Genomic DNA, 121,093 nt, shown 5'->3' on the forward strand with positions numbered 1-121,093 from the left:
TGGTGAAAAGTCAATAGTACTACTCATGTGAGCAGGTGCCTGCCAGAGGAATAAAAGTTATACAATCTAGTCCTTGATCTTTGACTGTTCTTGTTTCTCTCATATGACTCAATTATTTAAAGGGCTTTAACAGGCTTCCTGTTTCTCTGTGTATTTAGTATAATGTTTTGTCCTTAGCATGTGAGGCTAAGCACTTCACGTTTTGCATAGGGGTGGGCAAAGTTTTTGGCCCGAGGGCCACATCTGGGTATGGAAATTGAATGGCGGGCCATGAATGCTTACGAAATTGGGGGTTGTGGTGCAGGCTCCGGCTGGGGTTGCAGACTGTGGGATGTGACCAAAAATGAGTGCAGTGTGCAGGAGGGAGCTGGGGCAGGGGGTTGGGATGTGGAGCAGGGGGAGGGGAGATGAGGGCTCTGGCTGGAGGTACCGGGCTCTGGGGTGGGGCTGGGGATGCGGGATTGTGGGTACACGAGGGTGCTGTGGGTTGGGACCAAAGGGTTCAGAGGATGGGAGGGAGATCAGGGCTGAGGCAGAGGGTTGGGGCGTAGGAGGTGGTCAGGGTGCAGGCTCTGGGTGGTGCTTACCTCAAGCATGTGGCATGTCCCTGCTCCAGTTCCTATGTGGTTCCCAGCCAATGGGAGCTGCGGGGGCAGTGCTTGGGGTGGGGGTAGCGTGCAGAGCCCCGTGGCTGCCCCTATGTGTAGGAGCTGGAGAGGGGACATGCTGCTGCTTCTGGGAGCCATGAGGAGTGGGGCAAGACCCTGACCCCACTCCCCAGCTGGAGCGCCAGAGCAGGGCAAGCCCCAGATCCTGCACCCTGCCAGGAGCTCGAGGGCTGTATTAAAATGTCTGGAGGGCCAGATGTGGACCCCAGGCCCTAGTTTGCCCACCCCAGTCTAGGAGCTACATTTTTACCATTTGCCAGCCTTAAACATCAGGCTTTTATCCATTCCATTTTAGTGGTGGTCTGTATTTCCTGACATATAAATAGTTGGCTGGTTATTACAACTTTTAAAAAGGCTTAAAACGTATCGTTCTACTTACTAGGCTTGTCTCTTTAGAGTGTTCTGTTATTTAATGTAGAGCACTGTGGCACGCATGAAAGGCAGTTTTCTAAAACTGAAATAAAGTATTGAGGTTGGGATTTGCCTTTTTAAAAAAAATTTGTAACCAAAGTAGGGTTCTGTGATGCTTTTTCCTCATGAAGGTTAATTTAAAAATCCAGGATGTATTGAAACAAAGGTAAAGGCTCACAGAAGGAGTTACTTTCTTTTAACATTGACAAAGACTGTTTATTAGAATCAGGAAAACAGTATTACCTCTAAAGCTACTATGTCTCTGTACCTGTTTCACTTTAGAGCTTCTTTCTAGAACATCAGAGCCTTCAAGCACCCGTATACATACAATTACATCCCCCAAATACCTGTTCAAAAGTAATAGTCATAGAGGAAAGTGAAACTCTTGCAACTGCAGGTAACCCTGGTTGGTGCCAGAAGCTCTTCTAGACAACATGTGAAAGTGCCTCTGCATTCATAGCTGCAGCATCACTACCCGATGCTATAATTACACAAGTTAAGAGTTGTGTATGCTCCAGTTTATTGCTATAATGTACTGAATTTTGGACACAGTCATTGCTAGCTCATTAAAAACTTAAAACCTGCTGCTTCAGTGTAATCTGTGCTAAAACAGACCATTTCAACACTTGATTGTTGCTTTTAATGTGAAATTAACTCTTACTAAAGCTATTTGTTGTATTTTATGATATAAGAGATGTAATAGAGACTGTTCAGAGAATATGCTCACTTATTAATGGAAGCCAGGATACAGAGTTTTTCCACAGGTGTTAACGTAGGCAGGTGTTCATGAAAACCCTCAGTAAAATTATTCCAGTTCTTCCTCTTGCTTTGGCCAACGTTGAGATAGTTGCCTTGGTACATTTCTTGCTTGGAGCATCGATCATATCGGTTAAAAATGTGTGGTGTTTAGATGCTGCTTGTAATTATTAGAACTGGGAGCACTGGCTGTTAGGAGTGTGAAAGGACAGGAAACAGGAAGGGCTTGGGGGAAGTTGAGGAGGCTGAGTGAGAGCTACCGAGGGTGCAGCAGCAGCTTGGTAAAGAGGTTTCCACTTTAAAAATAAAGTCCTGTTGAAGTTTGTTAGTACCTTGCCCGGTTGCTACAACATTTTGGTGGTGAGGGAGGGATCTTCTGCCTCTGAACCCACTTTGCATCTTTTCTGCAAAGCCCAGGTGAGCCTCCAATTGCTTTTACTGCCTGGATCCATATGTTTAAAACTTATCTGCTTGCAATCAGTGCTACAGAAATTTCTGAAGTAAGAAAGCGTGCTCTGCTAATCCACTGTCTTGGAGCAGAACGGCAGCGTATATTTTACACTTTTCCCCTTGCAGATGATAAATATGAGACTGCACTCCCTGCATTAAAGAACTTTTTTGTGCCAAAAGTGAATATAGTAGCTAATCGCTACAGATTTTGCCATCGTGAGCAGAAAACAGGGGAAACTATAATGCAGTATATTGCTTCCCTGAGGAGACTGATTGTAACTTGTGACTTTGGGAATATGGCAGATGAGATGATTGGAGACCAGCTCATTGAGAAAACAACCATGCTTTATGTAAGAGAACGCTTACTTCTAGAACCACAACTTATACTAGAAAAAGCAATAACCATTGCTACTCAGATTAAGTCAGCTGCAGCTGAAGCCAAAATAATGAGCATGGATACAGGAGGCACAGTCCAGGCTGTGACTCCTTTGCAGAAAAGTTCACTAACGCTGCAGACAAACGATTACAAGAGGAAAACTAATGAAAAACCACCGAATCAGCAAATTCAAAATACAGTAAAAGCATGCTTTCGCTGTGGATCCCCACAACACCTTGCAAGCTACACAGGATGTCTGGCAAAAGTAGCTCAGTGCAATCATTGCAAAAAGATTGGGCATTTTGCTAAAGTATGTCACAGCAGCCAGTTCAATCAACAGGTGCATGCAATTACAATACCAGACGTTACTGTGCTGAGCGTGGACAAAATCACTACTGCACATATTCCAGAACAAATAAAGTGCACTGTAAACATTTCCACCATACCCTCAGGCAAATCACATTTATTCAGCTAATGTTGGACACTGGCTCAGCAGTATCTATATGACCTAATTCCATCTATTTGCATTACTTTAAAGATGTGCCTCTTACTGAACCCAAACTTCACTTGGTGTGCTATTTGAAAAACCGTATTCCAGTACATGGCTGCCTCCCAGTAATAGTTACTTTTGGCGATTGCTGTGTAACTGCAGAGTTCTACATTGTCCACAAAGGCACTCCTATCCTTGGCAGAGATTTACTGTCTGCTTTAAATCTCAGGGTATTTAATGGATGAATTGATCTTCGTCAGCAAAGCACTCTTGCGGTACGCACATCAGTTTCAGCTGGGACCCAACACCAGGTTGAGGAGAAACTCAGCTGTGCTTATGGGTTTCTGCATAAAGTTAAAATGTGGAATAATGTGATGCCTGTATGACAGAAGTTATGGTGCTTACCATTTTCAGTCAGGGAAGCTGTTTCAGAGAAACTTAGAAAACTTGTTCAAAAGGACATTATTGAGGAGATTGACTCCTCAGAATGGGTTTCACCTATAGTAGTGATGCAGAAGAAGGGTAGAGGCATTCGCCTTTATGTGGACTTAAAGGAGCCAAATAAAGCTATTGTGATTGACAGCCATCCTCTTTCTCACATAGAAGAAGTATTTGCAGAACTCCGAGAAGCAAAGATGTTTTCTACTCTTGATTTGCGGAGCGCATACTACCAGGTTATGTTGCATGAAGATAGCAGAGACCTCACAGCATTTATTACACGAGGGATTATTTCATTTTAAACGTGTTCCATACGGTCTTGCATCTGCCCCAAGTGCCTTCCAAAAAATGTCATTGATTCTGAAGAATCAACATGGAGTTCAGTGCTATCTGGATGATATTATCGTGTTTGGAAATACTTCTGAGGACCATGACAATCCGCAGTCTGTACTAAATTGCATCAGCAAAGCAGGCCTCAAGTCAATAGGTGCAAATGCAAATTTAGACAAACTGAACTCTCCTTTCTGGGGCATACAATTTCACAGGCTGGACTAAAACCTGATCCAGATCATATCCTGGCAATTTCAAATGCTCCTCCTCCAGCAGATTTGCAAACCTGAACATAGAACACAGTGAGTGCCTCTAGACTATGGTTCACAAACCACTTCCAGGGATACTACCCTATTCCCAAACACTATGATTAGTTGAACCAGCTAGCATCATTAGTGTTGCTAGTACACTGCAATGTAGCTTGGTACACTTTCCTTTTCAAGGAACTTGAGGAACTCTTCATTTGTGACTGGAATATCTCCACTTCCTTTCCTTTTTAACTCCAAAATTCATTGTAGAAATGCCAGCTGTCACTTGGACCACATACAAAATGGTTCTCCACGTTGTACGTTATGCCAAAAACTTTGTATCTGTAATAACAATATCTTTGCTTTGATAAAGTGATTATGCAAAGAACTCGCATCTAATCAATATTTAAAATATTTTAATTATTAGTCCATTCAGACTACATGGAAAAGAGCTACACAGAGGGCAGATGCAAAGTTTTCCTGGATTGTGACATTTCATTCTCTGACTAGTTAGTGAATGGCATTTGAATAGATGCCATTTAGTTCTTGGCTATAGCAACTTCCTACTTACTTGCTATCGTGCACATCAGTTTCTGAAGGAAATAGCCAGATTTTCTGTGACATTTACTCAACTGACATAATCCATTTTGCTTATTCACTTTGACTCTGAAGTTGTAGAATCAATTAAGTTTATTATAATACTATATGTTAATTGAACAATTATTGCTGTTAGGTGTCATCAGTGATCAACACTATATTTAAGTATTCTTAAGGATTTGCATTCAAAGTCCCAGTTTTGCAGAGAAGGCAAGTTTCTTCATGAATCTGGTGCCTCTCTAAAATGCTGGGGTCAGGATAGAGCTGTGTCAACAGGTGGGCAATACTCATGGGGTGCAACCTTCCAACACCATTGCCTGACCCCAGCCCTCCGGCACAGCCTTGTTCACTTCCCCTGTGGAGAAGACTGACTATCTTATGTGGTCAGTCAAAACCTGCATATACAACATAGGTAAGATAGAGGTATCACATGTGTCATAAATATAAAGGGAAGGGTAAACACCTTTAAATCCCTCCTGGCCAGAGGAAAAACCCTTTCACCTGTAAAGGGTTAAGAAGCTAAGACAACCTTGCTGGCACCTGACCAAAATGACCAATGAGGAGACAAGATACTTTCAAAGCTGGGAGGGGGGGGAGACAAAGGGTTCTCTCTGTTTGTGTGTGGTTTTTGCTGGGACCAGGGCAGGAATGCAGGTCAGAACTCCTGTAAAAAGTCAGTAAGCAATCTAGTTAGATATGCGTTAGATTCTGTTTTGTTTAAATGGCTGATAAAATAAGTTGTGCTGAATGGAATGTATATTCCTGTTTTTGTGCCTTTTTGTAACTTAAGGTTTAGCCTAGAGGGATTCTCTATGTTTTGAATCTGATTACCCTGTAAGGTATTTACCATCCTGATTTTACAGAGGTGATTCTTTTACTTTTTCTTTAATTAAAATTCTTCTTTTAAGAACCTGATTGCTTTTTCCTTGTTCTTAAGATCCAAGGGTTTGGGTCTGTGTTCACCTATGCAAATTGGTGAGGATTTTTAATCAAGCCTTCCCCAGGAAAGGGGGTGTAGGGCTTGGGGAGATTTTGGGGGGAAAGACGTTTCCAAGTGGGCTCTTTCCCTGTTATATTTGTTAGATGCTTGGTGGTGGCAGCAATAGAGTCCAGGGACAAAAGGTAAAATAGTTTGTACCTTGAGGAAGTTTTAACCTAAGCTGGTAAAAATAAGCATAGGGAGTTTTTCATGCAGGTCCCCACATCTGTACCCTAGAGTTCAGAGTGGGGAAGGAACCTTGACAACATGTAACAGCATGTTGCTCAGGAACAAAGTGTTAGCTCAGGGAGTTACTTCTTCCAGCTGCTTTAGAACAGTTTGATGGTTGAAGGGACATGTCATCTGGGGTGACTCTAGGCTTGTTTTGTCACATACAATCAGTTAAAACCTAGCTCCTTGTCTGATTTTCTAATTAATAAATAATTAACTCCTTGCTAATTGTAACAGTTCAGGACAACTGCTTCTGTATTCCCTCTCTCCCCCCGGCCTCCCATCAGAGATCCACCAAGGGCACCCACTCAAGCCATCACCTCCTTTGGGGAGAGACTAGATTTTTTCCAAACTGGACAGTTCCCTGCAAACTTTGTGATAATCCTAGCAATCCAGACTGCCTAAAAAGCGAGCATCTGTGCTTTGCTTTGTTTTCTCTCCAGAGGCTATGCCCAGTGTTTACTTGCTGTTATAAGTTACCACCTCATCTGGCATCTCTCTTCCCCTTGGTGAACTTCCTGCCATCTGCTTATAAGGCCCAGTGTTTAATAGATCATCAGCTAGCTCCACCTCATCTGGTCAGGAGGCAATCAATCAATCCCGCCAAAGGTGAGGAGCATGTCACTAACTGGGGTTTTTCCCCTTCTGTAGTAGGTGATAGGAGAAACCCCATCAAACTAATTTAAATCTTTATCACATTAATTTGATGAAATTTCTAAAAATTAAATCTTAAAATAATTTTGTCTTTGAATAAGGAACTGTGAATGATGAATGAGGAGCTAGTAACATGAATATGGAACTGAGAATAAGGAACTGACTCAGCCTCTTCAGCCCCTCTCTTCAATCATTTATTCTAATAGCCAATGAATCCTTAAAGCAAATGATCACTGTGATTGTCTCCCACAATTTGAATTTGAACCTATTTTTGGCAGTCTCCTTGGCTGTGAGAGCTATGGTTTCCCTTCTCAAAGTCTCAGGCATGCTCTTGATTGTTTTCGAGATGCAGATAACTATAGCCCCAAGGAATAGGCAACTATAAAAAACAACATTAATTAAAGCTAGCCTCTTCCACCTACTTTGGAAAATTCACTTGCCAATGCAGAAATTCCATGGCTGTGGCAATAAGGGAAGACGATACAAAGGAAACATTTGAATAAGAAAGGTGAAATATCTTTGGAACTCCTTTTCAGAATTATATATTTAGGATAGTTTGAAACTCAACACTGAGCACAAGTTTGTTGTTTTTTCTTTTATAAACAAAAATGGGCAAAGAATGATTTATTGTCAATTTTTGCATTGTTACAAAACAAAGACCCAATCTGGCTAACACTTAAACTTCCATTGACTGCAAGGACAGCAGAACCAACCCCCAACTTTGATCTGGATGACAGTAACAATCAGAACATTCACTTAGCTAATAATTCCTGTGCAAACTTTTAGAATCGGCACACATTGCACCAAGTATGTGAAAAGCAATATAAAACACCATATTTAATATTAGACACATCCTCTCCTCTCAGGAGAGAATAATTTGTGAAGGTGAAAAGATGGACTGTGTATCCGGTTTAATGATAACCAATGAACAGAAGTCTGGATTTCCTAAGAAAGTGCTTTCATTTCACATCTCTAGATGCCTTAAAGATTTGGGGGAGATTATACTAGATAACATCCCATGGGATCAGTTCTGATTTAACTCAGACCACTGTAAATAAAGAGTAACTCCAATAGATATGTAATAGTATGTAGCACTATTTAGTACATATCAGTGTAAAAACAGTACATTCACAATCAGGCCCATGTATATTCAAACATGGGTGTGCTTGAGTTTTCTTTATTTGCTTTGATTTGTTTTTCATCACTTCCTTACTGTTTGTGCGCCTGATGCAGAGCCTATTGAAGTCAATGGAAAGACTCCAATTGATTACAATAGGCTTAGGATCAGGCCTTGTGTTTTGGAGATTTTCCATGGGGGGAAGGGTCAAGGTGGTGTATTCATAACATACTAAAGTCTTTGAGACTAATTAATTAGAAGATATTCAGTGCTGGCTCTTGGGGGTAATTCAAAAGCGATTAATTCTAATGCTGATTGAAAGTCAAATATAAATCTAAAATGAACAGCATTTCTTATTTATTTATATTTTCATTTCTTGGCTATTTTGTTACTAAATTAACAATAAACCAGAAAATCCATATGAAGTTCCCTGGCCTAAGGAAAATAGACATGCATGCTCTGCTCTTATTAAAGCTAACCATATTTTGTGTCTGCATGGTGCAGAAGACATAAAGCCAGCACTTATCCATTGAAGAGCTACTGCACAGGCCATAGCTGTGCATATTTGCTCCTGTTGCCGCGCTAACATGCTTAAGTATGATCTGGTGGGACTATCTGTGATGGGGCGGTTTGTCCCTGCATTTGGTACTGCGGAGGCTAATCCTTCCCTCCTAGCAGAAGAAGCCCTGCCCCTGAGGCTCTGCCGGGCATGGTCCACCTGGAAGTCAGGTATAAAAGCCTGCAGAGCTGCTCAGTCAGGGTAGATCACTGGCAGCGAAGGAGGCTCGTCGCTCTCTCTAGCAGAAGAGAGGCCCGCACCCCAGGAAGCGGAGGCCAGACATGCCCAGATGCACTGTAGAGGATGCCATGGAGCTGGTTGAATCTGAGGAATGGGTAGGAAGTGACCCAGGGAGTCCATAAAGGGAAATGGTGTTGAGACTGTTCAGGCCAGCATGTTTCAGGAGGATCCCTGCCAGACCACTGGTGAGGAAAACTTGTCACCAACAGGGCCCTGGGTCGGGACCTGGGGCAGGAGGCAGGACTGGGTCCCCTACCTCGACCACCCACCTTTGAGAAGGGGTAGCCCCACACAGTGAGTTGATTGGACTCCAGTCACTAGGCTGCATTACCCCACTAGAGATGGGGAATTAGATGGACTCTGGCCATTGGGCCGCACCGCTCTAGGTGCGCATTGTATGGACTCCGGCCTCTAGGCCGCATTACCCCACTAGGGAAGTGGAAGTAGATGGGCCACACTGTGCTAACTACAGAAGGGTTTAGAACAAGGACTTGGGCGAAGAGAGGCTGTGTTACCTCCCACCACCTTGACTAGGGGCTGGCGAGGTTCTAGCCCTGTGACTTCCATCTCTAAACTTAAATGATAGTTGAGATTGAATATAGTTGCCCTATAAACACAACTATTGTCACATGTGGTGCTGGCTTTTGTGACATGATTTTCCCACTGTGAAATGAACTGAGAGCACAAGACAGACATCACATGATAACAGCATGCTGTCACTACCAATCGGGACTAGAGTCAGGCTGGGGATTTTGAGGTGGGATACTCTGCAGTTCATTACCAATTGCCTGAGCCATCTCATACCCTCCAAACAGCATTCTGCATAGTCAACTCCACCTCCTGCTCCTCCCCCTCTCCTCCCCCCAACCCCACATCCCCCTGAGTCAAGTTCATCTGCTCCATTTACAGACAAATCATTTGTCTTTGTTTGGTTTTAAAGCTTGCAGAACCAGATTAGCAAACTGTACCCAGTCAATATCTGCCAAAGAGTCTCAAGTGTTTACCCATTATACAAACTTCACACAAAAGGATTTGACACTGTATCCATTCCTAGGGTTTGAATAATGTTTTAAGCTATCTTTCTGAGTCAGGTCTGCCCAGACCATATACGACAAACAAAAGTTTTTCTTTTTGGCTAGTTTGGGCTGAGTGTGCTAAAATATACCCTGGAGATCTGGGAGCCAGAACTCCTCAGTGAGAAGTGGATTTCTTGTTTATAGCATAACCAGGTAATCAATAGATGACATTACTGAAGCCGGAAGCCAGGTACAATAGCCTAGCAAATGAAAGTCCACAGTCCTGTTCTGCTGCGATGCGCTGCATCTGAAGCACTGTCAGTGTTTCCATTGTAAATCCCATTTTGAGGGAATTTGTTTCTTGGGTGGACATGCTCTGGGCCAGGAAGCTCATATTTTGTTTGCCAGTTTTCAAAAATATTAGTCAGTGTATCTGCAGGTTGTCCCCCAGCCCAGGAAGGATTAAACACCACACCCAGAGTCTGCTCAGGCCCTTTCTGCGGAGCACCATTTATTGGTTGCACCAACAATTTTCAGTTCAACTGCAAAATAAAAAACAAACTGCCGTTTGAATAAATCCAGTAGCTAAAACAGGTCCGTGCCTCTGACTTGGGGCTTCCTTACCAGAAACTGGCAGCTCCTCCCCAGGCCTCTTCTGAGACCATGAACTGGGGAGGCCTTTGTAAAGCACTTTAGAGATCTGTAGGGAAAAAAAGTTACATAAGTGAACAGTCTTATCTATTTTACAAGATAATGTCTGAACAGACATGAGGGAAAAGAATGAGCCACACTGGTATCTTTGATCACTAGCAGACCAGGAGGGAGAAAAGGGTGTTGATTGAGGCTATATCTACACTACCACTTATGTCAGTATGACTTATGTAGCTCGGGGGTGTGAATAGATGACCCCTCCCCCCCGACTGACATAAGTTACACCAACCTAAGTCCCAGTGTGGACAGTGCTATGTTGGCACAGGAGAGCTTCTTCTGCCAACATAGCTGCTGCCGCTCATTGGGAGTGGATTAATTAAGTCGACAGGAGAGCTCTCTCCCATCAGCTTAGAACAGATCCACTTGAGCAGTGGTTCACAGGGCTTTTCCAGGGGGTACATTAGCTCATCTAGATATTAGCCTAGTTTTATAACAGGCTACATAAAAAGTACTAGTAAAGTTAGTACAAACTAAAATTTCATGCAATGACTTATTTATACTGCTCTGTATACTGTACACTGACATGTAAGTGCAATATTTATATTCCAGTTGATTTATTTTAGAATTTTATGGTAAAAATGAGAAAGTAAGCCGTTTTTCAACAATAGTGTGCTGTGACACTTTTGTATTTTTACTGATTTTGTAAGTAAGTAGTTTTTTAGTGAGGTGAAACTTGGGTACGCAAGACAAATCAGACTCCTGAAAGGGTACAGTAGTCTGGAAAGGGTGATAGCCACCACACTAAAGAGCTTACAGCTGTATCAGCACCACTGTAAGCTCTAGTGTAGCCATAACCTAAGTCAGAGATGAGACCAGGAAAGCTAAAACAGATGTTTAGGGCTCAATTCTCATTTGCACTAAGGCCCTTTTACAGTGCTTTGCCTTTAAAGGGCGTGCAAATGTACATTGGTCTGTCACAGGTCCTTGTCTACAGCCAAGCTCTACGATACAACCACATTTGCTCCAACCCCTCAGACAGAGACAAACACCTACAAGATCTTTATCAAGCGTTCTTACAACTACAATACCCACCTGCGGAAGTGAAGAAACAGATGGACAGAGCCAGAAGAGTACCCAAAAGTCACCTACTACAGGACAGGCCCAACAAAGAAAATAACAGAACACTACTAGCCATCACCTTCAGCCCCCAACTAAAACCTCTCCAACGCATCATCAAGGATCTACAACCTGAAGGATGATCCATCACTCTCACAGATCTTGGGAGACAGGCCATTCCTTGCTTACAGACAGCCCCCCAACCTGAAGCAAATACTCACCAGCAACCACACACCACAAAACAGAGCCACTAACCCAGGAACCTATCCTTGCAACAAAGCCTGTTGCTAACTGTGTCCACATATCTATTCAGGGAACACCATCATAGGGCCTAATCACATCAGCCACACAATCAGAGGCTCGTTCACCTGCACATCTACCAATGTGATATATGTCATCATGTGCCAGCAATGCCCCTCCGCCACGTACATTGGTCAGACCGGACAGTCTCTACGCAAAAGAATAAATGGACACAAATCAGACGTCAAGAATTATAACATTCAAAAACCAGTCGGAGAACACTTCAATCTCTCTGGTCACTCCATTACAGACCTAAAAGTGGCAATTCTTCAACAAAAAAAAACTTCAAAAAACAGACTCCAATGAGAGACTGCTGAATTGGAATTAATTTGCAAACTGGATACATTAACTTAGGCTTGAATAAAGACTGGGAGTGGATGTGTTATTACACAAAGTAAAACTATTTCCTCATGTTTATTCCTCTCCCCCGCGCCCCCCCACCGTTCCTCACACTTTCTTGTCAACTGCTGGAAATGGCCCACCTTGATTATCACTACACAAGGTCCCCCCCCCCCCGCGCTTCTGCTGGTAATAGCTCACCTTACCTGATCACTCTTGTTACAGTGCATATGGTAACACCCATTGTTTCATGTTCTCTGTATATATAAATCTCCCCACTGTATTTTCCACTGAATGCATCCGATTAAGTGAGCTGTAGCTCACAAAAGTTTATGCTCAAATAAATTTGTTAGTCTCTAAGGTGCCACAATACTCCTGTTCTTTTTGCAGATACAGACTAACACGACTGCTACTCTGAAACCTAGTGTAAATGAGAATCAGACAGTGAAACTATATTTCAGTGAAATAAAAAACAAAAGAAGAGACACACATACAGGAAGGAAGTGTATATTTTTAGAGAGAACAAAAGATAGGGCTGAAATAAGAGAAGCAAAATACTTAAACTTTTTTACCAAAGAGTAGAAAGAAGAGAGAAAGATCTCTGATGAATACAAGAGGGAAACAAAGAAATTAGAAAAATTCCATTGGATTACCCAGTCCACCTCTCTGCAAATGCAGGATCTATAGATTAGGCAGTGGTATTGGCAATGTTGTTTGGTGAGAGGAGTGCACCCCTTTGGAAAATTCTGGCATTCTGTGCTACACTTGCACATAGGATGGGTATGTCCAAAACCTGCTGTGATGATCCACTAGGGCCTACATCACTCTGGAAGCCTGGGCTGATTGTGGGAGGAAATGGGTGGTGGGGGAGAATGGAATGGGCATACAGATAGAATTGATATGTACAGCCTTTTGGGAGCCCAATTCTATTCCGCTCTGTGATATCTGGCACTTTGTTCACTTTGACCACATGCCTCTGCAACAAGCAATGCATTGACATGCAAGCCTCTGTGAGAACAGCACTCACTCTGGAAATCACAAAACCACAGTGGTGCGCAACTAACTGATAGGGTAACCAGTTTAGATAACTCTTATCAGAGATATTATCCTTTTGTTCTGACTCTGCAATTTTGGGGCTAATGAACCACAGAGATACAGAAAGAGCCTTTTCCCTCATTCTAACCATAATCCAATTGCAGTTGCCATGGGCGGCACATGAACCGTCAGCTGGGGGAGGCTAGCCCCCAGCCATGCCCCTTCTGCCTCAGGCTCCACCCCTTCTGTCAAGGTTCCTCCCCCACTCTGAACACTAGGGTACAGATGTGGGGACCTGCATGAAAACCTCCTAAGCTTATCTTTACCAGCTTAGGTCAAAAACTTCCCCAAGGTACAAAATATTCCACCCTTTGTCCTTGGATTGACCGCTACCACCACCAAACAAATACTGGTTACTGGGGAAGAGCTGTCTGGAAACATCTTTCCCCCCAAAATACTTCCCAAAACCTTGCACCCCACTTCCTGGACAAGGTTTGGTAAAAAGCCTCACCAATTTGCATAGGTGACCACAGACCCAAACCCTTGGATCTGAGAACAATGAAAAAGCATTCCGTTTTCTTACAAGAAGACTTTTAATAGAAATATGAGTAAATAGAAGTAAAGAAATCCCCTCTGTAAAATCAGGATGGTAGATACCTTACAGGGTAATTAGATTCAAAACATAGAGAACCCCTCTAGGCAAAACCTTAAGTTACAAAAAAGATACACAGACAGAAATAGTTATTCTATTCGGCACAATTCTTTTCTCAGCCATTTAAAGAAATCATAATTAACACATACCTAGCTAGATTACTTACTAAAAGTTCTAAGACTCCATTCCTGGTCTATCCCCGGCAAAAACAGCATATAGACAGACAGAGACCCTTTGTTTCTCTCCCTCCTCCCAGCTTTTGAAAGTATCTTGTCTCCTCATTGGTCATTTTGGTCAGATGCCAGCGAGGTTACCTTTAGCTTCTTAACCCTTTACAGGTGAGAGGAGTTTTCCTCTGGCCAGGAGGGATTTTAAAGAGGTTTACCCTTCCCTTTATATTTATGACACCTTCTATGCCCCTCTGCTGGAGTCCAGAGCCCTTCCCCTACACCATGGCCACCGGCCACCAGCCCCCACCCCAGGCTGGCACCCCCAGCCCTGGAGCACTGGGAGGGTGGGTGGTGCAGCCCCAGCCCCAGCTGGGGCCAGCACAGGGATACTGGAGCCACAAATAGAGCAGGAAGCGGGAGGTAGGGTCTGGGGGTGGAATGTGGGCAGGGCACAGGCTCCCCCAGATTATGGTACCTGCTGCTCATGACTGCTGCTCATCTCAGGTCGAGAACCACTGTGGTTGTGGTCAGGACACAAAAACAGTGCTCCATCAGCTGAACATCATCCTCGATAAATGCACAGATGCAACTATTGCAGCAGGGGAGGTTACATAGCTCTTTGCCATGAACTGCTGCTCTCTCCCTGGCTCTCTGCAGTATACCTCCACTACCTGGCTGCAGCATGCATCCTGGCTTCCCGTTAAAGAAAAGGAAACTGGCAGCAGTACCCAGGGAATTATGGGAGTTTCTATTGTGATAGAAAGGGGGGTTATTGTACACCAAACCCAAACACCCAGCCAGGAGCGTGCCAGGGAGACCACACCTTGGAGAAAGCACTGCAGATGCTTCCGCAGCTAGGCCTTCGGGAGGGAGAGGGGGCAGTGTCCCAATAACCTCTGAGAAATGTGGTTAAGTGAAGGGTATTTTACGAGGGCTGGCAGAAGAGGGAAAGGTTGCAGGTATCCCAGGTACAGAGACTTACATGGTTCAAAGTGAGTAACAGTGATTCCTATTTGGGCAGAAACAACCCATGCCTGCAGATAGTGGGGCACAGAGTGAGGGCAGCCGGCTTCAGCAGTGTTATTGAGCATGCTCCGTCTTTTTTTTTCCTTTTCTTCATAATCATTTCTCTCATATTGTTATCTTTCTATCTATGCCTTCTTTTTAAAGTTTATTACCCAGCAACATATTCACAAGACCACAGTAGTTGTAATCATTTGAACCATATAAATACTAGGCTCAAATTATGAACCACGGGGTGCAAGATCACTACCTCCAGTATAGGGCACCAGGGAGTAATCCCACATTATAAACTTGCTGTTCCTTTAAAGTATACTTCTGTAATTTTAAATTTGCTTTTTTTTTAAATTACACAACAAAAAACTAGTACAAAATAGAAAAATCTTTCCATTTATCAGCACAGAAAGTTCAGGTGTGAAACAGAACATAGGCCAATTAAAGTAACACTCCCTTAGTCCATACCTGAAGTGGTCCTCAGTGCTTGTTATCACCAGTATAGGCAGTTTTTACTTTCCAGTGTCCCAGCATCTCAGATCTACTGTGCAACTTGGAGATTGTTCCCTAGAGTGAACCCACATACCAGCAACTCTGTAGGACATTACAGCTGCATGTGTAAGTGTCCCCCAGGAACAAACAGTGGTACGAGTCTGGGGCTTTCCAGACCCTGCATTGTCTTGCCACAGTATTTGAGGAGGGAAAACAAACTTCTTCCACACTGTATGGGCTGCAGTGGTTTCATATTTAACTTCATGAAGTTGGACCCTTGTTAATTTTCTTACCTTGCATCAACTGATGTCACTGCTTTTGTATCAAATGTTTAACTTTTCTGGGGTGATAAGAGGGCCAGCTTTCTTGCTTTATATTGCTGAAGGCTGCTCTTACTTTGCATAGCATGTATCCCCGCACAGACTAAACATGATATCAATATTAAAATACATTGACTTAATATCATACTTTTAAAAAAGCAATCACATCATGTATTATATACAATTAATAAAGCTTCATTAATGTTCTTGGCTTTGCTCATTCAAGGGATGCAGTACTTTTGCCGCTATATTCTGTTAAAATGCTGACAGCATATCGACGTCAGCTTCGTTTGAGAATAGCATACTAATTTCAAACAGTCCAGTTTCTGTGCCAATCCTATTAAAGCTGTGACTGTACAGTGGTTAGTATTCTGTGGTTACATCTACATTGCAATTAAAAACCCGTGTCTGGCCCTTGCCAGCTGACTTAGGCCCTTGGGGCTTGGGCTAAGGGGCTGTTTCATTGCTGTGAAGTTGTTCAGGCTCAGGCTGGAGCCCGGGCTCCAGGACCCTGTGAGGTGGTAGCCTGAGCCCCATGAGTAGAGTCCAAGTCAGCTGTCAGGGGCCAGTTGCAGGTGTCTAATTGCAGTGTAAAGATACCCCATGTTGTGGCCACAGCAACCTCGATTCGAATCTCAGTCACAGCACCACTATGTTGGGATAGCCTCCAAGACCTCTTCCAGTTGGTTCCCCGAGAGCTCAGTTCTTCTCTGGTCTGGTCACTCAGGTTCCTTAGTTTGCCATACAGCAAAACTACACTTTGTTAATCAGACTCAAATGTAGAGGGTGGGTATAGGGTGTACCACCCATCCAAAGTTACACAGAACCCCCCCCTTACTTTATACACATTTACACATCACATTACATTTCCTAGACATTGCACCACATATTTGGGGATTGGCTTGGTTATTTTACAGGAACCAATCCCTGTGCAGCACCCACTGCCCAGACGCTGTCCCTGTTCAACTTTACTCTTTACCTCATCTTTATATCCCCAACTTTGCTTGCCCATTGTTATCTTTTTCTTAGTAAATGGTGCCCTGGGTGTTGCCCCTGTTATCTTAGCTAGCTCAGGCTGCTTTTAGCTTATTGACTCACTTATTTAACTGGGCACAAACATTCCATTTTCAGCCTACTGATCTAGTTACCTCCCTTGTTCTGTCTGCCAAGAAATGACGCCTCCCTCACATTTAATTAATTACATCAAGCCCAGGCATACACAAGCTAATGGACATACCCAAAATTGCTGACAGTCTCCCTTTTCTTGTCTGCCATTGTTGAAAGTTGCTCAGTTCTGCTCAGGATCTGTGGTCCAATCCAGAGACTGCTGTCGGACATCCTTGTCAAAAGCATATTCCTCTGAGATATCATGTGTCAGTCTTTCAGACACCCCTGGGCTGTGTCTTGGAGCAGTAGGCCAAGAAAATCCAACTGGGTGGCCTCATCCCAGCCATTTATTTGGGCAGCTTGTTCACAAAGATTCATCCAGCTGGACCAGATGTGGCCATCCCCTGTGTAAATTCCATGCATGAAGATGGGCCACTGTGTCTCTCCATCTGCACTGCCCTGTCTATTTCTACTCTCGGCGCTTAGGGGAACACAACGAACATCAGAGTTGTTCATTTCTGCCAACCAAGAAATCTTTGTACCTATGGAACCTGTCTCTTAAACTCTGCCAGCCAAATCTGTCAGTTGGCATCCCATCACTACCACTAGTGTAATTATTGTGGCTGCTCAGTATACCAAACCCCTAGGGTGCAGTAGCAAGCCAGGTGTACCACAACATGGAGGCAAGCATTGCAGATGTTTCAGCAGCTAGGCCTTGTAGGCGTTAACCGCGGTGGGTCCCCATACCAACTCAGACACATGGCTCAGTGAAAGCATATTTGACTAGGGCTGGCAGGAAAGAGAAAGGTTACCAATATCCAGGAGACAAAAAGACTTACACAGAGTTCAACATGAACAACAGCAGTTCTGTTGATTGGCCCCTAGGGACCCAGTTGTTTGCCTCCCTAGGGGCCAAGCAATTTAGAGTCAGGACCCTTCAGGCCTCAGGTGTCCTCCAGTTTCAGTTGCTGTTCCAGCAAATAGGGACTTTCGGATTCCAGGACAGGTTTGGTTAGTGTCTCTCATTAAGGCCCCTCCGCACTGGCTCCCTGCTTAGCCGCTGCTGCTCCCCCATATGTCCCACACAGACTTGCACCCAGCTGCATCATCCGGCAATCACAGCTTGTTCCATAGGCAGATCTGCCCACAGTTTGTGGGCTTCTCTCCAGCTCTCTGCTGCCAATTTTCCAAAGAAAGTCCAACCACTTCCTGGCTCAGGACCTTTCCCCTGACCAAGGGAAGTGCAGTGGGGAGGTGGCTTATGAACATGGTAGTCCCCTGCTTTGCAGATCGATCACAATTTCTCCTCACATAATTCTTTTGGGTTCTCATAAGGCCCTATGAAGTCTCCCACAAGCCATTACTTCAAATATTTGTGCCTGGAACTGGGAGTGAGTGAGTGAGTGAATGAATGAAGGGAGGGGAGGAAAAACTGCAAGTAAAAGAGTATAGCTACTGTGGGTACACTGGACAGTTATTTACATCAGCAGCTATCTCACCAGTGGAAGTACCAATGGTTCAGTTTTGTAGTGTAGATGCAGCCTGTTACAAACCCAGTTAAAGAATGATAGCACAGACAGGGCCTTAGACAGCTGAGAGCTGCAGCTAGATTTTAGCATATTGTAACATTGTTTCACTGCGTTAATTCTCCAGTCCTCCAAACAGTTCTCCAGGAAAAAAAACAAAAAACAAAAACAAAGTACAAACAATTTGAAAAAACAAACACCAGCAAAACAGAACCCCATTGAATCTATTTCTGTACATCCTAAAGGAACAATAAAAAGCATGAACAATGTTGATGTTGTTTGCAGTACTCCTTTCAAATAAATGGAGAAGAGAGGGAAAATATATTAGATTTCTATATCTATATAAAGCTTGATGACTGGTGAACAGGAAACCACACCTACATGACTCAGGAGAGAGGGAAAAAAAGCAGAACTAGAAGAAATACACAGGAAAATAAGACCTGGAGAGTAACTGGAAGGCAAAGACTTCTGAAGGACAGTAGAAGAGAAGGTGTTATGTGCCCTCCAGAAATGCAATACAAAGAAATTACATAACGTTTCAAGTCCACGGGCAGAAAAAAAGGAAAAACTGCACAGAAAAGGGGATGAAATTTGAGCTATCTGAACCACTGGGAGCCTGCTAGAGACACAGACCCCATATAGGTTACATTTGTTATTATCTTTTGTGGCGTAACAGTGGTATATACAGGATAATACATCTGCTTATTTTCAAATAGTAACAGAAATTCTAAGCTATAGTTACTTGGATACATACGCCTTTTGCCAGTGTTTAGAGCTGCAACCAACTGAGGATAAAATCTCACAAGCTACTTCTCAGTGTCTGACCCCCCTTTTCTAAGAAAGCTAAGTGAAAAGCTAACAAAAAGCCAGTCTGCAATATTATCTGGGACCAACAGGGCTATAACACAACACATCCTGTCAGCTGCCAGTGACCTTGATCACTCTCAGTCATGCTTCAGGCCAGGGCATGGTATGGAGAAATAGTGTTGCTCTGGGGGATGACCTCCTTGTGTCCATAGAAAGGGAAGTACATCCATGCTTCTCCTGCTGGATCTCTCTGTAGCATTGGCTACTGTTGTTCTCCTGCTGCTCCTGTTCTACCTTCCAGAAGCTGCAGGTGTGACCACAAACACCTTGCAATGTCTCAGGTCTTTACTCTCAGACCAAGCCTGGAGGATTATTATGGGATCACAGGTTCTGGAGGGGCAACAGTTCTTGAGTCTTATCAGGTTCAGTCCTGTCCCCCATGTTATTCCACTGGTGAAATAATGCCTGTGGTATGTGGACAACACCAAAATCTACTCACACATAGCACCACCTCTCCCACTGCTTAGACAAAATCAGCACCTTCATGAAGCATTAGCTGGCTAAAGCTAAACCTTGGCAACTCCAAGGTGGTGCTGGTAGAAAGAGGGAAGGGCTTTGAAGAAATGGCACTCTCTGGAACATCGCTTCCAGCATTTTGCTGTGATTTTTTTTTTTTTTGTCCATTTTGTTTCGCAAGACTGGTGTGTGAAAATATTTTGTCATTTCCTAATGTTTTTCTTTCCACGTGGTGGGAACTTGTACTGAACAGGTCTCTGAACTTGCCCGCACAAAATGTGTGTCTGCATAATTCACAACTGCATGCAGAGGAGAGTTAATACAATTGAAAATATGGCCCCCTGTATTCATAAGGAGATGGTAGTTAATCAAATATTCCAGATCATTTGTGGTCATTAGAGATCCCATGGCACTTTTTGTAGGGTGCTAACTGGCATCCTGGCTATCTTCCAACTTGCATAATTACATTCTGCCTGCTCAGATTGTCCTCTGCAGTTTCCTCTGGATTTGGCATCTTTCCTCATTTCCTGACCTAAACTGTTGTGCAGTGTTGCTGTGCACTGTTAAATGGCTGCTGTTTCCCAGCCAAGAGATGGATTTCAGTGCTGGGAGATGCATTCACATGGGTGTTATGAGGGTTAATTAGCTAATATTTGTAAAAATGCTTTAAAATTCTTGGATGAAAGGCACTATAGTGGTATAAAAGTATGGGGCCAGCTGTGCAAAGAATTGAGTGCTCTCCGTTCCCAGTGGCTTCAGTGAAACCACTGAATACAGACAGATCTCATCTAGTAATAAAGGAAGAGGAACCACCATTTTAGCTCCCAGGTTTATGGTTATTAATATGGACAGTGATAAAACGGCTGGAAAGAAAGGACTAGTAAGTCTCAAGATGAGACAGCCTTGAATTGATGGTGTTCAATCAGGTGATTCAAAAAGATATGGATCAAATTCTTTTTTCAGGTACACTCAGGCAATCACACTGTGAGGCAGGATCCATCCCATAATCTTCAAACAGACACATTAACTACTACTGCGAACTGTTGCATCAGCATTCTCTAAACTCTCAAACAGTTTTTCAAGCTGGAAGTTGTATTAAAAGATAAGAAAATAAAAATCAGATAGATGTGTTCAGGCAAGCTGGCCTGAAGAAGTTCATTGTCTCTCTATTTTTAATAAGCAGTTGAAACTGTTTTGCTTCTTCTGCTCTTTAGCAAGGAACAGCTGCTTTAGAAAGACTGGAAAACTGGAAGAAAGCAACTATGTTCTTATGAACATGAATGTGCAAAAGAGAAACACAGTATATCTGACGAAGACTATATATGAATGCTTCTTCTGTCACATTTGAGGCAAGTTGCATATTTTAAGCCATTAAGAACAACTACCTGTTATTTCTAGATAGGTTTTAGACAACTATGACATCCAAGGAGGAAAGAAGCATGGGTTAATGCCTAGAACAGGGAATGAGGAATCAGAGCTTCCTGGCTTTGTCAATTATTTGCTCTTTGGCCTTGATTAAGTTAGAGTTTAAAGGATTGTATTATTCTCTAAACAATCTCATATTTCTAATTAAAAACACTTCCTTGCCTCACAGGGAAGATGTCAGAATTAATGTTTAGAAAGCACTTGGAGATCCTTAGATGAAGGGTATCTGATACATACAACATATTGTATGTGTTCCTAAAACTAATGCTGTGACACGTTATAACGCTATAAGGGATATGCTAACTCAACGGCTTTTGCCAGGCTGCAATTGCAGAAGCCAAATGTAAGATCTGGTTACAAGTTTATATGAGTCCATAGTGTCGCTACTTTTCTGAAACCAAATAAATTACTATGTATATACATTCTCTTGCTTGATTTCTTATTCTCTCTGCAAGATCTGACAACTGGCTCCCAGTGTTTTTTCTATGAAAATAGCACAACTTAATTAAACATCTTGAGCTACTCACTAGCCTTAAGTAACAGATAATACCTGAAAAGAATAATCCAAGAGAGGTGACTTTTGGGTCTGATTCTCATTTACACTAATATCCTTTATAGGGGGAATGCATTACATTAGTGTTTTACACAACCAATGCATGGAAACAGGCACCATTAAAGAGACAATATCATCATTTTCTTGTTGCAGTGATTGGAAATTACCAATTTTTTGGCATCCCTTGCAGACAGAGCAATTAAACCAAGTTCTAGGAATACCCAAGATGCACCCCAGAGTCTGAATTTGCAGCTGACGTGAAAATAAAGCTTTCCAGGATTCCTGGGGTATCTCCCCTACTCACCAGCTAAAAGAAAATTTTGCTCATATATGGCATTTTGTACACTTTGGTGCATCTTAATGGGGAAAAGGAGCTCTTCAGAAATATTTCTATTGTTCCAACCAAATTACATTAATTTCTATTCCCCATTCCCTAAAGAGTGGACAGGGGGTTGGTGTGCTCCACTTCTACTTACAGGAAAGTTAAGCACAAAAAACGCAAATGAACAAACAAGTTTTTCTTAAAGTAAGCAACAGTTTATGAGCATGCTGCTGTTGTCGAAATGAACCCTGAGCATAGCTGTAAGGTACATAACATTGCTAGTGAATGAAGAAATAAACTGATAACAACAGAAGTGAACTGATGAAGTGAGCTGTAGCTCACGAAAGCTTATGCTCTAATAAATTGGTTAGTCTCTAAGGTGCTGTCAAGGTTCCTCCCCCACTCTGAACTCTAGGGTACAGATGTGGGGACCTGCATGAAAAACCTCCTAAGCTTATCTTTACCAGCTTAGGTCAAAACTTCCCCAAGGTACAAAATATTACCCCCATTATCCTTGGAATGGCCGCTACCACCACCAAACTAATACTGGTTACTGGGGAAGAGCTGTTTGGACGCGTCCTTCCCCCCAAAATACTTCCCAAAACCTTGCACCCCACTTCCTGGACAAGGTTTGGTAAAAAGCCTCACCAATTTGCCTAGGTGACTACAGACCCAGACCCTTGGATCTTAAGAACAATGAACAATCCTCCCAGCACTTGCACTCCCCCTTTCCTGGGAAATGTTGGATAAAAAGCCTCACCAATTTGCATAGGTGACCACAGACCCAAACCCTTGGATCTGAGAACAATGAAAAAGCATTCAGTGTTTTACAAGAAGACTTTTAATAAAAAATAGAAGTAAATAGAAATAAAGAAATCCCCCCTGTAAAATCAGGATGGTATATATCTTACAGGGTAATTAGATTCAAAAACATAGAGAACCCCTCTAGGCAAAACCTTAAGTTACAAAAAAGATACACAGACAGAAATAGTTATTCTATTCAGCACAATTCTTTTCTCAGCCATTTAAAGAAATCATAATCTAACACATACCTAGCTAGATTACTTACTAAAAGTTCTAAGACTCCATTCCTGTTCTGTCCCCGGCCAAGACGACTACAGACAGACACACAAACCCTTTGTTTCTCTCCCTCCTCCCAGCTTTTGAAAGTATCTTGTCTCCTCATTGGTCATTTTGGTCAGGTGCCAGCGAGGTTACCTTTAGCTTCTTAACCCTTTACAGGTGAGAGGAGCTTTCCCCTGGCCAGGAGGGATTTCAAAGGGGTTTACCCTTCCCTTTATATTTATGACACGCCCCCCCAAATCTCAGCTAGGGTGAAACACTGGCTGGGATTTCTTCCTGGAGCTCTAGGAAAAACAGAGTTAATAAGACACATGCATCTCTAAATATACTACCAAGTACATAAAGACTAACAATATTTTCCACATCTCAAGGACGATTTTAACCAGTTGATTCTGGGAAACTTTCACGGGAGAGTGCATCAGCCACTTTGTTAGAAGCTCCTGAGATGTGTTGGATGTTGAAATCAAAATCTTGGAGAGCTAAACTCCACCAAAGAAGTTTTTTGTTAGTTTCTTTGACGGTGTGAAGCCACTTTAGTGCAGCATGGTCGGTTTGCAGGTGGAAACGCCGTCCCCAAACATATGGGCGTAGCTTTTCCAGAGCGTAGACAATGGCATAACATTCTTTTTCAGTGACTGACCAGTTGCTTTCCCTCTCAGACAGTTTTTTGCTGAGAAACACTACAGGGTGGAATTCTTGATCAGGTCCTTTCTGCATTAAAACTGCTCCCACACCACGCTCGGATGCATCTGTGGTTACTAGGAACGGTTTGTCAAAGTCTGGGGCCCTTAGTACAGGGTCAGACATGAGTGTCGCTTTAAGCTTGTTAAAGGCCTTCTGACACTTTCCGGTCCACTGAACAGCATTTGGCTGTTTCTTTTTGGTTAGGTCTGTCAGTGGGGCAGCGATTTGGCTGTAGTGCGGTACAAATCGTCTGTAATAACCGGCCAAGCCTAAGAAGGATTGAACCTGTTTCTTTGACTTTGGGACAGGCCACTTTTGGATAGCATCCACTTTGGCCTGTAGGGGGTTGATAGTTCCTTGACCCACCTGGTGTCCAAGGTAAGTCACTCTGTTTAGGCCTATTTGACACTTCTTAGCCTTAACAGTTTGTCCTGCCTCCCTTATGCGCTCAAGGACTTTTTGTAGATGTTCCAGGTGGTCTGCCCAGGAATCCGAAAATATGGCCACATCGTCAAGGTAGGCGACTGCATATTCTCCTAATCCCGCTAGGAGACCATCTACAAGTCTTTGGAAAGTGGCGGGTGCATTTCGCAGCCTGAAAGGGAGTACATTAAATTCATACAGCCCGAGATGTGTGATGAAGGCTGACCTTTCCTTGGCAGATTCATCTAGCGGTACCTGCCAGTACCCCTTGGTTAAGTCCAAGGTAGAGATGAACTGGGCCCTTCCCAGTTTCTCTAATAGTTCATCTGTGCGTGGCATGGGATAGTTGTCTGGGCGAGTTACAGCATTTAGCTTACGGTAGTCCACGCAAAAACGTATTTCCCCATCTGGTTTGGGAACTAGAACCACTGGAGATGCCCATGCACTTTCAGAGGGGCGGATTACACCCATCTGTAACATATCCTGAATCTCCCGTTCTATAGCAGTTTTAGCTTGAGGAGACACCCGGTAAGGTTGGACCCTAATTGGGTGAGCATTACCTGTGTCAATGGAGTGGTATGCCCGTTCAGTCAGTCCTGGGGTGGCTGAGAACGTTGGCGCGTAGCTAGTGCACAGCTCCTGGATCTGCTGTCGCTGCATACGCCCAAGGGTCATGGAGAGGTTCACCTCTTCCACACCACCAGCACATTTCCCTTCGTAGTAGACACCTTCAGGCCACTCAGCGTCGTCTCCTCCCTGGGCTGTAAACTGACAAACCTTTAATTCTCTGGAATAAAAGGGCTTTAGAGAATTAATATGATACACCTTAGGCTTTCGGTTGGAGGTGGGGAATGCTATGAGATAATTAACAGCTCCCAGGCGCTCCTGGACCACGAATGGCCCTTCCCACGATGCTTCCATTTTATGGGCCTGGAGCGCCTTTAAGACCATGACCTGGTCTCCTACTTTGAAGGAACGCTCTCTGGCATGTTTATCATACCAGGCTTTTTGCTCTTTTTGAGCATCCTGTAAGTTTTCTCTAGCAAGGGCTAAAGAGGTTCGGAGGGTGGTTTGTAGGTTGGTTACAAAGTCCAGAATGTTAGTTCCTGAAGAAGGTGTAAATCCCTCCCATTGCTGCTTCACCAACTGCAATGGCCCCTTAACCTCACGGCCATATACAAGTTCAAATGGGGAAAACCCTAAACTGGGATGTGGTACAGCTCTGTAGGCAAAGAGCAACTGCTGCAATACTAGGTCCCAATCATTGGAGTGCTCATTTACGAATTTACGTATCATGGCCCCCAAAGTTCCATTAAACTTCTCCACCATGCCATTTGTTTGATGATGGTAAGGAGTGGCAACCAAGTGATTTACCCCATGAGCTTCCCAAAGGTTTTTCATAGTTCCTGCCAGGAAATTAGTCCCTGCATCTGTGAGGATGTCGGAGGGCCAACCTACCCTGGCAAAAATGTCTGCTAGTGCCTGGCACACACTTTTAGCCCTGGTGTTGCTTAGAGCTACTGCTTCCGGCCATCGGGTGGCAAAATCCATGAAAGTCAGTATGTACTGCTTTCCTCTGGGTGTCTTTTTCGGAAAAGGACCCAGAATATCCACAGCTACTCGCTGAAATGGAACTTCAATGATGGGGAGTGGCTGGAGAGGAGCTTTGACCTGGTCTTGGGGTTTTCCCACTCTTTGGCACACCTCACAAGACTGGACATAGGTAGAAACATCCTTGCCCATTCCCTCCCAGTGGAATGACCCCCCCAAACGGTCTTTGGTCCTGTTCACCCCAGCATGGCCACTAGGGTGATCATGGGCTAAGCTCAAGAGCTTGGCCCGGTATTTAGTTGGAACTACCAACTGTCTCTGAGGATGCCAGTCTTCCTGGTGTCCCCCAGAAAGAGTTTCCTTGTATAAAAGTCCTCTTTCTACAACAAACCTGGATCGATTAGAAGAGCTGAGAGGCGGTGGGTTGCTCCGTGCCGCCGTCCAAGCTCTCTGGAGGCTTTCATCTGCTTCCTGTTCGGTCTGGAACTGTTCCCTTGATGCTGGAGACATCAGTTCCTCATGGGATTGTGGACCTAGGCTTGGTCCCTCTGGAAGCGATATAGGGGATGGAGCTGTTTCTGTTGACTGTGAACCGCTCTCCGCTGGTGCACTATGTTGGGATTCAGGCTCCGGCTGAGCCTCTTGTGTAGGGTTATCGGCTGCTGCCAGTTCAGGTTCGGTGGGGCCCTCTGGTGTTGAGGTTGCAAGTACTGGATTCAGTGCTGACACGGGGTCTGGTGTTGGTTGTTCGGCTGGTTCCGGTTCTGGGACTGGTTCCGTCTGGGTCTCTGGGACTGGATCCACTACTGCTGTTGCAGACATTGGCCTGGGGTCCAGGTCCATCACCTCTGACTGGGTCCTGATAGAAGTTTCCGGAACAGAGCTAGGCCTCACGGCTTGTTTAGCCTGGTTGCGGGTGACCATTCCCACCCTCTTGGCCTGCTTCACATGATTGGCCAAGTCTTCCCCCAACAGCATGGGGATGGGATAATCATCATAGACTGCAAAAGTCCACATTCCTGACCAGCCCTTGTACTGGACAGGCAACTTGGCTGTAGGCAAATTGAAAGAGTTGGACTTGAAGGGTTGAATCGTCACTTGGATCTCTGGGTTGATTAAATTGGGGTCCACTAAGGAAGCATGGATAGCTGACACTTGTGCTCCGGTGTCCCTCCACGCGGTGACCTTCTTCCCACCCACACTCACAGTTTCCCTCCGCTCCAAGGGTATCTGGGAGGTATCTGGGCCTGTGGACCTCTGGTGTGATTCCGGTGCAATGAACTGTAATCTGTTGGGGTTCTTGGGGCAGTTGGCCTTTACATGCCCCAGCTCGTTACACTTAAAACATCGTCCAGCTGACGGGTCACTGGGGCGAGGAGGGTTGCTGGAGAACGGGGTGGTGGGACGATAAGGGGTCTGGAGGGTTCTTTGGGAGGTAGGTGGGGCTTTGGGCGGCCCCTGGTAATAGGGTGTGGTCTGGGGTGGTCCCTTCTGGTCTCCGCTCCAACTGCGACCAGTTTTCTTCTTCTCTGCCACCTCCACCCATCTGGCTCCAATCTCTCCTGCCTCAATTACAGTTTTGGGTTTCCCATCTAGGATGTATCTTTCTATTTCCTCAGGAACACCCTCTAAGAATTGTTCCATTTGCATTAGGAAGGGCAAATTTACTGGAGATTCAACACTTGCTCCTGATATCCAGGCATCCCAATGTTTTACAATGTGGTAGGCATGTCGGGTAAATGACATGTCTGGTTTCCACCTTAGGGCTCTGAACCTCCGACGAGACTGCTCGGGTGTTATCCCCATTCTGACTCTCGCCTTGGATTTAAACAGTTCATACTTGTTCATGTGTTCTTTAGGCATTTCAGCTGCCACCTCAGCTAAGGGTCCACTGAGCTGCGGCCTCAGCTCTACCATGTATTGGTCAGTAGAGATGTTGTACCCAAGGCAGGCCCTTTCGAAGTTTTCTAAGAAGGCCTCAGTATCATCACCTGCCTTGTAGGTGGGGAACTTTCTGGGATGGGAAGTGGTACCTGGAGAAGGATTACTAGGGTTTGTTGGTATATTCTGCTGGGCCTTTATCCTCTCCATCTCCTCCACATGCTTCCTCTCTTTTTCCTTCTCCTCCTCCTTCAGCCGCATGAGTTCTATCTGTCTTTCATGTTCCCTTTGTTTTTCCTCAGCCTGAAATTTGGCTAATTCCAGCTGTAGTCGAGCTGAGGATTTGGCCATTCTAACCTCTCTGTTTTTAACTAACTTTACACCCGAGGTTTAGAAATAAACAAACAAAACTTGGCTGTAAAATTTTGCTGTGCTGGAATAGAATACCTATTCTCTGATAGTGATTGTCAGCCTACAGAAAAAGACAATTCCCTTGTCTCTGCTCTGGGCCCAAATTAAAGCAAAAACCCTCCAACTACTTGGAAACCTGCTTACCCAGCCCAAAGAAGAAAAAAATTTCTTTTCAAACCTGTGCTCCTTGTAAAACAAAAAAAAAAATCAAAATCCTAAAAAAAACCCTGCCACTTTTGTCTCCAGGCAAATGGGTAGAGCACACACCCCCTATTTACTTTTAGGAAGAAAAGAAAAAAAAAAAAAAACCTCTGGGTTGGAAGACTGTGAATTTCCCTGCAGGAGTTAAGTACCCTGCCTCCAGGCAAAGAAAACCTGCAATTCACAAGATAATCCCCTTTTGTCTCTGCTTGGCCACAAAGCAGAGAGAAACCAAGCTGCTTTCAGTTTCAAAGCTGCCTTCTGGACTTCCTAAAAATTCCTTTTTAAAATCTGTATTTCTAGTTCAAAAAATCTCAACTGGATCTCAAAATGATTTCAGGTTAATCCCACCACTGTGCCACCATGTCAAGGTTCCTCCCCCACTCTGAACTCTAGGGTACAGATGTTGGGACCTGCATGAAAAACCTCCTAAGCTTATCTTTACCAGCTTAGGTCAAAACTTCCCCAAGGTACAAAATATTACCCCCGTTATCCTTGGAATGGCCGCTACCACCACCAAACTAATACTGGTTACTGGGGAAGAGCTGTTTGGACGCGTCCTTCCCCCCAAAATACTTCCCAAAACCTTGCACCCCACTTCCTGGACAAGGTTTGGTAAAAAGCCTCACCAATTTGCCTAGGTGACTACAGACCCAGACCCTTGGATCTTAAGAACAATGAACAATCCTCCCAACACTTGCACTCCCCCTTTCCTGGGAAATGTTGGATAAAAAGCCTCACCAATTTGCATAGGTGACCACAGACCCAAACCCTTGGATCTGAGAACAATGAAAAAGCATTCAGTGTTTCACAAGAAGACTTTTAATAAAAAATAGAAGTAAATAGAAATAAAGAAATCCCCCCTGTAAAATCAGGATGGTATATATCTTACAGGGTAATTAGATTCAAAAACATAGAGAACCCCTCTAGGCAAAACCTTAAGTTACAAAAAAGATACACAGACAGAAATAGTTATTCTATTCAGCACAATTCTTTTCTCAGCCATTTAAAGAAATCATAATCTAACACATACCTAGCTAGATTACTTACTAAAAGTTCTAAGACTCCATTCCTGGTCTATCCCCGGTAAAGACCAGCATATAGACAGACACACAGACCCTTTGTTTCTCTCCCTCCTCCCAGCTTTTGAAAGTATCTTGTCTCCTCATTGGTCATTTTGGTCAGGTGCCAGCGAGGTTACCTTTAGCTTCTTAACCCTTTACAGGTGAGAGGAGCTTTCCCCTGGCCAGGAGGGATTTCAAAGGGGTTTACCCTTCCCTTTATATTTATGACAGGTGCCACAAGTACTCCTTTTCTTTTTGCGAATACAGACTAACACGGCTGTTACTCTGAAACCAACAGAAGATAGTTAGTTAATAGCTCAGTCTATTGCTGCCCACTGCTGCAAACAGTCCCAGGTGGTGAAGGGGGGGAAACAATCAGCCACATCAAGGGGCAAAGAGCAGGTCTGGTTGGTAAGTGGGGTGGTGGAGCGGGCAGCGATGATGGTGGGGGTGGTGATGGGGGGGAGCAGATGGGCAAGGGGGAGAGCGCCACACCTCTCTCCCTTGCTTCCCACAGCAGCAATAAAGTCACCCCCCCCCCAGAAGCAGAGATGTCAAAAGTCACTCACTTTGTAAATAAACCCCCTCCACAATGTCCCTCCACGGGAGTCCTCTTCTTCCTCCTCCCCGACAGCAGCAGCAGTTCCCACAGCAGCAGTAGCGAGCAGCAATCAGCTGGCCAGGCAGGAGGGACCCATAGATGGTAACGATGGTGGCCTCCTGGCTTCTCCCTCTAGAGGCTGACTGGGGAAATAGGCACAGCTGGGGCCATGCCCAAAACGGACCACAGCTGGCCCTTATAAAAGGGCTGTAAGAGTCTCCTCTAGCTGTGGAGAGAGATGGGTCTGGTGTGCCAGGGTACCCGAAGTGAAGCAGGGCTGGGGAAGGCCAGAGGAGCTGGGAGGCTCCATGCTGGAAAAGTCCCAGGCTGCAGGCCTGGCAGATGGCCTAAGACAGGGTACTGGGGTTGCAACAGGGCAGCCCAAGGGTAGGTGGAGGCAACAGGTCCAAACCCCCCTTGCCTGTGATGAGTGGCTTGTATGCTGCAGTCTGCCCCAGTGAATAGGGGCTAGGTGGTGACTGGCAGTAGCCATATACTGAGGTGAGGTGGGGATAGGGGGTTCCCTGGGGAGGGGAGACCCAGAGATTGTGGGGGTACTGCCAGGGCACAGGACCCAAGGGAAAGGGGCACCGGGGTCTGGGAGGGAGATGGGGGGCTAGTGACAGGCAAGACACTGGCCGACAGAGGGCGCTCCAGAGGCTGGCGAGCTAATTCCCTGGACAACCAGCAGGAGGCACCGCCAGATGAGTCTTGCATCGTTATAGTCCCCTATAATGCAGTGACCCAAATGTTCAGCACTGTATAATATGGTAAATAAACATGTGTTATGCCCTAATAAAGCATTTTTCATCTGAGGTTCTTAAAGCACTTTACAAAATAGTAATGATAATGAGCCCCTTTTACAGCTGGGAAACAGGCACAGAGAGGATAAAGAGCTGCTGAAGGTCACAGAAGAGCAAGAAACAGAGCCCAGATCTTCTGACTTCTTGGTCCCCGTCCCCATTGATAGACCACACTACTTAAAGTGTAGCACAGCCTTGGGGAAGGGATTCCTTTCCCGATCTTGAGATCAGCTTGTCCTTTTCTACAGTTAAAATTGCTACCAAAATATATATAGATATAAAAATGTGTATAATAACATCAAGGAAACAATAGTACAATCATGTGCAACTTGCTCCCTGTGCTCAGTTATTTTGTTACATGTATTTACTCCTCTAGCTTTCCTAAAAACAATTTTTTTTTAACACAAGGAGCTTTTTAGTCTCTAAGTCGCCACAAGGACCCCTCATTGTTTTTGCTGATACAGACTAACACGGCTACCACTCTGAAACCTGTCATGTTTTTTATGGCAGCTTTCAAACATCTGAAGACCGCTATCATGTCCTCCATTAATCTTCTTTTTTCCAAACTAAACATACCCAGTCACTTCAGCCTTTGCTCGTATGGCTTGAAATTCCATCCCTTTGATCATCTTTGTCACTCATCTATGGATCCTTTCCAGCTTCTCTACATCCTTTCTATACATTGGTGACCAAAATTGGACACAGAACTCCACTAAGGCCTAACCAGCGTTGAGTAGAGCAGAACTATTACCTCCCATGACTTGCATGCTATGCCTCTGTTAATGCATCCTAAAATTGCATTTGGTTTTTTTTCGCAACAGCGTCACATTGCTAACTCATGTTGAGGGTTCAGAGTAACAACCGTGTTCGTCTGTATTCGCAAAAAGAAAAGGAGTACTTGTGGCACCTTAGAGACTAACCAATTTATTTGAGCATAAGCATCCGATGAAGTGAGCTGTAGCTCACGAAAGCTTATGCTCAAATAAATTGGTTAGTCTCTAAGGTGCCACAAGTCCTCCCTTTCTTCATGTTGAGGTTGTGATCCATCACAACTCCCAGATCCTTCTCAGTAGTGTAGCTGCCAAGCCAGTTTTCCCCCATTCTGTATTTGTGCATTTGGTTTTTCTTCCCTGGGTGTAGCACCTTGCATTTGTCTTTGTTGAATTTCATTTTGTTGTCTTTACTCCAATTCTCCATTTTATCAAGCTCCCTCTGAATTTTAGCTCTGTCCTCCAAAGTATTGGCACCCACCCACAACCTTTGTGTCATCTACAAACTTGATCAGTCTGCTCTCTATACCTACATCCACGTCATTAATAAAGATGTTAAACAACACCGGACCCAGAACAGATCCCTGTGGAACCCCACTTGAGACCTCCCTCCAATCTGACATCATTCAATTAATAATTCTTTGTTTACAGTTGTTTAACCAGTTTATGTATCCACATAATGGTAAAAAGCTCCTTGTGCAGCCACATTGGCCTCCCGTGGTGGTTCTTATCTTTCCTCTGCATCAGAATAGCTTGGTTTTGAGCCTCTAGTATTACATCTTTTAGGAACTGCCAGCCCCCTTCATCTCCTTTTTCTTCCTAATTGGTCTTTTCATGCGACCATGCCTACTATATCTCCAAAGTGTACAGTATTCCATACTTCAGCTAACTTCAATCCCACCTAGAACCCTGGGCAATTACTTGGGCAGCTAGCCCATGCTGAAGCCTGCTCTGTTGTGGTTTTACTGCTCCAGAACCTGAGCTAACTAGGTGAAAGCTAGCTCAGGAATGTCTACTTGAGCTGTAATCACACCCTGTGATTGTGACACAGCCCTAGGGTGTCATCTAAGAATGGCCCTAGGTTTAGCACAAGGTGTTTCTCAGTCTCATTATTTTCTATAACAAAAGCTTTCTAATTGTCTGAACAGGCCTACCAGCTAGTGTTAGTAATGTGGGTACTCCATTTTTGTTTTGTGTCACTTACTCTCTATGCGTTTTGCCTTATATGCAAATGTTAATACTATTGTAGTTATGGGACCATATCACAGTTATGATGCGTCTTAACAGATCAACTCTGGGAGGTATGGTGATAAGAAGAGTAGAGGTATCACAGACCAAACTGTTCTGTCCTCAGCAGCTGGGATTACTGGCTGGTGTTCGAAACACAGAAGGGTGAGGTTACTATGATGAAATGCCTACGATCCAGGAAGCATTCCTTCCCCTTTCTTCGTGAAGTCTTTTCTGGAATGCTTTCCTGTTCTTCATTAGGCAGATATATGGCAGTCTCTGGGAATGGATTCACAATCCCCTACATAGCCAAGAAAACTAGTACAAGTTCTTGGCCTCTGAGTGCCCGCGTTGTGAGTAAAGTGAATGGGATCAGATACCCCATTCTGTGGCTGCGCATGTGTGGGAAATGGCCAGACATTTCAAAATGCATCCCAGCAAATGTTTTAGAGGAGGGAACATGTGTAATTAAAAAATAGTTAAGGAGCTTGATTCTCTGCAGAGTCCAAGCTCAGGTCACAGCTCTCTGTTTCTCAGCCAGCTAGCCCCAGTGCAAGATAAAGCTTCAGAGGGACAGCTGGGACCCTCAGGGACCTTATTACTATGCAGAATGAGGCCTAGTGGGGCTCTACTCCTCCATTCCCTCTCCCCACTGCTTTCCCACCCCCAACATGACTCCTCCCTCCCCTATAAATGGGGATAAGGATTACAGCACAGGAGCAACCTCCATGTGATTTATACCAGTGGAGAGTCCCCCCTTTGCGGGAGGGATACTCTCGTGGCAATCCCCAATCATGTTAGGTTCATTTTGCACTTCATAAGGGCACCAAGTGAACTTGGCAGACCTTGAGAATCTGGCCCAGCCTTTCCCTGTAGCTTTTCCATTATCTTACAGGCCTGTGCGAGTAATGAAGGAAAGCACATGAGTGTAAGAAGCTTCTCATCTCTAAAGGAAGCTAAAAATCACCAACCCACAGTTTGTCAAGAACGCCATCAAAACATCCATTTCTTTATGTTCAGCCCAAAACACCTAAAAACCCAATCTTAGCAATTCAAGGACACGACTGAAAGGTGATAGACACATAAGAAATCAATTTGCCATCAAATATGTCAACTGCTTCTCGTCAGATAACAGGGAATTATTTAAAACACTCTCATCAAAATCTACAGCAGCATCTTCATGGAGAGGAGCTTCCTTTTGGCCTAATTGTGCTTGATAGGAAAATCATCATCATAGTAAAAAAAATGGTTGTAGTTTTAATCTTTTATATGCTTAAATTTTGCCAGAAAGGACAGAGAAAGCCAGCGATGAAAAATTCATGGCATAGTGTCAATAACTTTCCTTTGTGATATTGGGTAGTTTTACTAAAAGTTAATTTTAACATTGTATCTTACCCTGGCTTCTGCATACTGTACATTCCCAGAGTCACTGTGAGTGTCCTAGCTGGGGTAGACGAAGCAACCAGTTATTTAACTGGGGTAGATTTCAGAAATATATGGAATATCTTTAGGATATGTAATTGAGTTCAGTGGCTAAATTAATAAATGCATAGATTTTAAGCTCAGAAGGCACCATAGTGATCATCTAGTCTGAGCTCCTGCCTGACACAGGCCATAAAATTTCACCCAGGGGTTCTTGCATTGAGCCCAATAACTTCTGGTTGAACCAGAGCGTATCTGTGAGAAAGACACCAAAGCATGATTTAAAGATTCCAAGAGCTGCAAGCTCCACCACATCCCTTTGTAAACTGTTCCAATGGGTAATTTAGAAAGTCTGATAAAATAACTCAGCAGACTGGAAGTTGTTTCAAATAATTCCTGTCAAGGTTCCTCCCCCACTCTGAACTCTAGGGTACAGATGTGGGGACCTGCATGAAAAACCTCCTAAGCTTATCTTTACCAGCTTAGGTCAAAACTTCCCCAAGGTACAAAATATTCCAAGCGTCGTCCTTGGATTGGCCTCTACCACCACCAAACTAATACTGGTTACTGGGGAAGAGCTGTCTGGACGCGTCTTTTACCCCCAAAATACTTCCCAAAACCTTGCACCCCACTTCCTGGACAAGGTTTGGTAAAAAGCCTCACCAATTTGCCTAGGTGACTACTGACCCAGACCCTTGGATCTTAAGAACAATGAACAATCCTCCCAACATTTGCACCCCCCCTTTCCTGGGAAATGTTGGATAAAAAGCCTCACCAATTTGTATAGGTGACCACTGACCCAAACCCTTGGATCTGAGAACAATGAAAAAGCATTCAGTTTCTTACAAGAAGACTTTTAATAAAAATAGAAGTAAATAGAAATAAAGAAATCCCCCCTGTAAAATCAGGATGGTAGATATCTTACAGGGTAATTAGATTCAAAAACATAGAGAACCCCTCTAGGCAAAACCTTAAGTTACAAAAAAGATACACAAACAGAAATAGTTATTCTATTCAGCACAATTCTTTTCTCAGCCATTTAAAGAAATCATAATCTAACACATACCTAGCTAGATTACTTCTAAAAGTTCTAAGACTCCATTCCTGGTCTATCCCCGGTAAAGACCAGCATATAGACAGACACACAGACCCTTTGTTTCTCTCCCTCCTCCCAGCTTTTGAAAGTATCTTGTCTCCTCATTGGTCATTTTGGTCAGGTGCCAGCGAGGTTACCTTTAGCTTCTTAACCCTTTACAGGTGAGAGGAGCTTTCCCCTGGCCAGGAGGGATTTCAAAGGGGTTTACCCTTCCCTTTATATTTATGACAACTCCTGCCCTGCATCCCTGAGATGTACTCTTTAATGCTTATAATGCGCAATTAGATTCTCGATGTATGGTGCTATTGTATGACAAGCTAGTGGCTTTGTTCACTATGGATCTCGGGAAAACTGTAATGAATTGCGAAAACCATTTCCTATTCTGTGGCATTCTTCATGAGAGAACTAATGTAATCCACATTACTCTATACTGCAGCACTTGTTTTGGGGTTTTTTTGGGGGGTGGGGAGGAGTTGTCTTATAGAAGGGGAGAGAAGTATTGGGGAGGAGACATTGATTTGTTTGTAATACTCTTTCTCTGCATATGTGCAGAGGACAGGACAGGGCAACTCAGCTAGAAGGGCCCAGAGGCATCCAGAAGTAGAGTGGGGCAGTTACTGGACATTCTTGATGGCTGTTTCCAAAGCCATGAAGAAAGGTTTTCATTCAGGGCAAGCAGTCTTGCAGGTTCCATATAGTCACCATTTGAGAGCTGAGCCAATCAGAACTCAGGAGCGGAAAGATTATTGATAGAACTGGTCCGAAACATTTTGATAAAATTTTTTTTAACCAAATTTACCAATTTGTGAAAATGGAAACATTCCATGGGGCCATGTTGACTTTGACAAAATTACCCCCCAGGCAGGTTTCTGTTGGAAATCTGTCTGGTTTCCTGCTACCGTGCCAACCTGGCTTCTCGTCAGCCTGAACTCCCAGGACTTCCAGGCACTTGGTGGGTTGATGGGGAGTGTGGAAGCCCTGGCAATCCCAACGACCAGGCTCACAGCTCTTCAGGAGCCTGGCCTCCCAAGGTCCCTGCCTCTGGAACAGCCCACCAGGCAGCCTGCCATAGAACTGCCACTCCCACGGCTTCCAGGGTCTCCAGCTCTAGGACAGCCCACCAAATGGGCTGCCTCAGAGCCAGGGATCTCAGCAGAGCTGGGTGGAGAATGGTAACTCTGTTCCACTGAGAATTCTGGACCTGTGAGGCGAGTGTGAGTGGAGCCTTTGTCACCCCTACAGGGTCGGTGAAATTTACATTTCGCTCTCAGCTGATTGCTTTAAACACGGATTCTATCTCCATTAAAGAGAGAACAGGGCAGTAATGAATGAGCTGAGGGGGGTTGTACATTCTTTCTTTACTTAACTGAGCTTATGGGGAAAAGAGAGTGCCCTACAGAGGGAAAACCTTACATACATTCCCTGGATTTCTATATTTTATATGCTGATTCTAATGCCTGTACCACTTTGGATACAGCCCACAGATTTCTGTTTCCCCAGCAGCTGAAGGGACCAGTCAGCTACTAGCCAAAGTGTTGGAATGCTGCTAGCTAAACGAATCCCTGGACTCGCATGTTGACAAGGCTCTGAAGTGTTTAGAAAAGAACAGAGATGCTGTCATTCTTCTCAAGCTCTGAAGAATCTAGCTGACACACACTATGTATTATGGCCATGTTATAGAGACCAAGAAACCATCTCAGAGAAGATCAGAGGGGAATATATGTGCTGAAGTATAGAAATATAAATGTTATGTTGATACTTCCCCACTTTCTTGCTGTTACATATGTGAATATATGTATGAGGACTAGTAGATTTACTACCTAATAACTTTTGTTTAAGAATTATTCACAAACGTTCCAAAGTCTATTTCCAAATGTTCTGCGTGTATTAAATGTTTGTTTACTATTAAATTGTGTGGTATTCTCTCTGATGCCAACTGGGAACGGTTACTAACGACAATCAGCTGAGTGATGGCATGGGTGCAGCTGTCCAAAATGGACATTGAACTGGAGGCTGCTGCATTTGCATGTAATCTGAACCCCTGGACATAAGTGATCATTTAAGAGTGAAGGCTGTAGGGATTTAACTTGTATGACATAAATATTTATGATTCATATCAAATTATTCACAGTTTGTTCTACAGTATTTCCTGCGGGGGGTGGAGAAAACAAACTGCCCATGTTTATGCTTGATGCTTTAGAGGGTATAGCACTCTGCATACAATTTTACAAGAACTGCTACTGCATCCGATGAAGTGAGCTGTAGCTCACGAAAGCTTATGCTCAAATAAACTGGTTAGTCTCTAAGGTGCCACAAGTCCTCCTTTTCTTTTTGCCACCCTCAGGAGATTCTTGGGATCATAAGGCACCTTGAGTTTAACCTTGATTGAAAGTGAAAGTTAAAAAAAAAAAAAAAATTCAAGCCGGCGGTGTAAACCCCCCGGAAGCTGGGGAAATCAGGACATATTGATACCAGTCAACTGAAATGAATCAGAATAAAACAGTAGCAAAGACAAGCTTTTGAGATTAAAGAAGCTATTTAATCAAACACAAAGAAAGGGAAACCTACTGCCTACATTTAAAATGATCTCTCTCGGCACCAACTCAAGAGATATGGGTGGCTTCCCCTATTTGCTGCAGTTTGAAATCAGTTTAAAAAGAAATGAAATTAATTCTTGACCTCAGTTAAAATGCTCTGTAGCGCCCGCTCCCTTGGAAAATTCATGTCACCATTTCTGAGAACCAAGGGCGGCAGACCCTGCCCAAAGGGGGCGGGCGGGTGCACGGGGGCAAGTGGAGGGTCTGCAGCACAGCACACCACAGCTGCTCTGGCTACTTAGCTGGGCTTCAGCTGCTGGCCTGAGGGACTCGGGGGGAAGCGGAGGGGGCAGGACCCCTGCAGAAAAGCGAACAGGACAGGCTTGTCCACTTTTGAAAGTAGGAGGGCTCTGGCCCCCTGATTCCCCCCATTCTGGGGCCCCTGCTGAGAACTGAAGTGGCTCGCCAGAGGGATGGCTGAACTTTCATTGTGTTTATAACCCTTCTGCCAGGTCGAGTCAGCAGCAGCCAGAGCTGGGTTCAATGTCTAGGGGTTTCTTTTAACAACAGAAAATAGAACTGGCTTGAGCCCTCACCCAGCAATCTGGGAAAACTAAACACTGCCCTGGGCACCTCTAAGATGCAACACTTCCCCTCTGACAAGCACTGAGTCTGTGCTCAACAAAATAAAGCTTTTATTAAAGGGGCATGCAACATTAATTTTGGGAGAACACCACAGCGGTAATTCAAAAGCATGTGGCCATAGGCCTACCCCACATCTACCCCACAATACATTGGGCAGCACCCTTTGCCTCAGTTTTTCACCTTGTGGTGTGAAAGTCCAACTACCTAATGTCCCTTAACACATCACTCCCCTTTCCCGCCATGGCACCCCACTCACAGCTGGCGGTCCTTGGCTAGCGGAGACCCAAGGCAGGAGAGGCATTGAGCAACGCCTGTTGTCTCTCTGCTGCCGTCCCCCTGCCGCCGCTGTCTGCCATGACTGCCTTCTGCTGTTGCTTTTCACCACAGCTGCTGCTGCCCACCTTCCTTCTGCTGCCCCTGCCACAACACTACGTTTTAAGGTTCCACCACTTAACCCCTCCCTCAATGATTTCAGCAGGTAGTGGTCTAAGGCTTGACCCCTAGACTTGCTGAGCAGTGAGGGCAGCTCTAGGAATCACTAACTGGAAGCAAGGACTCATAATCAAGCCTAATCACTTATGTCACTAAATGCTGAAGACAAGCAGGTCAAATGGGATCTAGGACTCTTTAGGCAGAGTCCATACCACCAAGTAGGAACACCTCCCCCCTCCCCCATTCATCTTCTCTGGGCTTTGGCATCCCTGTTCTCTGCTTAGCAGATGAGGTTCAGTTTAGGGTGACCCCCTCTACCAGGGCAGGCTAAGCACAGTTCTGCTGCCCTTTACTCATACAATGAGGGTAACAACATTTTGTTATCCCTGCATTTGAATACTAGAGTGATTTGTAACCAAAACTGGTCAGTTTGGCAATAACAGCTCCATCATGCTGCACATCTAGGCAGAGTAGGCGTGTCTATGCAAAAATGGTCTGTTCCAGAAGTCTTTTTCCCCACAGTGCATCATTCGATGTCGAGAGCCACTGCCAGCAGCAGCGCAGAAGTAAGGATGGCATGGTATGGTGTTACCAAGCTTACTTCTGCGCTGCTGCCTGCAGAACTGGCCTCTCAGTCCACAGCCACCACTCTCTGGCCACCCAGCTCTGAAGGCAGCAGTGCAGAAGTAAGGATGGCATGGTACGGTATTGCTACTCTTACTTCTGAACTGCTGCTGGAGGGCACTGCCTTCTGAGCTGGGCGCCCGGCCAACAGCTGCTGTTCTCCAGCGGCTCAGCTCTGAAGGCAGCAGTGCAGAAGTAAGGGTGGCAATACCACAACCCCCCTAAAATAACCTTGCAACCCCCACACAACTCCCTTTTGGGTCAGAATCCCCAATTTGATAAATGTTGGTCTCCCCCGTGAAATCTATATAATATAGGGTAAAGCACAAAAAAGACCAGATTTCAGTGGGAGAGACCAGCTTTCATGGTCCGTGATGCATTTTGCATGGCTGGGAATTTGGTAGAGCCCTACCTATAGAACTAGGAATTATTCATATTTCTGATCCAGTACACATTGCCTGGATCACAGCATGAATTATGAGTTGAAGAGAGGAGCTGGTAGAAGGAATGAAATTCCTAAAAAATCAGGTACTTTTATTGGGGGTTATTGCTATGGATTTGACATTGATAGCCAATCAGAAAGCTCTCTTAAGCTCTAAAGTTTATATAGTGATGGGTGACTGGCTTCTTGACATCTGCTTTCTTTCTTCCAAATCCAAGCCTTTCACAATGACTCTCTTCTACCAGTGGCCCTAGCAAATTTCCCACCTGCAACCAATCTCCCAACAGTCCCTTACCTTAGATGTTCCACTGTTTCAACATCCATCCTCTGGAAAAGACAACATCTTCAGGGAGGTTACAGATGGTATGTGTACATTGGAATGCAAGTCCAGGCTAGTGGGACTTGAGTCTGTAGACTCTGGGTTTGCAAGACCATGGCTTGAGTATCCACACAGCTTATTGACCCTAGGTTTAGAATTTCTGGACCAGGGCCACAAACCTGGAGCTCCCACAACTACATTGCAGTATGCAGACCCAAGTCAAATCACCATATCCCAAGCTTCCTAGCGCCCTCCCCAGCTGTGGCTGCTCTAGGCCCTGATTTGTGGGGCAGTGTGGGAATCCTTGACTGTCCATACGCTACAGGAAGTTGTTGCAGCCTCCCCGGGTCCCAACAGATCCTGCCAAGCCACTTTTTGGGTCTGCAAGCTCCAGCAGCTGGAGCCAGCAACAAGAAGAAGTCACCATTTGAAGACCATCTCTTGTTTGCACTTTCACTTGTGTTTCAGCAAATGGGCAGAGAATCCATGAGATGCTGGTGGACATACTGGTGGTGGTGTCTGACCAACCAAAGACACCTGATGGAGAAGGATGAGGAGGAAAATGGTACAGACATGGAAGAATGGACCTGGCAGATACTGCCTGTGATTCTTGGTGTAGATGCTGATAACGCCACATAAACCAGCATGTCTGGAGTAGGGCCACAAGAACAGACTGTTGGGATTGCATCACCAGGCAGACCTGGGATGACCAGAAGTGGATTCAGAACTTTTGTATGAAGAAAGCTAAATTTCTGGAGTTTTGTGAGTAGCTTGTCCCCACGTTCCAGATTTATGACACAAACATGAGGGTGGCCATACTGGTCCAGAAGTGGGCTGATATAGCTCTCTGGAAGCTGGCTACCCCAGACTGCCAACCAATTCAGAATTGGAAAGTCAACTGTGGGTAAAGGAATCGTGGAGGAATCTGAGGCAATCAGGCATGTGATCTACCCAGAGGAGTTGGGCATAAACAATGTCCCTGAAGTAATTGTTAGTTTTGAGAGAATGGGGTTTCCAAAATGTGCCAGGGCCATTAATGGGACTCCTGTGCTCATAGTTTGTCCTCCTCAAGGAGCACTTGAGTACATAAACCGCAAAGGGGACTATGCCATTATTATGCAAGACCTTGTGGACCACAAAGGCCAATTTATGGATGCCAAAGGGACTGCACTGGAAAAATTCATGATGCTGGGGTTTTCCGATGATCAGAAGACTACACTGATGGACAGATTGGGACACTATTCCCACCAAATGACATTGTCATAAATGGAGTTACTGACCCCACTGTTATCGTGGTACTCCTTTTTTGCCTTTGTGTATGAAACCATACCCTGGTTCCAGAGGACCTGGCAAAAAAGAGATTCAGTTACACTCTCAGCAAGTGCAGAATGGTTGATGAATGTGTGTTTAGCAGACTGAAATTCTGCTAGTACTGTTTACAGACGCATTTGGATGCCAATGTCATCAGTTCTGTCTGCATTAGAATGGTTGATGAAATAGGTTCAGATGAAAGGTTAATCTAGCTCAACATCCTGCTTTCCGACAGTGGCCAATGCCAGGTGCTTCAGAAGGAATGAACTGAACAGGTGATCATCAGCTGATCCATCCCCTGTCGCCCATTCCCAGCTTCTGGCAAAGAGAGGCTAGGGATACCATCCCTGCCCATCTTGGCTGATAGCCATTGGTGGACCTATCTGCCAACAATTTATCTAGTTCTTTTTTTGAACCCTGCTATAGTCTTGGCCTTCACAACATCCTCTGACATTATTGTGACTTGCTGTGCTCTTAATAATTGTTGTGAACCCAAAGATAAGCCATTTGCCCCTGAATGGAGCTATGGCAGTAAAGGATTACTGAGCTGGTACATTTAACCAAAGAGTGCACCTTTCACAGCTGGGGCAGGAGACACCTGGGCAACACAAATCAGCAATGCTCTGTGCTTCCACATCATGGACAAAATGGGCAAATGGAAGAGGGAGAAAAGTATGTTTATCAATGTGCTTGTACACTCTTTACAGGAAATGAGGTATGGTCACATCACACAATGAAGTGTGTGTGTGGGGGGGGGGTCGCGGTGTGGGGGTGTGTGTGGATTGCCATGCATTGTAGTTATGAATAACATGAGGGCTTATAAACTAGCTAGAACTGTGGATCTACAGGATGACTTAATGTAGAGAAATGTATTGAGAAATAGTGTTTACATGCACCTTTCCAGTTGTCCCTTATCATATGTTTACCTTTATTGTTTGAAACATTACATGATGTAATGGCAATACAATTCCTTTACTAAAATTAAAAACTTTTTTGAACATATATTAGAAAAGCACAATATGAAGCCATTGCCACACCAAAACAAAACCTCTAACAAAAACAAAGTGCACGAATAGTGCAAACAGTTCCAAACAATAACCCCCCTACTGTTGTGTGTCCCTTGTTCCCCCCCCCGCCATTCTCCTGTCCCTTCCATCCACATTTAGCATGCATATGGCACTGCCACAGGGGGCTGTTCATAGGGGTCGGGGGGTTGCACAGGAGTGGAGGCCTGCTGGGAGGAAGGAGCCTGCATGAGGGTGTAGGACTGCATGGGGTAGATTTGACCTGTCCAGCTGCTAAGTCCCAATTGAATGGGCAATCATGGAACAGTCCAAAGTGTTCCTGGTCTACAGCACATGGAACCTTGGAGGGGGGCTCCTTACACACTGAAACTCTGTTCTCTTTCTCTGCAGCCTGTCTGTGCCTTTCCACTTGCGGTGAGTCTTTCTCCCTCTGATACTCACCTGCTTGTTGGCCCTGTCCAGAATGTCCTCCATAAGTTCATCACAGAAAGGCTTCCACTTGGACTGGCCTGTGAGAGTTCTGGAATCCAGGGTCCTGTTCGAGTGGGACTGAAGTGGAAGGACCTGCGGAGGTCAAAGGACCATCAGAGTTCGAAGAGCCTAAAGAGCAGACATCAAACCGTGTATTATTGTTTCAGTGCTTCACAACAGGTACAGTCAACAGTAATAGGTCACCAGGACCACATGTTATTCACCCAAGAACCTGAAGGAACTCAAATATGAAAGTGCAGAACTACTAACTGTGGTATGTAACCTATCACTTAAATCAGCTTCTATATCAGATGGCTGGAGGATACCTAATGTGACTCCAATTTTTAAAAAAGAGTCCAGAGGTTTCAAAGGCAATCCTGGCAATTACAGGCCAGCAAGCCTAATTTCAGTACTGGGCAAATTGGTTGAAACTATAGTAAAGAACAAAAGTACCAGACAAAATAAATGAACACAATTTGTTGGGGAAGAGCCAACATGGCTTTTGTAAAGGGAAATCATGCTTCACCAATCTATTCAAATTCTTTGAGGGATTCAACAAATACGTGGACAAGGGTGAGCTAGTGTATTTGGACTTTTCCACAATCTTGTGGGACAGGATCTTTTGTCCTTTCTATCCCAAGACTTGCCAATTGCATCATAAGACCATAAGAATGGCCCTATGGGGTCAGACAATGGTCCATCTAGCCTAGTATCCTGTTTTCTGACAGTGGCCAATGCCAAATGCTTCAGAGGGAATGAACAGAACAGGGCAATTATTGAGTGGTCCACTCCCTGTCATCCAGTCCCAGCTCCTGACAATTAGAGGCTTAGGAAAATCCAGAGCATGGGGTTGCATCCCTGACCATCTTGGCTAGTAGCCATTGATGGACCTATCATCCATGAATTTATCAAATTCTTTTTTTAACTTAGTTAGACTTTCCCAACATTCCCTTACAATGAGTTCCACAGGTTGACTGCATTGTGTGAAGTAGTATTTAATTGTATTCGTTTTAAACCTACTGACTATTGATTTCACTGCATGACCCCTGGTTCTTGTGTTATGTGAAGGGATAAATAACACTATAACCAACCATAAGTCCCAAAAAACCCTGCCAGGTACATATATGGAGGTTAGTTTGAATAAAGCACAACCCAATTAACTTATTTTTTTGTTTTGTTTTTATTTTTTAATAAAACTCTCAATTGGGTTGACAACTGCCAAGAATGACAGCCCATTTTACTTTAATTTAAATGAGTGATCAATGTTTTCATGATAATATGCCTATTTGTTTCCATTATGTAATATATAGTTCAGGAGTGGCCAAACTTACTGACCCTCCAAGCCGCATACAATAATCTTCAGAAGTTCCAGAACCGCAAGACATGCACAAGCAATGCCAGCTGGGGCACGGAGCTTCTGCCCTGACACCGCCCTGCAGGGCTAAAGCCCTTGGACTCCCTTCCCTGCAGTGCAGAAGCCTCTAGTCCCACCCCCCCCCGCCACCGCAGGGCAGAAGCCCTGAGCTTTCCCCCGCCCAGTCTGGTAGGTGGAGAATGGGTGGGGGGGGTGTGGGGGCTCAGCGAGCCGCACTTTAACTGTATAAGAGCCGCATACAGCTCACGAGTCACAGTTTGGCCATGCCTGATATAGTTGAATTGCTGTTTCTGCTATAAGAAAAGGAGTACTTGTGGCACCTTAGAGACTAACCAATTTATTTGAGCATGAGCTTTCGTGAGCTACAGCTCACTTCATCGGATGCATACCGTGGAAACTGCAGCAGACATTATATACACACAGAGATCATGAAACAATACCTCCTCCCACCCCACTGTCCTGCTGGTAATAGCTTATCTAAAGTGCTCATCAAGTTGGGCCATTTCCAGCACAAATCCAGGTTTCCTCACCCTCCAGCCCCCCACACACAAACTCACTCTCCTGCTGGTAATAATAGCCCATCCAAAGTGACAACTCTCTTCACAATGTGCATGATAATCAAGGTGGGCCATTTCCTGCACAAATCCAGGTTCTCTCACCCCCCTCCAAAAACCCCCCTCACCGCCCTCCAAAAACCACACACACAAACTCACTATCCTGCTGGTAATAGCTCATCCAAAGTGACCACTCTCCCTACAATGTGCATGATAATCAAGGTGAGCCATTTCCAGCACAAATCCAGGTTCTCTCACCCCCTCACCGCCCTCCAAAAACCACACACACAAACTCACTATCCTGCTGGTAATAGCTCATCCAAAGTGACCACTCTCCCTACAATGTGCATGGTAATCAAGGTGGGCCATTTCCTGCACAAATCCAGGTTCTCTCACCCCCTCACCCCCCTCCATGCCATTATGTGCCAGCAATGCCCCTCTGCCATTTACATTGGTCAAACTGGACAGTCTCTACGTAAAAGAATAAATGGACACAAATCAGATGTCAAGAATTATAACATTCATAAACCAGTCGGAGAACACTTCAATCTCTCTGGTCACGCAATCACAGACATGAAGGTCGCTATCTTAAAACAAAAAAACTTCAAATCCAGACTCCAGCGAGAAACTGCTGAATTGGAATTCATTTGCAAATTGGATACTATTAATTTAGGCTTAAATAGAGACTGGGAGTGGCTAAGTCATTATGCAAGGTAGCCTGTTTCCTCTTGTTTTTTCCTAACCCCCCCCCAGATGTTCTGGTTTAACTTGGATTTTAACTTGAAGAGTGGTCAGTTTGGATGAGCTATTACCAGCAGGAGAGTGAGTTTGTGTGTGTATGGGGGTGGGGGGAATGTGAGAAAGCCTGGATTTGTGCTGGACATGGCCCACCTTGATTACCATGCACATTGTAGGGAGAAAAAGAAAAGGAGTACTTGTGGCACCTTAGAGACTAACCAATTTATTTGAGCATGAGCTTTCGTGAGTTTGTGTGTGTGGTTTTTGGAGGGGGGTGAGGGGGTGAGAGAACCTGGATTTGTGCAGGAAATGGCCCACCTTGATTATCATGCACATTGTGAAGAGAAGGAGGACTTGTGGCACCTTAGAGACTAACCAATTTATTAGAGCATAAGCTTTCGTGAGCTACAGCTCACTTCATCAGATGCATATCGTGGAAACTGCAGCAGGCTTTATATATACACAGAGAATATGAAACAATACCTATTCCCACCCCACTGTCCTGCTGGTAATAGCTTATCTAAAGTGATCATCAGGTGGGCCATTTCCAGCACAAATCCAGGTTTTCTCACCCTCCACCCCCCCACACAAATTCACTCTCCTGCTGGTGATAGCCCATCCAAAGTGACAAGGGTGAGAAAACCTGGATTTGTGCTGGAAATGGCCCACCTGATGATCACTTTAGATAAGCTATTACCAGCAGGACAGTGGGGTGGGAATAGGTATTGTTTCATATTCTCTGTGTATATATAAAGCCTGCTGCAGTTTCCACGATATGCATCTGAGGAAGTGAGCTGTAGCTCACGAAAGCTTATGCTCTAATAAATTGGTTAGTCTCTAAGGTGCCACAAGTCCTCCTTTTCTTTTTGCGAATACAGACTAACACGGCTGCTACTCTGAAACCTGTCATTGTGAAGAGAGTGGTCACTTTGGATGGGCTATTATTACCAGCAGGAGAGTGAGTTTGTGTGGGGGGGGGGCTGGAGGGTGAGAAAACCTGGATTTGTGCTGGAAATGGCCCAACTTGATGATCACTTTAGATAAGCTATTACCAGCAGGACAGTGGGGTGGGAGGAGGTATTGTTTCATGATCTCTGTGTGTATATAATGTCTGCTGCAGTTTCCACGGTATGCATCCGATGAAGTGAGCTGTAGCTCACGAAAGCTCATGCTCAAATAAATGGGTTAGTCTCTAAGGTGCCACAAGTACTCCTTTTCTTTTTGCGAATACAGACTAACACGGCTGTTACTCTGAAACCTGTTTCTGCTATACAATTTATATGATACTACTGTACTGTACCTGGTTTGACCACTAGTGGGTGCTAAAGTATTATGTTTTTAAAAGGTACAGTAATGCCAATTTTTTTGTTTAAAGTGGTGGTTACTTACCGATAAGTCATTCCTATAATGTTCTTCAAAGCAGCTTTTTATTTTAAAAAAAATTCAGGAAATTATAAGGTTGTTGGTTTTGGTTTTTAAGCTTGAAATGCCTCTGGATGCGGACTGTATACATCAGTTTATACTCCTTTTTCAATTCTGTTCTATTGTATATAAGTTCTTATATGGCCCTCCTCACTGTAGTATCTGAGCACCTTCCAGTAATGCCTTAAGCAACATGACTAATATCAGTTACATGTTTGTTCCCTCATCCACTCCCCATGGAGACTGCGCGCTGAGGAGGGTTTAGTTTTGAAACTTTTTTGCACAGATGCACAGTTTATGTTAGAGAAGGCAGGTCAAAGAAATGTGACTTGCACCTATAGAGTAGTAAGCTTTGTGATGATCCTTAGTTCCTGGAAGAGTTCATTCTACTGTCTTGGAGCAGCACCCAAGAAAGTTCTGTCTGTCGCACAAACAACCTTTACCCTTATTGTAGAAAAGTCCTTCGTGCCACAGGTGCAAAGCTGTTGACCGTAGTCTTCATCCTGGAGTTTAAACCAATCTTTTAGATTCCCTGGGCCCAGGCTGTCGAGCTTTGATGTTAAAGACTGAGTCCTTGAACTTGGCTAGATATTCTCCTGGCAGCCAGTGCAGGCGTGGACAACGAGTCTGATGTACTTGCGGTAGCCAGTAGCTGAAGAGATGCACTGCAGGATTCTGTACTAGATGGAGTTTCCTAAGTACTGAAGGCTTCATGCCCAGGTATATTACATTGCTGTAGTCCATCTAAGAGGTGATCAAGGTATGAATAACTGAGGCCAGGTGTCACACACACAACCCTGGTAAATCACAGTCTGCTGGACACTCACACTAGACTACTGTGTTGGGTTCCAGTCCACTAGACCCATGTGCTTTAAGTTTCCCTTGATCTGAGTAGGCTCAGCACTGTCTTTCTTTGGCATCTCTGGCACATTTACAGGGCATAGGCTGTCCAGCTGGGACCACACAGTCCAGCTGCCATATGCCTTCAGGACCAGTGCTGACCTTCTCAGACTTTCCTGTAGCTTAAGCACACCCTTTCCCAGAACTCCAACCATAGGGGCACTCTGGATTTGCAGTTTAACTCTTCAAAGGCACATGATGGTAAAAGCAGACACACAGATAGATTTTGCACAGAGTTCTAAAATGCCATTGCTCTTTATATAGATAGCATGGGAGAAACACAGAACTAGACAAAATAATACATACCCCTGCCTCAGTTTCCTCACCACTCTGGAGTGTTCTCTGGACTTAAGGCAGAGTCCTCTGAGGAGTCTAGATTCCCCCTCCTGAACTCAGTTTCTTTTCTGCATCATGGAGCCTCTCTCTCTCTCTCTCTCTCTGCTGCAGATCAGCTAGTTTCCTTTTCCCTAGCTGGTTCTGCAGTCAAATAAGTCCTTTCCCCACTACAAAAGCATGCCTCTGTGTCCTGCCAGAAGTTTTCTGGGTGTATCTGGGAGTCTTTCCTGATCCACCAGGCCTCTGTAGTTTAAAGTCTAGCATCAACACCTTGGTTTCTTTGTTCTTTTGCTGGGGATTTGCCACTCCCCAGAACCCTTCCCTGCAGACAATCTTGGTTTAACTAGTATCAGGGGGTAGCCTGTGTTACTCTGTTGAACTAATTTCTTGAGGCTTCAGCCTTCCCATTGTCCTAAGGTGTTTCCACCTGAATAGGTGGCTATTAAGGTTTAAAAATTGACAGTTCAGGGACACTTCAGACAGTATGTGAGGGATATACTACAATCCCTGTCAATTCATGGCTGACTCACTATACACTGAGGCTTTCCAGGCAGCAATTTCATAACATCAACCAGAATTATATAAGTTGCACCAGGTCATCGTTCAGGATGGGATGGAGTCTACTAGCCGAGCAGGGATGGTAGAAAGAATTACTCACAGATGCTGCTATGTGAGAGCTTAACAACACTGAGGAATCCAGGAAGCACTCCTAAGCCATGGACTGAATTGAACAATTGTAGATGTGTACCTTCAACAAAAGGAGACTGTACCATGGTTGTGAACTCTTCAAAATGCTTTCCTCTGCCCACCAACACCACTCTGTCATTTTTGGGTTCAGCTTCAGTCAGTTGTTCTTCATACATCTTCAGCCATGATCTCATCCAAATACTGACCCATCTTGGTGGTGGGGTGTGGTCATATGTGGTGAAGGAAGGGAGAGCTGTGTGACACCTCCCTCTTGCTGGCATTTGAGTCCATGTCATCTTACTAGTTCAAGTAAGCAGCTGTATGTCAATGCTAAATAGGACCAGAGAGAGAACTGATCTTCTGGGACTACAAAAGGCAGGAGTCTAGTAATGGATGGGGTAGTTTCCCATCACTATTCATTGGGTGTATCCCTCCAGAAAGGATTCTTACCATTTTAGTGCATTATCCTGAATCTCTGTCACCTCTCTCAGGTAAGACAGCTATATCTCATGGTTGATTATTGAATGATTATTGAACCACAGAGAGGTTCAGGAGAATGAAAACAGATGTCTGTCCTCTATCCATTGGAAGCAGGAGATTCTCCATCCATGCCACTAAAGTGGTTTTAGTTCCATATCCTGGCCTGAATCAGATTGTGTTGGATCTAGGATGTTCGTTTCAGTAAGATGAGCTTGTAGTTGGCCTTTGGCTAGCTTCTCTATAAGCTTGCTTAGGAACAGGTGCTTTGACACTGAGAGGTAGTTGGCTAGAACCTATATATCCAGGGTGGGTTTCTTCAGTGCTGGTTAGACTATTGCGTGTTTGAAGAAGAGGGGAAGATTCCTTCTCTGAATGAGGCATTAGCTATTTTGGTCATCAGTGACACCAGTTACTCATGACTGTTACACAAGCCAGTAAAGGCAGGGGTCAGAGTCTTAAGTTTTGGGATGAGACTCCTTTAGGTTGTCCAGAGCTTCTTAATAAGTGAATGTACTGAACTCCAAGAATGCAGGAAGCCTACTAGTTGGTGGGTGCAGGCAGGGCAGATCCAGGCTGTTTGAGAATCCTTCCTGAATGTGTGTGAACTTTTCAGTGAAGTCAGATGATAATTCTCCACAGTGCTTGGTATTTGCTTCTGATACAGGCTGTAGAGACCCTCAGGATTGTTTAGGAAACCGCATCTTACCTTACCTGAAAATTTCCTTTCTGCTAGTGGGAAAGTCCACAGATCCATGACAATGTGTCTTTACTACTTGGAGGCAGAAATCATCCCTATCAATCAAGGCAGGCAGGGAGCCATAACCTAAAGACCCAGTCAGTCAGCCAGCCAGCCAGTTCAAGATGTTTCCAAAGCTGCATTGTACAGCTAAGTCCTTTAAAATTTAATTCACAGGTTAAATAGCTAAAACAAGAAATTAATATAAATCCTTCTACTGCAGAGCAACTGCACATTCCACCCCAATTTCCAGAGAACAGTATATATAAATATAGTGCCTGCATGGAGGAGTTTGCAATAGCTGAAGCCTCCCTCAGAACTGTAATTGCCATGCTGGATGGGTGCATCTGCAGACTTTCCATACAGCAGGATGGCCAATAGCATGGAGTGAACTAACAGATGAATTAGGAGACAGCTGTCTCTCTCCTTCTTTTCTAAATAGATCAGTTACTGGGTGAGCAGACCCCTCCCTCCAATGGGAGAGACTGAGGGTGCCTGCATATTTAATACATAAAACTTAATGAAGATGTGAAAAGAAACAACCAGATGGCCACCCTACATCTCTCTTTGTATGATCTTTCAAGTGAGGAGGCTTCCATGGCTCTGAATGCAAGGGGGAAAATGACTTTTACCTCTGAATGTGCCAACATTTTAAAATTTACGATGGAGGTTATAGACAAACAGTGCTAGAGATCTTCTGACTTTTCTGAACCGGATGCTACAATCAATGTTGATTTTTTTAGAGCCTTCCTGACATCAAGAGTATGCCAGAGTTGTATGGTGGGTGTTTTTTTTATTTTTGAAGGCTGGAAAAGAAAACAATTTCTTGTAACCAGGTTTATGTTGGGAATCTAGGCTGTGTTAACACGTAGCCGAGCTCTGCTCTCTTGAGAGAGACATCATTGCTGTTCCCTGATGAGATTTTAACCTCCAGAAATATTCCTTGCCATAGTGATTGTAACCAGGATGGCTGCCTTTAAAGATAAAAAATAGACAGGCACTTCTGACGAGGGATGAAAAAGTTGCTTAGCCAGGCATTGAATACAAGATTTAGTTCCCAGGAGAAAGAAAAGGAGGACTTGTGGCACCTTAGAGACGAACAAATTTATTTGAACATAAGCTTTCGTGAGCTACAGCTCACTTCATCGGATGCATTCAGTGGAAAATACAGTGGGGAGATTTATATACATAGAGAACATGAAACAATGGGTGTTACCATACACACTGTAATGCGAGTGATCACTTAAGGTGAGCTATTACCAGCAGGAGGGGGGTGGGGCGCGGCAGGGAGGAACCTTTTGTAGTGATAATCAAGGTGGATACAATTAACTTAGGCTTGAATAGAGACTGGGAGTGGATGGGTCATTACACAAAGTAAAACTATTTCCCCATGTTTATCCCCGCCCCCAACCCCCCACTGTTCCTCAGACGTTCTTGTCAACTGCTGGAAATGGCCCACCTTGATTATTACTACAAACGTGTTGTCCCATCCCCCCCCCCCCCCGCTAGTAATAGCTCACCTTAAGTGATCACTCGCATTACAGTGTGTATGGTAACACCCATTGTTTCATGTTCTCTATGTATATAAATCTCCCCACTGTATTTTTCACTGAATGCATCCGATGAAGTGAACTGTAGCTCACGAAAGCTTATGCTCAAATAAATTTGTTAGTCTCTAAGGTCCCACAAGTCCTCCTTTTCTTTTTGTGGATACAGACTAACACAGCTGCTATTCTGAAACCAGTTCCCAGGAGGGAATTCTCACTGATGTGGATTTGAGAAGTACAAGAGCTCTAAGAAATCTTCTTGTGGCTGGATGAGAGAACAATCCTGCGCCAGCTTGCTGGCTGTAGTGCAATGGAAACGGCTACCATTTGGATTTTAGAGTGTGAGGTTTTAGGCTCATTTTAAGACTTTACTGTAGCCCCCCCCCAAATAAATAAATAAAATTGTGCTTTGCCCTTGCATTGACTGGATCCCTCCATGCTTACAATTTAACACTGTGCCCTACATATAAGGCATATTCAAGGGCCTGGTCTATTTGTAGAATACTTTCTCAAGGCTAAAAACGAAAGTGTATTATAAACACATCTGAATGTTCTATATTAATTGATACCTCTCCTATACAATGTAGTTAGATCTAATTTTGTGGGCTTGGGTGAAGAATTTTGTCATTGGGACAGATCCTTATTATAGAAGGGGAATAACTGAGTGGTGACTGCCACCTGAATTGACTATGAGAACCAGGACTCCCGCAGACAATGTGAGGCCACCTGGTTCTCTTCTGCCTTTGCTGTTGTCCTGGAAAATGTGACCAGAAAAGACAGTCACGCTTTTGGCCATGGGCGAAAGTGTGTGGTTATACCTGCAGCCTATCAGTCTCTTCATCTGCAACAAGACTTCAGTTTCTTCACTGGCTCTGGATGGAAATAGAACCATTGACGAGCAGGCAACTCAGGCACTGACTCTCCATTCAAAGACCTTGGGCTGTAGACTCCACTTTTGCAGCTTTATCCTTTGCCTTTTTTTTTTTTTTTTTTTTTTTTTTTTACTGGCTGCTATGATGTTTATTTCCTCTTTAAGTGCAATGCTTGAGAAAACAGAACATTCTCCTTTTCACCCAGGAACAGAGAAGATTAGGCACTGACAGCCAGACTGAGAATGTGGTACCTCCTTTCTTGTTGATAAAAGCCTCTGCTCAAATGTTGTCAGATATCACTGGTATATTGTGGCTGATCAGGACTAGACTTATGGCTGTTAGGGTCCAATTGCTCTGAGCCTGAGCCAACTGATACTGTGTTGGAGTCTGTTCTTCAATTAACCTGGGATGAGCTTCCCTGCTTTTGAAGCTGGGATAGATTTTTCCACCAACTTTCTCTGATTCCAGCATACAGTGGCCTTCTAAGTACCTCCTGGCAATGGGACAAAGGAAGACAGGAATGATGGGTGCAAGAAATTAAGAAACTGCTGGAGAAGACTCATGGAATTTCACTCACAATAGTATGATGATGATGAAGAGACCTTCTTTCTGATCCAAGACATCAGAACTATGATAGATGTGACTGCAAGACACTGTGCCTTGTGACCATCAGCTTTTGAATCCTGCCCTCTGATAAAAATATAATCCTGTGGAGGTAGGTATCTCTGACGACTCTCAGAAGTAATATTGACTGCATGACATTATTCTGTTCTTGGAGGGGTTGACAAATCCAATGAACAGGTCATCTTAGCATGTGTATACATGAACCCCTTTTTGCCCAAGTGTTAACTAGCATTTTGGAAATCACCTTAGAGAGGCAGGGAGACCAAAAGATAAAAACAAAAAACAAAAAGCACAGCACACTGATAACATTGCCTCCTGTAGGTGAAGCAGATATCTCCTCTGGGAGGTTCAGATAATAATGTGGTGCCTCACCTCCTTTCTTCATATCAAGGAGAGAAAAAAATCCCTTTAGAATTGCTTCTCTAGTGAAATGTACAGTATCCAGTCTGAGCTTCCATAGGATGCCATTCAAGAACTTCCAGTTGAGTGTGCCTCTGTCTTAGGAATGCTTGGTCACTTGAGGTGGAGCCCTAACCCTTGTTTGCTAGGAGATAAATAACTCCAACTTGAAGCAGATGATATATAGCACTCTTCATAGTCCCGTGTTTCAGTCAGTTGGAGGAAGAGGGGAGATGTCCATAACTTGGTTTTGGCATGGCATTCAATTTTAAGATGTAAGCCAGGAGCTCTCTGCCTCTTCATTCTTCTGATGTATTTTCCCAACATGCCATTTGCCCTCTATTTGGGGAACCTTATTATCCAGGGTTAGGCTGTAGTCATGCTTGCTTGAAAGATGCAGAGGAGTTTCCTGCAATATCTACTATGTCTCTTATACCAGTTGGTGTATTCCGTCAGCTAGTTGGCTATGCCCCCTGTAAATCCTGTACCTGTTTTGCCTGGGGATAGCATTTCCATGGCCTCAGGCAGAGCTGGTGTTATGACACAGTCATTGTTCTTACCGTCAGTTTCTGTCTGTTTGGGGTAGGCTGTCAATCTCTCACAACAGCTATTTCTAAGGAAAATCTTTCCCAAAGTGGTTCCCCATCCAGAGGATCTTCTTATCTTGACTGAAACAGCAGGCAATAGGGACTGACTATGCATGCATGGCTCTAGCTCAAGATGGGGCAGCAGCAGATGTATAAAGCGCTGCCGAGATGGCTGCATTTTTATTAGCTTATTCTTTTAAATAATGACTTGCTGTTCCTTTCACCAGACGTAAGTGTTGCACCAACTCTTGCGAGCATAAATCCTGACAGATTTGCTTGTGGGTGGACTAATGCCCCTTTCTCTCCCACTTCCTCCCAGGTTGCCTTTTCCAGGGGCCAGAAGAATAGAGTTTGCGTGATACTTCTGAGAATGGTTTCAAATTACTCCTCAAAAAAGGTATTCTGAGGTTCCTCCTCTAGCACCACAGCAGAAAAGAAGCTGCCCTGGCTCCCAGGAAGATGAATAATGAGGAGCCTTTGTACACTTCCTGGGCCCTTCTAAAGCCTGTGAAGATTATGGAAGATTTGTATTATGGTAATGAGAAAGAGGAAGGGAACCCCTGCATTTCTTGCTCCTCATTTTACAGGGAAAATGGAGCCTTCAATTTCCTCTGTTCCAGACGGACTCCTGTGGTCCAAATCTGTAGTGTCCTTCCCTGATGCCTTTACCTTTCCTTCCCAGTTGCTCAGATTTATAGGGGGAAGATGAGAGAAATTAACATTTCAGGGCCCAGTCACTGAATATACCCTGATCTAATGGAGTTGTCCCCCTTACTTGTAGGACAGTGGCCTTCATATCCTGAGATAATGGGATATCACTGAAGAGGAGAACTGAACTTGAGAACAGTACTTGTGTTGCGCTATAGAAGTAAGTTTAACATTTGAAAAGTTCACTCTTTTGAGATGGCAATTTTCAGCATAGCCTTAGGAGACCTTACTGAATCAAGTTTCTTTGGAGTCCATTGTATTAAATGCAGTTGATGTTATAAAGGCATTGCACGTAACCTCTCTAAGGGGAAGATGTGATGTGAGGGCTGGGAGTTCAAAGGACAATACTGAAAGTGCCAGACAAGAATGGACATTTGGGACAATAAGGATTACGTAGATTTCTTGGGGAATGCCTAGGGGGAGGTTAATGCAAATTCCCCTCCTCTGGTTATGCAATAACTGTATTTTTTGAAGCTAGTCCAAGGACAGGATCTATGCCTGTTGACCACCTGTTCCCAGAGGCTGGAAATCAAAGGCCTGAGCTGTATAAAGAAATGGCTGAACAGCCCTGCCTAGCATCTGGTTCTGAATCTGAGACTGTTATGAACTTGTAACCATGATGAAAATTCAATTGAGAATTTTGAAGGACTGACACCTACCTACCTACCAGGTCTGAGGCTGGAGGTGGGAGGATGTCTGGTAAGCTTTTTAGTATATGTAGGTACTTTCATTGTTTTTAATATGTATCCTCTGTAATGCTTTCAATGTAATTGTTTTCAGCACACTCCATGTCTCCCAAGGTACAGTCTCAGCTGAAAAAAGCTTTCATGTAGGTTCACATTCTAGGAGTAAGCGAGAGTCTTGTTCTTCCCTAAGGCAACCATTCACATGACTTATGCAGGTGTCCTTATCTTGATACCTGTTCTGCTACAGGTTAGACACGGTCAGTACATACAATGCTCTGTCATACCTTGCATGTAAGGTTATATTGTACGTAAGTGACAGTCAGCGGTGGGGTGGGGGGGTTGCTTAAAAAAATTTATATACATTGTGGCAGAGCTCCAACCTCGTCCCTGTGGGTCCTGTGCTTCCAGGTGATTTATGCTAGCCTCAGAGGCTCACTGCAACCCTCCAGATAGCCCTTCTCTCTCTAGGGCCAGGGTATAGTCTACTGAGCCTTTTTCATCATAAACCAGCAAGAAGGTTGGGGAGAGAACTCCCACAGTCTCTGTTGTCCCTGTGGGCTTACTCAAGAACAATTTAGGCTCCTGGCCTGACAGGGGCTGTCTTCCCCTCCCAGGAGGGGTTTCCTGTTGTGGCAGGTTGGGGTGAACCCAGGCCTGCTCTCTACTCTGGGTTCTGGCTCAGGGACTCTAATGGCAGCCAACCTTTCACTGCCAGAGTTGCTACATTTCCCTGGGCCTCTTCCCCACAGCTCCCCCGCTTCTCTAACACCTGCTTCACCCTTACCTTAGGGCTCGCTTTCCAGTGGTTTGAGGGTGTCTTCGTTACCAAGCCCTTCGGCCACACTTCCTCTCCTCTGGCCCCCCCCAGCCTGACAAGAGTGAGCCCTTTTATAGAGGGGCCTGAATTAGAGTCAGGTGTTCACATTAGCTTAACAGCCTCACCGACTCTTTGCAGGCTAATTGGAGTCATGTCAACCCTAGCCTGGAGCAGCCCCTGCTCTGCTCAGTCAGGGAACAGAAAACTGCTTATCCAGTGGCTAGTGTATCTGCCTTCAACTACTCTGCTGTACCCAACTGGCCTGGGTCTATCACAATGTACCATGGAATCTAAACCACATTTGGTCTTAAGTCTTGAAAGATTATTTCCAACAGCACTGTGACCTAGTATCATGCTGGAGTATTTCTTCAGTGTCAGTTCAAGAAAGGCATGCCACATAAATCAACACACACCTCTTCCCACTGTACTCTGGATTTCCATAGAAGTCTTCCATCCAAGTACTCATTGTTTCCACTGCTGCTTAATTTGCTAGAAACGACAATCACAGAAAAGAAGTTATTTGCTGCTTTGGTGGTAAGAAAATATTTCTATTCAGATATGGATATTCTTTATATACATCCAAACAACCACTATATATTGCAAAGTTCATTTATTATTTCCTTATTCCACAAACTAACAAGCATATCACCTGCCAGCTACATCTTGATTAAAAGAGGTTCACTGAAAGCAGAAACAGGCATTCTTTCATTCTCTAAAGCATACCTATGAACACAGCACAAGTTCTAATATTGATACATAAAAGCTTTTTCTGGTGCAGCATCATTACAATTTCTCCCTTAGTTCCTTTTTAAAATTATTACACCTTAGATATTTATATATGCTTGTATTAAACTTTGCATAATCTACCATACAGCAAGTCACTTGTAGAAGCCATTTAGTAAACTAAATTAAGAAGTCCCCATAAATTTAGGTTATATACAGCTGTAATGTCAAGTTCTAAATTATTTACAATCTCTCTAAACGGCAGGTTCCCAGTTCACAAAAGGATTAGTGCATTCCATGATTTCTCTTTAGATTGATTTTATGCAGGGATTAACCTGTGCTTACAATGCTCAGTAATAGTTATTAGTAAGTTAGTGTGTTGACCAGGGAAACATCTAGTAAAATCAGGGGTGGAGGAGAGCCTTAGGCTAGAAAAGGAATTAATGTATGTTCTCATCTTGATTTTGTGTTGCACTCTGTGGACTTTAGGAACACCAGCAATTGAAGGGAAAAAAAAGCTAATAAGCAGCACAAAATAGAGCAGACTTCTCAGCCACTTCACCTTTCACATAAACAATCCTTTAACATTCCAGTTCTCTCTCACTCTCCATGTTTAAATTGAAAGACTTTCACCCATGAAAGCATAGGAATTTACCAGAATTGAAAAACTGTCCAGTAAAGGATGCATTTATTTCTGAAGCTTTTATGCATGTGGTGTGGTTGTCCAAAAGAGCCTTGTCAAGCCATCCCTTAGGCTCTGCTCATCAGGAAATGAGCAGATTTTGCATATTTGAGTGAAGACTTTGAGCAGATTCTACTGGTCTGTGGTTGATGAGTGCATGCAGGTGTTGTGGTAGCCAAGGGACTGGCGCAAAGATGAACAAAAAGGGAACATGTCAATTTATTCTATTTTATATACTCAACACAGGATGGAAAGGGAAGTTCTGTGAATCAGGTCCCAAGATTTTCTTTAAAATTAGGTAGATTAGTACATTCCAGGTAACAAAAAATTACAGTGAACATTCAATATCTGGAATGCATATAATATACAAGTACCATTATATTACATTTATGAAGTTGTTCAGGACAGTATTTTTTTTCCAGAATAAGCATAAAAAAGTTACAAGCTGGTTCACAATAACTTTAGGTACAATGTTATTAAAATACACTGATGTTAGTCATAAAAATATTTTACTATTTACATGTACACTGTATAAACCTTAACAATAAGAATATGCCCATTTTAGGAAGCCTTAAATGAATATTTAGGCAGATTGGCCCATGTTAGGTGTAGTACTACCTGTTTTGGTCTTCACAACCTGAAACTACTGGATACACAGTACTGTAACTTGTTCCTCACTAGAATGTTTACACTTTCTACCAGGTATTAAAGCATTTCATTAAGAGGAGCTAGTTTTATTTCCACTGTGTTTTATTTTGTTAAATCCTACTCCAAGTAATTCGGGGCACTCTGCTTGTTCTTGTGCAATTTGGTTGCATTTCCTAATAAGGCTGTAATTCATTTCATCAGTGATCACACTATCTTGCTTGTAGTCAGGATGGTTTGCAATAAACTCCCTCATCCACCGAGCAACTGTCATTAATTCTCCTGAAAGGAGAAAAATGTAAATAAAAATCATATTATAGACATTTATACACTGCATTTAGCATCTACTTTATTTAGTATATTACAAACCTGCAAGTATTTCTCATTACATACACACTTCATATTCATGAGCACGACATATGCCTCATAGTAAAGCCTAGCCACATTAAAAAAAACCAAAACCATGAACTCACTATAGATGCATCTTGAAGGACATACACCAAGCATACTCCCGACACAGACACTAGAAGTCACACTTATCTAGAACAATCTATATCCTAGAAGTTTTACTTTCAAAGTTTCAGAAGTAAAATGTCCGGCTACATTTATGAGCCCGCATAACAGAAACTATACCAGAACCTAAAAAATCAGAATGCATCACTAGGAACAGCAGACAATTTAAGGCAGCAATTCTCAAACTCTTCACATAACAGCACATTTCAATGGAGAAATGGTCTCACAGACCAAGTGTCAAACTATCTGTAATCACTTCTCTACAGCAATTATGCGTATTAAAAACAAGGAGACCCTCCCTACATTAGATATTTCCTCAGCTTTCCCACCTGTACAGTTCCATTAGTGGGAGTGCTAGGGTCGACAAACTGCTGGCACTATAAACACCGTTGTCTAACTATACCAGAGCAGGGCTAGATGACACCGTGGCTAAGGTGCCAATTTTTAATCTATTTTGCTAGTACTCAGGATGTTGCTACCTCTGATGGAACTGCACCAGTGGTAGCAATAGTAGTAAATTTGAGGAAGACTGTCTGGTGTAGACAACATTAGCAACCAGACAGCTGCCCATGGACCACAGTTCAGGGACTTCTGACCCATTACCACCCTAAGGAGGTACTGGGAACAACTAGGAAATTCCAGAGCTTGTGCCTAAAAAACTGCTAAGATATGTTAAGACACATCTAATGTTTTTTCTGTTATAAATTTCAATTTTTGGACATAAAAGTGTAATATCAAACATTCAGTGTCATTTCAGTATCAAAAACACCCAAATTCTAGAATCATAGAAACACAGGACTGGAAGGGACCAGCCATCTACTCCAGTCTGCTGCACTGAGGCAGGACTAAGTGCTGTCTAGACCATGCCTGACATGTATTTCTTAAAAACCTCCAATGACGGGGATTACACAACCTGTCTAGATAAATTGTTTCAGAGCTTAACTACATTGACAGGAAAGTTTTTCCTACAGTCTAACCTAAATCTCACTTAAATTGCTCCAAGTCCAGTTGCTTCTTGTCCTGTCCTTTGTAGATAAGGAGAACAATTTATCACCCTCCTCTTAATAACAACCTTTTATGTACTTGAAGACTGTCAGAAGAGTTTACTACACAAGTCTGATGTTAGTAGCACTTCAGCTTTAGAGACCAGGAGAGTGAGATGAATGGAGTTAGTTCTAATAAGGAAGCAACCACAGTAGAAGTCAGATGCTGAGTGCGTGAACGACTGATGGATGAGCAACATCACCACAGCCAAAAAAAAAAAAAGTTTCTGAGCAAGTTATTCTTAGAGTTTACCAAAGCAAGTATAGCAACATCTATAATTAATATAGATGTAATATTAAATTTATAATGTAGCATTTCCAGCTCCACTAAGTCCTTATTTTCATCTTACTTTTTAAAATGCCATTTAGCTACATTTAGCTATAGCATTTTCAAAAATGTGAAATTGTTCATGAGGTCATGAGTCGAGAGATTCATCTTTCAATAAGCCTGAAAACCAGCCCTTAACTTTACTACTTAGGGTGGTTTAGAGACCAGGTGCACACACCATGGTATTTGCACATACAGACTCTTGTAGGTAAGTATATCTTAATACGCCCAATTTGAATAAAATGTTTAAACCTCTCCTTTTCTCAAGGTACATGGTGCACTGTAAAAACAAAAACAAAACAATCAATGGGCATGAAAAACCAGCCTACTACATGTAGGTCTGGCTTGACAGGAGTAATTGGAATGGGTGAGGCCTCATTTCTTGGGAGACCCGAATAAGCAGGTGAATGGATCATCAGGTTGGAAACAATGTCTGTGCCAGCTAAGATACAGGTGGGGGCGGGGATAGGGGGAGGAGAACACCAAAGGAGTCATTAACAGTGGACAAGGGAACAATGGCTAAGATAACTAGGGAAAGTAAAGATGAAGTAACAAGTACATAGTGCATGGACACTGCGTGAACAGAGCATGCTTTACAGCGATTGTTTCGCACAAAGTAACCAAGCCAAGCCCAAAACAGGTGATGTAAAGTAAATTGAATGCAATGTGTAAATGTACGAAGGAAGAGTTTTCTGTGTAACTTTGGACACGTGGTACACCATATACCCATCCCCTATACTTGAATGGGATCAACTCAGTGTAGCTTTGCTGTATGCCAAATTAAGCAACCTGAGACTGGAGTCAAACTGATTTCTTGGGGGAACCCAGTGGAAGAGGTCTTGGGGGATCCCGAACACTGCATATCTGAAAAAATATTTTTAAAAGCTATTATGAGGTAAAAATAGCAGCTTAAAGGACATTTTTTCTTTAAATAACGTCCAGCAAGTAGCTTTCGGGACCAAAGGACATAGGACCTCCTGCTTGTTTTATAAGACAGCCAAAGACAAGGCCCCATGCTCTACTGCTCCATATTAATTCTAAATTATGCTGCCAGCATGACAGCAAAATTGCTATGACTCCAGAATTATGCAGCACTACCCCCACAGACCCACGTGTCGGTAAGGATTCGTGATTCAACAGGAGCAGAATGAGGACAGATTAATAGTATTCAGAGTTGCTACAGTAGATTAAGTCCCCCTTTACATTAGAAATTATCTAAAAGATTTGTTTAAATGTCATACAATGGGGGGGAAAAGTCAGGAAATTCACAGTCAAGTTTCTTTGCACCCAACATATAAACATTAGTCATACCAGAGGCTCTCTTTTTAATTAACTTCAGGTAGTTCAGAATGGTGCATCTTGTGTCCACATCCACTTCCATGTTTTCGAGGTAAGAGTTTAGAATTGGGATTAAGCCAGGAAAGACACCATCCTGCAAGAAATAACGATTGATCAGTATAAACTCACTTGATTTAATTTATGAATAAGCAAAACAGTTCAGTGTTCCAAATATAAACTACCACCACACCTTCCCATTGATGATTGTGTCTATGCTCATCAAGGTGTACTCTTCTGCATCTGTCTCTTTCCCATTCTGTGCTGGGCCACATCCATCTACAACAGCATTTCCACCTTATCAAAGAAGGGGGAAAAACCAAACAATTAACTTGGTACATCTCTTGAACTGGTCCTTAGCAAGTAATCTGAAAGCAGTAAGTGCAGTACCTTTACAAATATCTTTTCTGAAATAAAACATTCCCTGCCGAACAGCATCTCGTTTCTGGGCTACCTTCATATTTTCATCGACCTAGTAAGGGAAAAATCCCAAAGGTTATTTCTCAGATGCTAGAAAATGGGCACTTTACCTATCAAAGTGTTTTGGTCTTGGAAGTTAGGATTTCTAGATATATTTCTTGTTAATTTCACTGCACTAGACCCAGTTAAGTCCTACCTACAGACAGCAAGTTTTATTTAATTTCTCAAAGGTTAGCATTCTGCACAGAACCACAGAGCTCCTCACTCATGAAAGTGTAGTTAACTGGTCAGTAAAAGTGGCAACAGAAGAACGGCACTGGCATGAACAACTTGTAATTTTAGATACAAGCAGTGTCAGCTGTAAACTGAAACAGAGGAACATGTGTCTTGTCAGGCAAGCTTTTTTGCTATTTAGGTGTAATGAAATCAGTACAGTTGGAATAAGAGGTTATGAATTTTTTTTTTAAATTGGCATTTTCCGTTTCATATTCTTCAGCTGCCAGGGCTGGAGCAGTGGCTCCAACTGTTAGTCAACTGCCCCCACTCCCCCTGGAGATTTTTAGTAAAAGTCAGGGATCCATCATGGACTTCTATGAATTTTTGTTTATTGCCTGCAACTTGTGACTTTTACTAAAAATACCCATGACAAAATTTTAAGTAAAAATTTAGTGTAAGCCAACTAACATTTTGGGTGAAAGTTTTAAAATCTTAGCCTCTGAATAGCTTCTGGGCAGATTATGCTCAAATTCTTCAATCAATACGTTTAATGGGGAGTTAGTAGTAGTCCACTTTCAAGCAGCTAACATTACTGTAGCCTCTGGAAAAAGGAAGAGGATTTGCTACATTAAATTTGTCTTCTCTCTCAATGTGATGCAAAAAACTTTCAGCAAAATTAAAAGTGATATTTTAAAAACAACTATTTTCGACACTAGGACAAAATCTTTTGTCCTCTTACTTATTTTATGATATCTTTTACTAATCAGTTTGTGTATGTTCTGAAGGGTGTCTCAAGGCTGTTTTGAAAGATTAAAAGCATTCTAGGTGGCTGAAGTATAATCCCACATGACCCAAAAGTAGAGATCAGTTCAAGATTAGCCCCATAACATCCTTGTTCTTACAAGTAAAAAAAGACAAGTTATGAAGGTCCAGTAATTCTCTGTTGTGATGTCTGCCAAACTGCTCAGATCTAGGACTAGGTTCACTAGGTCTAGGTTCACTCTGTGTATGATCTGTTCTGTAGTCATAACTGGCTTTCATTAACTAATGTTCTTGCCCATGATTTATTAGGCACTTCATGTGTTCGGTGGTGCTTTATATATTGCTGACTTGAATAGTATTTGTTCGTTTCTCTCTGCATAAAATTGCATACCCATGCTATTGGGTAATTTTAAATTCCAATGTTTGCTGCAAGATTTCCTTCTGCTCCTTATTTGTGAAAACTGTATTCCCGACTCAACAAAGAGAAAGTTTCTCCTTTCAAGTCTGAAGTGAAGACTTTAAAAACAGAACATTTCATTTTAAAAAAAACAAAGTGGTAAAATATTAATACAAACAATAAAATGCTAATATAGATTAGGCAGGGCTGATAGCTCTGCCTCTTATTAAGGTTGCCCAACACTTCCTATTATAAGTCCCACTATTTTTCAGTTGCTTATGATTTTAGCAAATTGTTTGGGCTGAAGTTTTCCATGGTTGTGTCTGCCTCAGGATACTTTTTTTTTTCTCCTTGGGGGCCGGGTGGGGAGAGAGAATTCTGCACTTTTGACCCCTTGGCCCTGAAACCTTTTTTTAAGGGCTTATGTGTGTGATAATATAGATCACTTATCCTTGAACCCTTATCATGGTATATGCAGGGCTTCTATTTTGGGAGGTTTAGTAATACCATTTTCAGGGTTTATTTTTTTTAGCATTTTTTGAGTTTTATGTAGATGTCAAAAAAATCAAGGGCATAAGAACATAAGAATGGCCATACTGGGTCAGACCAAGGGTCCATCCAGCCCAGTATCCTGTCTACCGACAGTAGCCAATGCCAGGTACCCCAGAGGGAATGATCAAATGATCTCTCTCCTGCCATCCATCTCCACCCTCTGACAAACAGAGCCTAGGGACACCATTCCTTACCCATCCTGGCTAATAGCCATTAATGGACTTAACCTCCATGGATTTATCCAGTTCTCTTTTAAACCATGTTATAGTCCTAGCCTTCACAACCGCCTCAGGCGAGGAGTTCCACAGGTTGACTGTGTGCTGAGTGAAGAAGAACTTCCTTTTATTTGTTTTAAACCCGCTACCCATTAATTTCATTTGGTGGCCCCTGGTTTTTATATTATGGGAACAAGTAAATAACTTTGCCTTATTCACTTTCTCTACACCAGTCATGATTTTATATACCTCTATCATATCCCCCCTTAGTCTCCTCTTTTCCAAGCTGAAAAGTCCTAGCCTCTTTAATCTCTCCTCATATGGAACCCGTTCCAAACCCCTAATCATTTTAGTTGCCCTTTTCTGAACCTTTTCCAATGCCAGTATATCATTTTTGATATGAAGGGACCACATCTGTACGCAGTATTCAAGATGTGGGCGTACCATGGATTTATAAGGGCAATAACATATTCTCCGTCTTATTCTCTATCCCTTTTTTAATGATTCCTAACATCCCGTTTGCTTTTTTGACTGCCGCTGCACACTGCGTGGACATCTTCAAAGAACTACCCACGATGACTCCAAGATCTTTCTCCTGATTAGTTGTAGCTAAATTAGTCCCCATCATATTGTACATACAGTTGGGGTTATTTTTTTCCAATGTGCATTACTTTACATTTATCCACATGAAATTTCATTTGCCATTTTGTTGCCCAGTCACTTAGTTTTGTGAGATCTTTGTGAAGTTCTTCACAGTCTGCTTTGGTCTTAACTATCTTGAGCAGTTTAGTATCATCTGCAAACTTTGCCACCTCACTCTTTACCCCTTTCTCCAGATCATTTATGAATAAGTTGAATAGGACTGGTCCTAGGATTAACCCTTGGGGAACACCTCTAGTTACACCTCTCCATTCTGAAAATTTACCATTTATTCCTACCCTTTGTTCCCTGTCTTTTAACCAGTTCTCAATCCATGAAAGGATCTTCCCTCTTATCCCATTGCAACATAATTTACATAAGTGCCTTTGGTGAGGGACCTTGTCAAAGGCTTTCTGGAAATCTAAATAAACTATGTCCACTGGATCCCCCTTGTCCACATGTTTGCTGACCCTCTCAAAGAACTCTAATAAATTAGTAAGACATGATTTCCCTTTACAGAAACCATGTTGACTTTTGCCCAACAATTCATGCTCTTCGACGTGTCTGACAATTTTATTCTTTACTATTGTTTCAATGAATTTGCCCGGTACTGACGTTAGACTTACCGGTCTGTAATTGCCAGGATCACCTCTAGAGCCCTTCTTAAATACTGGTGTTACATTAGCTATCTTCCAGCCACTGGGTACAATAGCTGATTTAAAGGACAGGTTATAAATCATAGTTAATAGGGCGAGGGGTTTTAGGGCTCTCTCTTTCTATATATTATACTGTAACAAGTAATTTCTCTGTAATGTTCCCTAAAACGTTTTAACATAGTACTGTTTCAAGTAGCACAATATTAAAGAGCACTAGGGACTCTTGAGTGCAACAGCAAGGTCACATGGACCAAACAGTGCTTTAGAAATCACACCGCCGTAGTCTGCATTACTGCTCCGTGTGGACAAACTTAGATACAAATAACAATTACCAGTGTTTTTCTGGTGTTTACAGTATAAACAAACATTTCTTTTTTCTTTTACCATTGTAGATGTTTTACCAGTGTTCAATGGTTAAAGATGAAAAGAAGCAGCCCCTAGGTTTACACAAACAAACAAACCAGAGTGGCTAGGAGAAGGGAGTTTTCAGTGAGGGGCCTCAGCTCTGGGATGAGCTTTTCTCTTGGACCTAATTAGTCCCAAATCTACTGGACTTTTGGAGCATATTGCACGATACATGTATATTTTTGGGCTGCTGCAGAGTTTGGCCTGTTGGGAAAGTCAGCTGTGTAGAGGAGCGGGGAGTTTTGCACCTTATAGAAAATCTAATTTTGTTTCTGTAATTTACAGCAGAGGTGCCTAAAGCCTTGGAGAGGCTCCATTTTTATATAATATTAATTAAAATGATGCAGATCCCTGTTAATATTGTACAGGGTATTAATGGTGCATCTGATCTTAGGAAAGACCACCACATTTTCATAGGAAAAATAATTTGTATTTATATATGCAAATAACTCACTTGAAATTTTTATTTTGATTTTTCACCTAATCCATCTATATAGTATGTGGAGTTAAACTGTATTAATCCATATTTCACCGCCAGCCCCCCCCGCCAGATTTGATCTCGAAGAAGAGGGATTTAGTGATGCAGAAATACTGTCCTTACACTTTCACTGAGAAATACTAGACTTTCTAACTAGCTTAAAGAAGTAAAAATTAAGTGTACAGCATCACTCTTACCTTGGACAAAGGAATGAGAAAATCCAGTTTATATGACAGAATCACTCTGGTCAGCAATACCACAAACACAACATATGCAGAGTTTTCAAAGTCTGTTAACTGAACCTAGACATTAAAAAAATTAAAGTTAGTTTAGTGGAATAGGATTGATAAACAAAAATAAATAGCTGCATAACAAGTTTATGCAGTTCGGATCAATTTTTCAAACAGGTGTTTGCAAAAGGGCGTACACACTTCTGCATGCCCAGAGTTGGGGTCTGGATGCTCAAATTCCTAACTGAGAGTCCAAGTCAGGTGTATGCCAAAATACGCATGTGTGTCTGTAAACTGAACCCTCTAATACAAAACCAAAACCACAGTCCTGCACTTAAAAGGATGGCTAATCATGCAAAGAGTCTGAACTCACAGGTTATTAAAAAGAAATGTCTTGAAGTTTTTAAAGTGTTAATCTAAAGAATTAAGTGACAAGACACCTATAAAATACAAGCACACATGAAACAGAAGGGAATGCACCAAGATTTGTTTAGTACTGACAGAAGCACAAGAGAAGGAAGGCCACCAGAAACTCAGAACAACATTAAAGCCTTGTTTAGAGTTGCTTTAATATATAGGTCTGACTTTTTCCCTCTCCCTTACTCTCATTAGTATTCTTTACTTTGCTAATGCAAATTCCCCTGCTAGTTTCAGTCCAATATTTATTGTGCACATTTGCTTAAACGCTGTTATCCATTTCTCTTCAGAAGAATAGCAATTCAGAGGGGACAAATCACACCATAAACAATAAGGTTTTGATACTAGATAGCAGAATACCTCGTATTTTTCCATTTGTAATGGGATATGCTATTAAGCATATTTACTCCTTACCTCCATGGGCCTAAATTCTACTCTCCATCCAATATCTGAATTCGGAGGAGGTGGTTTAAATCTCATAGTCTGCCAGTTTGTGGACTGAATATTCTGCAAGTCACAAGTAAGATATTCTGTTACAGACAAGCACATTTCCATAATGCAGATATATAAAAACAAAACCGGATTCTCTTTCGTCTTTCAACCAACAGACATTCAAATGACCAAGAAACACAAAGAGGCTTGACACATTTAAAGGTGGAACGAAGAGTCATCACTCTAATGATATTATGCCACACTGCCCATGAAATTCAATTTTGGACTACATCTGAATAAGACTGCGAGTCTGTCACAGAGGTTGTGGCTTTCTGGGACTGCCATGACTTCCGCAGCAGCAGTGGCCAGTGTGGCTGACCCCAGGGCTGCTCGAAGAGCTTGCCCCGGGGCCAGCTGCTGGGGCGGCCCTGGGGCCAGCCGCTGGGGCGGCCCTGGGGCCAGCCGCACCAGCCACTGCTGGGGTGGCCCTGGGCAACTGGCCCCAGGGGCTGCCAGAGCAGCAGCAATCCCAGTGGCGGCCCCAGAGGCCATTGGAACAGTGGTCCTTGGAGGCCTTGGTGGCTAGGGGTAGTCAGCCCGTGCTGCTGGAGCGGGAGCCAGCTGTCGCCTCCTGGGGCCGCTAAGATTTAGTCAGGGGTATTTATAGTAAAAGTCATGGACAGGTCATGGGGCCATGAATTTTTGTTTATTGCCTGTGACCTGTCCATTATTTTTACTAAAATTACCTGTGACTAAGCCTTACATGAGACATTACGTACACAGATTTAGGTACGCCTTTTATAACCAGTTAGAACATAACAAAATTAAAGATCCACACTTACATTATTAGAATATATTACAACTCTGTTGCTCAACTATTTATACAAGATACAATTTTTTATCATCAAATATACTACATAACATGTAGTTGCTGTACATGGCATAATAAAATGAGAGAGCACCTGCAAATACAAAGCTATTTTATGAAAGACGACATATGGCATTGACAGTTTTCCTTACCTAGTTAACTACTGTTTGTGCCTTTATATTCTCTAATTTTTCCCTTGCTTATTTTCACTGCAATTACTAGTGTTGGTCTGTGTTTCACTAGGTTTAAAGTGAGAGCTATTATTTTTCTTGAATGAGGAATTAAACATTTTATAAGTTCATAGAAATAGGTGTGTTTGTCAGTGCAATATCACAAATTGCATGTTGTAAAGACCTGTTTGGAACATTTGAAACTAGCTACTTTTGTACCTAGTTCCTGCCTATGCCACTAAATTTTGCCAATATTCTTAGCTACAAAGTACTCAGCACTACATGATTCAGCTGTAAAATAGTGAGTATGCAATTATAACCATACATTCATTAAACTGGTATGAAACAAGATACAACCTCAAAATGATCAGATTCATTTGCATCATCTAGATGTATTTTCTCTTCGAACAAAGTCAACGGGTCTCGAATAAATAAGTGTGCAATATGTTGTGCCAAAAGATGATCAATGCCTATAAACAAAAGTTCAAAGATCAAATTCACCAACAGATACCAGAGATAGTAAAGTAGGCCTTATTAAATGCCACGATGACTCAAGAGCCAGGAAACGCCATACTGCTCAAGGCTACCTCAACCAAGCAATCCTAAGGAGAAGTAAAAGTGATCACCACAAAAATACATAAGATGATTAAAAAGAATAGGAAGAATACTATTTTTTGGTTGGAAGCACCAGCTGATGATCGGTATAGCTGCCATTCTTCCTCTGCTTTCTCTCTTCCACCTCAGTCTCCTGTTGACTTTGACAGTTTTGCTCGATCCAGAAGGACAAAGTATTAATGCCTTTCAAGATGTCAGCTCCTCAATTTGGAAGTTGAAGTACATTTCCCATTGCAGACCAATGGCATTACCTCTAGGCCAGACTACCGCATGCTTAATGAGCGAGCATCTCCATTAAGAGTGCATAGTCAATGCAAAAGTATGGTAGATTAAAAAAAAGCTAAAGAAAACTACAAGCATAAGACTAAACTGACTCACAATGAGTGAAACACTTACCTTCCTTTACTAGGTGCTCGTAGATTTCTTTATCTATTGTCAAATCAATGTCATTGTATTTTTCACCACATTCAGATAGATAACTGTCTATGGAATCATATCTGGATTTACTGATTCTATAATGGTTGTTCTTCAGTGGCTATATAATTTAAAAATAGAATATTTTAAGAGCTTGTAAACAATGTTGCCTTACTAATTACACTATTCTTAGAGAACTGTTAAAACAGAAGCTGCTTTTAAACAATCTAAATTAAAGTTATTAAAATAAATTCATAGGTCTTTAAAAATAAGGAAGATCATAGTGGGCAGGTACATTGAGAGGTTCCATTAAACAAGAATCTTATGGAGTTTAAATACATTTAGCAGTTTAAAGGGTATATAATTAACAAGCTTAATGAAAAGTAATTGACAGTAAAAACCCAACTTTGTTTTCTTATTAATGATAATTTGAATAAAAGTCACTTCACTATATTGACTACCCTATCCTAACAGTTTAAAAGGAATTCATCTGGATAACATGGCACATTTCAAAATGGGTGGCTTGCCAAAAAAGTCTACTGTGACATCATGATTATATTAGTATTGATATAAACAAATATACTTGTCAGAATACAGAACGGAATTTTCTACTGGAACATTTTTATAAGTTTAGATTTTTTAAAAAAAATTGTAATTCTCTAGATGGTCTCTGCTGTCCGTTCTCTGTAAAAGACGTTCTCTAAGTTCAAGTTGGTCCTGCCTCAGTGCAGGGGTCTGGACTTTACCTCTCAAGCCCTACATTTCTATGATTCTAAGTTCTGGTGACCATATGCTTTAGCATTGCTGTCATGGTTTACAGTCTTATCAGACCATCTACAGAAGTACACATCATGTAATACAGGGCTACAATATATACTCTGACAGGTTTCAGAGTAACAGCCGTGTTAGTCTGTATTCGCAAAAAGAAAAGGAGTACTTGTGGTGCCACAAGTACTCCTTTTCTTTTTGCGAATATATACTCTGTTTTTTAAACAAATCACCTTTTGGGTTAAGGCAAAGAAAGGGAAGCTGCAGCACCAAATGAAGAACTTCTCATGAAATTGTGTATTAGTAAAAGTGGAGTCTAAATGGAATTCTATACTCAACTATAACATTTGCTGCTGTGGATGCTATAACAATAATTAGGGTGAAAGTTACACCTTCAAAATCATGTGCCACAAAGACTACAATCCCTCTCCACTAAGTACTCAGGCTGTGATATTCAAAGAATATTTGAACTTGTATAACTAAAATAACCAGAAAATTGTTTAACTTTTACTCTTTAAACTAGTTTTCACATGCCTCCAATCCTCTCTCCTCTCGTGTTCGGTCATCTACTGATGCAGATATTACTCCCCAGCGACAATCAATATCCGACACGTAGCCTCTGTAGAATGGAGCTGCAGCACTTAATGCCATCTAAAATAAAACCCAGTCACACATGAGAACACAGGACAAAACAAAGGACCACCATCAACACAATGTAAAAAACGGTTCTTGCAACTGTTGTTCTTCGAGATGTGTTGTTCACCGTCCATTCCAATCAGGTGTGCGCGCACCGCATGCATAGTTGTCGAAAAGTTTTTCCCTTAGCAGCTCCCGTTGGGTGAGCTGGGGAGCCCCCTGGAGTGGCGCCTTCTAGGTGCTGGATATAGGACCCTGCCGACCCGACACCTCTTCAGTTCCTTCTTGCCGGCTACTCCATTCCCACCTCTGCAGTCTGAGGGGGCGGCTTGGGCAGGTCTGTATCTAGGTGACTGGGAATGGTGGCATTCTGAGGTCACAGACATGCAGCCCCTGGACAGGGTATCCTGGGCCTGATGGTTAGCCCAGGGGGTTCAAAAAGGCCATTGCACGGGAGGTTGCCACTGTGGCTACCAGGCCACATGTGCATCCCTTCGGCGTCTGTCCGACCTGTGTCGACTGCACTTTGAATAATATGAGTCTGCGTCAGACTCTAAAAAGCCCGAGGGCGAGGACCATGGCAGTGTTGAAGCCCCATGTGCTGGCCACCAGTACCGCATGGAAGAGGCAGGGGACCGGTGCCTCAACGATCTTGTCAAGGATCAGGACGGATGGTCTGATGATGGGGACCGGTGCTGGTGATCACCTGCTGCGCTCCAGTGCTGCTTGCTGGTGCCGGTCCTGTGAGGGTCCTGGACCGGTGCCGATCCGTCCTTGGTGCCGGGGAAATAGATTGCCGTGTCCCCAGTACCGGTGTGTTCCCGCTGGACTCAGTGATGTCACGGCAACCAGAATCAGTGCCAGGCGCAGTGCTGGTCCGGTAACTGGGAGTGCAGCATCATGGTGTGCTTGCCTCTGGATGGTACTGGTCTCAACTGTACCAGAGGCTTGTCCCTAATAACTGGAGGCTGCGCTGCAGTCATCTCTAGGAGATCTCTTGCGGCTTCAAATGTGTCTGGGGTGGAGGGTGGTTCCAACACCTCCACCTGGCACTGCCCTCTGGAGAGTCGCTATGTGCCGGACTCGATGGTGCTTTCTTGGGCGCCGGAGTTGACGACACCGACTCTTGCCGTCTGGGACCCAGCAAAGCATCCCCTGGCAGTCCGGCAGCTCTCTGAGGAGAGTGCCCTCTCTCAGTCTTTTTATGTAGCTTGTGGGGCACTGGGGAAGTAGAGTGGTGCCAGGCTGCTGCTCCCTGTTGCGGCGCCAGGGATTGCCGGTGCCGAGGCGCTCTCACACTAGAGTCCTTCCTTGGCCCCAAGTTGCTAACTGATGCTGGAGCACGCCACACTGAAGTGCTTGGGCCCAAGACTTGGCGGTCTGAAGCCGCTGGATGAAGTGCAAATTCCATGAGCAGCTGCTTCAAACGGAAACCCCGCTCCTTTTTTGTCCTAGGTTTAAAAGCTCTGCAGATTTTGCAGCGCTCTGTCTGATGCGCCTCCTCCAGACACCTCAGGCAAGTGTTGTGGGGGTCACTATTTGGCATGGGCTCGTGGCATGCGCTACAAGACAAAGCCTTGGGCTCACGGCATGCTCCGGAGCCCAAGAAGGGGTGAGGGGATAGGGAAGATCCCGCTCACAAACACCTATACTAACTATACTAACAACTACAAAACTAGAAAACAAGAAGAACTAGACCAGGTAACTGCGCTAGGGAAGCACTTGCAAAACAAGCGATTCGCAGTTCCAACAGCTGCCCCGAACGTTAAGAAGGAACTGAAGCAGGGTCAGGTTAGCAGGATCATATATTGAGCGCCATGAAGGCGCCACTCTAGGAGGCTCCCCAGCCGACCCAACGGGAGCTGCTAAGGGAAAAACTTCCTGACAACCATGCACACGGCACGCGCACATCTGATTGGAATTGACGTGAACAAGCACTCAAAAAAGAACTGTACAGAAAGTTTACTTTTGAACTCCTGTATACACACGCCTATAAAAAATGTATTATGTACTCAGAGCCTAAACTATTACTGGGGGCAGGAGTGGGAGTGATTTCTTTTGTCCACCCCCAAGTTTCTGCTACACCAACCCTCTGCTGATGCAGGACAGCACATTTCTTCCTCAGAAGCCATTGCCATTAACGGCCCACATAGAAAGGAGGTTTATTTACCTCATTGCTGATGTTCTCAAAATATATTGCCTCTATAGATCCATATTTAAGGAGCTACAACATGAGATCTGCAGAGATAATTTCATGATGTATAATCAAATATTGTGCTACCATACTTCCACTCCTGTCAGCAAACTTAATTTGACCAACATTTTATCTTGTTAAACTCAGTGTCCAGTTATTACTGAAGTGATTAGTTCACTTAGCCTACTCTAGTTGTACCTATAAATCCAAGCTGGTAGTTGGAACCTATAATTAAGGTTGCTTAACACTCCACATTACAAGACCCTGTTTTCAATCATTTATACAAATCTTATCAGAATTAAAACATCTGGGCTGAAATTTTTCATGCAGGATGTCTGCCTCAAACTAAATTCCTTTGGAAAGTTTCAGCAAAAATGGTTCAGCCATTTCCATGAAAAAAGTAAGGGAAAAATACATTTCACACATGTTGAAAAATTCTTACAACCCTTTCATTGAGAAAGTCTAGTGACTCCTTGCTTTGGAGTGGGACTTGAAATTTGGCAGGCGCATTGCCCTAATGTCAGGAATGTACTTTTTGCCAACCCTCTGAAAAATTGTTAAAATTTGTCCAAGTTAAGCCTTCGGGAAAAAAAACAGCTTGCCTAATTGAGCCTTTGAAAACAGGCTGCCAGATTCACATTTGAAAATGGAACTAAAGATCCTAACATTTTGAAAAAGTTACTTATAACCTTTGACCTTCCTCACTCCCCCATTTGCCTTTTCTGTTACCCTCTTGTCATGTCATGCCATGCCTAAATTGATACGGTAAGCTCTTTGGAAAGGAACCCTGCCTTTTATTTGTTTGCTATAAAATAAAGCCTGATGATTTTTTTTTTTTTTAAGTATATCCTGAACATGTTACAAGATTATGAGAGCATAGACATTTACAGTTTGGTAAAAGTTACTAAAAACCCCCCAAAAATAACTTCATTGACGAGACTACTGCAGCCAAACTGTTTTGTTATTTGCTGCCTACTAGTAGAATAAGGCACACATGTACTATGGCAAACAGCACATGAGTTATAGATTTTTTCTCAGATATACTACTGTTACTGTACAACCACCTAATACAGCATCTTCCATTTTTGCTGAAGACCAAATTTTCAAAACATTGCTAGAAAAGATTATCTGATGCACTAATTTAGTTAGGTTTGTAACTAAAAGATAGAAAGGTCTTTTTTATAGGACTTTAAACTTTAAGATTTTTTTTGCTTGCTTGCTTGTTTGTTTATACAGTAAATAGAACTTTATCACCAAACGTGCTATTACTCACCACAATAGGACAGATTGTAGCTAGCTGATCATAAAGGCATCTTGCTTCAGAAATGCTGCAAGCCTGGAATGTTACCTGTTAGAAGAAGTAGGATTATTACACAAAAGCAAGTCTGCAGGCTCTAGACCATCTACTGGAACCAACGGTATTCTGAAAGTCACTTCCACTGTCTATTTTAATTTGTCCATGGACTGAGGAAAACTGATCTTTGCTGCCAGTGTTTCCAGTAGTAACCATGTCACAACTTCAACACTTTAATATTCATTAAAGATTTTAGGCTGCATTTTAGAAGGGCACTCAGATGCTGGGGCTGTAGTTCAAATGTTAGCCAGGACCAAGAGAAACTGAGGACTAACATCTCTAATGAACATGAGCTGATAATATCCTCTTTAAGCAGCATTCCAGAAGCCAACTCCCTCAAAGGAACACAGTCAGAAAGGATTACAAGTCATAGCATTTATTTGACATTACAGGTAAATTTGTTTTTAAAAGAATCCTTTAATCCAAGATCCTTTTGTGATCTCCAGCCTAATTATAGGTTATTGTAAAACAGGGGGGGAAACAGAAGTGCTTTGGTGTACTTTAAAGTTTCTGTAAAAATGTACTTTTGCCTGTATTAGAGAGAGACCAAAACACAATTGTAAGACGAAAGTGTACTACATAACTTTTAGTGCATGGTAGCAGGGTCCCCACGGCCATTTAGTGCACGGCAGGCTAGCGTGCTATAAATTCACAGCCCTGCTTGCTGTGCATTTAAGTCTCCATGTAGACAAACTGAGTTAATTAATAGGTTTTTCTCCTCCTGTTTCTCCACTTTAAACTTTGTGACATTACAAAACAGGGACCACCCCCCGAGAAAACTGTACTCTGTCACCACTTGAACTCAAGTAGCAGAGATTGCTGCACTAGGTGAGAGAGAAGGGATAAAATGGGATCCAGCTGGGGCATCCCCTCCCCCAGCACTCCACTAGACCCAGAACTGTGTAGCAAGACCACCTCAACACCAGGGGACATTAGCACATAGGTGGTACTTCCCCCATGTGGGCTTAGGAGAAAGCTGCAGAGCAGCCACCAGAAATTCCAGCTGGCAGGGGCAGAAGCAGCTAAAGCAGGGACCTTTGGGCAATAGGGAGAACTTTCTACAGTTTTGACTGGACTGCTTCTGCTCTGTGCAGACTGGCTGTTTGCTTCAACCCTCCCACACCCTCTTCCTCAGTCTCTTCACCTCAGCTTTGCTCTACACCTTTTACCCTCTTCCCCATTTCCCCCCCAACTTACCTTCCCATTTAGCTTATCCCTTCCCCTAAAAGCCCCTAACCTTCAATAAAAATTGTGAAACCAACTTGACATTTGCTGCCATCACACTGTTCTCTCTGCTTGTACGTTATACTCTTTCCCCAACCCTGTGCCCACCTTGTCTATTTAGATTGTGAACTATTCAGAGCAGGGACAGCCTACTACTCTGTTTGTACATATCTAACAAAATGGGGCCCCACTCCTTGTTGGTCCTTAGACACTATCACAATAAACATTATTAACTGCAACATTACAAGATTACCAGTTTTCCTCCTGAAGAAATTACAATTGAAACTACATAAAATATAGACACCTCCCCCTCTGTCCCCTGATCTCTACTACTGAGCCCCACATATTTCCCTTCAAGGAACTGTAAAATAAACTTTGAAAGGTTTTATAACCTCTTTCAAAAGAAGAATTTAGCACTGGAACAAGACATACAAATTAGTTTTACTCCTGCCTCTTAATTTTTAAGAGGAACACTCAGTAGGATCTCCCCTAGGTTAGTTTTGCTTGCAACCAATTTAACAGATATGGAAGTAGGGTTGATTAAATTAAATTAAAGTGATTTAAATAATCAATTTTAATCATGATTTAAATCAGCAAGCAGAAACCTGGATTTAAATTATCAGTTTTAATCTTCTTTTGTATTTGTACTTTTTAATTACTTTCCTAAAGCAAAGCTGATTCTCCCTGGTTGATGGCCATTAAAACATGTTGCTTGGGAACTAAATGTATATAGGTTGCACCAAATTTGGTGCTTCTTTTTATTAACCAGAAGGATACATTGTAACAGTATATATTTAAGCAAATTTATAATTAATGTACATTTATTCAAATGTTTATATTTATCATTTTAGAAAATGGTGAATGACATTTCTTATTTACTAGATGATTAATTTTTTACTTGTGATTTGTGTCTAGCTCTATTTGGATGGAAATTCAAATTAAATTAAATATGCACAAAAACAGCATTTTAAAATTTAATTAAATAAAGGTACTATGAATGTGTTGGATACATAAGAAAAAAATATTAAAAAGTTTATCAAAGCATGTTTTGCATTTATAACTAACTGATTTTTAAGCAAAGTAGTATCATCTGTAGTTAAGTGAATAGAGCTGATTGTTTCTGGTCACCATGTCCTTCACGATATTAGACTTAGTAGATCTCATCCTTTCACACCTAGTTTTTATTCATAGATTGGAAGAGATGGGGGGGGGAAAAACCACAACAACCCACTTTCCTGCATTTTCAATCCCAACTGGTTTGTTAACGTTGAATGAACTAGTCATTGAACTGAACTAGTTGAAGGGTATGTCTACACATCAAAGAAAAACCCACAGCTAGCTTGGGCTGCAGAGACGTTTCATTACTGTGTAGACTTCTGGGTTAAGTCGACACAGCAATGAAACATTCCCACAGTCTGAACCTTGCGAGCTCAAGTCGGCTGACACTGGCCAGCCACTGGTTCTTCTTTGCTGTGTAGACATACCTGAATAAACTGAAATGAAGGAATTCTGTTTTCACCTGCAGAAGACGCTACTGCTGTCAAAAGCTGGTTTAAGTCTCTCATTTCTCGACTTACAGTACTGTGTTATCAGCGAATGCTCAGAACTGGATACGTGATTAATTTAATGTTACAGATTACTGTAAATGGAAGAAGTGCTTCAAGTTGATTTGACAACAGCAGCAGCAAAAAGAAATGGTTCAGTGATACGGATTATGATTTTTGTTTATTATGCCAAAAGATGTATTGAGGTTAAGAGGTCAGCATTAAACCAGAAATTACTTGTATACCACTTGCGAGTGGTATACTCTTAGTTACATAACATACATTAAATTACTTGAAGGTTGTAATTGTCAGTTATTACAAATTCCTTGTTTTTTTTACTGTGGCCGTGATCATTTTTAGGCATAAATGGGGAGACGAAGAGTACTGACTAATGGCTGAATCTTTGAACACTATCACTGGGGACCTGGTTAAACACAATGCTCTGTGGCACCTTACATGCTATAAGTGCACCCATAAACTGATTTTGGCAAGGTTGGAGAGGAAGTACATCAAGCATCAGGGAAACACTGAAAGTGTTGGGACAAGTGCCAGCTATGGCACTTATACTGGGTCCCATTACTTGTGTTTTGAGAAAAACATCGGCTTATTCTGCAGTAATCCAGAAGTCTGAAGGTATCCATTAAGCACAGTTTCAACACGTGAGACAGGTGAGAAACTGAACAAAGCAGTCACCGTTAGCAAGAATGGTACATGCAAAAATAATGTTAATTGGACACACTGAGCATCATTTGGGTCAGATATATGACACTGCATATTACATTGAGTGCTACAATAAAGATGTGTTGCATCAAAAGATAAAAGCAACAAACAAAATACAGATTTTACTAGTGTAAACTCTGAGTCAGCTGGAATCCATAGACTCATAGAAAGTCTAATGGATGGGAAAGCGGTGGAGTTGGCTGATGCAAAGGCTAAGTATAGAGAAATATATGCTTTGAACAGGTCTGAGAAGGAACACACACTTAGTAGAAAGGCTCTTAAAGCACTTACTGAAGATAAACTGTGGGATATGGATGTAGTTTATAGGACTTCTCCAGAAGTAACTAAATACCATCTAGACTTATTAGCTGCTGTTAAATGCCAAGAAGGATGAATTATTCACACTGACAACTTATTTGCATATGATGAACCAGAGCTCATTAATATCATGACAAAAGCAGTCTTCAGAGAGGAGATAGCTTAAGGTGTCAGCTGAAAGGATACTTTGGGTCATGACTTGTACGAAGCCCTCAAAACCCAAAGATTTATCCAGGGCTCCATCAATCTATGGACTCCAATCAAGAAGTACAAACTAAAGACGTGCGCGAATGTAAGAAGAAAGAAAGAGTGAAGGTGGAAGGGAGCGTTACAGAGCTAACCACAGGATGGGTCGTTTGCTTACCTCCTGGTAGTGTCCAGATCTCAGGGTGATGTTGATTTATGTATGACTTTGGGAAAGCACGAGTTCTCTGTCGTGCCATGATTGAGGTTTGAATGTGACAGAACGCCACATATGTGCTAGACAAAAAGCAAACTAACGCACATCTTGCACAGTCATTGTGAGCCAGCACATACGGACATGATTGGTACATTACGCCAGCAGAGGGCTTTCAGCACAGCAATCATAGATGATATGGCCAAGGTACAAGCTCTTGACAAACCAGAAACTGTTAACACCTGCCAAGATTTGACTGAAGACTTTATTATGAGTCTACAGAGAAAACACCGTCTCATGTCTGACACGTTTGCAGAGGAATCAATTAAAAATATTACCACAAAGAAGAAACTCCATAGATTGCTCCTATCCAATACAAATCACTGATTTTGCAAACATCTCCAATGTTACATTGAAGAAGCTACTGTCCTATATTCACACGCATACCTTGCGGGAAAAATGCTCCAGCATACAAAGAATTGCTCAAAGAATTTCATTGTCTCCTGGCATAATGAAACTGCTGCCTTGAATGGTTCAGTGGAATTTCTTTGTAATTGGAGGCTAACTCTAAAATTATTTTGCATGCCATCAACGCCAGAGAGAGAAGTGCTTACTAAACTCCAGATTTTTGCACAATACACGTGTTCCAGGACTCTCTGAGATGCTACGCAAGATTTCCGCAAGATTCTGTTTTTGTGCCTCTTGCTGGGGAATAGAATTGCTGTATAACATCCAGAGATGTTTTCCTATCACTTGGAGCATTAAAAGCCACCACACTGGCAGGTTTCCAAACTCTTTCAGGATGTGACACTACTGGAAGGTTGGCTGAGAGATCAAATTATCTTACTGGAAGGCATTTGATTCATCTTCCAAAGACCCTCCCCACTCTGAAGGTGCTTGCAATGGCTGAGACAGTCATGATTAGGTAAAAAAATGCATTGGAGGTGTTCATATACCAAGTTTACCATTTGAAGACCAATATTATGATGACACTTGCTGAGCTACACTGATGGATGTTTTTTCAAGAAGCAGAAAAATGGGGCAAGGGAGGGAAGAGGAAATCATCATTGACATGGGATGCTTTATACCTGCTACTAAGAGGGCAACTTATCAAGCAATGGAATGGCTCTGGGATGGTCAAGTGCATCAAATGTCATCTCTTTTACCTTTTGATTACTAACTTGCCCACAGAATGATATTTTACTATATTATGCTCCCAGACCATTATAAGACATGAATATCTACACAGCTCTCCATAACTAGGATTTTATATAATTTTAAGATGTTCTCACATATGACTGCAAATAATTACAAAACATAGAATCACAGAACAGGAAGGAATCGCAAGAGGTCATCTAGTCCAGTCCCCTGCATTCAAGGCAGGACTAAGTATTACCTAGACCATCCCTGACAGGTGTTTGACCAACCTGCTCTTAAAAATCCCCAATGATGGAGATTCCACAACCTCCCTAGGCAATTTATTCCAGTGCTTAACCACTCTGATGGGAAGCTTTTCCTAATGTCTAACCTAAACCTTCCTTGCTGCAATTTAAGCCCATTGCTTCTTGTCCTATCCTCAGAGGTTAAGAACAATTTTTCTCCCTCCTCCTTGTAACAACCTTTTATGTACTTGAAAACTGTTATCTCCCCTCTCAGTCTTCTCTTTTCCAGACTAAAGAAGCCCAATTTTTTCAATCTTCCCTCATAGGTCATGTTTTCTAGACCTTTAATCATTTTTGCTGCTCCTCTCTGGACTTTCTCCAATTTGTCCACATCTTTTCTCAAACGTGGTGCCCAGAACTGGACACAATACTCCAGCTGAGGCTTAATCAGTGCAGAGTAGAGTGGAAGAATTATTTCTCGTGTCTTGATTACAATACATCCCAGAATGACGTTTAATTTTTTTGCAACAGCGTTACACTGTTGACTCATATTTAGCTTGTGATCTACTATGACCTACAGATCCCTTTCCACAGTACTCCTTCCGAGGTGACATACATAAAAGATGACAGAAAATACGGACATATTTAAAGAATTAATGCTTCATATAAATGTTTAAACACTGCAAAAGGAGTCTGAATGTATTATTTCATGGATCCTCCCTAGCTGCGTTTGTAGTGAGCTTTCTCCCCTCAGCATTGTGCAATTTGCTGTCAATGAGATTTTATTTTTTGTTCGTTCATTTATTCATTGTTGAGTCTTTTAATCTGGAACAAAGGTGTTTTGACAGGATTACTACAAGTGCAGCCTACAGAATGTTGTGAAACAAGAAGCATTTAGAAGATTCTATTTAATTCCATGGAGGCATAACATAATGATCTCTTCCTGGTTACCACAAAAGAAGCAACAACAAAGACAGAAGCTATCATCACAAAGTCAAACACACAAGAACTATCTCAGCCATCAGCCCCTTGTGCAAAATTGCTACAGTAGAGTGACACTCAGAATAACCAAATTTAAAAGGTACTGGAGCACTGTGAAATGCCAAACTGTTACTGTATCTTAAGTAAAATCAAATTAGTAACTAGGGAAGAGAGATGGAAAGGTACAAAGGGGAAGATTTGTTTGTGCAAGAATTACATGCCTCTTCGTAAATAACGGCAGAAAAATACTTGTGTGGATTAATTAAGAGGTTCACAGCATGGTTAAAGAAAAGAATACACCTAAAAATATCTCTGAAGAAAGAATTTTACACAGGTGTAAAATTTAGCAAAATAGCAATGAAATTTGTATTTATTTAAAGATGCTCTGCAATATAAAATGTTCCAGGGAGCTTTCCCGAACCCTGTTCTTAGTTCTTTGACCTCTTTCTCAAAAGTCCACCTGCAAGCTAGGTGACCTGCAACTATTTCCTCAAAGTGTGGCCTGCTAAGGACTGAAGTGAGATTCTGCTTAAGGGTTTTCACCAATCCAAAAACATACTTCAGTCCTGATCTGCATGTCTTCCACACCTTAGCATGGTGGAGCTCCAAGACAAGGTGCTTAGCTAAATAAAGGGGTCTTTCAGCACAATTATCAAGACACGCAAACCCTGTTCTCCAAGTCTTGCTCTCTTTATCAGTGAAGACCAAAAATGGGCCTTACCAACAATATAAATTGAATATAACCTTCTTATAAAGACGTTAAATATTGGCAAATTATCAAGTTACAATATAAAATTAGACAACGGTAAACTGTGGACAGTCATTAACTGGATTTTGAGAAAGCATCACACTGTGTAAGATACAATTTGCAAATTTATAGGGAAGAGAATGTCATTGCATTATTTTACATCGTTTTGAGACTCAGATGTATTTTACCTGAAGGCAGCAGTTGCCCATTCCAAAACCCATGGCATCCATATATATATGGTCTGGTTTAGCTGCTTTTGCTGCTTCTCCATCATCCTTAGGAAATGTTTCTGTCAATGGTGACGGAGTATTCTTATCTTTAAATACTGTGAGGAAAATACAAGTATTCAGTAAGTAAAGCATCAGACATAGATCAATTACTTGAAGAAAACCACTGACATTTACTCACTTGGTACGTTTATCACTACTTTCTCTCCTCTTCGGTGTCGAATGTTTCTTGTCAGAGTACTAAAATTTAAACAGTTTATATTAAATGCTTTTTTCAGGAAAAACTTCCAAACATTTGTCCACTTAGCCTCTCACTCATTTTCATTTGTACTGTAGCAGATTTGGTCCTTCACTGAAGTCAATTCTATGTTTTGTGACAGTAATATCACAAGCAGAATAAAGAAGCCTATGATCTATGGGAGAATGGGGTAAGGGAAGTTTTGCAAAGGTTAAATCTTATGCTGTAATAAAAGACTCTGCAGAACTACACAATATTGTCCACCTCAAATAGGTTGGCTCCATGCTCTAGTTAGATTCCAAGATGGTTGTGATGTTTCCAAAATAATGAACGTTGGGATTTTACTTTGAGCAGGAGTGGGATGGCTGTGCCAGGACTTAAGGGAAACAGTCCATTTTAAGGTAACGTACTGAATCATAGATGATGTTAAACATGTGGTGAATTCTGCCAGTATCAGGCTAAAATTGCTGAAATTGTTATTTACCTTTATAGGTCACCTTGACAGTAAATATGTAACATTACATCTTTGTCTATGTCCCTGGGACTTGTACAGCAATTATTCACATAGCTCTGCATTCCACTTACACGATGATAAAATTGTGTATTAAATATGTACATAAAGAGTTGTTCTTCTTTCTCCTCCAGACTCACTCTTACCTAAATCTAGGATGTTTGTTAATAGCTTCATCTGGAAAGAAGAGAGACTTTGAAGCACCTCCTTCTACTGGCGTTGGCTCACATTCCGGTAGCGTAAATCCTGGACATCCTAATCTATAGATGACAATTTGAGTAAGCCATAAATTAAATAAATTATAATTTTATGTTATTAAATGCCCTATGGTTAGGTGAGACTATGATCTTAATAGACAAAGGAATAAAAATAGTGAAAAAATATATTTACTGCAGGCATTTCTAAGGCACTTTTCAGTGTTACCTAATCACCAGTAGTCATTAACAAAGAAAGGGGACTAATGGCAATCACTATTAAAAGGTCAGCATTTGCCAACAATTACCACAGTTTTAGTCTGTGGTTGCAATAAGTGGAATTTCATACCACTATGTGTTAATGGATAGTAAATGCTCACATTTTAATGGCAAACACTAAAAGAAGCTTTAGAAAATTAGTCCTCATGTATGTCATAGTATGCATTAGCACTCGTGATTATTAAAAGTGAAATGCAGTGACATTCTCTGCCCTCAACTGATCCTTTTTACAGTACTGTTTAATTCAAATCCCTAAAGTAATCTGTTTCAGTAGTGTTTACAATAGTTTACTTGTTATTGTTAAAGGGACAAAGTCAACCTGAAAACCAGTCAATTTCAGAAGAGTAAGTAGTAGTTTCAGATACTACATATGTCCCAGGACACCCTGCCAATTTGTGATTTTACAAATTAAAAATGCTCTTCTCCCACTGCTGTACGAAACACTCACACAAACATGGAAAATTGAATGCAGAGACAACAGTGAAATAAACTAAACTAAGTGTTGTGAAATGCACAAAGTATACCAAAATAATCCCCCTCATCTTTCAGTTATGGTAAATTTAGGAGTCACCTATTGTCACATCCCTAGGCAACCTGCCCTTTCTTGAGACCTTGAGTGCACCTCTTTCAAGTGGCAGGTCCATTCCTTTACTTCTCTTTGGAGTGCGATCCCACAACCCAACCACTCTTGACTGGGTCTCCAAGTTATACCTTCCTAGCTGCCAACCAGGTTTCCTAGCAGGTCCAACTGGACTTGGACACTGCCAGAGTTCTCCTTCATGAGCTATGATCAGTAACATCATGCAGTGACTCAGAAGCAGTTTCTCTGAAACAAAGTATGATTTACCCAAACGGTACAGAGAGCTCAGAGAAGTAGATTCAAAAAATAAAAAAAGACCTCTATGCATATTGTCTTAAATACTTTTGGCATTTCCTCAAATCCCTAGGTAGACGTGATTTAGCTTTGGTGCCCCTGTCCTTTCTGGGCACCAAATTATAGCAAGGTGGCTGCAGACCCTGGCTCTCAAGTCTATGTGCCAGCCTCGCTGCATGCTAACTCTGGGTCCCCACTGGCTTCCAGATGAGTTGTCCACTCCCCTCTGCCCACTCCTTTCTGCCAGGAACACCTCTGTAAACCCACAGGGTCTTCTGATCTCAGTCCTAGCCTTAGGAAGAGGAAAACATCCTAATCCATGGTGCCAGTCAGGCAGGTTCTTCCCCCAACTGATGGCCCAGCCATTGTTGTCTTAACTCCTTTGAAGCAGGTACCTGAGAGGCTGTCTTATCTGTGTCATAGTTTTACCCTCTTTTGGTACCTTAACAGCTCCGCTTTATAGCTTCCTTTGATTTGACTACATGAATTCAGTCCACAGTAGTGTAAAATTCATTTTCTGAATTTGAAAACTGCACAGCTCTAGGGAAACCAACATTTCAGGTTTAGTATTCTTATGGCAACTCTTAGAGAACCCAATGAAATGTACATATTTGATATGATAACCTTTATATACTCTAATCATTCTCTTTGACACTAATCAGAAATTGTTAAAGTAGAAGATATATGTCTAATTTTTAATAAGAAAGTCAAAGGGTAGTGAAGATGGAGGTAAATGTGTGAGTGATTGACTAACTCCACACCACATGCTATCTATGACCAAGGCTATGCTTTTTAAAGCAACCCCCAGTGTTGTAAAAGAAAACCTGGCTGCACACAGATGCAAACAAGCAATTCAGCATACCTTAAGATACTCAAAATTAAAGAATTTTTGAAGATTTGGCATAATATTTCATGTAGTGTAGCATTTGTTACAGTTTAATTTGAGACATTACAGGCTGCCTTATCAGATAAAAATGTAACATTTAACACTAACTGGCATAAACCGCACAAAGTCTGCATGACCAGAAAAACTGTATCACTCTGATCCTTAAGAGTGAAGCCTACTGATCTGACCAAATTTAGAATCACATGACTCTGGTTCTATTTCCAGGTTGGCCAATGACTTTACTGTGAAACCTGACAAGTTCTAACTTCTTTATGCTTCAGTATCTGTAAAATGGGCATAGTTATGCATACTCACTTTTCCCAAGTGTTTTGAGTTCAACAAATAAGCAATACTACAAGCACTACTAATTAATTTTAATAAGCACATTTCTATACCCCTTTTTTACTGCTCCTGCCTGGAAGAACTACAGCAGCTTTCATTGATTTTCATAAACTTTCCAGATGCCTGCAATTTTTAAGTGTTGCATCATCTCTATAACATCTTAGCAAAGAAAGTTAGCTGGACTCTGCTCCGCCAAACAGGACTTTAAAGGCAAGATGGCCGTGAGGCAGGATCAAAATAACCTAAAGGGTTCAGTGAGAAATATCAGCTTAAATGGACCAAACCAATCTTATAAATAGCTTATACTGTGTATAATTTACTAGATTCAAGCACTAAATTCAACCAGCTCCGTGTGTTACTATCACAGCCTTGCAAAATTATATTTGCCTGCTTCCTTGGGAAGAGTAAAATTCTTGTGTTTTTCTTCTTCATAACAAGGGTGGGGCTGCAGATTAGTACTTACACTGGTAAATTTGTGTAATCTTTTTACAAGGCTGTAACGCCAAAAATAATTCTGTAATACACTGGACAGCTCAAGTGTATGGTTTCATACACATTCCTGTTAGTGCAGACATAACCAGTTTAAGTACTCCATGAAATGGAAGTAGATTTTGATAGTATACGCGTTTTAAAGTTACTGGGGCATAATTTAAAAAGCCATATTTTTGGCTCAGAACTGGGAACTTCTCTGCAAACCCCATTTTTGTAATACTCATGAGCCAGATTTTAGGACCATCAATTTCTGTACCACCTCAGGAGCCACACAGACAAGGTAAACTGGAATTGCAAGAGGCCTCCTGTTGTACTGTGTAGCAGGATTTATTTTCCCTTTATGAAGAATCTAACAAAATTCTCCTCCTATGTTTGACTTGCTGTGGTAACTAAAGTTAATCTGTTAACAGATTTCCACTTGGAAACATCATTTTTCTCAAGAGGAGACTATGAAGCATGTTTCTTTCTATTTGATAATTATGCCCAAATTCTATTTCAGTTTACTACTTCTGGAAATTCTTTTACAAGCTAAAGCAGATGCTGTTCATACAAAGAATAGAGGACTCTCCAGGCAGATGCCCTGTCTAGATACATATAATCACATACCAATGCAGTACTTATACTATGCTCATTTCAAAGTGCTCCCCACAATCCCTTTCTATTAGAAGTCAGTTCAACCCCTCAAAAAGTATCAACAGTAGTTTTCTGCTCCACTTTAGGTATGCATATGCTTTGTTCAGATAAGCGGTTTGGAAATTTGCTTCAGATTAGTTATGTTTAGCAAATCCCTCCATAAACCTGGAGGGGAGGGGGGAGGGAACCCCTTTTATTAGATCATTTACTCTGCCTCACAGATTGTTCTCTGAATTCTGGTCTATGCTGCATGTTCATTTTATATTATATTAATTTCAGTAACTGTCTTCAGTAAGCAACAAAGCTATTGGGAAATGCTTAAGTGACCTACAAGAATGAAAAATGAGGCACAAGCACATCAGCATCAACAGGAAATAACTTTTTGGTAAACAAGATTTATCTATATAGCCAAATCATCAAAAATGAATTATGTGATACATACAGCTGCACTGACTGACCTGAACAGCAAGAGCTAGAACTGAGTTTAAATTCATCTCTTTTTCTTTTCAATCTGAAAATCGCTTACATGACAAATGTTCATCAGGCCCACAGAGGCCATTCAGCCCACAGCCTTACATATGTATTTCTGAAAAAAGAAAAAAAAAAAGATAGCATCTAACCTTGGAAATGATGTCACAGTACAAAGAGCCTCATCTCCTTTCAACACAGAAGCAGCCTCCCGCCGTCGTTTCCTCATGTTGTCTTGTACAGTGTTAAATTCAGACATGGTTCCTCCATATGGCTGCCCAGGTGTCCCTTCAATCATATAGCTTCCATATTCTGGACGCCAAAGTGTTGGGTGGCTGGTATGAAAGAATAGCACAGTTTAAATATTTTTATACAACTGCAAAAGAGACAGATTATTAAGTATGAATTATAGGGAACACTAAAACCTTTGGGAAAGATCACATATTTCAAAAACCTACCAAGTCTCTAAAATTCTATGGAATTTGAAATTGGATAGCACCTATCTTGTGGTATGTGAGAGAAGTAGTAGTTTCTACTGTCCAAGTGCTGTATGATTGTGACTGATTTCTATTATGGGCAGAGTTAGTAGTGCCGCTTGTAGTTTAAGATAATTAGGGAAAGTGTTAGGCAAAGACCCTGTTTTCAAGTTGCTTACAACTTTGCCAAACTTCAACTATTTGGGCTGAAATTTTGCATGCTGGGTGTCCGCTGGAGGCTGATATTTTTTCCTGTTTAAATATCAGCTAAACTGTTCTGTTTTTTCCACGATCCCGTGTAGGGAAAAATACACGGTTTTGCCCATGTTAAAAAATTCTTACATCTGTTTGGTTGAGAAGCTCTTGTGCCTCCATGCTTTGGAGCAGGGACTTACCATGCGTCACAGATGTGCTTTTTGCTTTCTGTGACGGGGTGTACGGGCCCCACACTGGTTCAGCAAGGGTTAAGCACTCTGTGGGCAGAGGAAGCCACACCTCCTCATCTCTGCTGGAACCAGGACATAAAAAGGAGCAGCTCAGCTCAGTCTGGGCTGACCCTGGAAGGGCATGGAGGTGCATTGCAGGCTCCTGCAAAGAGACTGCCGGCACTCCAGTACGTAGAGACCAGCTGGGCTCCAGCATCAACTGACCCTCAACTGCCCAACATTGCAGATGGAAGAAAGACCACAGAACCCCTGAGACTAGCCGTGGAAGGACTAATAGGAAGTAGCCCAAGGGAACTAAGCATTGATCTGGTTGCGGAACTGGGGTTTGACTTAAGTGTGTTTCGGAAGAATCCCTGCTGAGTCAGTGGTGAATGCCCCTGCTGCAAACAGGGCTGGGACCTGGTGGCCCAGCCCATTGACTCCAGCCACTGGGCCGCACTGGGCAGTCCCATTGACTCCGGCTGCTGGGCCGCACTGCCCTGCCACAGAGGGCTGCTACACTGACCCAGACCATTAGGCCATGCTGCCGTAGGAGCCAGGGCTGCTGTGGTTACTGGGGAGACTAGGCCACCCCACACTGTTACACACCCTGATGGGGTGGATGTACCCCACAACACCTTTTCTGTGAAATTTTGCCCCCAATCTGGCCAATTTCTAAGCCTTTGAAAAAATCCATTTGCACATGCACAAAGATTACTTAAGAGTTTGGCAGTTAAATTCTCTGAAGACCTTATCTGCATTAAGCATGTTCCATCCCAGGAATGCAGTAGCTGAACAGGACTTTCCCAGCAATTGCTTCTTCTGGTTTATATGGTGCTAGGCACAGAACTATGAGAAGGGAGACTCTCTCCTGTGATTTCTAGTATCCCTCTGCTGGCACCCAGGCAGGGAGGAAGACACCCGACTAGAATGCAGAGGGGTAGCAAATTGTGGGGTAGGGGTGGGGCCAGGTTGTGGTGCAAGGTCTGTAGCTACTAGAAAACATTTTCCTCCAGAACCCAGAGAGAGTGTATTCCCCTCTCAAAGCTTACTCTTGCTACCAGTTACTCTCTTCGCTAAAGTGGTAGAGATCTCGGCTCTGACTCTAAAGGTCCAATCCCTCTAAAGACCCATACTGGGAAATCAATGTAGTTTAAACATAGAATTTGTCTCCGCTTTTTTTTTTTTTTTAAATATGCATATATTAAAAGAACAATAAACTTGCAAAGTCAAGCACTCAAAAAAAAGTGAGGAAAAGTCAGAATTAAGGTTGAACGTGTAGCCCTAATTCGAGCCCCATGTATGTACGCATTATGATGCAGTCTTTAATTACAAAGTTCTCTTCCCTGGCCCAGCCCCAGGACCTCTGCCTCATTCAGTGAATTGTCATTTAATATTTTTTATTCTATTCAACATGAGACCCCAGGCCTAATTTAATATATACCATACTTGTAGTGCTCTGAATACAAAATTTCCTCCTTGGCATTTATCTTGTGCTCTTACAGTATCTGAATGCTTCAAACATTTGTCTTCACAATACCTCTGAGAGATTAGGTGTTATCTTCATATTGCAGATGGGGAACAGAGATTGCCCAAAAAAGCCAAAATTGTCAAGTGTCAGCTAAACTTTTGGTGCCCAACTTGAAACACCTAAGGCCTGATTTTTTCAGAGAACTTCGCATTTTTATAGCACTTTTTATGTTGAAAACACAAGTCCCATTCGGGACAGTGGCAGCTGAGTTGTCAGCCATAGGATCTCAAGGTGGGCACTGAGAAAACAGGGAACATGCACTTAAGGACATATCAACATGGCAAAAAAACAAAAACAAAAAACCCCCAACAATCCATACCTGTGGCAGAGAGTTTCAGAGCCCAGGTCTACAGATTCAGACTTGGGCTCATGAGGATCACACTATGGAGCTAAAAAAATGCTGTGTAGACGTTTGGACTCAGGCTGGAGCTTCGGCTGTCCTCAGGCTTCAGAGCCCAAGTCTCAATGTCTAAACGGCTTTTCAGTGTTATAGCATAAGCTGAAATCTGTAGACCGAGGCTCTGAGATGCACTGCCAGAGGGTTGGGTGGTGGGTTTATTTTTTGTCATTTTAGACATATACCAAAATGTTCAGTTGGCCAGAAAGGGCTGCCCAGCATTACACAGAAACTCCATGGCAGAGGGAGGGATAGAATCCATTCTCCAGGGTAACATTCAACTGTGAGAACATCCTTTTTTTTTTTTTCCCCTTCCTTCCAGCAATTCCCTGCCCAATTCACTACACATCTCCCACTTCTGCAACAAATACTCAGGCAGGAGTCCTACAGACAACAACCTCCTTCATCACACAGACCTGATTCCTGCCCAGAGCACCACCCATCCTGTGTACTGAATAAGGCAGGGGTCCTCTGGGGGGAAAAAAATCATACATGATTATGTAATTAAAGATTGTACAACAGTGCATTTGCACAAGGAGATAAAAGAAACTGCTACTTACTTGGGATTTACTCTTTCACCCTTCTCTTGCAGTGTATGAAGAACTTCTTCTCCAGTTAGTGACAAACGTACTTTCTTATGTTCATGATCAAAAGCTACCAGCATATATTCCACCTATTATAAATAACGAATGAAAATACACAAAATGTTAGCATTTAGGGAAAATTTTAAAAACGTTAAACAGTAGGGAAATTTATACACAAACTGATAAGAACCCCTGAAATAGACAGTTTCTTTGTATAGTATGTATCGTGAAATTGTAAGTCTATTTAAATATTCAAACAAAAGAGAATGTTAAATGAATTATATGTTTATTATGTGAAGGGAAAAATTAAATTGCTAACTGTAAAATACTACTAACCTAGTTTCCGTTTAATATCCAACTGAAAGTTCGGCTATATAGTTTTGGATATCAAATTTGATGAGTTATTGGCAAAAAGTAGTTGCACTATGGATTTATTGTGCTGAGCATGTTCATGATATAAGCAAGTAGGTCTGAGTTAATTCATTATGTTTTAACATTTTTCTTATTTCAAAACAGGAGACGCAAACTATTGAAGACTGCTCAAAACAAAACAGTTAGTTAAAATCATGAAGGATAAAAATGAGTTTCAACAGATCCCAACTAACATCAAAAAGACACGATCTCATAGGTTCTCGTGAACAACTAACAGAAATTCTAAACCCATGACATGCGCCACGGTCTAGAAACAAACAGAGCCGAGACTTAACTAGTTTTTAATACACACATAATTTTTCATCATTCACTACCACTTCAACTGACTTACAACCATGCAAGAGCACCTTTAATGTTGTCCTCTTGCTTTGTTCTGTAATGAAAATATGCTGGTAGATACAGAAAAGTTATTTTCCTTCTCCCCCTTATTGCCTAATTCAGGAATCTGGGTGTGAGAGCCTCCACAAACTAAAAATCAATTCTCAGCAAAACTATCTGATTTGGAGTTTGGATGCCAAGCCATTTGGAGAGGAGAGCTCACATGGAGTACCTTCTTTCCCCTTCACAGAGCCTAATCACTATTCAACACAGCAGTGTCAACAATTAACAGTTATATGTGCATTTGTGGTCCTAGCTGCAGGGAGAGTGCAACTTGTCAGTTTCATTTAACTAAACTGTCTGCTGCCAGTTCCTTTACAAAGATGTCCCAATGCTCACAAGAAATCAGCATCTGGATGAAGAGCTGGCTCAAACCAAACCCAGCCAAGATTTAAGTGAAGTTGAATGGTTGGGAAAAATAGTTCAAAACACTAGGTGGGTCACTGTCCTGCTTCTAAGGTACCTACCCCCCATTCAAAGTGAGGTGATGCTTTTAGCTTCTGGGAGATCACCAACTGGCAACTGTAATATGGAGAAATATCTTCTTTCATCTTCAGCCTGTCAGACTTTATCCCTTCCTCTTGGATGAGGAGAGGCTAACAATCTACACATTAGCCATCTCCTTCTAGATTACTGGAATTATCTGCACCTGTTGGTAGAGGTAGAACCAATCCAGAGAATCCAGCTTGTGTAGAATGCAGTAGCTCAACTCAGCACGACCGACAGCGGTGAGAACAAATGACCTCTGTGCTCCAATCCCACCACTGGCTATTAGTCTTGTGTGATCAAAACCTTGAAAAATGGTTTTAAGGCCATAAATCAGCTACCTCACTGACTCTCATCTCCACTTATAAATCTCTAGGACAGCTGCATTCCAAGACAATACAGTTAACAAGAATTAGGATGAAAAGCATGAGAGCCAGAGAAAGCATTCTTAGCAGAGAGAGGGCCGATCGTTGAATAAGTTGTCAGAGATTTCTTTAGGTTTAACATTGGGGGGAAAAAGTAACATCCATAGAAAAAGCTCTGAGGGGCCTTAGAATTGGACTTACAATAACTAATCAGCATTAATACCAATATACAAATATTAATTCCATCAGCCTTAAATAATCAAGCCTTATCTCAGACAGCACACAGTGGAAAAAAAAGATTCTTAAAAAACCCCTCACCCCTATGTCTTACTGAAATCCCTAACAAATGGAGGGCTTTGTGCGTGCCTGGAGCATCACCAAATTCAGACCATTTTGGATTAAGGAGGGAGAGCAACTTCTAAGGTCCTGTAGTTCTAGCAGAGTATACCCAGTCAGCAGCCCCCTCTCTTTTATAATACCGGAGATCCAGTTCAAGAGCCACTGCTGACCTCACAGTAGGTGATCTCAGGTAGGCAAGACCCAGGCCATTTCAGCCTTCTAGGTAATGAAAACCATCTTATACCTCTACCCAGAGAGCAGCTGATAGCCATTCAGAATCTGGAGCAACTTCCAGCAAGATACCCTGCTCATTAAGTGAGCTGTGGGTATTCCTCACCAGATTAATTCTCCAAATAATTGTAAGGTGTAGTTCCATGTGCAGTGCATTGCAAGTCAACTCTTGAGGTAACAAAGGGATAGATACCAGTAGCAGCGTCTACATCCAAAAACTGACCTGGTTATTGCGGCAATAATCATTGAGCAGCAGCAGCAGCAGGAAGTCTAACATACACCCAAGTTGCAATCTCTGGCAGGCTAATGGGGAATGTACTACTTTAAAAGGGACTGTATTACCTCTTCCATCTCCTCTGGCTACTTCCCACAGTCCACCATCACCACCTCCTTCTTGTTTAGTTTGAGCTTCAGACAGCTATCTCAGCCACGCCCCAATCTCAACTACACAGTGGCTGAAGCACTGAGCTGCACAAGACAGACATACAGTTGGGCACTATTAGCATACTGAAAACACCGCACCCATACCTCCTTACAAACCCTCCTAACAACCCCAAACACATGTTGAACAGAGGAGTGAAAGAACAGCACCCCATGCTCAAGAGCCCGTTGAGAAGATGAGCAACTACGCTCAGTTACACAATTGTGTTCAGACTCGTCCTGAGTCTTAGAGCTTTTGAAACATGCTGCAACAACCTCCTTTTTGACACAGCTTTCCCACTATACTAGGAAGGGTTTTTTATTTTTTTTTAAATAAAAGAAGCCCCACAAATATAGCTAGAGTTACCTCAAACCTGGAAGAATGAAGACCAAATTCCACTGTAAAGTCAACTATAGACAATAAGATGAGAGCTACAAAGAACTCTGAGATAACTTAAGGAAGCAAACTTGATCCGACCAAAATGATTCATAATGTGAACACATTAGTAAACAGTCTCCCTCATTCACCCAGCTGTCGATGTAATAACTGATCTTGTATCCAAAGGGTCTGACTGACAGCTCCACAGCCTTCCTAACAGAAGGATCTGCTGTTAATTACTGAGGGAAAAAAAATAAATCAAGCCGCTGTCAACAATCCCAGGCAATCCACAGAATTTGCTTGCTAATGTAGGTTACATTGAATGAACAGCTTTAAACAATTTAAATTTAACCTGTCAAAAGTCTTCTCTTGTAGCTAGGTAAAAAAAATTTGGTATATTCAGACTTCACATGTTTGCATGATGGAACCAGGGCTCACTGTAAATAGGTTCGTCACATGTTTTGTATCTATGGTAAAATTCAGAGGACAATAGTCACTGGTAAGTTTCAGTGGGAATTCATTGCCTACAATATAGCTGTAAAAGTCTTGCACTCTCTATGTGGAAGTTCACCTGGCATTGTTAGTTACGTAGCTTTGTTAGGTCCTTCTGTAGTTCTTCACTTTTCTCCCTAGTTTTAACTAGCCTGTATTACAGAGGTGGGCAAACTACAGCCTGCGGGCCACATCTGGCCCACAGGATCCTCCTGCCCAGCCCCTGAGCTCCTCCTGTGCTGTTCCCCCTTCCCCCGCAGCGTCAGCTCAGGCAGCAGGGCTGTGAGCTCCTGCCGGACAGCGCAGCTGCAGAGTTGCAGCCTGACCCGGTGCTCTATGCTGCGCGGTGGTGTAGTTGGCTCCAGCCGGGTGGCACAGCTGCCTGTCCTGGTGCTCTGGGTGGCACGGCTGTAGTGCCGCCAGCTACCAGTGCTCCAGGCAGCGCGGTAAGAGGGCAGGGAGCAGGGGGGGTTGGATAGAGGGCAAGGGAGTTTGGGGTGGTGGTCAGAGGGCAGGGAACGGGAGGGTTGAATGGGGACACGGGGAGTTCGATGGGGCAGCGGGGGCAGTCAGGGGACAGGGAGGGGTGGATGGGGCGGGGGTTCCGGGAGTAGGGGGGGCTGTCAGGGGACAGGGAACAGGCGGGGTTTGGATGGGGCAGGAGTCCCGGGGGGCCGTATAGGGGGTGGGGGCCAGGCCACGCCTAGCTGTCTGGGGAGGCAGAGCCTCCCCTAACTGACCCTCCATACAATTTCAGAAACCCGATGCGGCCCTCAGGCCAAAAACTTTGCCCGCCCCTGCTGTATTAGAACAAGTTACCAGTGTACATGTCCGACAAAAAGCATTGCTAGGAATCCCTAATGGGGCAGCATGCCTTGCCATTTTAAGGGAATAAATTGTTCAGTGACAGACTGGAGATTGCATGCCCCAGAAACATTCCAAATCTGCAATGAAAGCAGCTAGTCCCTTGTTTTTCTGACTGGCACAGGCTGAAGTAATTCTGACAGAGGAGTAAGCTGAGTTCACTACTTCCCTCCCTAAAGAGAAGGACCCTACATTTTGCTGGAGTGGCCAGAATGGTCTGCTCACTGGCTCTTAAAGGAGTCATAGCAAGCTTGCCTTGGTGGGGAGAAGGAAGCATCTTGCATGGGTCGTGATAAATGGAAAACGCACATCCACAGAAAAATAAACCTAGTGATCATGGAAGTTAAGTGTATTAAAAAGGTAAACCAACCCTACATACAATCTAAGAAACTCAATATAACAGATCCTAACCTTGTGGCATCACATACGAAAATAACTGTTGAGGGAAGAAACAGTGGTCTTTCCTTGTGCTGCTCACCTGCCATCACCTGTGATATGTAGCTACTGCTACTTCTAGGGGAATTCTGTGCCAAAAAATTAAAATTTATGCAAAATTCTGAATCTTTTATTGTCAAAATAACACAATATAATCATACCGGTCAGCAAATATATCTAATAATGCAGACCAAAAATAAATAAAAAATCAGAAAATGTTTCTTGACAAATAGATTCCTTACAAGGCCTATGAATACATAACTGAGTAATAATTCATTTAACTATAATACAGAAATGTATTTCCTGAACCCCCCCCAGAAGCAGTGCAAAGGCTTGGGGAAGTCTGTGGTAACACAGGAGCTCTGGGAGAGGGAAGTAATTGCTGGGAAGGAGTCTACCAGTGAACCTGGAGGGTTGCTGGGTATATATAGGAGAATTATGGAAGAGTTGGGCATGGGTTTGTTAGGGAGTTGGGGAACCTCCCCCATGTAGACTCTGGCTAACCCCTAGTCTCTCTGTTGGATCATATTAAAGAAGTTCTGTATTAAAATCACAAATGAGTTTGATTCCCCATAGTTTAAATTCCAGGGTATTACTAATTAAGAGGTCTCTTGGTTTTTGGTACTGTTTCTCTCCCTCTATGTGTGAAACTTGCAAGCTGCTAATTGTGTTAGTACATTCGATGAAGTGAGCTGTAGCTCACGAAAGCTCATGCTCAAATAAATTGGTTAGTCTCTAAGGTGCCACAAGTACTCCTTTTCTTTCTGTTCTCAAAGCAATTCACACAGAGAGAGACTCAAAGCAATACTCTAACAACAGAAACAGCACTCAGAGACTCCCTGCACTTTTGTTGTATTAACAATTGTGATTAAAATAGAGATAGAGGATGTATGTGGATGGATGGTGTGGATAATAACTGAATGATCAGGGAGGTACCAGCCTAAGAATCCAGTGTCCATCCGCTGAAGAAGGCGTCAAGTGGAAATAACCAAAGGACCCTCCCGGAGGGCAGACTGGAATCCACCCAACAGCCTCAAGAATGGGAGAACCAAAGAACAAGATAACATCTAGCAGCACGAAGCCCTCAGGAATGTGCTATCTGCTGATTGATTCAGCAACAGCATGATGAAGCAATTCCCATAGACTGGCATAGGAAGAAATTCCTATAAAAATAGACTCTAAAAAGTGAGAACTTTGGGGTCTGATTCTGCAAACCAACTTCCAGGAGCATCAGATGAGCATCTGACAAGGCCCTGCTCCCTCCTCATGTCCAGGCCACCTGGCCAGTGGCTTGGCATGAGCAACTCTAAGGCTGGTAACTATGATAACAACCTTGCAGAACGCGCGTGTGTGTGAATGAATGCGTGAATAAATAGGAGATTGAATGGAATGTTATAGCTATAACTAACTGCTTACTATGATTCTTTCTGTATTCACAATAAATGTGGTATTTTGCCTTTTTCCCTTTAATAAGATCCTGCTGGTTTTTATTTTATTGGTATAACATCTCCCATTCAATCAAAACACATCTGCCCCGTCCCAGTGTGTCCCTACACCCACACTCAGCCACTTCTCCTCCCCCCTGTGGCCCCACAGCCTCCTCCTGCATCCCCACATGTCGGTGCACTGTCACTCCCATTCAACCCCAGCTCAGTGCTGTCCCCCACTAGCTCCTGTGCCTTCATCCTAGTCTGTCCCTCCAAATAGCCCTTCTAAACCCAATCTGTGTGAACCTCTGTTGGGCAAAAGTTGTCACTACAGCACCTCTCCCGGCAGAATGTATTTTCAGGGAGGACATGAATTCTGCACAGGGGCGAAGTGCAGAATACCCCTAGGAGTATATTGTATAACAGTTCCGGATCATCCTTACTTCACCATTATATCTGATAGGTAAAGGGCACAGAGCAGTAGCCTACTACAAGAAGGATATATGAAATGGCATTATTTTAATGGTCAGAAGCGCTTCTCTGGATAATGACAGGTTTCAGAGTAACAGCCGTGTTAGTCTGTATTCGCAAAAAGAAAAGGAGTACTTGTGGCACCTTAGAGACTAACCAATTTATTTGAGCATAAGCTTTCGTGAGCTACAGCTCACTTCATCGGATGCATACTGTGGAAAATACAGAAGATGTTTTTATACACACAAACCATGAAAAAATGGGTGTTTATCACTACAAAAGGTTTTCTCTCCCCCCACCCCACTCTCCTGTTCCTGGATTTGTGCTGGAAATGGCCCACCTTGATTATCATACACACTGTAAGGAGAGTGATCACTTTAGATAAGCTATTACCAGCAGGAGAGTAGGGTGGGGGGAGAGAAAACCTTTTGTAGTGATAAACACCCATTTTTTCATGGTTTGTGCGTATAAAAACATCTTCTGTATTTTCCATAGTATGCATCCGATGAAGTGAGCTGTAGCTCACGAAAGCTTATGCTCAAATAAATTGGTTAGTCTCTAAGGTGCCACAAGTACTCCTTTCCTTCTCAGGATAAGAATTTTCTGACTCTTCAGATCTTTACAGCCAAGGCTACAAACCCAACTCCTAGACAAATCTTGAATCATCCTCTGTGGGATAGAAGCAGATCACTAGCTACAAAGAAAGCCAAACAGTTGCATTCAGCTAGTCCTGCAGAGAAGAGAGGTAATCTCTGCTGTGAGAGTGTTGGCACACTTTAAGGGACAGTCACGTTCTGTACATTTCCATTTCCGCGCATTACATATAATCTCATTTGGAAGCAATCCTTAGATTTACACACACACACACGCCCCCGAAGGTATAGTTGCTCAAGCAATATATCCCCACAATGCAAACACTAAAAAGTAAGGAAATCAAATTGAGGCAGTAGTTTGTGCTGAGTGCAACATTAGTCCACCATATCATGACACCCCAGTGCACCACACCAAATCCCTAACATGCCCATTTTCAGTATCACACTAAGTGTTCAGAAAAATAAAAACAATCACTACAATCCTGGGGATGGCAAAGTGGGGCTGCAGACACCTATAGGAATGAGGGGTGTGGTGACAGGGGCAGATGTGCCTGACTGAATGGGAGAGGCTTGGGGTCAGCCAGGGTCTGCACAGGGGAGGCTTCCCAACACCCTAACAATCCCACCCCCACAAGAAAAACCTTCCACCCACACCCAGCACCCTCCAGGTTCACTCCTAGGCTCCTTCCTTCTCCTTCAGCTCCTCCGTTACCCCTGAATCCCCCAAGCCTTTGCACTGCTTCTGACAGATGCAGGAAAAACAGTTCTGTATTGTAATTTAAATGAATTACACAAAGTTCTGTATTAATATGCTTAGTACAGAATCTGCGTAGATGAGGAGACTGTCTGTCCATCAGTTGAGACTGAGCCGATCACAACACGTCTTCCAATCTTCTCTCGCTCTGGCCATCCTTCACCATGCTTGTCCATATCTCCTTGTTAGGAAATCATCCCACCTCTTTGGAAGACAACAGTGTGGCCGTTTCTGTTCTCGTGGAAACCACTCGGATATAGCTGCAGTCCATCTGTTGATGCTGAGTCGGGCCACATGTCTCACCCTCCACATTTTGCTGAGCCTGCTTTCAACAACAACGTCTCGAACTCCAGACTGCTGCCTAATTATTTCGTTGGGGATGTGATGGTGAAGCGAAATGCCCAAAAATGTTCGTTCCATCGCTCTCTGCATGACAGACAGTGGATGTTCTTCAATCTTTGCCAGCGACCATGTTTTGCTGCCATATAACATCGCTGGAAGCATGGTCGAGTTAAAAAGATTCGCACGAGTTGTTTTACTGATCTTTCCTTGAAGGATGTCCTTGATGTCACTGAATGCGCACCACCCAGCTTTTTTCCTGTGCGACAGTTCGCCTTTCTGATCGCGGCGCATGTTGACTTCCTGGCCCAAATAAAAGTATTTATCAACCTCTTGGATCTGCTCAACTCCAAGAGTTATTTGGGTTCTTGGCGGAACATATGATCTCAGGTATTTCATTTCGACCAGTTCATTTTTAATCTGACTTGACGACTTTTTGCGTTCAGTTCTTTAAGCATTCTCTCAGGCTGGGCTATATTTTTGGCTATCAGCATTATATCAACTGCAAACTTGAGATGGTTTAGCCGCTCGCCATTGACATTAATCCCACCTTTCAAGTCTGCTCGTTGAAAAACCAATTCAAGACAGGCTGTGAATAATATTGGTGAAACTATCTCCTTGTTTCACACCTTTCTCGATGCGGATTTGGAGGGTAGTATCGAACAGCAATATGTCTGTGCTGCGCCAGAGTTCGCTTCCTGTGATATATTTTGCGCCGATGCCCTGTTCTGAAAGAGCTTCAAGAACGGTGTTAGTCTCTATGCTGTCGAACACCTTCTCATAGTCCATGAAGGCAATGTACAAAGGGAACTTGTATTCCCTTGAACACTCTAGTAGTTGGTTTAGCGTGAAGATGTGGTCCATCGTGCTGAAATTCCTAGGGAAATTTATTTGTCAAAAAAAAAAAAAAAAAAAAAAAAAACAATCTTTTTTTTGGTCTGTATTGTTACAGACATACTTGCTGAGAGATATTTTGAAATAAATTACCAAAATAATTGTAACTGGCATGATTATATTGCATTATTTTGACAAATACAATATGCAGAATTTTGAAATGTGTGCAGAATTTTTAATTTTTTGGCGCAGAATTATTTTTTTGATGCAGAATTCTCCCAGGAGTATAATGTGCCTCTAATGGTAAATTTGTATATGGAATCCTCCCCTCTTGCAGCATCCCAGAGCCCAGGCACCAGCCGGAGCCCGAACACCTACACTGCAATTTCATAGCCCCATACGCCAAGTCCAAGTCAGCTGACGTAGGCCAGCTGTAGGCATTTAACTGCAATGTAGACATATCCTCTGAGATTAAGTGAAGAGGGAGCAAAATGACACTGGAAGAAGAGCATGAGTAGCTTTTCCACCTTTAGTTATTCAAACTCCATAGCGTAAGAACAGAAGATTTTACTGGCATAAGACAGACTGTATCTATGCTTATGAGAGTCCAGAGGAGCACTATTTTTGTAGAAAGAAAGAATGAGGAGTACTTATGGCACCTTAGACACTAACCAAATTTATCTGAGCACAAGCTTTCGTGGGCTAAAGCCCACTTCATCAGATGCATGCAGTGGAAAATACAGTGGGAAGATAGACACATAATGAAAAAATACTGGGGGGTTACCATACCAACTCTTAACGAGACCAACCAACTAAGGTGTGCTATTATCAGCAGGAGAAAAAAAAAACTTTTGTGGTGATAATCAGGATGGCTCATTTCCAACAGTTGACAAGAAGGTGCGAGTAACAGGAAGGGAAAGATTAGCATGAGGAAATAGTTTTTAGGTAGTGTAATGACTCATCCACTCCCAGTCTTTATTCAAGCCTAATTTAATGGTGTCCAGTTTGCAGATTAATTCCAGTTCTGCTGTTTCTCATTGGAGTCTTTTTTTGACTTTTTGTTGTTGAATAATTGTGACTTTTAGGTCTGTAATTGAGTGTGCAGGGAGGTTGAAGTGTTCTCCGACTGGTTTTTGAATGTTATAATTCTTGATGTCTGATTTGTGTCCATTTATTCTTTTGCATAGAGATTGTCCGGTTTGGCCAATGCACATGGCAAAGGGGCATTGCTGGCACATGATAGCATATATCACATTGGTAGATGTGCAGGTGAACGAGCCTCTGATAGTATGGCTGATGTGATTAGGTCCTACGATGGTGTCCCTTGAATAGATATGTGGACCGAGTTGGCAACAGGCTTTGTTGCAAGGACAGGTTCCTGGGTTAGTGTTTTGTTGTGTGGTTGCTGGTGAGTATTTGCTTCAGGTTGGGGGGCTGTCTGTTAGCGAGGACTGGCCTGTCTCCCAAGATCTGTGAGAGTGATGGGTCGTCCTTCAGGACAGGTTGTAGATCTCTGATGATGCGCTGGAGTGGTTTTAGCTGGGGGCTGAAGGTGACAGCTAGTGGTGTTCTGTTACTTTCTTTGTTGGGCCTGTCCTGCAGTAGGTGACTTCTGGGTACTCTTCTGGCTCTGTCCATCTGTTTCTTCACTTCAGCGGGTGAGTATTGTAGTTGTAAGTATGCTTTAGAGAGATCTTGTGTTTGTCTTTGTCTGAAGGGTTGGAGCAAATGCGGTTGTATCTTAGAGCTTGGCTGGAGCAAATGCGGTTGTATCTTAGAGCTTGGCTGTAGACAATGGATTGTGTGGTGTGGTCTGGATGAAAGCTGGAGGCATGTAGCAAGTATAGTGGTCAGTAGGTTTCCGGTATGGGGGGTGTTTATGTGACCATTGCTTATTAGCGCTGTAGTGTCCAGGAACTCTTGTGTGGACTGATCCAGGCTGAGATTGATGGTGGGATGGAAATTGAACATCCTACTATAGAATTGCTCACGTCTACTGGGTCAGAGCAATACTGGGACTCAAATTTTTAAAGCAGTGTTCCTATGCATACCCAAAGATGCATAGGTTTGGCCTAATGGAATAAAAACTTGTAGTTCAGTAAAAAACTTATATTAATTCCCTGGTTTTATTCATTTAAATTAATATGAACTTCTATATGCCAAGTACTGAACCCAAAGAAAAAATGCACAACAAAGGTTTAATACAGACCCCACTTTAGGTTCAGAAATAAAAGATGAGATAGAAAATATGTTGGTATTTTAGTTCTTTGAGTTTATGCCACTGCAGACAGAATTCAAGCGGCAATGCGAGTGGTGGGAGGACAGCTCATGTTTTAGATAACAAAAACAGACTAAGCAGTAAGCGTTTGCTTGTCCCTCTCCCTCTAGTTACATTAGGACAGGATATTTTGATCTTTTGCACGTGGTGTTACATGACTAGAGGATGAAGCACATACCACGAACCAGGAAGCAGGGTTATTGAAATCTAACCCCAGAGATTATAGTCATTTGTATACAGCTAAAGAAAAAAATGTGGAACACTGAACAACAAAGAACTCCTTTCTTTGACCACTGTACCACATAACACAGAGGGGTGTAATACTGTAAAAAGAGAACATAGATTTATATTGTAAATGTGACTAACATCAAATATTCGATGATCAAAGCTACTATTAAAGTCTCTGAGCAGGGCTTGAAAAATCCATTGACCAATTGGTGAGAGAACCTACAACAATTTCTGACAAATTTTAGCTCTCATTGAAAAAACGTTCTAGCCTTTATGGGTTGCAAAAATAACCTTCCAGAAGTGAACCATTATAAACCAATTCCCTGCTGAAGCTCTTATCTGTGACAAGCAGTAGCACTAAGAAATTAACAAAACTCTTATCAATTTAACTGATATCATTCACAACCAGGTGGACAGCAGTGAAAAACTCAGGAATAATAGTTTTTTAAAGCAGCAACATAAAATCAGGAGCAAAAGCAAGCACAGGGAAGAACCCAAAATAGAAAGGACAAGAAAAGGGTAGAGTAATAGAACCCCTCCCCTCTCCTCGCAGCTAAGAGACTCTGGATGGGAAAAGAGATAGGAAGCCCTTTCTCTCTTCCAGTACTTGGGTGGATACCAGGGTGAAGGGAGGGGAGAGAAGCAGAGATCAATTTTATCATATGCCTCCTAACCAGAGGAGGATATGAAGGACTGAATCCCCTTCCACCCCTCAAGTAGGATTCAAGAGTGGCACCTTCTCCTCACGTGGTAGTGGAGGGCTGGGCTTCTCACCAGGGCATTGCCATGGACTTCACCAGTGTCCCCAGCTCAATTCTTGTCTTTCATATCTTCCTCAACCTAACAGGTCAAGTCTTTTGTATATTAGGTGTCTAGTAAATATTTCAAATCTGGCCTTTCTGCCAGTTTAGAGCTCAGGAGGTAAACTGTACCAGCTTGAAACACTGCAGTAGTACTGACTATGCAGAAATACAGCAGAGGTCAGCAACCCCAAAGTTTCACGTTTACAGTGGCAAGATCTGATATTTCCATTTGAAGTATTCCTTCTATGGTGCTATAGTGTCTTACAAAAATTATATCTATATCTACAAAGACAGAGTACCACCCCCAAACAGCTCACAGTCTAAGGCATATCTACACTGCCACATGTCAGCAAAACTTATGGCGCTCAGGAGGGTGAAAACACTCCCCCCCAAGCAACATAAGTTTCACCAGCATAAGCGTAGTAGTCAGAGCTCTCTTGCGTTGAGATAGAGCAGCTACATGAGATCTTTTACAGTGGCATAGCTGTATTGGTAGAGCTGTGATGCTGTAAGTGTACTGTAGACAAAGACAAGACCCACAGAGGAAATGAAAGGGAGGGTGGAGGCAAAGGCTAGGTGATCACAGGGACATTGGAGAGGTTAATATGTACTATTTACACATCTTGAGGGTTGAGGCTTTTTTAAAAAAAAAAATGTAAAATATTTAGCTTAAGCTCTCTTCTGAGGTGGGTTTTGAGAAGGATACTAAAAGACAGTAAGGAGGTGATATGCCTGAAGGCATATGGGCATCGAAACACCACAAGGCAAGCAAGTTAGTAGCCTTGTCTATATTAAGATTTAAGGTGTAACACTAGCATGCATTATCTAACACATTTTTAAAATCTAGTGTAGACCCTAGGCTTTTCAAAGTGTCAGCTAACATGTGTTAACACCTTTAAATCCTGGCTTAGAAAAGGCCACCATGATCAATACAGCAGATGCAGTCATACAAACGTTAGGGACATGCTAAATCTTCTGTTTGTATCGGAATAATACTATTGTCCTACTTTTTGTATTTAGTCAAATTGTACTCTGAGAAAAAGCATGAACAAGCAGTCATGTAGCAACTAATCTAATCATTTATGAGTGCTGCTTTTCTCATGTGGCACACAGGCAAGTAGCGATTAAGACAGCTACCATTCAAGCACCATTCAAATACAGCCACCATTCAAATGCAGCCAGTCATGCTGTATTTGGCTGGGGGCCAAAGCTGTGCAGTTTTTCATGAAGGAGAAGAGTTTAAAAAAATACAGCCTGTTTTCCGAATTTTAATGTCTGGAAGGATAATTTGCAGGGGCTTAAAAGAACTGACATGACCCAACATTTAAATTTTGTAAAAACAAGCTTTTACAAAACTTAAAGACCAATACAAGTATTTCTACAAACTTAAGATGCCAAGGAATTGATTTAAAATAGCATTCTTCTGCAGCTTATGAAACCAATGTATGGTAGCAATAAGTAGAACCTGAGAATGAAAGTCCGTTCATTCATCACCATTCTCCATGTTTGGAGAAATACACATAAAGTAAACAAAGAGCATAAACAGTGATGAACATATTGCCTTTTTAAAATGCTCACTCCTAATAGCATTAGTAACATAGGTAAAAAAAGATGCATTTTAGGTGACTGTGTCAATTTGTATCTTCACCTAGCTGAAGTTTTCAAGATTTACATATAGATAACTAGCAACATAGGCAATGCTATAACCAGATCAGACAGCAGTTCATGTATTCAACTATTCGGTTTTTGACAACGGCTAGTACCCGATACGTCAGAGGAAAGTTAAAGACAATCTGCAGGGGACCATTATGGAATAACCTACTCACATGGTTAGGTTTTTTTCCTATCCCCCTCATAGGTTGGCTAGTGACCCGAAGCACGAGGCTCTCTTACTTTTTAAAACCTTACTTTTGTAATTCTGGCTATACTTGTCATTCATTAAAGCATTAAAGACTTTTTTCAATTCTGTTAAATTCTTGGCCTCAAAGATATTATGCAACAATGGGTTGCACAGGATAACTGTATTGTACAAATAAAAATAAAATAAATAAAAATACGTTTGCAGCTCTTCAATTTCAATGACTTATTCTTGGAAGATGAGAAGGTTAAATATTCAATTTACTTTCTCTGCATATCATGTCCTTTTGGGGGGAGGGGTTTGGTCTCCTCTCTAAACTCTTTTCAACTTCTCTTCTTATGGAAGATTTTCCTTTATTCATTTTTACTGTCAAGTCTCCAAAACTCTTTTCTCTTTTTTTTTGAAACAAACAGAAACAGAACTCCGCATTCCAAATGAGTGTAGCACAGATTTATATAACAGTATTATAATTTTTCAGCCATATTCTCCATCCATTTCTTGTGGAGTCTAACACTATTCACTTTTTTGGGGGACCACCACCCAGATTCTTTTTACCTCAGCTGCTTCAGTTAATTTACAACTATTCAAAAACCATGGGGGCAATAATACAACTGTCAAAGACCCATCAGCTTCACTCTGTGACGGCTGCTGCTGGGAACAGCTTTAAACAGCATCTGAGGACTGGCACAGGATCTAGCTCTGGAAAGCCCCATAAAAGATGGGAGAAAGTTAAAATTACTAGAGTCTTATTACCATCCATGCAATGAATATGTCTCTCTTCCATATTTGTCAGACAACTACTAGCCAGAGATAACATCCCTGTGTAGATTCCAGGAACTACATTTTAGTAAAGAAACCAGCTTGCCCTTCCCTTTCACAGCACATGGGAAGGAGTGCTTGGCTTCTTGCCCGGGTGTTGCTCTTGGCAATGGGGCCACTCATTTTAGTTCTCTGGTTTAGCATAAGACCATAAGAACAGCCATACTGAGTCAAACCAATGGTCCACCTAAGCCCAGTATCCTGTATTCCAGCAGTGACCTATACCAGGTGCTTCAGAGGGAATGAGCAGAACAGGTAATCATCAAGTGATCCACTCCATCTTGCCCATTCCAAGCTTCTGGCGAACAGATGCTGAGGACACTTCACAGCATGGTTTTGCATCCCTGCCCATCCTGGCTAATAGCCATGAACTTATGTAGTTCTTTTTTGAAACCGGTTATAGTCTTGGCCTTCACAACATCCTCTGGCAAAGAGTTCCACAGTTTGACTGTGCGTTGTGTGAAAAAATAATTCCTTTTGTTTGTTTTAAACTGGCTGCCTATTAATTTCATTTGGCTACCCCTAGTTCTTGTGTTATGAGTAAACAACACTTCCCTATTTACTTTCTCCACCCGCCATGATTTTATAGACCCCTATCATATCCCCTTTTAGTCATCTCTTTTCCAAGCTAAAAAGTCCCAGCATTCTCTCTCCTCGTATGGAAGCTGATCCATACCCCTAATAATTTTTGTTGCCCTTTTCCCAAAACATATTTAAGATGGGGCAACTACATCTGCACCACAGTATTCAAGATGTGGGTGTTGCATGGATTTATATAGAGGCAATATTATATTTTCTATCTATCCCTTTCTTAATGATTCCAGACATTGTTAGCTTTTTTGACTGCAGCTGCACATTGGGTGGATGTTTTCAGAGAACCAACCACAATGGCTCCAAGCTCTCTTTCTTGAGTGGTAACAGCTAATCTAGACTCCATTTTATATGTATATGTTCTCCAATGTGCATTACTTTGCATGTATCAACACTGAATTTATTCTACCATTTTGGTGCCCAGTCTCCCAGTTTTGTGAGAATCCTTTGTAACTCTTCGCAGTCTGCTTTGGACTTAACTCTCGAGTAGTTTTATATCATCTGCAAAATTTTGGCACCACACTGTTCACCCTTTTTTCCAGCATATTTATAAATGATCTGAACAGTACTGCTTCCGGTACAGATCTGTAGGGAACATCACTATTTACCTCTCTCCATTCTGAAAATTGACCATTTATTCCTACCCTTTGTTTCCTATCTTTTAACTAGTTACCAATCCATTAGAGGACCTTCTCTCTTATCCCATGGCAGCTTACTCTGCTTAAGAGCCATAGGTGAGGGACCTTGTCAAAGGCTTTCTGAAAATCTAAGTGTACTATACCTACTTGATCACCCTGTGACACTGCACCACATTCTTCAGTGATATTATATATATATCTATGCCAAAGTGCTGCCGAAGGCTCGGAGCGACTGAAGGAACTGGTTCTTCAGCTTCTGGCAGCGTGTGTGCGTGTAAAAAATAGGATTATGGCATAAATATGATGCATTTTATGCAAGATGGGTCATGTGAGAGGTCAGGATTTGTTGAATATATTTGCATGCATGTATCATTTTTGAATCTGAAGTTATGAATATTCACTATGTATCTGTATTTCAAATGTACTTACACCTGGGTAACACCTGCTAGATAATCAGTCTATATAGTTGGTGGGGAAGAGCCTATTCAGGGCAACGGGCCATTAGGAAAAAAAACAATAGGCCTTAGGAGAAGCTTATCTCCCACCTAGCGAGCCTTCCTGCGAATGCTCCGAACAGCCTATAAATAATGGCTGCTATGACTCTACACGGACATGTGACCAGGCTACATGATTCTTGACTCCATCTTGAGATGTCAGTATTTTTCCACAGATTAGTCTGGGAACCACGCTTTAGAATAAAGGTTCTTGCCCTATACAAGAGCTATATAAAGTAGGGAGTGACATCAGCTGTGGTTCTTCACTCCCCACACAGGAAGACTCCTGGAAACACCTGAGGAACAGAGACTGAACTGGGGGAGGTGCTGAGCCCAGGCTAAAGGGATTTCTAGCCTATGAATGAAACACCTGGGGATTCCAAGCTATAAAGCAAGTGCAGCTTGCCACTTAAGAATCTGCAGCCTGCTTGTATCATCTCTTAGGATGAGAATCTGCTAATTCATATCCAATCTATTTAGTATATTAATCTTAGTTTGCATTTTTTTATTTATTTGCTAGGTAATCTGCTTTCATCTGTTTGCTATCACTTAAAAGCTCTTTTTTATAGTTAATAAACTTGTTTTGGCTTTATCTAAACCAGTGAGTTAGAGTGAAGTGAATGGGAATCATAGCTCAATGGGCAAAGGCTGTTGCATATTCCTCTCCATATTGAGGGAAGGGGCAAACTTTATCAGCTTACACTGTACAGTTCTCTGTGCAGGACAAGACAGCATAATTTTGGGTTTATACTCCAAAGGGGATGCATGCCTAGGGAGCTGGGAGCCACCTTAGTTGTAGCCTTCCTATGCAGGGGCTGGTCAGAGAGCCTGCATGTGATTGCAGCTGGGTATGTCCTTACCTGTATGGTAAAAGTGCAGGCTGGAGGGCGTTGCAGCTTGTCACAGCAGTGCTATCTGAGAGGGAGCTCAGGCTAGTGGGTCAGGGAGCTCAGTATTATCCCAGTTCCAGGTGGCACCCCGGGGGCATCCATCATAGCCCCTTTTCCACATGCTTGTTAAGCCCCTCAAAGAATTCTAGTAGATTGGTGAGGCATGATTTCCCTTTACAAAAACCATGTTGACTCTTCCCCAATAAATCATTTTCATCTATGTGTCTGATAGACATAGATGAAGCTGACAGAACAATTTAGAGAAAAAGAAAGGGTTAAGATGATGAAATACAAGGGGTCAGGAAGAAACAAGGTGTACAACAAAACCAAGAGAGCGCGCACTTTTTTTATAGCTTAAAAAGAGGTGACTGATAACATTAAAATTAAATAAAATGCACAAAGAATAGACAACTGTTTTATTATTCATTTAAATTTTAAGGAGCGTGGTGGCAGATTCTTCAGTGTGGCTAATATACTTAGCTGCCAGGCAAGTTTCAAGCTGTCCAAATTCATACGTCTTTTCTTTAAAATGAAAATGACCCTGTGAAAATTGAATTCACTCATTGTATTCTATGCCTAAAAACTCACAGTGACATTATTTGTATCCAATAGAAGGGTCATAGTGGTCTAATTTCAGAAAACAAGCAAGGACAGAATAGAAATCGCAAGCCGGATTATCAAGTCATTCACATTTTTGCACATAAAAATCATCATTTCTTTCTGCAGCTTTCATTTTGACCAAAAATGTTACCCCCTTTGCAACTTTTACACACACACACACACGCATCTCCTTCCTGTTCTGGTGCTGCTGTTTAGTCCCTTTCCACATCTCTCTTCTAGTCACTTTTGCTCACACCATTCACTCCAGGTCTGGCATGGCACAAGGTCTGAAAAATAATCAATCATCTTGTTCTGTCTTGCAGCAAAGTGGACTGCAGAGACAAACAAATAAAATATGTGCAGTAGTGTTTCACTTTGTATACCCAAGCGCATGCACAGCACAAAGCAATGGAACGGAGCCGAGTGGCCAAGAGGCCAGCCATTTCATTCTTCAGAATCCAACATAGGCTGCAAAGTTAAACTTCTTATGTCTGCTTTGAGTTGCAGACAGAAAGATGGACTGGAACAGAATGGGAAACAGGTAAAGCACCAGCATATAGATAACTTCTCAGGAGGGTAACTGTGGAGAAGCCAGAATATGGTCTACCTTACCTCTCTGCAGCATAGGTCTTTATATCGCAAGTATCTGCCAACCCGCACTACAGTGAATCATTAATTTGACTGTAAATAAGGAAAGAAGTTAAAAGAAAAGGTGAATGATGCCCTCTCCTTTTTATAAGAACTTTATTTTGTAATCTTAAAGAGACTTTTAATAAGATTTTCTAAACAGGAAGTTGTATTTGTTGTTATTGTTGTACGTCTGTCGTTGCGGATGTGGGGCTTCAGTTGTTGGAGTAGTGGGTTTTTTTGGAGAGAAACAGGTCAGAAGAGAGGGAAGCAGCCCGGCAAAGACATGACAGAGTATCACCTGAGCCTCTCCCAAGCCTGTAAGCAAGATGGTAGATTAGTAGCTCAAGAGATCACAGAGCCAATGCTTTGATCTTTCAAACTTGTTACTGAAAGGTGGGCAGGAACATTGTGGAATTACACTGGGAGGGATCAGAAGCTGTGTTAGTCTGTATCAACAAAAAGAACATGGAGTACCGTAGAGACTAACAAATTTATTTGAGCATACGCTTTCGTGGGCTAAAACCCACTTCATCGGATGCATGCAGTGGAAAATACAGTAGGAAGATATATATACATACAGAGAACATGAAAAAATGGGTGTTGCCATGCCCACTATAATGAGAGTGATCCATTAAGGTGAGCTATTATCAGCAGGAGAAAAAAACCTTTTGTAGTGATAATCCGGATGGCCCATTTCCAACAGTTGACAAGAAGGAGAGAGTAACAGTAGAGGGGAGGGAAATAAGCATGGGGAAATTGTGTAATGAGCCAAAGAAAAAAAACTATTTCCACCTGAAAGCACTTGCAGCCCCAACTGAAGTCAGGGGAGCCATTGGTCCTCAACACCTTTGTAAGCCAAAGGCATAGTGTGCTACAGGTATGCTATGTTAGAGGATTATAATTACAATGTTCTAGAATGGACAAGACATTGGACAGCTCTACAACCCCAGGCTACAGGTTCTCTCTGCATTCACAAGCAAACACAGTGAATCCACTTTGTGAAAAGGAATTCTGGAGATGAAGGGGGAAGGCATCTTTTAAATATTTCTATCTGTCTGTGGACAAGAACAGGGAGGATCTGCAGGTATGGAGCTCACTGTTTATCTTCCTCAGTGTTCCGGACACAGAGCTGGGCAGGCAAGCATATCTTTGATAGTATTCCTTTTAAAAAAAAAAAAAAAAACCAAAAAACCAGAAATAAAGCTATTACCCAACTGTATCCCAGAACTGTATTTTAGAACATCAGTTTTATTACAGTGACTGTATCACTACAGTTAAGTGAGCTGTCATCTCCATTATTAATTCCTATCTTTAAGGGTTTATAGCCAAGTCAATAAAAAAATTTTCAAGCTATAATTTGATATACAAGGTCCAAGTCCACAGCACTTTTTTCTGTCAAGTTTAAAACAGGGTTAATTCTTCTGAGTTCAACATAGATGCCACAATGCTTTCCACAATCCTTCTGGCTATTTGATCAGAGAAATCTAAAAGTCAAGTTTCTTTTTCAACTAGTCAGTTTCTAATACAAATGAACCTTTTTACAAGTGGAAGAAAAATATGGAAGCAAAATAAGTTACTGTTCTGCACGTGCACAAACCATAAGTTCAAACCACAAATTTCACCAACCAATGTTTGACAGATTCCAATACCGTGTTGAGCCCTTAAGACCCACTGAAATAACAGCTTACAATATGTCAAGATAGACCTATCTTAACATACACTGATACTACTCTGACAAGTAAAACAGAAGGTGTCAGTGCAATGCATTATGTAGCAACAGTAAACAAACAGCAGCAATGAAATAATGAATGATCTTTTCTGATTGAGTTGAGAACTCCTGCTTGCTCTATAAAAATTGTTTAAAGGAGCTGCAGGTATTAACCTGCTCTCTGAAAGGCACAACATAATACAGTACACATCTGTATCGCTACATCTGGGGAAACCGGTCAGTACAACTAGAAAGAGGGAAAGTTTGTTGCCTGTAATTCTGCTTCCCTGAAGGCCTACAGGCTTCTCAAGCCTGCATTTTAACTCTTTAGCATGAGATTGGTACAACTCCCCTAGATCTTAAGATTTTGACCCTTGAGAACATCAGCAGCCAAGAAGAGGGCAAGCCATTCCTGCTACTGAACATCATCCATTGCCCCTGCCAAATATAAAAGTTGCCTTCTGATAGCTCCAGTCAGTTCTTTTGCATGGGAAAGGAAACTGCCAGAAAGAAAAGCTAATTTAAGACTAAAACAAGAGAAGAATAAAAAAAAAAGATGTAACAGAAAACCTAAAAAAAATTAACTTTCATACTAAGGCTACAGGAGTTCTGCTCTGCCGCTCCTTAATCCCGAGATTGCTCATGGACAGACTGTCCACAATAGTGCTCTGGCCTGGAAAGAGATTTGGTAGTTTACGTCTGGTCAGAGAAAGAACATTAAGAAGGGTTACAGCCAAGAGTGGAGAGAAGAAGAGACCTAGGGCTTGCCTACACTGGCAACGTTAAAGCGCTGGTGCACTGTCTACACTGGCGCTTTACAGCGCTGAAACGTGCAGCGCTCAGGGGGGTGTTTTTTCACACCCTGAGCGAGAAAGTTGCAGCGCTGTAAAGTGCCAGTGTAGACAAGCCCCTACATTCCCTCAGCGGAGAGGGCAGTCTCTTTGCCCAGCTACCTTCAAGGGGCTCAAGACCTCGCTCCCACACTTGCAGAGCTTCCCAAACAGGAGACACAATCAAAAGCCTTCCTGGATTGTTTACATAAAACATAGTGGCCCAAGAGTGCACTTGCCCCATGACCACCTTTTCGGATATCAGGTCTCTGACAACTGCCAGTGTGTACAGGGCTGCCCTAATCTCCAGAGCATTTATAATCCGTTAAAGACTAAATTCTTTCATAATGGAGCCCCTCCCAGGTTGGATATACCTGTGGTTACTGTGCTTTGGAAGAGAAGTGTTTGAAAACCTATTCTTAATTGCAAATTGGATCTCTCTGGTTTGATAATGATCTAGGAACAGAGCTTGAGGTGCAATGCAAGAGCCCCTGTCTATCTTGTTTCCTACTGGGATCTCCAGGTCTCCTGATGTTACCTCATAAGGAGATGTACTACTCGATAGCTCTAGATAACAAGACCGAACATTTGTATTAGGGTTCAAGCTGTGACCTGCTAGCTCTTCCTTATCGTTTTTGACAGAACGATGATGTCCTAGATCCCATTGTGGGGGAGGGAAGCCTTGAATTAAATTAGTCTGTGCAGAGGATAGAAATTTCTCAAAGGGTGGTCCAAGGCTGTGGAACGAACAACTCCAGGAACTGAAAACTATCACAAACCTCACCACCTTCCACTCCAAGTACTAGGAGCACTTCTTTGAATTTATAAATACATAGCAACAGGTGTATTTAAACAAAAAACTACCAAAACACACCATGGCACATGAGAGGGGATGAGAGAATAAACATCACCTTGCTTAATGAATGACTGGAAGATGCTCAGATACTATGAGCATGAATGTGGTTTAAGGAGTTAAGACCCAAAAGGAGAATCCTGAACAGATGGTCTCCAGGAACCTAACATTGAAGATAATCTGCTGTGGCTCACGAAAGGTTATGCTCAAATAAATTTGTTAGTCTCTAAGGTGCCACAAGTCCTCCTTTTCTCCCGACACTGACTCCAGCCCCCTCTTACAATTTTCCACTCCTGACAGTTAAGTCAGGAGCTTAATATGAATCGCCCTTCTCTGTAGTTTGGTTTTTGAGACTCGGTTTTTTTTAAAGCAGGAAGGGCTTGGGCTCAAAAAGCAAAACAATTTAAAATCAAAATTAAAAAAAAAGCAACCCTCTGCAGTTGCTGTGAGGTCGCAGCGCCCCGGGTATCACAAGCCTAGAGATGCCACAGGAAAGCGTTTAAGCATCGCTCGGGGGCCGGAGCGCGCTCTGCGGGGGGGGGAGGCTGTTCAAACACCGACGGAGAGTTACCGCCCCCACGCCCCGATCCCCCCCCCGCACGGCTCCACACCCGCGCCTCCCGCGCCCCGGCCAGCAGCCCCGGGGCTCGAACTCCGAGCCGCCCCCCGGGGAGCGAAGCGCCCCCCCCCCCCCCGAAGCGGGCAGCCGCACCAAAGGCGCCGGGCGTGCGGCGACCGCGGGGCTGGAGGCACCAGGGGCAGCCGCCTGGTCCCCCGCCCGCCGGGCCCAAACCCGCCCTGCCCCCAGGGGGCGAGCGCGAGCCGCCCCCCGGCCGGCGCCCCCACGCCGCAGGGCTCTCGGGAGGGAAGCGGAGAGGCAGAGCCCGCGGCCGCCCGGCACCTGCCTGCCGCCCGCCCCGCTCACCTCGTCCCCCCATTTGAGCACGTCCTTGTGGCGCTCGGCCACGGCGCGGTAGATGTGCAGGAACTGGAGGACGCCGTGCCGGCGCACGTGCTCCGCGTGCCGCTGCGTCTCCTCCCAGCTCAGCGGGGAGCCTTGCGACAGCAGCCCCATGCCGAAGCCGCCGCCGCCGCCGCCGCCGGGCCCGGGCTCTCGGCGCGGCAGGTGCCCCCGGCGAGGCGGACGCGGCTAGGGCGCTGGGACGCAGTGCGCGGAAGCGGCGGCAGGAGCCTGTGTCCCGGCGTAGCACGTGACGGGGGCTGGCGGCGGCCCGCGTCAGGCCGTGACTCAGCACTTTCCGCCGGGCCCGCCCCGCGCCCCGCCCCTGGGCCGCCCGTCACCCCGCGGGGCGGGCCCGGCCGGGCCTCGGCAGAAGCCTAGCGCCCCCGGGCTGAGGAGGTGGGAGGTTACTTCGGGCGGGAGCCACGCCCCGATTCCCGCTCCAGGCTGGAGGCGGAGCCCTGCCGGCCGGCAACTTCCTGCGCCCGCGGCCGGGGCGGCCTTGCAGGTGCGGGACGCCCTCGCCAGGTAAAGGGCGGCTCTGAAATCCACCTGCGGTGACTTGAGCGGGGGGGGTTCCGAAGTATCGCCCCCGCCTTTCCCTCAGAAAAATGGGTTTCTTAAGCCTCCCAGACTGTACCAGCGTTTTTGGGGTGCGCACACCATGGCTCCGGTCGCCACCCCCCCACTGATCGTAGTCACTTGCCAGTGATCCCAGGTAGCGGATGGCCCCCAGAAGCTCTCTGGAGCAGGAATATTTAAAATAATATTAGATTCCCCGGGCTAGCACGTGCTAAAGGATCAGGGGTGAAATGGATTACAGCGCTGATACTCAGTGGTTCAGGAGCCGAATTAGGGATCATTACCCAAAAGAGCCACAGTAGCCTGAATTCATTGTTTCATTTACTCTGTGGTCCTACTCCCAGTTAAACAGTATGATGGGAAATATTTAGTTTGTTTATACATAACATTCTCAGCAGAAATACTTTAAGAACTTTGTACAAACTGGTAACTTAATTGGTTAATAACAGTCAAAGCTTCCTGTTTGGTTAATAGCTTAGATTGGTTAATAATTAAATCAGTGTTTTAATATGTGCTGTATAAGACCTCCAGCAGATACACTGACAAGCCGCCACTTGCAGCTCATGAGCCTCAGTCCCAATATCTTTGGAGTACAGTGTGTATGTGCAAAAGAGACAGTGAAAAATGTTTCCAGGCAGCTTTCATGTGGCCTGGATGGCACAAAGGGACATGTGCCATTAAACATCAGGTCCAGCTGCACTGTCTTTTTAATCCCTACCTACTCTTGCCTGACAGCTGGATGGTGTGTAGGTATAGTGCTACAATCCACCTCTGTTTGGCATTTTTTAATTATTTTAAATAATTAATCTGAGTGAAGCACGTAATTCAGAAGGAACTCAAACTATTTATGGAGAAATAAGAATTTACACTTATGAATGTGTGTCCCATCTTTGCATGTTGTTTGGTTTTACAGTCATTCTTTGCTTCACATTGTTTACAAGTTTCAGAGGAACAGCCGTGTTAGTCTGTATTCGCAAAAAGAAAAGGAGTACTTGTGGCACCTTAGAGACTAACCAATTTATTTGAGCATGAGCTTTCGTGAGCTACAGCTCACTTCATCAGATGTTTACCGTGGAAACTGCAGCAGACTTTATATACACACAGAAATCATGAAACAATACCTCCTCCCACCCCACTGTCCTGCTGGTAATAGCTTATCTAAAGTGATCAACAGGTGGGCCATTTCCAGCACAAATCCAGGTTTTCTCACCCTCCACCCCCCCCACACAAATTCACTCTCCTGCTGGTGCTAGCCCATCCAAAGTGACAACTCTTAACATAATCAAGTCGGGCTATTTCCTGCATAGATCAAGGTTTTCTCACATCCCCCCCGCCCCCATACACACACAAACTCACTCTCCTGCTGGTAATAGCTCATCTAAACTGACCATTCTCCAGGTTTAAATCCAAGTTAAACCAGAGCATCGGGGAGGGGGGGTAGGAAAAAACAAGAGGAAACAGGCTACCTTGCATAATGACTTAGCCACTCCCAGTCTCTATTTAAGCCTAAATTAATAGTATCCAATTTGCAAATGAATTCCAATTCAGCAGTTTCTCGCTGGAGTCTGGATTTGAAGTTTTTTTGTTTTAAGATAGCGACCTTCATGTCTGTGATTGCGTGACCAGAGAGATTGAAGTGTTCTCCGACTGGTTTATGAATGTTATAATTCTTGACATCTGATTTGTGTCCATTTATTCTTTTACGTAGAGACTGTCCAGTTTGACCAATGTACATGGCAGAGGGGCATTGCTGGCACATGATGGCATAGATCACATTGGTGGATGTGCAGGTGAACGAGCCTCTGATAGTGTGGCTGATGTTATTAGGCCCTGTGATGGTGTCCCCTGAATAGATATGTGGGCACAATTGGCAACGGGCTTTGTTGCAAGGATAAGTTCCTGGGTTAGTGGTTCTGTTGTGTATGTGGTTGTTGGTGAGTATTTGCTTCAGGTTGCGGGGCTGTCTGTAGGCAAGGACTGGCCTGTCTCCCAAGACTTGTGAGAGTGTTGGGTCATCCTTTAGGATAGGTTGTAGATCCTTAATAATGCGTTGGAGGGGTTTTAGTTGGGGGCTGAAGGTGACGGCTAGTGGCGTTCTGTTATTTTCTTTGTTAGGCCTGTCCTGTAGTAGGTAACTTCTGGGAACTCTTCTGGCTCTATCAATCTGTTTCTTTACTTCTGCAGGTGGGTATTGTAGTTGTAAGAAAGCTTGACAGAGATCTTGTAGGTGTTTGTCTCTGTCTGAGGGGTTGGAGCAAATGCGGTTGTATCGCAGAGCTTGGCTGTAGACGATGGATCGTGTGGTGTGGTCAGGGTGAAAGCTGGAGGCATGCAGGTAGGAATAGCGGTCAGTAGGTTTACGGTATAGGGTGGTGTTTATGTGGCCATTGTTTATTAGCACTGTAGTGTCCAGGAAGTGGATCTCTTGTGTGGACTGGACCAGGCTGAGGTTGGTGGTGGGATGGAAATTGTTGAAATCATGGTGGAATTCCTCAAGGGCTTCTTTTCCATGGGTCCAGATGATGAAGATGTCATCAATATAGCGCAAGTAGAGTAGGGGCTTTAGGGGACGAGAGCTGAGGAAGCGTTGTTCTAAATCAGCCATAAAAATGTTGGCATACTGTGGGGCCATGCGGGTACCCATAGCAGTGCCGCTGATCTGAAGGTATACATTGTCCCCAAATGTGAAATAGTTATGGGTAAGGACAAAGTCACAAAGTTCAGCCACCAGGTTAGCTGTGACATTATCGGGGATAGTGTTCTTGACGGCTTGTAGTCCATCTTTGTGTGGAATGTTGGTGTAGAGGGCTTCTACATCCATAGTAGCCAGGGAGTCCACAGTAGTACAGCTAATGTAGAGAGCTTCATTACTGTTTATATTATGTGTCTGCTTACAGTAGCAAATAGTGAAGTACGTTACCTCAGCATAGCTAGTCAAGATCAACCCCAGCTGAAGGTTATAATGATAACCTTAGCTAGCATCACCAAGCTAAAAACTACCTGGCCTGGATCTCCAAAGGGACTTAAGTATTGCAGTGCCTAACTTTTAGGGACATAGAAAAATCACAGAAATGCCACTGAAATCCTCAAAACCTGAATTAGGTACGTAGTTCCTAATTCAGGTTTTGTGGATTTCAGTGGCATTCCTGTGATTGCCTTATACAATGAAGGGGGAGAGAGGCACCTAAGAATACAGGCCATAACAGCCAGCAGAGTAGGACAGAGGTTCTCGCCCTTTTTCTTTCTGAGCCCCCCGCCATGCTATAAAAGCCAACCTGTGCCACACTAACTAGTTTTCTGCATATAAAAGCCAGGGCCGGCATTGGGGGTAGTAAGCAGGGCAATTGCCCAGGCCCCCATGCTTCAGGGGCTCCCATTAAGCTACATTGCTCAGGCTTTGGCTTCAGCCCTGTGTGGCAGGGCTCAGAGTCCTGGGCTTCAGACCCTTGTGGTGGGGCTTTGGCTTTTGGCTTTCTACCCTGCTTGGTACCCCCCTGAAACCTGCTCATGGCCCCACAGGGGGCCCTAGATGCCTGTTTAAGAACAGCTGGGCTAGGAGCTGTATAAATTGGCCAGTGAAGATGCTGAGGAGGGTGTGTGCTAAGCCCCAACCCTCTCACAGAGATGCTCAAAGATGGGCTGCACGCAGGCACCTGTAACTGCTTGTGATCCACAACTGGGAACTCCTCTCCTGGAGTCAGGTAGTTTAGGCACCTAAGTCCTTTCTTGTAAGAATGAATTAGGCATCTGCCTCTCTTCACACCAAACAGCTGGAGGAGTAGGTGGTGCTTGCCTCCCTCCACACAAAATGGCCACTAGAGAAGATGGTGCCCACCTTAACCTTTTAGGCCAATGGTTCAAGCATTCACCTGGGATGTGAGGAACAGCTTCAACAGGAAAGACTGAGAAAGTTCTACACCAGACTATCCCATAGTTCTGTAGTTAGAGCCTGCTTCTTAGAGGTGAGGGGGCACCCTGTTCAAAACCTTTCTCCCCTGCTGCCTGAGGTGAGCGGAATTGATGCTTGGGTTTCTCACATCCTAGGTTATTGTACTAACTACGGGACTAAAATGTATAAAGGAGACCCTACTGTGACATTATTGCTGTGAACTGTGACCGTATAGATCATTGTTGCAACCAAGGTCCTATAGTTGCATCAAACCTTGTAAAAAGGAGATCAAGTAAGGTGCCTATAGAAAGCATAATCATAACCAGCAAATTACAACCTGTCTGTATGTGTGTATTGTTTTTGTATTTGAAGTTATGAATATTGGCTATGTACTTGTATCTCAATGTGTTTGATTCTAAGTAGCCTCAATGAAGCATTTGATCAGCTTCTTCAGAAAGGACTATTTTCAGTCAAGAAACACTTAACTGACAATGGACTTTGGGAGACGCCAATCCACATCTGAGCTTTTCTGGGAACGTTCAAACTAACATGTAAACAATGGTGTCAGCTTGCAAAAAAGCTGAACCATTCATGGACATGTGACTAGCCCAGGTGGCTACAAACTCCATCTTGTTGTCGTGACTTTGCACAGAAGAACAAAGGGGTTTCCGCCCACAAGAGAGAATACAAAAGGCCCTGGAAGCCCCTCCATTTTGTCTTCAGCTGCCTTAAGAGATGGCCTGTCCACTCTGAAGAGATGCCTGAAAGAAACTGGAACAAAGGACAGTAACTACGCGGATATGAGTGATTGCTGGACCCAGACTAGGAAGGAGTCCAGTCTGTAAAAGAAGCTTAGTGGAACATCTCTGGGGTTGAGATGTCATCTGTAATCAGTTTCTTAATGTATTAGGCTTAGACTTGTGTGTTTTGTTTTATTTTGCTTGGTAACTTACTTTGTTCTTTCTATTATTACTTGGAACCACTTATCCTACTTTTTATACTTTATAAAATCACTTTTTGCTTCTTAATTAACTTAGAGTAAGTAAGTAATACTTGGGGGAGCAAACGGAGAGATATGCATAGCTATCAGTGTTAAAGAGAGCAGACAATTTATGAGTGTACCCTGTATAAGCTTTATACAGAGTGAAACAGATTTATTTGGGGTTTGGATCCCATTGGGAGCTGGGTATTTGGGTGCTAGAGACAGGAGCACTTTCTAAGCTGTTTTCAGTTAAGTCTGCAGTTTTGGGGGCACGGGCCAGACCCTGGGTCTATGTTGCAGCAGATTAGCATATCTGGCTCAACAAGACTGGGTTCTGGAGGCCCAAATTGGCAGAGAAAATGGGCTCAGAGGTCATCTCAGCACATCAGGTGACAGTCCCAAGGTAACCCATCACACCTACCCCAACCAGATTTTGAATGGAATACAAACTAGTAGGTGGTCTCTGAGCACATAAGTTAGGTAGATGAACTACTATCTTCTTGCAGTTCATAGATCACCAGGGGGCGTAGGCATGAGGTATGCGTCCCTTGATTGGGGCAGCAGTGCTCATGTTCAGAGGCAGAAACTTAGGTGCCTAGGGAACTCTTCCTGAAAAATTTCGGCACTAAGTGAGTTTAGGTGTCTACAGGGTTAGGTGGCAGACAAGCAGGAGTTTTGTGGATCACAGTGGAGCCTAAAACTTGGGGATAGGCACTTGAATACCTTACTGTGGTGTTTAGATGTTGCTTGTAATTTTTAGAATTGGGAGCACTGGCTGCTGGGAGTCTGAAAGGACAGGAAACAGGAAGGGTGGGGGGGAGTTGAGGAGGCTGAGTGAGAGCTACCGAGGGTGCAGCAGCAGCTTGGTAAAGAGGTTTCCACTTTGAAAATAAAGTCCTGTTGAAGCTTGTTAGTACCTTGCCTGGTTGATACAGCACTTACTGGATCTGAGCTCCTGTGCCTTGACTCCACTACAATTTTACAGTGAGACAGCTAACTACCTCACGATAAAAACACACACTTTTTACCAGTGAAGATATAGCCTCTGTAATCCACACTTCCGTCTTTTCCTCTGATGCTGCTCATTTTAGGACAAAGTAGAGAGCAAGCGCATGAATATTTAATATTTTAAAACTCAGATATTTTCCTGAATAGTTGTGAAACTAAACAACTACCAATGTGTGCTACTACATGAGACAGCAAATAAAACAGACTATATCTACTTATTTTATCAGGGTTTCATAGCAACACCCATCATCGTAGTACCTCAGTGCAGTTTTGCCAGCTCACAATTTCTCATGGTATTTGGTGTTTTTCTTAATGCTCCAAATCCTGGGAACATGTGAATATATCACAATCTTTTTTTTTTTTTTAAGTTTCTAATCCTTATCATTGCAGAGTAAAATTTGAAAAAGTGCCCATAGTGTACCTGAAAGGCTCAGAGAGCACAAGGCAAATACACAGTAAAATCCCCTATGGTGTTTGGTGGGTATCGGAGACTTTTCCTTTTATTTTAGATTAAATGTGCTGGAAATAAAGGAAATTATTTAAGGTAAAATATTCTTGTGTTTTAAAATAATATACAATTTCTATCTGATGCACAATTTAACACTTCTGCATGGAATGGTGTTAGACGTGGGATGTCTTATTTACTTCAATGCCCACAGTTCCCTAGACGGAAGAGGCAACCCAAATACTGTCAAAACACTTCCATTTGTAGCCCACAGACACCCGACCAAAAACGGTTGCTTTTAACTACTATTATGCTAAGCATAAAGGTATTTTATGTCTGTATCACTTTTGCCAGTTATGAGGGGAAACTTCTTGGTTTTCCATTATAAATAAT

At 42.9% G+C, this 121,093-nt stretch overlaps 1 protein-coding gene across 2 annotated transcripts; it reads right to left on the minus strand.

Annotated features, from left to right (window-relative positions):
* Nucleotides 1-56,991: 56,991 nt before the first annotated feature.
* GCLC (glutamate-cysteine ligase catalytic subunit) lies at nt 56,992-114,036 on the minus strand. Of its 2 annotated transcripts, XM_073336264.2 has the most exons (16): nt 113,759-114,036; nt 90,351-90,463; nt 87,114-87,296; nt 82,940-83,053; nt 82,226-82,284; nt 82,006-82,142; nt 74,423-74,497; nt 70,854-70,970; nt 69,534-69,672; nt 68,880-68,992; nt 67,467-67,559; nt 66,603-66,707; nt 62,056-62,137; nt 61,859-61,962; nt 61,642-61,762; nt 56,992-58,728 (listed from the first exon to the last, which is right to left on the minus strand). In XM_073336264.2, exons 1-16 carry the CDS (start codon nt 113,906-113,908, stop codon nt 58,520-58,522), a joined length of 1,914 nt encoding a protein of 637 aa, XP_073192365.1. In that variant the 5' UTR covers nt 113,909-114,036; the 3' UTR covers nt 56,992-58,519. The 2 variants fall into 2 exon arrangements, with proteins under 2 accessions (XP_073192365.1, XP_073192366.1); XM_073336265.2 differs by lacking the exon at nt 67,467-67,559 and having other exon boundaries at nt 113,759-114,035.
* Between the last annotated feature and the right edge of the window lie 7,057 nt (nt 114,037-121,093).

This window comes from Lepidochelys kempii, chromosome 3 (assembly GCF_965140285.1).
Source record: "Lepidochelys kempii isolate rLepKem1 chromosome 3, rLepKem1.hap1, whole genome shotgun sequence".
NCBI classification, from domain to species: Eukaryota; Metazoa; Chordata; order Testudines; family Cheloniidae; genus Lepidochelys; species Lepidochelys kempii.

What these genes read in the sequence shown, in the direction of transcription:
- GCLC (XM_073336264.2), bottom strand. Translation starts at nt 113,908, where the DNA reads ATGGGGCTGCTGTCGCAAGGCTCCCCGCTGAGCTGGGAGGAGACGCAG. An exon ending in ATGAATCTGATCATTTTGAG is followed by an intron (nt 67,560 to 68,879) that starts GTTGTATCTTGT and finishes TGTGACTTGCAG; the next exon opens with AATATTCAGTCCACAAACTG. An exon ending in TTCTCATTCCTTTGTCCAAG is followed by an intron (nt 62,138 to 66,602) that starts GTAAGAGTGATG and finishes TTCCCTTACTAG; the next exon opens with GTCGATGAAAATATGAAGGT.